The 144,179-nt window shown below is 44.3% G+C and overlaps 1 non-coding gene and 1 pseudogene across 1 annotated transcript; both read right to left on the bottom strand.

Moving 5' to 3' along the window:
- Positions 1-45,563: 45,563 nt before the first annotated feature.
- On the bottom strand, positions 45,564-135,516 carry LOC116534990 (annotated as a pseudogene).
- LOC116535113 lies at positions 73,789-73,890 on the bottom strand. The gene has a single exon (XR_004262048.1). It is a non-coding gene; the product is annotated as a U6 spliceosomal RNA (small nuclear RNA).
- Positions 135,517-144,179: the final 8,663 nt, after the last annotated feature.

The following is a 144,179-nucleotide window of genomic DNA, read 5'->3' as shown; positions in this document are numbered from 1 at the left end:
TCTATTCCAAATGGGAGAAATTGGCCCAAACAAAGAATCTACAGGCTCCAAGGAAATCCAAAATCTAATAGGGTCCAACAGAGCAGTAATTAAACCTTAAACTTCCAAAATGGTTTCCTTTGACTCTACATCTCACATCCAGGTTATACTAATATAAGAGGTGGGCTTCCATGGCCTTGGGCAGCTCTGCCCTACATGGCTTTGCAGAATACAGCCCTATTCCTGCTGCTTTTGCAGGTTGGCATTGAGTGTCTGTGGCTTTTCCAGGTGCATGGTGCAAGCTGTTGGTGGATCTACCATTCTGCGATCTGGAGGACAGTGGCCCTTTTCTCACAGTTCCACTAGGCAGTGTCACAGTGAGACCTCCCCATTTGTGTCTGTCCTGGCTGACCCCAATTGGCATAGTATCCTGAGGGCGCCACAGCATGCAAACCAAGCAGCGTAGGGCATGGCTGTGACTTAGATAAGGGACCACCTGAGGAGTCACGTGGCTAATGGTTTTTGGCCTTCTGATCACTTCCTGCTTTCCCTTAATTTTGGCAACTCTTTCCAACTGCCCTCTGACTCTCTGATCTTCACTTTCTTGCCCATTTGTGCCCTACCTCAGCCTAGGACTTCCCTGTAGGAGTCTGTTCCGGCAGCCCCCAGTTGCCCTAGCAGCCTGAAGGCACCCCAGCCTGTAAGCTAATCAGGGTCAGTCCTAGATGGCACTTAAACAAGGGAAGAAAGACTGGACCTGGAGGCTTTGGGCTTCCTTTTCTTTTCCCGCATTTTCCCTTGGCACAACTTCTCAACTTCTCCCTGACTCTAAGACTGCCATGGTGTTTGGGGGCTGCCTAGGCTGAGTTCTACAGTGAGGCCCAGAACCACAGTTGGGGCAAAGGCAAGCAGCAAACATGAGGCCAGTAAGTAAGGGGGTGGTTCGGAAGGAATGTGGCAATCAGGATAAAGTGGAAAGGGAGCTGGAAGCCAAAAGCCTCCAGGTAGCTACTCAAATGAACCCTACAGGGAGGTTCAGGCAAGAGTGCAGGTGGATAGGGATGAAAAACAAGGGGCCAGAGAGTAAACGGTTAGTTTGGAAGCACTGTAACAAGCAGGAGAAAGATGAATGGAGCAGGAAGCCAAAAGATTCCAGGCTCTTATCTCCCCAGGTGTTCCACCATCCAAGCCCCAGCCAGCCCTGACCCTGCTTAGTCCTGAGCTGAGGCAAACTCAGGCTGCTGTTGCATCTGGGAGGTGCCGTGACAGACTCCCATGAGGAGGCGCCTGGCTTCAGGGGAAAGCAGGCAAGGTGAAAAGAGAAGGCCAGAGAGTTAGCCAGTGGTTGGAAAGCATTGTGACAAGTAAAACAAAAGGCAGCAAGTGGGAACCCAAAAGCCTCTAGCCCTCAGTCTCACCAAGCAGTTCCCCATTCCAGCCACAGTGAGGCCTGACCCTCCTTAGCTTCTAGGCTGGGGCACCCTCAAGCTGCTACAATGTCCAAGGTTGAGGCAAAGGTGCAGGCATGTGGGAGAGGGAAAGGTAAAGTCAGAGTGTCGGGGGAAGTTGGGAAGTTTTGGACAGGCAAGAGAAATTGGGAAGGGAACCGGAAGCTGAAAGCCTGCAACCCCATTCCCCCAGGTGGTCCCCATTTAAGCCTAAGTCAGGCCCGACCCTTCTTATCTTCCAGATAAGGCACCCTCAGGCTGCAATGGCATTCGGTGACTTCAGAGACAGACCCCTTAAGGGAGGTTCTGCACCATGGCGGGTGGAAAAGGGCTGGACAGAGTCAGGGGTAATTTGGAAAGCATTGCAAAACTCGGTGGAAAGTGGGAAGGGAGAAAGGAGCCAAAAGCCTCCATTCCCCTGTCCCCCCAGGTGCATGCTGGATGGTCCTCTCAGGAGAATATCAAAGGATAATAACCTGTTAATAGTGTTTAATCTGGGCCCCTGAACATAAAACTTTTATCAGTTGTAAAACCATTCTTGTAACCATGACAATTATCCACAAGTATGTTAACTTAGAACCTCTGTTGTAAAATATGTGGGAATCAAGTGTGGATGAACAGGGGGTCTAAGTCGATTGGTCACATTTCACCATCTCAAAGCAGCTAAAAGCCATCCCTAGCCCACTTAAATCACTGTAATGGTGTGAGAGTGCATTCATTCATTTGTCATGAAGTCAGGGTCTGCAAGCTTTCCATCTGCAGGTGGTCATTGTCGTCTAGCTAGGGGCTTCCTGGATGAACACTCATGGAAACATACCGGTGTTTGGCAGGGGCACAAGCAGACTGGAAGGTGAAATGGCAAGCCAGATTGTCAGGAGATGCTTTGGAAGTTTTGCAACAAGTGAGTGGAGCAGAAGGGATCGGGAAGCCAATGCCTCCAGCCCGTCTTCCCAGGTGGTCCCCCATCCAAGCTTTTGCCACGCCAGGCCATGCTTAACTTCTGGGTTTTGGCACCCTAGGGCTGCTATGGCACCTACAGGTTGCCAAGACAAACCCACATGGTGAATTCCCATCCTCAGCAGGGGCGTAGGCAAGAGGGAAATTGTGTACAGAGTCATGGGGCAGTTGGGAAGTGTTGGGACAAGCAGGAGAAAGCTTGAAGAAGGGAGAAAGGCAAAAAGCCTCCAGTCCCCAATCTATCCAGGCAGTCCCCCATCGAAGCCCCTGCCAGACCCTACACTACTTAGCTCGTGCTCTCACCGCAGTCCAGGACCTTTTTGTGGGGGTTTGTCTTAGCAAGTTCCTTGGGCCATAGCAGCCTGAAGGTGCCTAGACCTGGAAGCTAAGCAGGGTCAGGCTTGACTGAGGCTTGAATAAGGGCAGACTGGTGCTGGAGGCTTTTGGCTCCACTTTTTTCCCACTTTCACCTTCTTGTCGCAACACTTCCTAACTGCCCCCAGGCTCTCTACACACCATTTCCTGCCCACCTGTGCCCAAAACACAAACTGGTACCTCCCCTTGGGAATCCGTCCTGGCTGACACTGGTCCATCTAGCAGCCTGAGGGAACCCCAGTGCAGAAGCTGATCAGGGTAGGGCATGGCTGGGCCTTAGATAAGGGACCACCTGGGGAGTCTGGTGTCTGGAGGCTGTTGGCCTCCTGCTCACTTCCCACGTTCTCCCACTTTTAGCAACTCTTCCCAACCTCCCTCTAACTATCTGACCCCCCCTTTCCTGCCCACCTGTGTCCCTGCCTCAGCCTGGAACTTCCCTGTGTGGGTCCATGCAGGCTGCACTCAGTTGCCATAGCAGCCTCAGGGCACCCCAGCCTGGAAGTTTGCAGGGTCAGGCCTGGCTGGTGCATGGATGGGGGACCTTGTGAAAAGACCATGTTTGGATGCTCTTGGCTTCCTGCTTTTTTTCCACTTCCCTCCCTTATCACAACATTTCTCAACCACCCTTTGACTCTCAGACTGCTATGGTGTTGGAGGACTGACCAGACATATTTCCACGGGGAGGTCCAAAACAGTGGCGTGTGTGAAGGCAGGCAGGAAACAGTAGGCCAGGAAGTAAGGGAGCAGTTTGGAAGCATTGCAGCCAGTGGGGAAAGTGAGAAGGGGGCTGGAAGCCAAAAGCCTCCAGTACCCGGTCTCCCCAGGCAGTCCCTCATACAAGCCAAAGCAAGGCCTGGCCCTGATTAGCTTCCAGGCTGTTGAGTTCTCATGTTGCTATGTCCCCTAGCAGCTGCTGAAACGAGCCCCATGGGGAAATCCCATACCACAGTGGGGGTGCATGGGGAAGAAAAAGAAGAGGCCAGAGAGTCAGGGGTCAGTTGGGAAGCATTGTGTCAAGCAGCAGAATGTGGGAAGGGAGTGCAAAGGCTAAGGATTCCAGGCTCTTCTCTCTCCAGGTGTTCCATCATCCAAGCCCCAGCCAGTCTTGACCCAGCTCTGAGCTGGGGTGACCTCAGGCTGCTATTTCACCTGGGAGCTGCCATGACAGACACCCACAGGGAAGTCCTCAGCTGCAGTCGGGGAGCAGGCAGGCTGGAAAGGGAGAACCAGAGAGTTAGCAGTTGGTTGGGAAGCATTGCAACAAGCAAAATAACTGAGAGGGAGAAAGAAGCTAAAAGCCTTTAGCCCCCAGTCTCCCCAAGCAGACCCTCATCCAAGCCTCACTGAGGCCCGACCCTGCTTAGCTTCTAGGCTGGGGCAACCTCAATGGCTACTAGGATGGACCCCTGAGAGACGCCCCAGAATGCAGAAGAAGTGCAGGGGTTTGGGATTAGGAAAGGGAAAGCCAGAGTGTGAGGGGGGTATTGAGAAGCTTTCTGACAAGCAGGGAAATTAGGAAGGGAACCGGAAGCCAAAAGCCAGGTGTACCCCATCCAACCTCAAGCCCCAGCTTAGCTACTGGGCTGAGCTACACTCAGGCTGTGATGGTGTTTGGTGACTTCAGAGACAGACCATTAAGGGAGGTCCTGGGTCACAGCAGGGTTTCAGGCAGAAGGTAAGGCCTGGCTAGAGAGTAAGGGTGCTGTTGGAAAGCATTGTGACAGTCAAGGGAAGTGAGAAAGGAGCAGGAAGCCAAAAGCCTCAAGGCCCCTGTCCCACAGACAGTTGCCAATCCAAGCCCCAGTTAGGCACTGCCCTTCTTAGCTCCTGGGCTGAGGTGCACTCAAGGTTCTTTGGTGCCCAAGGTCTTCCAGGATGAACACCTACATGGAGATCCCAGGCTTTGATGGGCTTGCAGGCTGACAGAAAATAGGGGGCCAGAGTCAGGAAGCAGTTGGGAAGTGTTTTGACAAAGAGGGGAGATCAAAAAAGATTCAGGAAGGAAAATGCCTCCAGTCCCTGGTATCCCCAGGCAACCCCCCATCCAAGCCTTAGCCAGGCTCGACCCTGCTTCGCTTTTGTGCTGGCCCCCACTAAGGTGCTATGGCACTTGAAGGCTGCCAGGCAGACCCTCACAAGAATGTCCCGGGCTGCCATAAGAAGGCGTGTGGGTGGAAAAGTGAAGTGCCTGTAGTTTCGCCTTTCTATCTGTGTCAGGGGGAGGTTGGGAAGCATCGGGACAAGCAGAGCAAAGTGAAAAAAAGGGGGAAGGCAGGAGCTTCCAGCTCTTAGTCTCACCAAATGGTCTCCCATCCAATCCACAGTCAAGCCTGACTGTTGAACTTCTGGACCAGGGCCACCTCAGGCTGCTATAGTGCCAGTGGGGTGCCAGGACGGACACCCAGGGAAAGGTCCCTGTCCTTGGCAGGGGAGCAAGCAGGTGGGAAAGTAAAATAAAAAGCCACAGTGTCAGGGGGCACTTGGGAAGTGTTGCCACAAGTGGGGAAGAAGGGCAAAGAATCGAAAAGCCAAAACCTCTAGCGCCCATCTCCCCAGGTGTTCCCCCTTACAAGCCCCAGCCAGGCCTGACCCTAGTTGGTTCCCAGGCTGTGGTGCACTAGGGCTGCTATGGTGCCTGGGAACTGCCAAGACAAAACAACACAGGGAGGTCCTGGGCCTCAGCGCAGGTGTAGGTAAGTTGGAAAGGGGGACAGAGTCTAGAGGCAGTTGTGAAGCATTGGGACAAGAGAGGAAATCTTGAAGAAGGTGAAAAGGCAAAAGCCTCTAGCCCCCTTTCTTTACGGATGGTCTCCCATCCAAGCCTCAGCCTGGTCTGATCCTGCTTGACTTCTAGGCCCCCATCTACCGGCTTTCCCACCACAACCCAGAACCTCTTTGCAGAGGGTTTTCCTGGCAGGCCCCATGGGCCATAGCAGCCTGAGGGTACCTCAGCATGGAAGCTCAGCAGGGTCAGGCTTGACTGAGGCATTTATCCAGTATCACCTCAGGAGGTCAGGGCTGGAGGCTTTTGGTTTCCCACTCTCTTTTTTGCTCTTTCCCCTGCTTGTTGCAACACATCTTATTTGACTTCAGACTCCCTGGGCACTATTTTCTGCCCACCTGTGCCCCCAACCCAGACTGAGACCCACATGTTGGGGAGTGTCTCAGCTGACTCCAGTTGGCATAGCATCCCGAGGGTGCCCCAGCACAGAAGCTGAGCTGGCTAGGACATGGCTGAGGCTTAGACAAAGGACCACCTAGGGATTCCATTGGCTGTAGTTTTTGGCCTCCCACTAACTTCCAGCTTTCCCCACTTCCCAACCACCCTTGGACTCTCTGACCGCCCCCCCATTTCCTGCTCACCTGCACCTCGGCCTCAGCCTGGAGCTTCCCCATGTGGGTCCGTTCCAGCATGAGGGTCCCCTAACCCAGAAGCTAAACAGGGTCGGTCCTGGCTGGCGATTGGATGTGCAAACATGTGGATAGACCAGGCCTGGAGGCTTTTGTCTTCCTGCACTTCTTCCACTTTCTTGTCTTGTGACAATGGTTCTCTACCAATTCCTGACTCTCAGACTGGTATGGTGTTCGGGGACTGTCTAGATGGAGAGCCACAGGGAGTTCTCAGGTTGCCAGGGGAAAGGAAACGTGCTGGAAAGGGAGGGCCAGAGAGTTAGTGGGTGGCTGGGAAGCACTGTGAGAAGAAACAAAACAAAACAAAAGGGAAGGTGCGGACAGTCTAAAGCTTCTAGCCCCCAGTTTTCCCAAGCAGTCTCACATCCAAACCCCTCCAAGGTCTGACCCTGCTTAGTTTCTAGGCTGGGGGTCCTAAGTATGCTATGGCACCCAAGGGCTGCTAAGACCAGCCCCTTCATGGATGCCCCACAACATGGCATGGGCACAGGTGTGAGGGAGTGGGAAAGGGAAAGCCAGAGTGTCAGGGAACAGTTGGGAAGCTTTGCAATAAGCAGGGGAAATTGGGAAGGGATCCGGAAGCCAAAAGCCTCCAGCTTATGACTCTCCAGACTGTACCCTATCCAAGCCCAAACGAAGTGAAACCCTGCTTAACTTCTGACCCTGCAAACTTAACGACCCTCAGGCTGTGATGGTGTTTGGTGACTTCAGAGACAGTCCCCTTAGGAAGGCCCTGGGCCATGGCAGGGTCACAGAAAGGCTGAAAAGTGCTGGCCAGGGAGTTGGGAGTGGTTGAAAAGCTTCTGGGATGCAATGTCATAGGGCTGCTATGGGGCTTGAGTGCTTCCTGAGAGAAATCCACTCGGGGTTGTATCAGGCCACAGCAGAAGTGTAGGCAAGCAGGAAAGAGGAGACAGAGTGTCAGGGGGCAGTTGAGAAGCATTGGGACAAGCAGGAGAAAGCTTGTAGAACTGGAAAAGACAATAGCTTCCAGCCACCTGTTTTTACAGGCAGTCCTCCATCGAAGTTCCAGGTAGGCCCAACCCTGCTTAGCTTCTGGGTGTGGCACCCTAGGGCTGCTATGGCATCTGGGGGCTGCTGAGACAAATCCACATGGGGAGGTCCTGGGCCTCCGTGGGGGTGTAGGCAAGTGGGAAATGGGGGTCAAAGAGTCAGGAGGCAGTTGGGAAGTGTTGGGACAAGTGGGGAAAACCTTGAAGAAGGCTAAAAAGCCAAAAACCTCTAGCCCCCAATCTTTCCAGTCGGTCCCCCATTCAAGCCCCAGACATGTCTGACCCTGCTTAGCTTCCAGGCCCCCAATCCCCGGCATTCTTGCCACAATATGGGATCTCTTTGTGGCAGTTTGTCCTAGCAGGCCCTGTGGGCCATAGCAGCCTGAGGGTGTCAGCCTGGAAGTTAATGAGGGTCAGGCTTGACTGAGGCTTGGATGGGGAACGGCCTGGGGAGACCAGGACTGGAGTCTTTTGGCTTCCCACTCTTTTCTCACTTTCTCCCGCTTGTTGCAACACATCTTAACTGCCCCCAGACTCTGCACACCATTTCCCACCCACATGCCCTCTAAACACAGACTGGGAGCTTCCCGTAAGGATCCGTCCTGGTTGACCCCAGTCAGCATAGCATCCTGAGGGTGTGCTAACATGAAAGCTGAGCATGCTAGGGCACAGCTGGGGCTTAGACAAGGGACCACTTGGGTATTACATTGGCTGCAGTTTTTGGCCTCCCACTAACTTCCTGCTTTCCCCCACTTATGGCAACTCTTATAAAACACCCTATGACTCTCTGGCCCTCCATTTTCTGCCCATCTCTGACCCTGCCTTGGCCTGGAACTTCTCTGTTGGGCTCCGTTTTAGCAGTCCCCAGTTGCCACAGTAGCATGAGGGCACCCCAGCCTGGAAACTAAGCAGTGTTGGGCATGGCTGGCAATTGGATTGGGGACCAAGTGGAAAGAACGGGTCTGGAAGCTTTTGGCTTCCTGCCCTTTTCCCACTTTAATGCCTTGTTGAAATATTTCTCTACCACCCCCGGACTCTCAGACTGCTATGGTGTTCAAGGGCTGCCTACACAGAGCTCCACGGAAAGGTCCCTGGCCACGGTGGGGTTGGGGGGAGCAGTAGTCTGGAAAGTGAGGGCCAGAAAAGTACCATGTGTTTGGGAAGCTTGACAAGCAAAAAAAAAAAAAAACCAGTAGGGAGTGGGAAGCCAATAGCCCCCAGTCTCCCCAAGCAGTCCCACATCCAAGACTCTCTGTAGCTCAGCCCTGCTTAGCTTCTAGGCTGGTGCGCCATCAGGATGTTATGGCACCCAATGGCTGCTAGGAGGAACCCTTCTAGGATCAACCATGACACGGCAGGAATGCAGGCATGCAGAAGTGGAAAAGGGAAAGCCAGCATGCCAGGCGGCAGTTGGGAAGCTTTGAGACAGGCAGGGGAAATTGGGAAGAAAACCAGAGTTCAAAAGCCTCCAACCCCATTTCCCCGGGTGGTCCCACATCCAAGCCCAAGCCAGACCCATCCCTGCTTAGCTTCTGTGCTGAGGCACCCTCAGGCAGTGACAGCATTTGGTGATTTCAGAGACAGATGCCTTCAGGGATGTCCCAGGCCACAGCAGGGTTGCAGGAAGGTGTAAAATGGCTACCCAAAGAGTTGGGGGCGGCTGGGAAGTGATTCCACAATTGGGGAATACTGGGAAGGGACAAAAAGCCAAAAGCGTCCAGTCCTCTGTCTCCCCAGGCTTTTCCTCATCCACACTCCAGCCAGGCCCAATCCTGCTTAGCTCCTAGGTTTGGGCACCCTCAAGGTGCTATGGCACCTGGGGTCTATCAAGATAAACACTTATAAAGGAGGTCCCAGCCCATGAGGGGCTTGGAGGCAGACAAAAAAGAGGGAGCCAGAGTCATGGGGCAGTTGGGAAATGTGACAAGTGGGGGAAAGAGAAAAGGGAGGGAGAAAAAAAGCCTCCAGCCTCTATTCTCCAGGTGATCCCCATCCAAGCCCCAGCCAGGCTGGACTATGCTTAGCTTCTGCACTGGGGCCCCTTCAGGGTGCTATGGTGCCAGATGGCTGTGGAGCAGACCCCCACAAGAATGTCCTGGACTGCAAGTGGGGGAGCAAGTCGGGGGAAGAGGGGGTTGTGAGTTGTGTGGTTGGCAAACATTGGGACAAGCAGGGCAGAGTGGAAGAAAGTGAGAAACCAAAAGCCTCCAGCACCTGGACTCCCCAAGTGGTTCCTCATCCAAGTCTCAGTAAAGCCTGACCCTGTTTAGCTTCTGGGCTAGGGCACCCGCAGACTGCTATGGTGCCATGGGCTGCCAAAACAAACACCCTTGGAAAGGTCCCTGTCATTGGAAAACGCTTAGGCAGGCGAGAAAGTGAAATAGACACTTGGGAAGTGTTGCGAGAAGCAGGAGAGAGCAGGAAGAAATCGAGAAGCCAAAGCCTGTGGCCCCCATCTTTCCAGGCAGTCACTCAGCCATGCCCCAGCCAGCCAGATAATGCTCAGCTTCTGGGCTTGGGCACCCTAAGACTGCTATGGCACTTGGGGGCTGCTAAGACAAACCCATACAGGGAAGTCCTTGGTTGTGGTGGGGGCACAGACAACCGGGAAAGAAGGAACAGAGAGTCAGGGACAGTTGGAAAGTTTTGGGACAAGTGAGGAAAGCTTGAAGAAGGCAAAAAGGCAAAATCTTCTGGCCCCTCTCTTTACAGGCAGTCCCCCATCCAAGCCTCGACAGGTTCAACCCTACTTAGCTTCTGGGCTGCAGCACCCTAGGGTTGCTATGGTGACTGGAGGCTGCTGAGACAAACCCACATCGGGAGGTCCTGGTTCTTGGCAGGGGTGTAAGCAAGTGGGAAAGTGAAGACAGAGTCAGGAGGCAGTGGGAGGCATTGGGAGAAGCAGGGGAATGCTTGAATTAGGAGAAAAGGCAAAAGCCTCAAGTCCCCCATCCAAGTATTTCAAGGCAGTCCCCCATCCAAGCCCCTGCCTGGCACAACCCTGCTTAGTTTCTGGGACCCTGCACACTGGCATTCTCTCTGCAGCCTGGAAACTCTTTGTGGGGTTTTGTCCTAGCAGAGCCCATGGGCCATAGCAGCCTGAGGGTTCCTGGTCCCAGAAGCTAAACAAGGTAGGGCTTGACTGATACTTGGATGGGGCACCACATGGGAGACTGGGGATGGACGTTTTTGGCTTCCCACTCTTTTCCTGCTTTCCCCTGCTGGTCGCAAAACTTCCTAACCACCCCCAGACACTCTGGACACATTCTTCCACCCACCTGTGCCCCCAACATCATCTGGAATCTCTCCATCAGGGTCCATCATGGCTGACTCCTGTCAGCATAGCAGCCTGAGGGGACACCAGCATGGAAGCTGAGCAGGGTAGGGCATCTCCAGGGCTTAGATAAGGGACCACCTGGGGAGTCCGGTGGCTGGAGGTTTTTGGCCTCTCACTCACTTCCCTCTTATCTCTGCTTCTGGCAACTCTTCCCAGCCTCCCTTTATCTTCTGAACCCCCTTTTCTGCCTGCCTGCACCCCCACCTCAGCTCCCTTACCCATGGGGGTCCATTTTGGCAGCCCCCAGTCACCATAGCAGCCTGAGGGTGCCAAGGGTAAAAGCAAAGCAGGGTCCGGTCTGTCAGGAGCTTGGATGGAAGGCAGTGTGAAAACACCGATACTGGAGGCTTTTGGCTTCCTACTCTTTTCCCACTTTCACCCTTGCCGCAAAAGTTCTCAATCACCTCCTGACTCTCAGACTACTATGGTGTTCAGAGGCTGCCTAGATGGAGCCCCATGGGGAGGTCCAGAACCATGGCAGGGGCGAAGGTGGGAGAGATACAAGAGGCCAGGAAGTAAGGGGGCAGCAGAGATGCATTGTGGCAAGCTGGGGAAAGTGAAAGGGGACCTGGAAGCCAAAAGCCTCCAGCTCCTGGTCTTCCCAGGTAGTCCTTCATACAAGCTGCAGCAAGGCCTGACCCTACTTAGCTTCTGATCTGAGGAGCCCTCAGGCTGCTATGGCAACCTGAAGCTGCTAAAGCTGACCCCACAGGGAGGTTGTGGGCCACAGCAGGGGTGCACAGTAATGAAAAAGAAGGGGCCAGAGGGTCAGGGATCAGTTGGGAAACATTCTGACAAGCAGAATGTGGGAAGGGAGTGGGAAGCTGAAAGCTTCCAGGCCATTGTCTTCTTAAGTGTTCCACAAACCAAGCTCCAGCCAATCCTGACCCTGCTTAGCTCTGAGCTGGGTGACCTCAGGCTGCTATTGTGCCCGGGAGCTGCCTTGGAGGACACTTATGGGAAGGTCCCTGGCCATGGGGGAGTAAGCAAGCTGGAAAGTGATGGCCAGACAGTTAGTGAGTGGTTGGGAAGTGTAGTGACAAGCAAAATCCCCTGAGAGAGCAGGAAGCCAGAAGCCTCTAGTCTCTATTCTCCCCAAGCAGTCCCCCATCCAAGCCCCACTGAGGCCCAACCCTGCTTATCTTCTAGGCTGGGGCACCCTCAGACTGCTATGGTGCCCAAGAGCTGCTAGGACAGAACCCCTTGGGAGTGCCCCAGGATGCACCATAGGCACAGGCATGTGGGAGTCCAAAAGAGAATGCCAGAATGTCAGGGGACGGTTGGGAAGGTTTGCGACAAGCAGGGGAAATTCAGAAGTGTTGGAATTCACTTGAGGTGGTTGGCCAAATATTTAGGGAAAGTTATAGGTTATAGTCTGAAACATATTGGAAGGCCAAAAGGTTTTATTGGGCCAGGCTGAAGGCGGCCGGCCAGTTCGTTAAGTTAGGGAGAAGATAGGGACTTTTCCATTTTAAGTCTGTTTACCTCACATCCCTTTGTCTCTACTCTAATTGTTTACTTATGTGAATTTTGTGCTGGATGGCTCTCTTGGGGAGATCAAAAGTGAATTACCTGTCAATAGTGTTTACTCTGAGCCTGAAACTGAAAGCTTTTATCATTCATAAAAGCACTCTTTTACCCATGATAGTTATCCACAAGCATGTTGACTTAGAAACTCTGTTATGAGCAAATGTGTGGATGGACAGAGGGTCTTGGTTGATTAGTTGCATTTTGCCCTCTGAAAGCAGCCAATGGCTGTCCCTAGCCCACCTGTATCACTGTAATGGTGTGAGAGTACATTTACTCATTCATCATTGAGTCAGGGTCTGCAGGTCAGACTTGCCCAGGTGGTGACTAATGTCTCAGGGAAGGGAACCATAAGCCAAAAGCCTCCAGGCCCTGTCTCCCCAGACAGTCCCTGATCCCACCCCAATCCAGACCCAACCCTGCTTAGCTTCTGGGCTGAGGCACCCTCAGTCTGCAATGGCGTTCAGTGACTTCACAGTCAGATCACTCCAGGGAGGTTCCGGACCATGGCAGAGGCTCAGGCAGGCAGAGAAGGACTGGCCAGAGAGTCAGTGGGTGGTTGGTAAGCATTTCAATGATTGAGGGAAAATGAGAAGGGAGCAAGAATCCAAGAGCCTCCAGCCCCATGTCACACCAGGCAGTCCCTCATCCAAGCCCCAGCCAGACCCAACCCTAACTAGCTCATGGGATGGCATATCCTCAGGGTACTATGACACTCAGCAACTACCAGGATGAACAGTTATGGAGAGGTCCCAGGCGTTGACAGGCTGGCAGGCTGACATAATAGAGGTGGCCAGAGTCCGGGGGCAGTTGGGGAGCATTGTGACAAGTGGAAGAAGGAGAAAAGGGAGTGGGAAGAAGAAATCCTCCAGCCCCAGTCTCACCAGGGCACCCAGAAGCTAAGGACTTGGATACAAGACAGTGTAAGACGACTGGGACTGGAGGCTTTGGGCTTCTTGTCCTTTTCCCATGTTTTCCCCTTGTCGAAATGGTTCTCAACTGCCCCCTGACATTCAGACTGCTATGGTGTTCTGGTGCTGCCTATACAGAGCCCCACGGGGAGGTTCAGCATGGGCAAAGGTAGGATGGAAACAGAAAGCCAGAAAGTAAGGGGGCGATTGGGAAGCATTGTGACAGCAGGGGAAAGTGGAAAGGGAGCTGGAAACCAAAAGCTTCTAACCCCTGCTCTCCCCAGGTGATCTTTCATACAAGTTGCAGCAACACCTGACCCTGCTTAGCTTCTGGGCTGTGTAGCCCTCAGGCTGCTATGGCACCCAGTAGCTGCTAAAACAGATTCCACAGGGAGGTCACAGACCACAGCAGGAGTATATGGGGATGAAAAAGAAGGGGCCAGATATTCAGGGGTCAGTTGGGAAGTGTTGACAAGCAGAAGAAAGTGGGAATGGAGCAGGAAGCCAAAAGCTTCAGGGCCCTTATCTTCCTTAGTGTTCTACCATCAAAGCCCCAGCCAGTCTCGACCTTGCTTATCTCTGACCTGGGGTGACCTCAGGCTGTATTGCACCCAGGTGCCATCATGATGGACACTCAAGGTGAGTTACCTAATTATGGGGTGAAGAAGGTGGACTGGAAAATTGGTTGGTGGTTGGGAACCATTGCAACAAGCAAAAAATAACTGGGTGGGAACAGGAAGCTAAAAGCCTCTGGCCCCCAGTCTCCCAAAGTAGTCCCCATTGAAGCCCCACCAAGGCACAACCCTGCTTAGCTTCTAGGCTGGGACACCCTCAGACTGCAACATTGCCCAAGGGCTGCTAGGACACAACCCCTAAGGGATGCCCATATTTGCAGCAGAGATGCAGGTGTGTGGAAGTGGAAAGGGAAAGACAGAGTGTCGGGGTAGTTGGGAGGCTTTGTGACAAGCAGGGGAAATTGGGAAGAAAACCAGAAGCCAAAAGCCACCAGCTTCCCCAGGAAGTCCCCCATCCAAGCCCAATTCAGGCCTGAATCTGCTTGGCTTCCAGGCTGAGGCATCCTCAGGCTGCGATGGTGTCCAATTACTTCAGAGACAGACCACTTCAGGGAGATCCCTGGCCATTGCGGGGATGCAGGCAGCAGGAAGAAAACTGGCAAGAGAGTCAGGGTACAGTTGGGAAGCATTGTGACAATCAGGGAAAGCAGGAAGGGAGCAAGTAGCCAAACGCCTCCTGGCCCTGTCCCTCCTTGCTGTTCCCCATCTAAGCCTCACTCAGGACCAGCCCTGCTCAGCATTCAGGCTGGGGCACCCTCAGGGTGTTATGGCACCCGGGATCTACCAGGACCAACACTAATGGTGAGGTCCTGGGCTGAGACAGGTTTGTAGACTGACAGAAAAGAGGGTTGGGAAACAGCAATAAGCGAGGGAAAGCAAAAAGTGAGAGAAAAAAAGCCTTCAGCCCCCAGTCTCCTCAGGTGGCCCCTCCATCCAAACTCCAGCCAGGCATGACCCTGCTTGGCTTCTACACTGAGGCCCCTTTAGGGTGCTATAGTGCCTGAGGGCTACTGAGCAGATACCCACAGGAACGTCCCAGGCTGCTGCTGTGGGAACGCAAGTGGGTGGGAAAGAGGGGGCCAGTGAATCAGGGGGCAGTTGGGAAGTGTTGGGACAAATGGAGCAAAGCAGATAAAAGGGGGGAGGCAAAAGCCTTCAGCTCTGGTATCTCCATGTGGTGCCCCATCCAAGCCTTAGTCAAGCCTGACCCTGCTTAGATTCTGGGCTGGGGCACCCTCAGGCTGCTATGGTTCCAGAAGCCTGCCAGGATGGACACCCTCAGAATGGTCCCTGTCTTTGGTGATGTTGCAGGCAAGTGGGAACATGAAATAGAAAGCCAGAGTTTCTGGAGCCCCTTGGGAATTATTGTGAAAAGCAGGGTAGAATGGGAAGGAATCCAGAAGCCAAAGCTTCCCGCCCTGCTCTCCCCAGGCAGTCCCCCATCCAAGGCCCAGCCAGACATGACCCTGCTTAGCTTCTGGGCTTTGGCGCCCAAAGGCTGCTAGAGTGTGAAGGGGCTGCTGAGACAAACCCACATGGGGAAGTCAGGGGTAGCAGTGGGGGCATAGACAAGCTGGAAAAAGGGGACAGAGGCTCGGGGGGCAGTTGGGAATAGTTGGGACAAATGGGGGAAAGCTGGAAAAAGGCAAAAAGGCAAAAGCCTCCAGCCCCCAGTCTTTCCAGATGGCTGTCCATCCAAACCCCTGACAGGTTTGACCCTGCTCAGCTTCTGGGCCTTCGCCCACCAGAGTTTTTGCTGCCACCTGGGACCTGTTTGTGGGGGTTTCCTGGCAGACCCCATGGGCCATGAGAGCCTGAGGGCACCTCGGCCTGGAAGCTAAGTAAGGTCAGGCTTGACTGAGGCTTGGGTGGAAGACCACCCGGTGAAACCGTGGCTGGAGGCTTTTGGCATTCCACCCTTTTCCTGCTTTTCCCTACTTGTCACAACACTTCTTAACTGCCCCCAGACTCCCTGGACACCATTTTCTGCCCACCTGTGCCCTCAACACGGACTGGGATCTCCATGTAGGGGTCTGTCCTGGATGACCCTTGTCAGAATAGTAGCCTGAGGGTGCCCAAGCACAGAAGCTGACCAGGTTAGGGCATGTCTGGGGCTTAGATGGACTGCCTGGGGAGTTCGGTGGTTGGAGGTCTTGGCATTCCACTCACTTCCCACTTTCCTCCACTTTTGGCAACTCTTCCAAACCGCCCTCTCTGACCCCCAATTTCCTGCCCACTTGCACCCCCTTCCTCAGCCTGAAACTTCCCCGTGAGGGTGCGTTCTGGCAGCCCCCAGCTACAATAGTAGACTGAGAGCAGGGTCAGGCCTGGTGGATGCTTGGATGGGGAACCACATGGCTAGACCTGGCCTAGTGGCTGTTGACTTTCTGACTCTCAATGGTTCTCAGCCACCTTGACTCTCAGACTGCTATGCTGTTTGGGGACTGCCTAGAAGGAACCCCACAGGGAATTCAAGAACTGCAGAGGGGTAAAGATGGTTGGGAAACAGGAGGCTAATAAGTAAGGGGGCATTTGGGAAGCATTGTGGTAAGCGTGGGAACATGGAAAGGAGCTGGAAGCCAAAAGCCTCCAGCCCCCGGTCTCCCCAAGAGGTCATTCATAAAGCCGCAGCATGCCATGACCCTGCTTAGCTTCTGGGCTGTGGATCCCTCAGACTGCTGTGGTGCCCAGTACCTGCTCAAATGGACCCCATAAAGAGGTCCCAGGCTGCAGCAGGGGTGCACGGGGACAAAAAAGAAGGTGCCAGAGTCAGGGGTCAGTTTTGGAAGAATTGTGAAAATCAGAAAGTAGTGACCAAAAGTTTCCAGGCTCATATCTCCGCAGGCATTTCACTATCCGATCCCCAGCACTGCTTAGCTCTGAGCTGTGGTGACGTCAGACTGCTATTGCACCCAGGAGCTGCCATAACAGAACCCCTAATGGGAAGTCCCTGTCTATGGGAAGGAGCAGATGATCTGTAAAGAGAATGCCAGAGAGTTAGTGGGGGTTGGGGGAGTGTGGCAAAAAGCAAAAAAGCTGGGAGGTGGCAGAAAGCCAAAAACCAATAGCCCCCAGTCTTCCAAAGCTGTCTTCCATTCAAGCCCCACTGAGGCCTGACCCTACTTAGCTTCTAGGCTGTGGCACCCTCAGGCTGTTATGGTGACCAAGGGCTGCTAGGATGGACACCCTAGAAGACACCCAAGTAAGGAGCAGTAGTGCAGGCATGTGGGAGAGGGAAAGGGAAAGCCGGGGTGGTGGTCAGAGGGCAGTTGGGAAAATTTGTGACAAGTAGGGGAAATTGGGAAGGGACTGGAATCCAAACCCTCCAGCCTCCGTCTCCCCAGGTGGAACCACATTCAAGCCCCACCCAGGCCAAACCCTGCTTAGATTCTGGGCTGTGGTGCTCTAAACATGCCATGGCGCCTGGGGGCTGTGAAGACAAACACACATGAGGAAGTTCCCAGCCCCTTCCAGGGCATAGGTAAGTGTGAAATAGGGGACAGAGTGTCAGGGTGCCATTGGGAAGCATTGGGACAAGCAGCAGAAAGCATGAAGAAAGCGAAAAGGTAAAAGTCTCGAATTCCAAGTCTTTACAGGCAGTCCCTCATCCAAACTGCAGCTAGGAGAGGCCCTGCTTAGCTTCCAGGCTGCAGTGGCTGAGGTCTGCTATAGCGCCTGGGGGCTGCCAAGATAAACTCACTCGGGGAGGTCCCAGGACTTGCCAGTGGCATAGGAAAGTAGGACAGTGGGGACAGAGTCAGGGGGCAGTTGGGAATTGTTGGAACAAGCAGGGGAATGCTTGAAGATGGCAAAAAGGCAAAAGCCTCCAGCCCCTGCTCTTTCCAGGTGGATTGACATACAAAACCCTGCCAGGCGAGACCCTGCTTAGCTTCTGGGCACCTGCCTGCTGGTGTTCTTGCCTCAGCCCAGAAACTCTGTGTAGGGGTTTGTCCTGGCAGACGCAGTGAGCCATAGCATCCTGAGGGGGCTTGGGACCAGAAGATAAGCAGGGTCAGGCTTGACTGAGGCTTGGTTGGGGGATGGTCTAGAGAGACCTGGCTAGAGGCTTTTGGATTCCTGTTCTTCTACCTCCTTTCCACGCTTGTCGAAACACTTCTTAACTGACCCCAGACTCTCTAAATATCATTTTCTGCCCACCTGTGCCTCCAACACGGACTGGGATCTTCCCATGGGGGTCCATCCTGACTGAGCCCAGTTGGCATAGCAGCCTAAGGTCACCCCAACACAGAAGAAGAGCATGCTAGGGCATGGCTAGGGCTTAGATAAGGGACCGCCTGGGGAGGCCGGTGGCTGGAGACTTTGTCCTCCTGCTCACTTCCCACTTTCCCCCACTTTTGGCAACTCTTCCAAACCACTCTCTGATTCTCTGACTCCCCTTACCTGCCCACCTCCTCCCCCGCCTTGACCTGGGTGTTCCCCGTGAGGGTCTGTTCTGGCAGCCTCCAGTTGCCATAGTAGCCTGAGGGTGCCCCAACCCAGAAGCTAAGCAGGGTTGGTCCTGAATGGCGCTTGAATGGGGGACCTCGTGGAAAGACCAGCCTAAAGGCTTTTGGCTTCCAGCACTTTTCCAGTTTTAACCCCTTATTACAATGGTTCTGAGCCGCCTCCTGACTCTCAGACTGCTATGGTGTTGGGGGGCTGCCTAGATGGAGCCCCATGGTGAGATCCAGAACCACAGTGGTAGCGAAGGCAGGAAGGAAACTGGAGGCCATGAAGTACAGGGGCAGTTGGGAAGCATTGTGACAAGCAGGTGAAAGAGGAAAGAAAGCTGGAAGCCAAAAGCCTCCAGTTCCTGGTCTCCCCAGGCTGTCCTTTCTACAAGTCACAGCAAGGTCTTACCCTGCTTAGCTTCTGGACTGGGGAGCCCTCAGGCTGTTATGGCTCTGACTAGCTGCTGAAACTTTCTCCAGGGTGAGGTCCTGGGCCACAGTGAGGGTGCACAGGGATGCAAAAGAAGGGCTGCACCAAGGGCTGCAGTGTGGACCCCCACAAGAATGCCCCAGGCTGCTGTGAAGTGAATGCAGGCAGAAAAGGGGGCAGTGAGTCAGAGGGAGGTTGAGAAGTGTTGGGATATGTTGGGCAAAGTGAAAGATGCGGGGAACGCAAAAGCCTCCAGGCCCTCATCTTCACAGGTGCCCCTCATCCAAAGCCTAGTCAAGCCTGACCCTGCTTAGCTTCTGGGCTGTGGTGCCCTCAGGTTGCTATGATGCCACAGGGCTGCTGAAACAGACACCCACAGAAAAGTCCCTGTCCTTGGTGGCAGGGGGCAAGCAGGCGGGAACATGAAATAGAAAGAGTGTCAGGAGGCACTTGGGAAGCATAGCGACAAGCAGGGGAGAGCAGAATAAATTAAGAAGGCAGAACCTACAGCCCCCATCCTTCCAGGTGGTTTCCCATCCAAGCCCTAGACAGGCCAGTCCCCCCTTAGCTTCTGGGATGCGGTGCACTAGTGCTGCTATGGTACCTGGAGGCTGCCGAGACAAACCCACACAGGGAAGTCCAGAGCCACGGTGAGGGGTAAGCAAGCAGGAAAAAGGAGGCAGAGTATTAGGGGGCAGTTGGGAAGATTTGGGACAAGAGGGAAAAAGCTTGAAGAAGGTAAAAAGGCAAAAGCCTCCACTCCCGTTCTTTACAGGCAGCCTCCCATCCAAGCCCTATCCAGGCCTGACACTGCTTAGCTTCCCTGCTACAGCACCTTAGGGCTGCTATGGTGCCTGGGGGCTGCTGAAACAAACCCACCAAAGAGGATTCTGGGCCTCAGCGGGGGCATAGACAAGCAGGTAATGGGGCAACAGAGAGTCAGGAAGCAATTGGGAAGCATTGGGACAAGCGGGGAAAAGCTTAAGGAAGATGAAAAGTCAAAAGCCTCGAACGCCTGGTCTCTCCAGGTGATCCCACATCGAAGCCCCTGCCAGGCCCGACTTGCTTAGCTTCCAGCCCCCGGCCACCAGCGTTCTCACGGCAGCCTGGGACCTCTTTGTGGGGAGTTGTCCTGGCAGCCCCCATGGATCATAGCAGCCTGAGTGCACCTGGACCCAGAAACTAAGCAAGGTTGGGCTTGACTGAGACTTAGATATTAGACTACTGGGCTGGAGGCTTTGTCTTCCCGCTCTTTTTCTGGTTTCCCATGCTTGTCACAACACTTCTTAACCACCCGCAAACTCTCTGGACACCATTTCTGACTCACCTGTGCCCCCAACATGGACTGGGACCTCCAGGTGGGGGTCTGTTCAGGCTGACCCCTTGTCAGCTTACCAGCCTGTGGGCACTCCAGCACAAAATCTGAGCAGGGAAGTGCATGGCTTAGGCTTACATAAAGGAAAGCTTGGGGAGTCTGGTGGCTGGAGGCTTTTGGCCACCTGCTCACTTCCTACTTCCCCACGCTTTTGGCAACTCTTCCCAACCACTCTTTTACTCTTTTACCCCCAATTTCCTGCCTGCCTGCACCCGCTCCTCCTTGGTCTTGGACTTCCCTGTGGAAGTTCATTCTGGAAGCCCCCGGTCGCCATACTGCCTGAGGGCACCTTAGCCCAGAAGATAAGCTTGGTAGGGCCTGGCTGGTGCTTGGATAGAGACCATGTGAAAAGACCAGGCCTGGAGGCTTTTGGTTGCCTGCTCTTTTTCACTTTACGCCCTGTCGCAACAGTTCTCAACTGCTCCCTGACTCTCAGCTTACTATGGTGTTAAGGGGCTGCCTTGATGGAGCCCAATGGGGAGGTCCAGGACCACAGTGCCGGTAAAGGTGGGCAGAAAACAGGAGGCCAAGAAGTAAGAGGATGGTTGGGAGGCATTGCTGCAAGCAGGTAAATGTGGAAAGGTTTCTGGAAGCCAAAAGACTTCCAGCTCTGGTCTCCCCAGATGGTGCTTTATACAATCCGAAGTAAGGCCTGACCCTGCTTAGTTTCCAGGCTAGGGAGTCATCAGTCTGCTATTGACCCCAGTAGCAGAAACGAACCCCACCGGGAGGTCCTGGGCTGCATAGGGGTTGCACAGGAATAAAAAAGAAGGGGCCAGAGTTGGGGGTTAGTTAGGAAGCTTTGTGACAAGCAGAAGAAAGTGGGAAGCCAAAAGCTTCCAGGCCCTTGTCTCCCCAGGCATTCCACCATGCAAGTCCCAGTCAGTCAACAACCCTGCTTAGCTCTGAGCTGGGGTGACCTCAGGCTGCTATTGAGCATGAGAGCTGCCATGACAGACCCCACGGGGAGGTCCCTAGTTGTGGGGTGAGGGAGATAGGTGGGCTGGAAAGGGATGGTCAGAGAGTTAGCAGGTGGTTGGGAAGCATTTCAACAAGCAAAAAACCTGGGAGGGGGTGGAAAGTCAAGAGCCTCTAGCCCTCAGTCTCCCAAAGCAGTCCCCCATTCAAGTTCAACTGAGGCCTTACTCTGTTTAACTTCTAGGCTGGGGTACCCTCAGCCTTCTATGGAGCCCAAGGGCTTCTAGGACGGACCCTCTCGGTGATGCCCCAGAACACAGCAGGGGCACAGGCATGTGGGAGTAGGAAAGGGAAATAGAGTGTCAATGGACGGTTGGGAAGATTTTTGGCAATTAGGGGTAATTGGGAAAGGAACTGAAAGCCAAACACCTTCAACCCCTGTCGATTGAGGTGGTCCCCCATCCAAGCCCAGTTAATGCCCAAACCTGCTTAGCTTCCAGGCTGAGACACCCTCAGGCTGCTATGTCATTTGATTAATTCAGAGAGACTTCTTCAGAGAGACTTCTTCAGAGAGGTCCCAGGCTACAGCAGGTGCACAGACAGGCAGAAAAAGGTCAGAGATGGGGGTGGTTGGGATGTGTTGCAACAATCAAGGGGAAGGGAGCAAGAAGCCAAAAGACTCCAGCTCCCTGTCCACCCAGGTGGTCCCCCATTCAAACCCCAGCCAGGCCTGACTCTTCTTAACTCCTGGGCTGGGGTGCCTTCAGTGTGCTATGGAGCCCGGGGACTACTGGAAGGAACTCTCACATGGAGGTCCCAGGCTGTGTTGGGCTTGCAGGCTGATGGAAAAAAGAAAGCCAGGGTCAGAGGGTGGTTGGAAAGCACTGCAAAAAGTGAGGGAGAGCAAAAAGGGAGTGGAAAGGAAAAAACCTCCAGCCTCCATCTTGTGTCCCAGGACTTCTCTGTGTGTGTTTCTCTCAACAGACCACAGGTGCCATAGCAACCCTAGGGCACTGCATCCAGGAAGCTAACCAGGGTCTGATCTGGCTGGGGCTTGGATGGGGGACCACCTGGGAAGGCTTTGGCTTCCCAGCTCCTTCTCGCTCTCCCAGCTTGTTGCAATACTTCCCAAGTGCGTCCTGGCTCTCTGGCTGTCTATTTCATGATTCTGCCTGTCTGCCTCCCAACCAAGGAAAGAAACCTTTCCATGAGTGTGTGTTCTGGCAGCCCTCTGGCACCATTGCAGCCTGAGGGCACCACAGCCAAGAAGCTAAGCAGGGTCAGGCTTCATTGGAGCTTGGATGGGGAACCACCTAGGGAGACAAGGAGCTGGAGGCATTTGCCATCCCCCTTTCTTCTACTTTGTTTCGCTCATCCCAATACTTCCCAACCACCTCCTGACTCACTGGCCCCAACTTTTCACCAGCCTGCATCTCTATGGCAGCCCAGGATGTTCTTGTGAAGTTCTGCTTGGCAGCCCTTGGGAACTATAGCACCCTGAAGAGTCCCCAGTGTGGAAGCTAAGCAGGGTCATGCCTGGCTGTGGCTTGGATGGGGTGCCACCTGGGAAGAAGGGGACCTGGAGGATTTTTTCTTCCCACTTTCTTTTCACTTTCCCCCATTTGTGGCAACACTTTTCAACTGTCTCCTGACTCTGGACCCCTCTTTTCAATCAGCCTGCAAGCCTGTCACAGCCTGGGACCTTTCCTTAAGGGTTTGATCCTGTAGACCCCTGGTACCATAGTACCATGAGGGCACCACAACCCGGGAGTTAAGCAGGGTTGGATATGGCTGAAGTTTGGATGGGGTACCGCCTTGGGGGACAGAGAGCTGAAGACTTTTAGCTTCTTGCTGCCTTCCCACTTTTCCCTGAATGTTCCAACACTTTCCAACCACCCTCTAACTCTCTGGCCAGCACTCTTTAGCCTTCCTGAGCCCCTGTTGATGCCTGGGACCTCCAAGAAGGTATCTGTCTCTGAGGTCACCAAATGCCATCACAGCCTCAGGGAGCCTCAGCAGAGAAGCTAAGCAGGGTTGGGTCTGGCATGGGCCTGGATGGGAGACCACCTGGGGAGATGAGAAGCTGTAGGCCTTTGACTTCTGGTTCCCTTCCCAATTTCCTCTGCTTATCACAAAGTTGCCCAACTGCCCCTAACTTTCTGGCTTTCCCTTTGTTATCCCTGCATGCCTGCGCCCTCGCCACATGCTGGGGCTTCTCCAGGTGGGCCCATACTAGCAGCCCTTGGGCGCCATAACAGCCTGGGGGCGCCTCAGCCTAGAAACTAAGCAGGGTCAGGCCTCAGTGGGACTTGGATGGGGGACTGCTTTGGGAGACTTGGGGCTGGAGGCTTTTGGCTTCCCACTCCCTCCTGGGGTTTTTTGTTTGTTTTTTGCTTGTCGTGATGCTTTCCAACCACTCACTAACTCTCTGGCCATCGCTTTCCAGCCCACCTGCTCCACCTCGCAGCCAGGGTCCTCCCCATGAGGGTCCTTCATGGCAACTCCTGGGGGCAATTACAGCCTGAGGTTGCCCCAGCTCTGAGCTAAACAGGGTTGGGACTGGCTGGGGCTTGGATGGTGGAACACCTGGAAAGATAAGGGCCTGGAAGCTTTTGGCTTCCCGCTCCCTTCTCACATTGCTCTGCTTGTCAACCCTTCCCAACTGACCCCTGACTCTCTGGCACCTTCCTTGTTCCTGTGCACCCCAGCTATGGCACAGGGCCTGTCTATTGGGTCCATTTCAGCAGCTACTGGGTACCATAGCAGCCTGAAGGCTCCTCAGCCCTGAAGCTAAGCAGGGTCAGGCCTTGCTGTGGCTTGTATGAAGGACCACCTGGGGTGACCAGCAGCTGGAATCTTTTAGCTTCCAGATTTCTTTCCACATTTTCCACTTTCCACAATGTTTCCAAACTGCCCCCTTACTTCCTGTCCTCTGATTTCCTGACCACCTTCACCTCTGCCTGGTTCTGGGCTTACATGTGAGGGTTTGTGTAGGCAGTCCTCAAACACCATAGCAGTCTGAGAGTCAGGGGGCAGCTGAGAAATATTGCCGCAAGTTGGGAAAACAGGAAAATAGCAGGGAGCCGAAAGCCTGTAGCCCTGTTCTCCCCAGGCTGTCCCCAATCCAAGTCTCAGCCAAGTCCAACCCTGCTTAACTTCTGGGCCGAAGCACGATCAGGTTGTTATGGCCCATGAGGCCTGCCAGGACACTCCCCCACAAATAGGTCCCAGGCTGCGGTGGGAATGCCTGGAAGTTAAGCAGGGCTGGGCGTGGCAGGACATTGTATGAGAGACCGCCTGTGAAGACAGGTGTCTGGAGGCTTTTCTCTTTTCACCTTCTTCAAGCATTCTTCCACTTATCCCAGCATTTTTCAACTGCTCCGTGACTCTCTGTCCCCTTTTCCTACTTGCCTATACCCCCAGCATGGCCCAGGTCTTCCTGGTGTTGGTTTGTCTCAGCAGACCCCAGGTGACAGGGCAGCCCTACAACACCACAGCCTGAAAACACAGCACACTTTGGCCTGTATGAAGCTTGGAATGGGGACTGCCTGGGGAGACAGGCACTGAAGGATTTGGCTTCTGGACTCCTTCCCACTGTCCCCAACTTGTCACAAAGCTTCCTAAGTGCCTTCTGACACTCGCTTTCTATTTCGTATTTCTGCCGGCCTGCACCCCACCATGGATAAGGATGTTTTTGTGAGTGTCTGTCCTGGCAGCCCCCTGGCACCATAGAAGCCTGAGGGGGCCCCAGCACAGAAGCTAAGAAGGGTCAGGATTGACTGGGGTTTGGATTGAGGACCACCTGAGGAGAATAGGAACATGAGGCTTTTGTCTTCCCTGTTTCTTCTGCTTTGCTCCGCTTGTTCCAATGCTTTCCAACCAGCCTGGACTCACCAGCCCCCCACTTTTCCACCTGCCTACACAACCAGGGCAGCCCTGGAATTCTTGTAGGGGTTTGTCTGGCAGGCCTCAGGCATCATAGCATCCTGATGGCATCCCAGCAAGGAAGCTAAGAAAGGTTGAGCCTGGCTGGGGCTTGAATGAGGGGCCACCTGGGGAGACCAGAGATGAGGATTTTTCCTTCCTGCTCCCTTTTCATTTTCCCTTACTTGTCACAACACTTCCCAACAGTCCCCTGACTCTAGTCTTTTCTTTTCCATTAGCCTGCAAGCCCACTGTGACCTGGGACCTCCTTGTAAGGGTTTGTCATGGTTGACCCCAGGTGCCAAAGCATGCTGAGGGTGCTCCATCCTGGGAGCTAAGGAGGTTCAGGCTTGGTTAGGGCTTGGATGGGGGCCCGCCTGGAGGGACAGGGGGCTGGAAGCTTTTGGCTTCTTGCCTCCTTCCTGCTTTCCTCCGATTGTCGCAACTCTTTCTATCTGCTCCCAGCTCTCTGGCCAGCCCTTTATTGCCTGCCTGCACCCCTGCTGTGGCCTGGGACCTCTCCTCTCTGAAGGCACCAAATTCTGTTGAAGCTAAGAGTCTTTGCGCCTGGCTTGGGCTAGAATTGGGGACTTCCCAAGGAGACGGGGGCTGGAGGCTTTTGGCTTCTGATTCTTTTCCCATTTTCCCTGCTTGTTGCAAAGCATCCCAACAACCCTCTGACTCTCTGCCTTTTCCTTATTGACTTCCACACTCCTGTGCCCCCTCTGTGTTATGGGGTGTCCCTGAGGGGGACCATCCTAGCAGCCCTTGGGTTTCATAGCAGCCTGAGGGTGCCTCAACCTAGAAGCTAAGCAGGGTAGAGCCTTGGTGGGGCTTAGATGGGGGACTGCTTGGGGATTCTGGGGTCTAGAGGCTTCTGGCTTCCCACTCCTTCACAGGTTTTTGCTTGTCACAACGCTTCCCAACCACTCACTAACTCTCTGGTTCTCCTTTTCCAGCTAACCTGCTCCCCACCTGTGGCCAGACACCTGCCTATGGGGCTTCATCTACGCAGCCTCTGAAAACCATAGCAGTCTGAAGGTCAGGGTGTGTTTGAGAAATGTTGCTACAAGGGGGAAAAGGTGGAAAAGTGCAGGAAGCCAAAAACCTCTAAGCCTGGTCATTCCATGTGGTACCCCATCCAAGCATCAGTTAGGCCCAACCCTGCTTAGCTTCTGGGCATGGGGCCCTCATTCTACTATGGTGATGAGAAGCTGCTGGAACAAACCCCCATGGAGAAGTTCCAGTTCAAGGTGGGGGCACCAGCAGGAGGAAATGGGAGATTAGGGAGTCAGAGGGCAGTTAGAAATAGTTCCCCAAAGTGGAAGAAAGCAGGAAGTTAGTAGGCGGCCAAAAGCCTCTAGCCACCGGACTCCTAAGGTGATCCCTCATCTAAGGCCCAGCCATGCCCTACCCTGCTCAGCTTGCATGCTGGGGCACCCCCAGGCTGCTATGCCAATGGGAATCACCTGGGACGGACCCTCAAGGGGAGGTCTGAGTATGTGTTGGGTATGATATTGTGTCCAGAGTCCGGGGGTGGTTAAGAAGTGTTTCAACAAGAGAAGGAAAGTGAGAAAAGAGCGGGAAGCCAAAAGCCTCCAGCCCTGATCTCCCCAGGTGGTCCCCTACCCAAGCCTCAGTTACATCAGACCCTGCTTAGCTTCCAGGATGAGCCACTCTCAGGCTGCCGGGGCCCACAGGGCCTGCCAGTACAAACCACTGCAAAGAGGTACCAGGCTGCAGTGAAAACACTGGCAGTGGGGGCCAGGAAGCTAAGCAGGGTCAAGCCTGGCAGGGACTTGGATGGGGGACTGCCTGAAAAGACTGGGGGCTGGAGTCTTTTGCCTTTTCATCTTTGTCAAGCTTTTCCCTCTTGTCCCAATGGTTTCCCTGTTGCCTACACCCACACCAAGACCTGGGACCTCCCCATGTGGGTTTGTTTCGGCAGCCCCTAGGTGCCATAGTAGCCTTAGGGCCCCACAGCCCAGAAGCTAAGCAGGGTCAGGCCTGGCAGGGCTTGGATGAGGGACTGCCTGTAAAGGCCAGGTGCTGGAGGCTTTTTCTTTTAGACATCAACAAGCTTTCCCCCGATCATCTTAAGTCTTCCGAACTGCACCGGAATCTGCATCTTTTATTTCCCACTTGCCTACACCTACGCCTTGTCCCTGGACTTCCCCATGTGTGTTTGTATTGGCAGTCCCAAGGCACTGTAGCAGCCCTAGGGTGCCATATCGCAGAAGCTAAGCAGGGGCTTGCCTGGCTGAGTTGGATGCGGGACCACCTGGGGAGACCAGGAGCTGGAGGCTTTTGCCTTCCCCATTTCTTCCACTTTGCCCCGCTTGTTCCAACTCTTCCCAACCACCCTCTGACTCACAGGCCCCACCTTTTCCCCCAGCTTGCACCCCTCAGCAGCCCAGGACTTTGTTCTGAAAGTTCACCCAGCAGCCCTCAGGTGCCATAGCACCCTGAGGGTGCCCCAGCATGAAAGCTAAGCAGGGTCGATCCTGGCTGTGGCTTGGATGGGGGCCACCTGGGGAGACCAGAGGCTGGAGGCTTTTTTCATCCCACATCCTTTTCTCTTTCCCCCACTGGTCCCAACACTTCTCAACTGCTCCCTGACTCTGGCCCCATATTCCATCAGCTTGCAGGCCTGTTGTGGCCTAGGACCTCCCTGTAAGATTTCCTTCCTCTAAGATCCCTGGTTCCATAGCACTCTGATGGTGCATCAATCTGGGAGCTAAGCAAGGTCAGCCCTGGCTGGGGCTTGAATGAAGGATGCCCAGAGGGTATAGGGGGCTAGAAGCTTTTGGCTTCTGGCTCCTTTCTCTCTTTTCCCCAAATGTGGCCACACTTCCCAAACACCCCCTGACTCTGGCCAGCCCTTTTCAGCCTGCCTGCACCCCAGCCATGACCCAGGACCTCCGTGAATGGGCCTGCCTCTGAAGTAACTGATTGCCACTGCAGCCTGTGGGTGCCTCAGCCCAGAAGCTAAGCAGGATAAGTCCTGGCTTGGGCTTGGAGGAGGGACTGCCTAAGGAGACAGGGGCTAGAGGCTTTTCACTTTCAGTTTCCTTCCCAGTTTCCCCTGCTTGTTGCAAAGATTTCCAACCTCCTCCTGACGCTCAGGCTATCACTTTGCTACTCCCACATGCTTGTGTCCCCTCCATGTCCTGGGGTGTCCCTGAGGGGGTCTATCCTAGCAGCCCTTGGGTGTCATGGTAGCCCCAACCTAGAATCTAAGCAGAATCAGGCCTTGATGGTGCTTGGATGGGGGACTGCTTGGGGAGAGTGGAAGCTAGAGGCTTTTGGCTTCCCTCTCCCTCCCAGGTTTTTTGCTTGTTGCAGTGCTTCCCAACCAACCACTAACTCTCTGGTCCTCATACTTCATCCCACCTTTTCCCCACTGCGGCCAGGGACCTCCCTGTGGGAGTCTGTCATGGCAGCAGCTCAGGTGCAGTAGCAGCCTGAGGTCACCTCAGCTCAGAGCTAAGCAGGTGGGAACTGGCTGGGACTTGGATGGTGGAACACCTGGGGAGATAAGGGCCTGGAAGCTTTTGGCTTCCTGCTCCCTTCCCACTTTCTTCTGCTTGTTGCAACACTTTCCAACTAAACCCTAACTGTCTGTACTTTTCTTTTTTGACCCCCTGCACCCCCACTGTGGCCTTGGACATCTCCATGGGGTCCATTTCAGCAGCTACCAGGTGACATAGCAGCCTGAGTGCTCCCTAGCCTGAAAGCTAAGCAGGGTTAAGCCTTGCTTTGGCTTGTAGGAAGGACCACATGGGAAGACCCGGGGCTGAAAGCTTTTGGCTTCCAGCTCCTTTTCTCATTCCCCCACTTACTGCAATGCCAAAAGTAGGGAAATGAGCAGGGGGCCAAAAGCCTCCAGCCACCTGACTCCCCAGGTAGTCCCTTATCTCAGCCCCAGTAGTGCCCTGCCCTGCTCAGCTTCCATGCTGGGGTGCCCTCAGGCTGCTGTGCCAACAAATGTCAGCTGGGACAGACACCCATGGGGAGGTGTCAGTTTGTGTTGGGGGCACAAGTTGGTGGGAAATGAGGTCCAAAGAGTTTGGGGTCAGTTAAGAAGTGTGAAAAGTGGGAAAAGGAAAAAAAAAGAGGAGGCTGAGGCAGAAGAATTGCCTGAACCCAGGAGGTGGAGGTTGCGGTGAGCCGAGATCGTGCCATTGCACTCCAGCCTGGGTAACAAGAGTAAAACTCCGTCTCAAAAAAAAAGAAAAAGAAAAAGAAAAAAAAAAGACCAAGTAGCCAAAAGCCTCTAGCCCTGGTCTCCCCAAGTGGTCCCCCATTCAAGCCTCATTCAATCATGATCGAGCTTAGCTATGCCCTATGGGGCCTGCAAGGGCTACCCCCCATACAGAGGTCCAGGGCTGCAACAAGAAAGCATGTGGGCAGGCCCCAGAAGTTAAGCAGGGTCGGGCTTGGCAGAATCTTGGAGGGGGATCTGCCAGCAAAGACTGGGGGCTGGAGTCTTTTTTCTTTTCACCTTCTTAAAGTTTTCTCTGCTTTTCCCAATGCTTTCCAACTGTCCCCTGACTCTGTCTCCCATTTCCCCCTTGCCTTAGCCCCTTTCACGGCCCACAAACTCCCCATGTCAGTTTGTCTCAGCAGCCTCCAGACACCATAACAGCCCTAGGGCACCATGGCATGAAAGCTAAGAAGGGTCAGGCCTGGTTGGGGTTTGAATGGGGGACTACCTGTAAAGACCAAGGGCTGGACGCTTTTGCCTTTTGCCTTTTTCAAGCTTTCTCCACTTGTCCCAATGCTTGCCAACAGCCCTGACTCTCTGTACTTTCTTTCCTGCTTGCCAACACCCCTGCTTCAGCCAGGTTCTTTCTTGTATGGGTTTGTCTCAGCAGCCCCCAGGCACCGTAGCAGCCCTAGATCATTGTAGCCCGGAAGCTAAGCAGGGTCTGGCTTGGGTTGGTCTCGGATGGGGGACTGCCTGGGAAGACATGGGCTGGAGGCTTTGGCTTTCTGTTTCCTTCCCACTCTCTCCTGTTTATCACAAACCTTAATTGCCTCTTGAAACTCTGGGTTTCTATAACAGTTTCCCGACTGCCTGCACCCCTGCCAAAGACAGGGACCTTTCTGTGGGTTTTTGTTCTAGCAGCTCCCTGGCACCATTGCAGCCTGAGGGTGCCCCAGCCCAGAAACTAAGCAGTATCAGGCTTGACTGGGGCTTGGACAGGGGACCACCTGGGGAGACCAGGAGGTGGAGGCTTTTTGTTTTCCCCTTTCTTCAGCTTTTCTTCACTTGTCCCAATGCCTCCCAATCTGCCTGACTCACTAGTCCTCTCCTTTTCCTCCTTCCTGTGTTCCCACAGCGGCCTGTGATGTTCTTATGAAGGTCCACCCCACAGCCTTCAGGTGCCACAGGACACTAAGGGGGCCCCAGCACAGAAGCTAAAAAGGGTCAGGCTGGCTGGGGATTGGCTGGAGGGCTGTCTGGGGAGGCCAGGGGATGGGGGCTTTTCTGTTCCCGCTCCCTTTTTACTTTCTTCTTCTTTTCAAAGCACTTCCCAACTTCCCTCTGACCCTGACTTCCTCATTTCCACCAGCCTGCAAGACCTTCTCTGCCTGGGATCTCCCCATGAAAGTTATTCTCAGCAGACCTGTGTGCCACTGCACCCTGAAGGTACCCCAGCCCAGAAGGTATGCCGGATCGGTTCTGGCTTGGGCTTGGATTGGGAACCCTCTGGATGGAAAAGAGGCTGGAGGCTTTTGGCTTCTTGCTTCCTTCCATCTTTATCCCAATTGTCGCAATGCTTACCAACCACTCCCGACCCTGGCCAGCCTTTTTCAACCTGCCTGTACCTCTGCTGTTGCCCAGGACCTCCCTGAAGGAGTCTGTCTCTGAAGTCACTGAATGCCATCACAGACTGGGGTACCTCAGCCCGAATGCTAAGTAGGGTTGGACCTTACTGGTGCTCAAATGGGGGACCGCCTTGGTTGATGGGGGCTGGAGGCCTTTGGCTTCCAATTCCCTTTCCAATTTTTTCTGCTTGTCACAAAGCTTTCTAACTGCCCCCTGACACTCTAGATTTTACTTCCCCACCCCAGCATGCCTGTGCCTCTGCCACATCCTGGAGTGTCACCAAGGGTGTCAGTGCTAGTAGCCCTTGGGCACCATAGAAGACTGAGGATACCCCAGCCTAAAATCTAAGCAGGATCAGGCCTCACTGGGGCTTGAATAGGGAACTGTTTGGGCAGACTGTGGTCTAGAGGCTTCTGGCTTTCTGATTCCTCGCAGTTGCTCTGCATGTCGCAGTGCTTCCCAACCACCTGCTAACTCTCTGGTCCTTCTTTTCTAGACTGCCTGCTCACCCCGCCATGGCCAGGGACCTCCCCTGGGGGTTTGTCATGGCAGTTACCAGGCACAATAGCAGCCTGACATTGCCCCAGCTCACAGCTAAGCAGGGTCTGGTCTACCTGAGACTTGGATGATAGAAGGCCTAGGGAGATAAGTGCCTGAAAGCTTTTGGCTTCCCACTCTATTCCCACTTTTTCAGCTTGTCACAATGCTTCCCAACTGACCCTGACTCTCTGGATCTTTTTTCTTTTGTCCACATGAACCCCCGCTGTGGCCTGGGACTTCCTTATAGGGTCCATTTCTGCAGCTACTGGGTGCCATAGCAGACTGAGATCTCCCCAAACCAGAAGCTACGCAGGGTCAGACCTTGCTGCAGCTTGTATGATAGACCACCTGAGGAGACCAGGGCTGGAGGCTTTTGACTTTCAGCTGCCTTTCCACAGCTCCCCGCTTACTGCAATGCTTCCCAACCACCTTGTTATTTTCTGGCCTGTCTCCCACACACGTTTGTCCCCACTGTGGTCCTGTTCTGTCTAGAGAGCCCCCGAACAGCATAGCAATCTAAGAGCCAGGGGGTGGTTGAGAACTGTTGCAACAAGGAAGGAAAGCAGGGGAAGAGCAGGAAGCCAAAAGGCTCCAAGCCCAGTCTTTCCATGCAGTCCGCTATCTAAGCACCAGCCAGGGCTGACCCCGCTTAGCTTCCAGCTGCAGCACTCACAGGCTGCAATGGCTACTGGAGGCTGCCGGAATGAACCCTGATGGGAAAGTCCCAGTCTGAGGCAGGGCACAGGTAGGCAGAAAAGTGAGGTCAGAGGGTCAGAGGTTGGTTGCAAAGAGTTGCCAAAAGCAGGGGAAAGTGGGAAGTGAGCGGGAGGGCAAAAGCATCCAACCACTGGACTCCCCAGGTGGTCCCTTATCTAAGCCTCAGCCATGCCCTGCCATGCTCAGCTTTCATGCTGCGGCACCCTCAGGCTGCTATGCCAACTGGGGTTAGCCGGGACAGACCCACACAGGGAGGTCCCAGTCTGTGTTGGGGGTGCAGATGGGCAGTTAATGGTGTCCAGAGAATTGGAGGGTGGTTAAGAAGTGTTGTGAAAAGCTGGGGAAAGTGGAAAAAGGGCAGGAAGCCAAAAGCCTCCAGCCCTGGTCTCCTCAGGTGGTCCCCCATCCAAGCCTCATTCAAGCTGGACCCTGCTTAGCTTCTGGGCCCAGGCACCTTCAGGCTGCTACGGTTCATGGAGCCTGCCAGAACAAACACCTACAAAGAGATCCCGGGCTTCAGCGAGAACTCCAGTGGGCAGGGCCCCAGAAGCTAAGCAGGGTTAGGACTGGAAAAGTCTTGAATAGGGGACTGACTGAAAAGACTGGAGACTTGAGGCTTTTGCCTTTTAGCCTTCTTCAAGCTTTGCCCCACTTGTCCCAATGCTTCCCGACTGTTCCCTGACTCTCTGTCCCCGTTTTCCCACTTGCCTTCACCTTTTCCGAGGCCCAGGACCTCCCTGTGTCAGTTTGTCTTGGCAGCCCCAGGATCTATAACAGCCCTATGGTGCCAGAGCCTGGAAGCTAAGCAGGGTCTGGTCTGGCTGGGGCTTGGATGGGGGACAGCTTGTAAAGACGATGGGGTTGAGTCTTTTGCCTTTTTGCCTTCAAGCTTTTCCCCAATTGTCTTAATGCTCGCAACTGCCCCTGATCTCTGTCCCCTCTTTCCCATTTGCCTAAGTCCCTGCTGCGACCTAGGACTTCTCCTGGAGGATTTGTCTCTGTAACCCCCAGGCACCATAGCAGCCCTAGGGAACTTTAGAATGGAAGCAACAATGGGTCTGGTCTATCTGTGGCTTGGATGAGTGAGCACCTTGGTAGACGACGGGGGGTGGAGGTTTTGGTTTTTTGTTTTTCTTCACTAACCCTGCTTGTGGCAATGCTTCCCAAGTGCCTCCTGACACTCTGGCTTTCTATTTCATGTTCCTGCTTGCCTGTGCCCATGCCAAAGACAGGGACATTTCCACAAATGTCCATCCCAGATACCCTAGGCAACACAGCAGCCTGCCGGCACCCCAGCTCAGAAGCTAAGAAGTGTCGGGCTTGACTGGGACTTGGATGGTTTAACACCTGGGGTGACCAGGATCTGGAGTCTTTTGCCTTCCTTCTTTCTTCTGCTTTGTCCCGCTTGTCCCAGGGATTCCCAAGCAACCCCTGACTCACTGCTCTCCCCCTTCACTGCTTCCCTGAGCCCCCATAGCAGCCCAGGATGTACTTGTGGGGGTCCACCTGGTAACCCACAGATGCAATAGCACTCTGAGGGGCCCAAGTGCAGAAGCTAAGCAGGTTTAAGCCTAGCTGTGACTTGGATGGGGGACTACCCTGGGAGACCAGAAGCTGGAGGCTTTTTCCTTCCCGCTCCCTTTTTACTTTCCCTTGCTTGTCACAATGCTTCACAACTGCCCCCTGACTCTTCTTCTCTTTTCCATCAGCCTCCAAGCCAGTCACGGCCTGGGACCTCCCCTTAAGTGTTTGACCCTGTAGATCCTTGGTGCCATAGACCCTGAGGGCTCCCCAGCACTGGAGCTAAGCAGAGTCGGGCCTGGTTGGGGCTTGGATGGGGGACCACCTAGGGAGACAGGGACTGGAGGCTTTTGTCTTTTTGCTTTCTTTCTTCTTTCCCCCAATTGTTGCAACACTCCCCAACCATCCTCTGACTCTCTGGCCAGCCCTATTCTACCTTCCTGTGACCCTGTTGTGGCCTGGGACCTCCATTAAGGAGTCCGTCTCTGAAGACACCTAACACCCTCGCAGCCTGAGGGTGCCTCAGCCCAAAAGCTAAGCAACGTTGAGTCTGGCTTGATCTTGGATAGGGGACTACCTGGGAAAACGGGGACTGGAGGCTTTTGGCTTCCAATTTTCTTCCCAAATTCTCCTGCTTGTTGCAAAGCTTTGCAACTGCCTTCTGACATTCTAGCTTACCCGTTCCTACTCCCACACACCTGTGCCCCTGCTGCATCCTAGAACATCCATGAGGAGGTCTGTCCTAACTGCTCTTGGGCACCATAGAAGCTTAAGGGCGCCCCAGCCTAGAAGCTAAGCACAATTGGGCCTCAGTGGGGTTTGAATGGGGAACTTTTTGGGGAGACTGGGGGATAGAGGCTTTTGTCTTCCTGCTCACCCCTGTTTTTTTTTGCTTGTCACAAGGCTTTTCAACCACCTGCTAACTCTCTGGCCCTCTATTTCCACCCCACCAGCTTCTCCCTGCAGCCAGGGTCCTCTCCATGGGGATCCATCATAGGAGATCCTGGGAGCAATAGTTGCCTGAGGTCACCCTATCTCAGAGCAGAGTATTCTCAGGACTGACTGGGGTTTGGATGGTGGAAATTTTGGGGTGATAAGGGCCTGGAAGCTTTTGGCTTCCTGCTCCCTTCCCACTTTCTTCTGCTTGTCACACTTTCCAACTGAACCCTAATTCTCTAGCCCCTTGTTTTTTGTTCCCATGAACCCCCACTGTGGCCCAGGACCACCCAATGTGGTTCATTTCAGCAGCTACCAGGCACCATAGTGGCCTGAGGGCTCTTCAGCCTGAAAGCTAAGCAGGGTCAGTCCTTACTGTGGCTTGTATGAAGTACCACCTGGGGAGACCAGGGGCTGGAGGCTTTTGGCATCCAGCTCCCTTTCCATTTTCACCCGCTTTCCTCAATGTTTCCCAACTGACAGATTACTTCCTGGCCTTCTGTTTTCTGCCTGCCTTTGCCCCCACCATTGTCCTGGACCTCCTTGTGAGGCTCCTTCTAGTCAGCTCCTGAACACCATAGCAGTCTGAGAGTCAAGGGTCAGTTAAAGAACGTTGTGACAATGGCAGAAAGTGTTTTCCCACTTTTTCCAGGGCAGGAAGCCAAATGCCTAGAGGCCTGCTCTTTCCTGCTGTTTCCCATTCAAGCACCAGCCAGACCTGACTCTGCTTAGCTTCTGGGCTGGAGTGCCCTCAGCCTGCTATAGCAACTGGGGGCTGACAAAACAGACCCCCACCAGGAAGTCCCAGGCTGAGGCAGGGATGCAGGCAGACAAAAAAAGGGGGCTCAGAGTCAGAGGGTGGTTGTGAAGAGTTGCCAAAAGCGGGGGAAAGTGAGAAGTGAGCAGGAGGCCAAAAGCCTCCAGACACCGGACTCCCCAAGCAGTTTCTTATCTAAGCCCCAGCCATGCCCCAGCCTGCTCAAGCTTCCGTGCTGTGGTACCCTCAGACTGCTATGCTGACCATGGTCAGCTGGGACAGACTCTCATGTAAAAATCCCTTCCTGTGTTGGTGGTGCAGGTGGGTGAGAAATAGTGTCTAGAGGGTCTGGGGATGGTTAAGAAGTGTCATGACAAGCAGTGGAAGTGGGAAAAGAGCAAGAAGTTAAAAGCCTCCATCCACAGTCTCCCCAGTCTGTCCGCAATCTAAGCCTCAGTCAAACCTGGCCCTGCTTAGCTTTCAGTCCGAGGCACCCTCATGCTGCTATGGCCCATGGAGCCTACCAGGACAAACCCCTATAAAGAGGTCCTGGGCCGAAGCAAAACCTTTGGTGGGTGTGGACCTGGAAGCTAATCAAGTTCAGGCCTTGCAAAGGCTTGGATCAGGGACCACCTGGAAAGACTTGGGCCTGGAGGCTTTTGCCTTTCTGCCTTCTTCATGTTTTCCCCTGCTTGTCCCAAAGCTTCCCAACTTCCCACTGACTCTCTGTCCCCCCCTTTCCCATGGCCTGCACCACTGCTGAGGCCCTGGACATGCCTGTGAGTGTTTGTCTCAGCAGCACCCAGGTGCCATAGCAGCCCTATTGTGCCACAATCTGGAAACTAAGCAGCGATGGCCTGTCTGGGCTTGGATGGGGGACTGCCTGTAAAGACCAGGCAATGGAGGCTTTTGCCTTTTTTGCATTCTTCAAGCTTTCTCTGGCTTGTCTCAACACTTCCCAATCACCCTCTATCTTCTCTTTCCTGCTTGCCTAGGTCCCCCACCATGGCCTAGGACTTCCCCGTGCGTGCGTTTGGCTTTGCAGCCCCCAGGCGCCATAGCAGCTCTAGGGTGCCACAGCCTAGAAGCTAAGCAGGGTATCATCTGGATGTGGCTTGGATGGAGGACCGCCTGGGGAGCCTGGGACTGGGGGCTTTTTGCTTCTGTTTTCCTTCCCAATTTCCTTGCTTGTTGCAAAGCTTCCCAAACACCCCCCAACATTCTGGCTTTCACTTTCCCACTCCCACATGCCTGCAGCCCTGCTGCATCATGAGGAGTCCCCAATGGGGTTTCTCCTAGCAGCCCTTGAGCACTATAGCACCCTGAGGTCGCCCAAGGCTAGAAGCTAATCAGGGTTGGGCTTCATTAGGGCTTGGATGGGGGACAGCTTGGGAAGACTGTGGATTACAGGCTTTTGGTTTCCTGCCCCCTTTTTTTTTATATTTGCTTGTTGCAACGTTTCTCAACCATCTGCTAACTCTCTGATCCTCCCTTTACAGGCTGCTTGCTCCCTGCACAGCCTGCGACCTCCCTGTGGCACTCCACGTAGGCAGACCCTGAACACCATAGCAATCTGAGAGTCAGGGGCAGTTGAGAAACATTTCACAAGGAAGGAAAGCAGGAAAAGAACAGGAAGTCAAAATCCTCCAGGCCCAGTCTTTATATGCAATCCCCTATCCAAGTGACAGCCAGGCTGGACCCTGCTTAGCATCCTGACTGGGGTGCTCTCAGGCTGCTATGGTGAATAGGGGTTCCTGGAACAGACAACCATGGGAAAGTCCCAGGCTGAGGTGGAGGCGCAGGTGGGCAGGAAAATATGGGTAAGAGTCAGAGGGCGGTTGGGAAGTTGCTAAAAGTGGGGGAAAGCAGAAGTGAATAGGAGGCCAAAAGCCTTCAGCCACCGGATTCCTCAGGCGGTCCCTTATCTAGGCTTTAGCCAAGCCCTACCCTGCTCAGCTTCCATGCTGGGATGCCCTCAGGCTGCTGTGCCAACTGGGGTCAGCCTGGACGGACCTCCACAAGGAGGTCCCAGTCCATGTTGGGGACGGAGGTGGGCAGGAAATCATGTCCAGAGAGTTTGGGGACAGTTAAAAAGTGTTTCGACAAGCACAGGAAAGAGGTAAAAGAGTGGGAAGCCAAAAGCCTCCAGCCCCAGTCTTCCCAGGCAGTCCCCAATCGCAGCCTCAGTCAAGCCCAACCTGGCTTAGCTTCTGGGTTCAGGCACACTCAGGCTGCTAGGCCCACAAAGCCTGACAGGAAAAGACCCACAGAGATGTCCGGGGCTGTGGCAAGAATGCTGGTCGGTGAGGGCCCGGAAGCTAAGCAGGGTGGGGCCTGGCAGTATTTTGGATGGGGGACCACCTGGAAGGGGCTGGGGCTGGTGGCTTTTGCCTTTTCACCTTCTTCAAGCTTTCCTTCGCTTATCCCAAAGCTTCCCAGCTGCCCCCTTCCTCTCTGTTCCTTGTTTCCTGCTTGCCTATGCCCCTGCTGAGGCCCAGGACCTCCCTGTGTGTGTTAGTCTCAGCAGCCTCCAGGCACCATAGCAGCACTAGGGTGCCACAGCCCAGAAGCTAAGCAGGATCAGGACTGATTAGTGCTCGGATCCAGGACCACCTTGGGAGACAGGAGGTGGAGGCTTTGGCTTCCCAATTCCTTGCCACTCTCCACAGATTGTCACAATGCTTTTCAAGCATCTCCTGACACTGGTTTTCTATTTCACATTCCTACCTGCCTGCCTGCACCCCCACAAAGGAAGAGAACGTTTCTGTGGGTGTCTGTCCAGGCAGCCCTGTGGCACCATAGCAGTTTGTAGGTGCTCTACCCCTGAAGCTAAGCAGAGTCAGGCGCTTGACTGGCACTTAGATGGGGAGACCAGGAGCTGGAGGGTTTTTCCTTCCCTCTTTTTCCCACTTTTCAGCCCTTGTCCCAAGGCTTCCCAACCACCCCTTGATTCATGGTCCCCCCACTTTTCTGACCACCATCACCCCCACAGCAGCCTGGGACATTCTTGTAAGGGCCTGCCCATCAGCCCTCAGGCACCATAGCACCCCAAAGGAGCCCCAGCACAGAAGCTAAGCAGGGTCAAGCCTGGCTGGGGCTTGGTTTGGGGGCCACCTTGGGATACAGGAGTCTGAAGGCTTTTTCATTCCTGCTCCTTTTTCGAATTTCCCTGCTTATCACTATGCTTTCCAAGCATCCCATGACCCTGGTACCCTATTTTCTGATAGACTGCAAGCCTGTCACAGCCTGGGACCTCCCAGTAAGGGTTCATCCCAGTAGACCCCAGGTACCATAATACCCTAAGTGTGCCACAGCCTGGGAGCTAAGCAGGTTCTGGTCTGTCTGGGTCTCGGATGGAGGACTGCCTGGAGGGACAGAAGGCTAGAGGCTTTTGGTTTCCTGCTTCATTCCCACTTTACTTCGATTGTCACAATGCTTCTCAACTGTCCCCTGACTCTCTGGCCAGCCCTTTTCTCCCTGCCTGTGCCCCTGCTGTGGCCTGGGACCTCCCTGAAGTGGTCTGTTTCTGAAGTCATCGAATGCCATCACAGCCTGAGGGCGCCTCAACACGGAAACTAAGCATGTGCAGGCCTGGCTTGGGCTTGGATAGGGGGTGGCCTGGGGAGTCGGGGCTGGTGGCTTTTGGCTTCTGTTTTCTTTTCCCAGTATTTACTACTTGTCACAAAGGTTTTCAACTGTCCCCTGACACTCTAGCTTTCCCTTTCCCACTTCCGCATGCCTATGCTGTGACCTGGGGTGTCCATGAGGTGTTCGGTCATAGCAGCCCTTGGGAGCCATAGCTGCCTGAGTGTGTCCCAGCCTAGTAGTTAAGCAGGGTCAAGCCTCAGTGCAGCTGGCATGGGGGATTGCTTGCAGAGGTTGGGGACTAGAGGCTTTTGGCTTCCCACTCCCTCCCAGTTTTTTTTTTTTTTTTTTTTTTTGCTTGTCACAATACTTTCCAACCACCATCCCTTTCCAGTAGGCCTCTTTTCCCCCAAGGCCAGAAAACTCACCTTGAGGGTCTGTCAGAGCAGCACCTGAGCACAATAGCAGCATGTGACCACCCCAGCTCAGAGCTAAGCAAGGTTGGGACTGGCTGGGCCTCACATGAAGGAATGCCTGGAAGATAAAGGCCTGAAAGCTTTTGGCTTCCCACTCCCTTCCCATGTTCTTCTGCTTTTCATGATGCTTCAGAACCGACCCTTGACTTTCTGACCCCTTCTTTTTTATCCTTATGCACTCCTGCTGTGGCCTGGTACCTCCCCGTGGGGTCTGTTTCAGCAGTTATACCAGTCGCCATAGCAGGCTTAGGGCTCCCTAGCCTGGAAGCTACACAGGGACTGATCTTACTGTGGCTTGTAGATAGGACCACCTGGAGATACTGGGGGCTGAAGGCTTATGGCTTTCAGCTCCCTTACCACTTTTCCCCATTTTTTCTTTTTTTTTTTCCCATTTATTTATTTTATTGCATTTTAGGTTTTGGGGTACATGTGAAGAACATGCAAAATTGTTGCATAGGAACACACGTGGCAGTGTGATTTGCTGCCTTCCTCCCCATCACCTACATCTGGCATTTCTCCCCCTGCTATCCCTCCCCAGCTTCCCACCCCCCACCGTCCCTCCCCTATTTCCCCCCAACTGACCCCAGTGTGTAGTGCTCCCCTCCCTGTGTCCATGTGCTCTCATCATTCAACACCCGCCTATGAGTGAGAACATGCGGTGTTTGATCTTCTGCTCCTCTGTCAGTTTGCTGAGAATGATGGTTTCCAGGTTCATCCATGTCCCTACAAAGGACCCAAACTCATCGTTTTTGATGGCTGCATAATATTCCATGGTGTATATGTGCCACATTTTCCCTATCCAGTCTATCGTAGATGGGCTTTTGGGTTGGTTCCAGGTCTTTGCTATTGTAAACAGTGCTGCAATGAACATTCGTGTGCATGTGTCCTTATAGTAGAACGATTTGTAATCCTTTGGATATATACCCAGTAATGGGATTGCTGGGTCAAATGGAATTTCTATTTCTATGTCCTTGAGGAATCGCCACACTGTCTTCCACAATGGTTGAACTAATTTACACTCTCACCAACAGTGTAAAAGTGTTCCTATTTCTCCACATCCTCTCCAGCATCTGTTGTCTCCAGATTTTTTAATGATCGCCATTCTAACCGGCGTGAGATGGTATCTCAATGTAGTTTTGATTTGCATTTCTCTGATGACCAGTGATGATGAGCATTTTTTCATATGTTTGTTGGCCTCACATATGTCTTCTTTTGTAAAGTGTCTGTTCATATCCTTTGCCAACTTTTGAATGGGCTTGTTAGTTTTTTTCTTGTAAATCTGTTTTAGTTCTTTGTAAATTTTAGATATCAGCCCATTGTCAGATGGGTAAACTGCAAAAATTTTTTGCCAATCTGTTGGTTGCCGATTCACTCTAATGATTGTTTCTTTTGCTGTGCAGAAGCTGTGGAGTTTGATTAGGTCCCATTTGCCTATTTTGGCTTTTGTTGTCAATGTTTTTGGTGTTTTGGTCATTAAGTCCTTGCCTACACCTACGTCCTGAATGGTTTTGCCTAGAGTTTCTTCTAGGGTTTTTATGGTGTTAGGTGTTATGTTTAAGTCTTTAATCCATCTGGAGTTAATTTTAGTGTAAGGTGTCAGGAAGGGGTCCAGTCTCTGCTTTCTGCACATGGCTAGCCAGCTTTCCCAACACCATTTATTGAACAGGGAATCCTTTCCCCATTGCTTGTTTTTGTCTGGTTTGTCAAAGATCAGGTGGTTGTAGATATGTTGTGTTGCCTCCGAGACCTCTGTTCTGTTCCATTGGTCTATATCTCTGTTTTGGTACCAGTACCATGCTGTTTTGATTACTGTAGCCTTGTAGTATAGTTTGAAGTCTGGTAGTGTGATGCCCCCCGCTTTGTTCTTTTTGCTTAGAATTGACTTGGCTATGCGGGCTCTCTTTTGGTTCCATATGAAGTTTAAGGTGGTTTTTTCCAGTTCTGCGAAGAAGGTCATTGGTAGCTTGATGGGGATAGCATTGAATCTGTAAATTACTTTGGGCAGTATGGCCATTTTCACGATATTGATTCTTCCTAACCATGAACATGGAATGTTTCTCCATCTGTTTGTGTCCTCTCTTATTTCGTTGAGCAGTGGCTTGTAGTTCTCCTTGAAGAGGTCCTTTACATTCCTTGTTAGTTGTATTCCTAGGTATTTTATTCTCTTTGTGGCAATTGTGAATGGAAGTTTGTTCTTGATTTGGCTCTCTTTAACTCTGTTATTGGTGTATAGGAATGCATGTGATTTTTGCACATTGATTTTGTATCCTGAGACTTTGCTGAACTTGCTTATCAGTTTCAGGAGGTTTGGGGCTGAGATGATAAGGTCTTCTAGATATACAATCATGTCGTCTGCAAATAGAGACAATTTGACTTCCTCCTTTCCTATTTGAATGCCCTTTATTTCTTTTTCTTGCCTGATTGCTCTGGCTAGAACTTCTAATACTATATTGAATAGCAGTAGTGAGAGAGGGCATCCTTGTCTGGTGCCACATTTCAAGGGGAATGCTTCCAGTTTTTGCTCATTGAGTATGATATTGGCTGTTGGTTTGTCATAAATAGCTTTTATTATTTTGAGATACGTTCCATTGATACCTAGCTTATTAAGTGTTTTTAGCATAAAGGGCTGTTGAATTTTGTCAAAGGCCTTCTCTGCATCAATTGAGATAATCATGTGGTTTTTGTCTTTCGTTCTGTTTATGTGGTGAATTACGTTTATAGACTTGCGTATGTTGAACCAGCCTTGCATCCCCGGGATGAAGCCTATTTGATCATGGTGGATAAGCTTTTTGATGTGCTGTTGAAATCGGCTTATCAGTATTTTATTGAAGATTTTTGCATCTATGTTCATCATGGATATTGGCCTGAAGTTTTCTTTTCTTGTTGAGTCTCTGCCGGGTTTTGGAATCAGGATGATGTTGGTCTCATAAAATGATTTGGGAAGAATTCCCTCTTTTTGTATTGTTTGGAATAGTTTCAGAAGAAATGGTACCAGCTCCTCTTTGTATGTCTGGTAGAATTCAGCTGTGAACCCATCTGGACCTGGGCTTTTTTTGGGTGGTAAGCTCTTAATTGCTGCCTCAACTTCAGACCTTGTTACGGGTCTGTTCAGGGTTTCAGCTTCTTCCTGGTTTAGGCTTGGCAGGAGGCAAGTGTCCAGGAATTTATCCATTTCTTCCAGGTTTATTAGTTTGTGTGCATAGAGTTGTTTGTAATAATCTCTGATGATGGTTTGAATTTCTGTGGAATCTGTGGTGATATCCTCTTTATCGTTTTTTATTGCATCAATTTGGTTATTCTCTCTTTTCTTTTTTATTAATCTGGTTAGTGGTCTGTCTGTTTTGTTGATCTTTTCGAAAAGCCAGCTCCTGGATTTATTGATTTTTTGAAGGGTTTTTTGTGTCTCTATCTCCTTCAGTTCTGCTCTGATCTTAGCTATTTCTTGTCTTCTGCTAGACTTTGAGTTTTTTTGATCTTGCTCCTCTAGCTCTTTCAGTTTTGACGATCGGGTGTCAATTTTTGATCTCTCATTGCTTCTCATGTGGGCACTTATTGCCATATATTTTCCTTTAGAGACTGCTTTAAATGTGTCCCAGAGATTCTGGTATGTTGTGTCTTCATTCTCGTTGGTTTTGAAGAACATCTTTATTTCTGCCTTAATTTCATTGTTTATCCAGACAACATTCAAGAGCAAGTTGTTCAGTTTCCATGAAGCTGTGCGGTTCTGTGTTAGTTTTTGAATTCTGAGTTCTAATTTGATTGCAATGTGGCCTGAGAGACTGTTTGTTACGATTTCCGTTCTTTTGCATTTGCTGAGGAGTGATTTACTCCCAATTATGTGGTCAATTTTAGAGTAGGTGTGATGTGGTGCTGAGAAGAATGTATATTCTGTGGATTTGGGGTGGAGAGTTCTGTAAATGTGTATTAGGTTTGCTTGGTCCAGGTCTGAGTTCAAGTCCTGGATATCCTTGTTAATTTTCTGTCTGGTTGATCTGTCTAAGGTTGACAATGGGGTGTTAAAGTCTCCCACTATTATTGTGTGGTAGTCTAAGTCTCTTTGTAAGTCATTAAGAACTTGCCTTATGTATCTGGGTGCTCCTGTATTGGGTGCGTATATATTTAGGATCGTTAGCTCTTCTTGTTGCATTGATCCTTTTACCATTATGTAATGTCCCTCTTTGTCTCTTATGATCTTTGTTGCTTTAAAGTCTAATTTATCAGAGATGAGAATTGCAACTCCTGCTTTTTTTTGCTCTCCATTTGCTTGGTAAATCTTCCTCCATCCCTTTATTTTGAGCCTTTGTGTATCCTTGCATATGAGATGGGTTTCCTGGATACAGCACACCGATGGGTTTTGTCTTTTTATCCAATTTGCCAGTCTGTGTCTTTTGATTGGGGCATTTAGTCCATTTACATTTAGGGTTAATATTGTTATGTGTGAATTTGATACTGCCATTTTGGTGCTAGCTGGGTGTTTTCCCCTTTAGTTGAGCTGGTACTTGTTATTCCTTTATATGTGTAGAGCCTCTTTCAGGAGCTCTTGTAGAGCTGGCCTGATGGTGACGAAATCTCTGAGTACTTGCATGTTCCCAAAGGATTTTATTTTTCCTTCACTTATGAAGCTTAGTTTGGCTGGATAGGAGATTCTGGGTTGAAAGTTCTTTTTTTTAAGGATGTTGAATATTGGCCCCCACTCTCTTCTGGCTTGTAGGGTTTCTGCTGAGAGATCTGCTGTGAGTCTGATGGGCTTCCCCTTATGGGTAACCCGCCCTTTCTCTCTGGCTGCCCTTAGTATTTTCTCCTTCATTTCGACCCTGGTGAATCTGACGATTATGTGCCTTGGGGTTGCTCTTCTTGACGAATATCTTTGTGGTGTTCTCTGTATTTCCTGGAGTTGAATGTTTGCCTGTCTTGCTAGGTTGGGGAAGTTTTCCTGGATAATATCCTGAAGAGTATTTTCCAGCTTGGATTCATTCTCTTCGTTGCATTCGGGTACACCTATCAAACGTAGCTTAGGTATTTTCACATAGTCCCACATTTCTTGGATACTTTGTTCATTCCTTTTTACCCTTTTTTCTCCAGTCTTGCCTTCCCGTTTTATTTCATTGAGTTGATCTTCGACCTCTGATATCCTTTCTTCTGCTTGGTCAATTCGGCTGTTGATACTTGTGCATGCTTCATGAAGTTCTCCTGTTGCGTTTTTCAGCTCCATCAATTCACTTATATTCCTTTCTGTTTTGTCCATTCTCGTCAGCATTTCGTCAAATCTTTTTTCAAGGTTCTTAGTTTCTTTGCATTTGGTTAGAACATGTTCTTTAAGTTCACAGAAGTTTCTTAGTACCCACCTTCTGAAGTCTGATTCTGTCATTTCATCACACTCGTTCTCCATCCAACCTTGCTGGTGAGGAGTTGTGATCCCTTGTAGGAGGAGAGGTGTTCTGCTTTCGGGTGTTTTCATCCTTTTTTTGCTGGTTTCTTCCCATCTTTTAGGGGTTATCCACCTGTTGACTTTGTAGTTGCTGGCTTTCAGATTGGGTCTCAAATCTTTCAGATTGACGTTCTGTTTGTTGATGATGAGGTTATTTCTGTTTTTTCGTTTTCCTTCTGACAGTCTGGCCCCTCTGCTGTAGGTCTGCTGAGTTTCACTCCAGGCCCTGCTTGCCTGGGGTTCACCTGCAGCAGCTGCTGAACAGCAAGGGTTGTTACCAGTTTTCTTCTCCTGCTGTCTTTGTCCCAGAAGGATACCCGCCTAGTGTCAATCTGATCTCTCTTTTATGAGGTGTCTTTTTGGATATATAGGGGTCAGGGAGCTGCTTGAGGAGATGGTCTCTTCTTTGTAGGAGCTCAAATGGTGAGCTGTGAACTCTGTTGTTGTTCATTCAGAGCTGCTGGGCAGGTACTTTTAGGTCTGCTGCAGCAGAACTCATAAACTGCTTTTTGTTCCCAGGTGCTCTGTCCCAGGGATTTAGGGCTTTATTTATGAGTTTCCGTTATGCTGCCACCTTCTTTTTTTTTTTTTTTTCCTTCAGACCTGCCCATCCCATCAAGGAGGCAGCCTAGTCACTGTCGGCCTATAGAGGCTTTGCTGAGCTGCTGTGGGCTCCACCCCGCTGCCGAGTGAACTTCCCTGCAGTCCTGTTTATATGGGTGTAGTTAGAACTGCTTTGGCGATGGTGGCCCGCCTCTGTTGAGGTGGAGTCTCTTTGCTGTGGTGGGTTGCCTTGGCAATGGCGGGCTGCCTCAGCAATGGCGGGTTGCCTTGGCAATGGCGGGCTGCCTCGGTAATGGCTGACGCCCCTCCCCCACAGAGCTGGACCATCCTGGGTTCAGCTGCGCTTGCTGTGAAACTCTCAATCCAGAGTTTCTGGTTGCTGTTCTTTTGTGGGGGTGGGGCTAGCCGAGTCTGATCGCCTGCCTGAGAGCCTTTTTTAAGTTGGTGTTCCAGTCGCCTGCTGAAGAGGTGCTGGGGTCTGTTTGTTTTCCCCTGCGGCCACTCACTGCACTGGCTTAAACAGCGGCACTGAGGTTTGTGGTGCTTTTTTTTTTTTTTTTTTGCCTTGGAATCTACTGTCGTGGTTCTCTGCTCAGTCCCCTTTTTGAACCGGCGAATGGGCGACTTCCCGTGGCTCCAATCGCCAGCCAAAAGGGCACCCGGACCGGTGTATTTTGTACAGAGAACCGTGGCTCCGGGGCGCCGATAATGCAGCCACGCGGGGCAAAGCAGTGGCGCCGGCCGGCACAGCCGCGCTGGCCGAAACAGCCACGCTGGCAACCGTGGAGCTCCTCCGCCCGGAAATTTCCTAGTCTGTGGGCAATATAAACGTGGCGTCCACTCACCCTCTGCGCTTTCACTGGGAGCTGCAATCCTGAGCTGTTCCTAAACGGCCATCTTGGATTGTCCCTCTCTTCTGTTTCTTAAAATGTTTAAAGCCTTTAATAGAATCTGACAGTTTAGGTTTGGATATAATGAAACATTAAGATCTATTTACATCAGAAGTGAATATTTAAAAGAATGGGCATATCTAATTTTATAAATTCTTAATTTTTAATTTATTAGTTGAAATGTTAAAATAAGTAGAGGAATGCTGACTGTTTAAAGAACATCAGGCTGGGCAAGGTGGCTCACGCCTGTAAGCCCAGCACCAGGGAAGCCAAAGTGGGTGGATCACGAGGACAGGAGTTCAAGACCAGCCTGGCCAATATGGTGAAATCCTGTCTCTACTAAAAATACAAAAATTAGGTGGGTGTGGTGGCACACACCTGTAATACCAGCTACTCAGGAGGCTGAGGCAGAAGAATCACCTGAACCAGGGAGGCAGTGGTTGCAGTCAGCTGAGATCACACCATTGCACTCTAGCCTGGGCAACAAGAAATAAAATTGTGTAATTTTTCAAGAAGTAAAAACCAATTAACATTTTAAGGTCACATTACACTTATAATCTTTAAAATATTGTTTTCAGAAAAAATACTTCTACTGAGTCAGCATGTGAAATAGGATTCAAATAGCTATATCCTTGATAGGTTTAAATGACTTTGACTAACAATCTCAATATTTCTTGCTTTATGGAAAAATTTTAGTTTCTCCAGGCTCACATGAGGATTGGACACGATGGTGTTGGAGGGCCTCTAATGATCCCCACCTTGGATATTTGTAGTCCTCTCCCACACTGCAGGATTGGTCTGTGAATATGGCAGAAATGATGGTATGACTTTTCCTAGGTTAGATCACAAAAGGCATTGTGGCTCTTCTCTCTCTCTTTCTTATACACACACACCATTCCATCCATTGGAAACCAGATGTTGTGTTGTGAGAACAGCCAGGCAGCCCCATGGAGAGGCCCATGTGGCAAGGCATTGAAGACTTCTGCCAATAGCTACATGGATGACCATCTTGGAAGTATATGCTCCAGCCCTGGATAAACCTTCACGTGACTGTTCATAGCTTGTCTGTAATCCCATCAGAGACCCTGAGCCTGAGACACTCAGCTAAGTCACTTCTAGATTCCTCACCTACAGAAACTGTGCAAAATAATAAATGTTTATTGTTTGAAGCTGCAAAAATTTCGAGTAATTTGTGATGCAGCAATAGATAACTAGTACAAAGCCCCTTTCAAAAGCAGGATTAATTGATTCTCTGATTCTCATACCACACTGGTATTAGCTGCCATGTGAAATATTCTTAATGGAAGCCTTGAGAAGTTTGAAATCTCCCTAGATTCTTGCACATTGCTTGCATTAATTAATACATATACCTGTGTCTAACTATATATATGAAGTTAATGCATTTTTTCTAAACATTTTTTGAAATTCAATTTCCATTTTAAAGACATAAGCTTATTAAAGAAAATGTGAGGGAGAAGTTAAAAAAATTTGCCCATAGTTCTAACACCCAAAGGCATCTATAGTTAGTGATATGTATATCTATATGTAGTAGTGATCATGTGCTGTATAACCATATTTTCACTAAGTCAAATCCATTTCCTTTAATAACAAAAATAAAAAATAACGTGCTTTGCTCATTGTTGTCATTCTCCCTGCTCCGAGTGACAGGTTCTCAGAGAAATCAGATGCAACTATGTCCTGAGCATGCAGAAGGCTTGTGAGAGTGTTGTGTGGTTGGAGCCAGGCCCTGCAGGGAGTGAACAGTGCCTGGGGGTGCCAGACACACAACAGACAGTTCCCTCTGTGCATATCCTTTTTATTTTCAGTACTAGCATGTGTGTGAAGGGCCAACTTCTGTTCCCTGTTAACTTATATCCAAAATTTCCTAAGGGAATCAACACTCCCTTTATTCTCTGCTTTTTGGATAGGGCTGCAATCATGGCAAAGTGGAGGCATCAGGACCCTCGCCAAGGCCCTGAGAAGGGTTCTACAAAATGTTCAGATGGTTATACATTTTTTCAAAATTTAATAAAATAAAAAATACTTGAACCACAATTGGTTAAGACTGCTACATCTTTCCACTCTGCCCCACCCTCCATCCCAACACACATATACTTTTCTTTATGCAGGGTGGTGGTTAGTGGTCATGTGAGGGCATTTTATTGTTATAATATCTTTTTTAACAGAGCCTGAAAAATTGTGTAAGATCTAGGATCTAAAAACCTCTTCATCTCTGAATTGCAAATACGTATGTAATATATTTTAAATATAAATATATATCTGTGTGTGTGTGTATATATATATATATATATATATACATATTTTATCAGCTTTTTCAATTGTTTTGTACTGTAAACATAATTTATTTATTATTGGCTAGCCTTATTTAAGTCAGAGGAAATTTCAGAGCCATGAGTGTTACAGAGAGGATTTCTGATGAGCTCCATGTGTCCTAAGTGGTTTATTTATTTATTTTTTACTGCATTTTAGGTTTTGGGGTACATGTGAAGAACATGCAAGATTGTTGCATAGGTACACACATGGCAGTGTGATTTGCTGCCTTCCTCCCCATCACCTATATCTGGCATTTCTCCCCATGCTATCTCTCCCCAACTAAGGACTTCATGACGAAAACGCCAAAAGCATTGGCAACAAAAGCCAAAATAGACAAACGGGACTTAATCAAACTCCACAGCTTCTGCATAGCAAAAGAAACAGTCATTAGAATGAATCAGCAACCAACAGAATGGGAAAAACATTTTTGCAATCTACCCATCTGACAAAGGGCTGATATCCAGAATCTACAAAGAACTAAAACAGATTTACAAGAAAAAAAACCGAACAAGCCCATTTAAAAGTGGGCAAAGGATATGAACAGACACTTTACAAAAGAAGACATACATGAGGTCCTAAGTGGTTTTATGTGATTCCCGGAGTTGTTTCATCAGAATCCATAGGTTCTCAAGAGGCCCTCCTCCCTGTGCTCACAGAATCCCACTTATTGACACTAAAGATAGTTTTTGCAGAAAATAACTGCCTCTTTGGTTGGCCACTGTGATCCTTAAACTAGGAAAGAACCAAATAGATTTAGCATACTCAACTTGACACCTTTGAAGAGAAAAGAATGCAGAATATATAGCACCAATGAGGTGAATGTTCAACTCTGTAAAAAACTGTGCTACACTCTGAATATTTATGCATTTTATATATTTTTTAAACAGAGTTTCACTCTTGTTGCCCTGGCTGGAGTCCAATGGCATGATCTTGGCCCACTGCAACCTCCATCTCCTGAGTTCAAGTGATTTGCCTGTCTCAGCTTTCCAAGTAGCTGAGATTACAGGTGTGTGCCACCACACCCAGTTGATTTTGTAATTTTTTAGTACAGCTGGGGTTTCACCATGTTGGTCCAGCTGGTCTGGAACTCCTGACCTCAAGTGATCCACCCACCTTGGCCTCCCAAAGTGCTGGGATTGCAGGTGTGAGCCACGCGAGACCTCATTGTATTTGTTGTTCAGATGAATTTATTCTTCTTTTAAAAAAACATTCGAAATTTTAAAATCAAATCAGTGCCTGCTGTAGCAGCCAGGAAGATATGCTCTTCAGACGGCCCTTTAAGAAGACCAGCTGTGGGCCGGTCTTGGTGGCTCATGCTTGTAATCCCAGCACTTTGGGAGGCTGAGGTGGGTGGATCACCAGGTCAAGAGATCGAGACCATCCTGGCCAACATTGTGAAACCCCGTCTCTACTAAAAAATACAAAAATTACCTGGGTGCGGTGATGCATGTCTGTAGTCCCAGCTACTCCAGAGTCTGAGGCAGGAGAATTGCTTGAACTCAGGAGGCGGAGGTTGCAGTGAGTGCCAAGATCATGCCACTGCACTGCAGCCTGGTGCTTGGCAACAGCAAGACTGTCTCAAAAAAAGAAGAAGAAAAGAAGAAGAAGGAAGAAAAAGAGAAGAAGAAGAAGAAGAGGAAGAGGAAGAAGAAGAAGAAGAAGAAAGAAGAAGAAGAAGAAGAAGAAGAAGGAGGAGGAGGAGGAGGAGAACGAGAAGAAGGAGGAGGAGGAGGAGGAGGAGGAGGAGGGGAAGAACAATTAAAGAAGAAGAAAATCTGCTGTGGGGCACACAGTAGAATGACAGCCTCAACTGTTACATCTTTGGATTTACTGTGACATTCATGCTGAGCCACAGCCCCCTGTTCCCAGCCAGTGATTGAACACTGCAGAGGTGCTAGGATGAGCGCTGGCCCATCCTGCCGGACACAGGACTCTGCTAATGGGCAACTTTTGCTTAGAGACTGTCTATCAGCCCGGCACATCTTTCTCAGAACTGCTCTGATTTCTGAGGCTCTTCCTATCCAGCCTTTCCTTGCACCCTCTCTTCACAGGTGGCTGACCTGATCTCAATCCCAGCTCTCTCCCTGTCTACTCCTGCTCCCTCCTCCCTTTATTCTTCACAGGCTAAGCATTAAACATCAAGTAAGTAAACATCAAGTCCCATCTAAACATCTCTTCTCTGAGCATCTGAACTGACATGCATACTCACTGGTAAAAATGAGCAAATCCAGAAGGGCTTCTATGAAGAAGCAACAGTTCCTCCTCTCATTCTCTCCTTCCGCCGCATTTCCTCACATGAGGAAACACTTTCAACAGTCCCCCTTATATCTCTTTGGCAGCTACTTTGATAATCCTAAAATAATAAGTTGATGCCATGTTTGTTATTTATTTGATTTATATTTTATATATAAATATATGTTATATATATATTAAATAATATGTTTATGCCGTTTATTTATTTGATATATATTTTATATATTTGTTTTATACATAAATATATGTAATATATATATTTAAATAATATGTTTATGCTATGTCTTTTCTTTTTTAACCATTGAAGTGTAATGGACACACAATAAGCTGCTTATATTTAATGTGTGCTATCTGATGAATTTTGACATTTATATATACCACAATCAAGCTTTTAAAAGGGGCAAGAGGAAACTTTCAGGGGTGAGCAAATCCATCACCTCTGAAAGTTTCCTCATGGTCCTTTTAATACCCCCTACCACCTTTCTCCACACTGTCTGATCCATTTTCTGTCACTTTAGCTTAGTTTTCATTTTTCTAGAATCTTAAATAAGTGAAACTTTATAGTATGCGCTATTTTTTTCTGGCTTCAAATTCATTCTTTTTTGTTACTAAGTAATACATCTCATTGTATAGATATAGCATGATTTATTTATTCATTCATCTTTTAGTGGATATTTGGGTGGTTTCCAGCATGGGGCTATCACAAATAAAGTTGCTATGCACATTTTTACATGAGTGTTTGTATAGATTTACATTTTTTTCTTTCCTTTCTCAGCAATCATTGTTCTTTATCATGAGGTGTCCAATGTCTTGAGTGCCATTGTTTTATATATTTTATCTGGTATTTTAGTTGTTTCAGGCATGACAGTAAATCTAACCCTTCTTACTCCATTCGACTGGAAGTGGAATTATCACATACCTATTTAGCTAATTGTAATCTCCCACTGAGTGATCTAATACCACTTCATGTGTAGTGTATGAACCCCCAATATACCTATTTTTTCCTCCCAGCCTTTGTGCTGTTTTGCATATATTTTGTTTTTACTTGTTATAAACTCTTCAATACATTATTATTACTTTCCTCTTTCTTTAGTCAACAAGTTTAGACATTATCTGCTGATTTCTATAATGGTAGCAGTGGATTTAACCCACTTATCTTTATCTTTCAAATCTGGCCTTTCTTTTCTCCACTTCCCATTATTAACAGTTACCTTTGTAATAACAAAAACTATACTCATATCCTTACTTCTAATTCCATCAACCATTTGACAGTACCTCTTAATTCTTTGCTTTGTGAGGTGAAAGAATGAAAGCCCCAACCCCTTTTTTTCATTTCTTGATTTCTACTGATCATAATCAAATGCTTAATTTTAGCTTGTGATGTCAAGAAAAAAGAAAACAAAAAACATGAACCTCATTCTGCAACTATGCCTTGGTCTTCCATTTCAGGCTGTCCCCGTGGGTTGAGTCTTAGTTGAAAATTGATCAGTAGTGATTATAACATTATGACTATGTAAAGATTGTTCACCACTTAGCTGCATATGATACTATGATTTTATATCCTTTTTTTACATAGTTTTGCAATTTGCTTGAATTTCTAATTATTTCTTCCTCTCCATCCCCATCTTTTGCATTATGTAATTATTTTACCACTTGATACTCTAGCTTGATCGCTTAAAGATAGCATCAAATCTGTGGATCACTTCAGTTCATATACATTTTTTTCCAGACACCTGCCTTTTAAAGCCCTTGTCCCACCAGCTCCAAACTGGACTTTTTTTCTCCAGATTTATGGAAAACTAAAATGGAAGAGACAAATAAGACATGTCTTCTTTCTATTTTTCTCTTGTTTGTTCTTCAACCCCATATTTTTCTCTTTTTTGATTTACTCTCTTGTTTTGTGGGAACATATCCATGAGTCACTTCTACAAGAAGATAAACTTACTGAGATAAACTTACTGAGTCCTTCCATGACTCAGAATAACTTTATTCTACTCTCCAATTATATGGATAATTTGATTGAATGTTGACTTTTTCATTTAAAATGATTTTTCCTCAGAACTTTAAAGGCAATATTTCATTGTCTTCTATCATCCAGTATTGCTGAGAAATTAGATGACAATCTGATTTTTTGGAATTAGAGGCAATTTTTTTTTTTGCTTCAAATATACTTTGGATTAAAAAATCTTTGATATTCTTAAATTTCACCATTCTGTGACTGAATATGGGTCATTTTTCATTCATTTTGTCTAGTATTCTACTATTTTTTTCTCCTCTCTTTCTTCAGTCTAGAGACTCTTGTCTTTCAGCTCTGATAAATTCTCTTTTAAAAATTTGTTTTTATTCTCATTCTGATTGTACTTTTTGGAGCTTCTATTCACTGAACATTAGCCTTCTGGATTTGGACATTACAATTTAGCCTTTCTTTCACATTTTTAATCTACCTGTATTTTCTACTTTCTTGGAGATTTCCTTGATTTTATCTTTCAATCCATTTGTTAAAACTTTGCTTAAATTACCATACTTTTAATTTCTAAAATGTCTTTCTTATTTTGGGTGATTCCTTTTTTATAGTATCCAATTCTTGAATTATAACCTTAATATTGTTAAATTCTGTCAGAGGAGAATTCTTATAGTTAAAATATCATTTTCCAGTAAGTATTTCTTTTTGTTGTTGTTGTTGTTGTTGGTTTTTTTTTGAGATAGAGTCTCACTTTGTTGCCTAGGTTGGAGTGCAGTGGCATGATCTCAGCTTACTGTAACCTTTGCCTCCTGGGTTCAAGCAATTCTCCTGCCTCAGCCTCCTGAGTATCTGGGATTACAGGTGCATGGCACCACACCTGGCTAATTTTTGTATTTTTAGTAAAGACAGCATTTTCCCATATACCAGGATGGTCTCCATCTCTTGACCTTGTGATCCACCCATCTCAGCCTCCTAAAGTGCTGGGATTGTAGGCTTGAGCCACCCCGCCTGTCCCACCTTTTCTCACTTTAACACTGAAAGAACAATAGCAGGAAATGGCATTATCAGAGCCCAGGGCCATTCAGTGCAGGCTAGAACCATAGTAGAGACTTCTCCGTTGGAGCTGAGACCACAGAGGCAACATTATTCGTGCTTGAAATGCCACAGGGAACACAGAAACATACCCTAGAGTCTTTCTTCCCTTTACCCCTCATTCTAGTGTTCATGACTTCCATTGGTTGTAGCTAGCTGGACCAGAGCTCTGAGCAGCCTGGGAAATGTAGTTTCTTTCAGCCAAAGCAGAGTACTAAATTCCTATGAGAACAAACTGCAGGTGGACTGCATAGTACAACAAGTTTAAGTTCTGTGTAATGAACAATGTTGCCAAACTGACTTGGAATTTTTAGATCCTTATGTGATCAACCATGTAATAATGTCATAAGGTGACTAGAAAATACTACTGTATTATTAGTGAAATCCTTGAATTTGACCTTCATTATTTTTTATATAAAAATTTTAGTGAATAGGTAATGAAGGCACATAAAACAAAATTCAAAATTATGAAAGTGTAATGCCCTCAGCTTTGCAGCTTTGTTCGTTCGTTGGCTTTTCTTGTGTTTTTTTTTGTTTGTTTGTTTTTGCTTAGGATTGGTTTGGCTATTTGGGCTCTTTTTCAGCTCTTTATGAATTTTAGAATACTTTTTTCTAATTCTATGAAGAATGGTATTAGTAGTTTGATAGGAATAGCATTAAATCTGTAAATTGTTTTGGACAGTATGGCCATTTTTACAATATTCATTCTTCTAATCCATTAGTATGGAATGTTTTCCATTTATTTGTGCCATCTCTGATTTCTTTCAGCAATGTGCTGTAGCTCTCCTTGTAGGAATCTTTCACTTCCTTGGTTAGCTGTATTCCTAGGTATTTTATTTTCTTTGTGGCTATTGTGAGTGGGATTGTGCTCCTGATTTCACTTTCAGCCTAGATATTGTTGATGTATACAAATTCCACTGATTTGTAGAACTACCTATCAGGTACTATGCTTACTACCAGGGTTTCAGAATTTGTACTCCAAACCTCAGTATTGATTTTGTATCCTGGAACTTTACTAAAATAATTCATCAATTCTACAAGCCTTTCATGGAGTCTTAGGATTTTCTAGGAATAGAATCCTATCGTCAGTGAAGAGAGGTAGTTTGACTTCTTCCTGTTCTATTTGGATGCCTTTTATTTCTCTCTCTTGCCTGACTTCTTTTTCTAAGAAATTCGGTACTTTGTTGAAAAGGATTGGTAAGAATGGGCATCCTTGTCTTGTTCTAGTTCTCAAAGGGGATGGTTCCAGCTTGTGCCCATTCAGCATAATGATGGCTGTGAGTTCTTCATAGATGGCTCTTATAAAGGCACAGTAACCAAACAGTTTAGTACTGGTACAAAAACTGACACATATACCAGTTGAACAGAATAGGAAACTCAGAAATAAAGCCACAAACCTACAACCATCTGATCTTCAACAAGGCCAACAAAGACAAACAACGGGGAAAGGACTCCCTTTTCAATAATTGGTGCTGGGATAACTGGCTAGCTATATGCAGAAAATTGGGGCTGGACCCCGAACTTTCACCATATCCAAAAATAACTCAAAATGAATTAAAGCTTTAAATGTAAGGCCTCAAACTATAAAAATCCTGGAAAAGGACCCAGGAAATTCCCTTCTCAATATCAGCCTTGGCAAGAAATTTTTGGATAAATTTCTAAAAGTAGTTTCAACAAAAACAGAAATAGAAAAGTCAGACTTAATCAAACCAAAGAGCTTCTGCTCAGCAAAAGAAACTATCAACAGAGCAAACAGACAACCTGTATAATGGGAAAAGACATTTGCAAAACATACATCTGAAAAAGACCTAATATCCAGAATCTATGAAGAATTTAAAACAACAGGCAATAAACAAATAACTTCATTAGAAAATGGGCAAAGGACCTGCACAGACACTTCTCAAAAGAAGACATACACATCACTAACAAACATAAAGAAATGCTCAGCCTCACTAATCATGAGAGAAATGCAAATCAAAATCACAGTGAAATACCATCTCATCAGAATGGCTGTTATTAAAAAGTCAAAAAACAACAGATGTGGGAGAGGTTGTGCAGAAAAGGGAATGCTTATACACTGCTGGTGACAATATAAATTAGTGCAGCCACTGTGAAAAGCAGTCTGGAGATTTCTCTAAGGTCTTAAAACAGAGCAACCTTTCAACCCAGCAATCCCATTACTGGGTATACACCAAGAAGAAAGTAAATCATTCTACCAAAATTACACATGCACTCATATGTTCATCGTTATGCTGTTTACAACAGTAAAGACATCAAATAAACCCAGGTGCCCATCAATTGTAGATTAGATAAAGAAAATGTGGTACATATATACCATGGAATACTATGCAGCCATAAGAAAGAATAAAGTCATGTTCTTTGCAGCATCATGGATGGAGGTGGGGGCTATAATTATAAGCAAATAAATGCAAGAACAGAAAACTAAATACTGCATGTTCTTACTTATAAGTAAGAGACTGTAGACTACTAGAGGGGCATTGTGAGGTTAAAAAACTACCTATCAGATATTATGCTCACTACTAGGGTGACAGGATTCTCCAAACCTCAGTATCATGTAATATATCTTCACATATATCCCCATATCTAAAATAAAAGTTGAAATTAAACATTAAATTTTTAAAAATTATGAAAGGTTAATGAAAAGTCTCAGCCAGTCCTTACCCTCCCATATAGCTATATCATATCTACATATCCATATTTTAATCTATATCTTTCTTTTTTTCTATGTACAGAAGACCTACAGTTTCTCTTTCACAAGTAATAGCATACCATATGTGCTGCTCTACTGATTCATTTGGGACCTAACAATTTAACTCCAAAGATATTTCTTCTCTATAGAAATACAATGGGTGTGCCCATTGGGTCAGACGCGTGCCTGTCTCTAAATCATAAGACTTGCAGTCATTCAGTGTTCAACCAGCCAGGCAAAGAATTCTCCAAGGCATTAATTCAACAGAAGCTTTATGGATTTGTCAGAATGATTCATGGGTTTGGAATGACTCACTGGGGCTTGGGTTAAGTAATCTCAGCTTAATCATATCACTTGGAGAAAAGGTAAGCCGAAGATTTAAATCCTGGTGGCTCAGTATCTCATCTGAATACTGGTAGAGTAGTTCTCAGCCCAGCAACAGTGTCAGGGTTGGAAAAGCAGCCCCAAATACCTTGTATTACTGTACAGCAAGACAATGTCTGCATGGGTTAAAAAGAGTATGTATATATGTGTTTATGTTTTATATGTGTATGTATGCACACATACAAATACATACATATATATATTTGTACATACTGCACATGTATGAACATATGGGAAGAAAACAGATTTGAAAATTTCTCATGTCTCTGGAGCAGAGAGAGACACCTTTATAAGCTTAGAAATGATAAAAATAATTACAAAAATAAGAAAAAGCTGAGTTGATTATAAGAACATCAATATGCTCTGCATATCAAAAGAACAATAAAAATACAAAAACACTGGGAAAACACTTTTGATAAATATGACAGATAAAGAGATGATATCTTTTTATTTAATACATTCATATATGGCTGTATACTGAGGTACTGTATACTGAGGTGACAGTAAGAGCCTCAGTTTTGATAGTAGACTTCCTATGATATGAACTTATCTGGTTCCCCAGTTTCTCCATCTGCAAAACGGTTATAATAGTAATACTTTTTGGAGTTTTGTGAAGTTTAAATGTGATATATATGTAAAATACTTAGAACAGTCCCTGTCACTTGATAAACATTCAATAAGAGTTATCTATATAAAAGCAAAATTAATAAACAAATAAAAAATGACATGAACAGTCAACTTCAGTTAATAAATTGTAATACAAGGGAAATATTTGTTGTAATCGAGTGAGTTAGAAGGAAATCACCACTCTCTGATTTCCAAATTAAAAGTTCTTTATTTGCCTGTGACCAAGAGATGGTTAATGCTCAAAATTCTCTCAGCCCTGAGGAAGGGGCTTGATTTCCCTTTATACCTTGATTTAGCTAGGGGAAGGGGAGCCTAGTTGAAGCAGAATTTTACAGAAGCAGAACAGGCAAGTTAGATAAAGAAGCTGGTAACCAGGGAGCAGGAGCTTCCCAGGATTGTTGGTTGCTAAGGGTATTTCCATACAATCATCAAGGTGGGTAACAGGGGGAGCTTTCCATACAATCAATCACTGAGGAGGGTATTCACAGTAGCAGATAGACTTGCTAAGCAGGATGCAGTTACAGTGGTTGCAGGTACTGTGAACAGTGTGACCCACCCTTCATGGATGTGGTTTCAGTGGTTACAGGTGCTGTGAACAGTGCAAACCACTCTTAACAGTTCAAAGCTTTGACTGCAGTGTGACCCAGTAATGCACCTGAGGGGGCTGAGGCAGGGAGGGACAGGTTAGAGAGCGATTGTTAGGTTTGCAGCTAAGATGGAGTCAGCTAGGTTAGTACAAGTTATGTTATGCTATGTTCAAATTTATAATTTATTCAAGAAATATATTGTTCTATTTTGGCCAGAGTAGTTAGAAAATTAATACTCAATGCTAGTTAAGATGAAGTAAATCTAATGCACTTTTTGTGGCAATAAGGTTAAAACTGTGCTTTTGAAAGGAAATTGGCAATGTATATTAAGAGTCATGCAATGTTTAAATTCTTGTTTAATTTGATAACTATGCTACTTATAATTTTCCTTAAAGATATAATCCAAAGACAGAACACATTATAAACTAACTTTTTTTCTGCATTGTTTATGAGAAGAACATAAAGTCCAAAGCAGGTAACATATGTACCTATAAAATGGTTGATTACATTCTGGTACAATAATTGCATGTATATGCATCAATACCAGATGATAGGCATTTACAACAAAATGACAATTCATATACTGCAGTTATGCAGTTTATATTAAAATGATAAAATTCAAAGTTACAATGACCATACAGCAACATTCTTATTATGTAATTTTGAAATTTTATATATTTTACCCATCCTTAAACCCATATTAAAAGTTTGGGAGGCAATATATATTAATGAAAATTGTTGTTTGGGTGATGCAGTTATGAGTAATCTTTTTTCTTTTTTGTGTCTATAAATTCTTTAAAATTACTTTTAAATTACAAATGTAATGCATGCTTATTGCTAAAAAATTGCAGAGGCATATAGAGCAGAAAGAAGTTTTGGTCAGCTAAGAAGCCCAATGAGAATACACCTCAGTAGGAAAAGAACTCTAATTGGAAATTCAAAAGCAGTCTAACAATTTCCTTATCATTGATAGATTTTGGAAAATCATAAAATGAACTCATGCACATACTGCCAAATAATAAAATAGAATAGGGCTAGGATACATCTAGTTTATAATTATTATAACTGGTGAGTATTGTTCCACTGCTAAATATCTTTATTTTTTGGCAAGCCCTAATTGAGATATATACAAGCAGATATAATTATTGCTATTCCATAGATGCTAAACAAGATATTTCATGTTATCTGTAATGAGGCATGAGTAAATAACAATTTTAATGATGAGCACTTGATAAGTTATAGATCATCTTCCAATGTAAAGAGACATCCTCACTCCCCTTTATAATGTTTAAGCTAGAATACAAACAGTGTGCCTGTTAAAGCAGTCAGCAGTGAACAATTTAGACAGAAAATACTGGGCATAGAGTTAATGGACTAATATGCATGGACTGGGCAAAGTTCCCATAAAATTATTTACATGCCTTTTGGTTTAGCTTTTTAATCCAGGTTGGAACCAATAAATGAGAAAAGTAAACGATGCTGATGGAAGGCTCTTACCCACAAAATAGAGATATACCTGGAGCAGAGGCGGCCTCTTGCCCATTGACGTCTCTAACAGGCCTGGCAAGCTGGATCTGCTGTAATGACTCTGCTACTCCTGCCCCTAACCTTGCTCCTTCTCCCTCTTCAACCAACCTTGCTGCTTCTCTCATTCATTAGTGCCTTGGTTGTGATGGGGCCAGTAGACAGTGAGGCGTATGAGAAAACGGGAGTGACGCTTTGCAACCTGGTGCATAGCCTAGTGTTAGCGCTCAAAGAACAGAATGAAAGAGGCTTCATTATTTTCAGAGTTAACCATAGAACTTGAGTATCTATCTGAAGGAGTTTTGTGCGATCCGAGAGGCTGAGGAAGCCTTGGGTAGAGTGAGGGGTGTAGTTGATGCTGAGGTCCCTCATTGCTCCTATGGGGATTGAAACTGTAAGGGGTTGAGGGATGGAAACAAGGATTTGCCTATAACCAGGGACAGCAGAAGAGGTGATTTGGGCCAGGATTAGTGGGGCTTTGTATTACCACTTGAATCTACTCCATTCAATTCCTATCATGTACCAGGCTATGCACTAGCATGAGAGATACAAGTGTTGTGACTCTCAACTGGCTTACAGGGCAAGGCAAAGTAAGGCTTACGTAGGTCGCAAATCCCATAATATTGGAAGGAGTTAGCTGTAGGTTGTGGGAGAAGTGTCTACAGAAAGTCTGAGGATACAGAGGGGACGTACAAGAGGAAAATATTTCCCGGGGTAGGTGGCATTCAAGAGGGTCAAGGACTTTAAGATGTAGGAAAGGGTATGGGGATATCAGTGTATGTATTAACTTAAACAGAAGCATGGAGCTGGGAGATGTTACTTGCTCCTGTCTGGTTGGAGGGCAGGATAAAGATAGGAGCCTGGTGACACCATCTGTACCTGTTCAGAAAAGTGCCAGCTACAGAACTAACAGGGTTTGTTTTTTTTAGCTATAGAAAGGTATATATGTCCATGGGTATTTTTTTAAGTTTTTATTTTAAAAGTGCACAATCAAAGCAATAATCACTGTTATCTAGTTCCAGGACTTCTTTTTATCACCCACCAAAGAAACTCCATACTCATTAACAGCCTCCTCTCTCCTAGACCCTGGCAACCACTAATCTACTTTCTGACTCCACAGACTTGCCAATTCTGGACATTTTATATAAATGGAATCATGCAATATGTGGTCTTTTGTGTCTGGCTTCTTTCACTTAGCATAATGTTTTCAAGGTTCATCCATATTGTAGCACATATCAGAACTTCATTCCTTTTAATGGTCAAATTATGTTTCATTGTATGGATATACCACATTTTGTTGATCTGTGCGTCAGTTGATGGACATTTGAGTTGTTTCCACCCTCTGGCTATTATGAATAAAGCTGCTGAAAACATTTATTTACTCACAGGCATCTTAATTAAATACAGAAGACTACCCACTTGAATGAATGAAATTTCAAATATTTTATTCTCTACCAATGAATGTGGAACTCCTTCTAGGGCTTCTCTCTGTCTCAGCTCTTTTTTTTTTTTTTTTTGATAGAATCTCACTCTGTCACCCAGGCTGGAGTGCATTGGCATGATCTCAGCTCACTGCAACCTCTGCCCCCCCAGGTTTAAGCAATTATCTTGCCTCAACCTCCTGAGTAGCTGGGATTACAGGTATCTGCCACCATGCCCAGCTAATTTTTGTATTTTTTGTAGAGATGGGGTTTCAACATCTTGTCCAGGCTGGTCTTGAACTCCTGATATCACAATCCACCTGCCTCAGCTTCCCAAAGTGCTGAGATTACAAGCATGAGCCACCGCACCCACCTAGCTCTTGAAAACTTTTATACACTCTTGGAGGACCTGCTTGCTCTTGGCCAGCTTGCTCTTTCTTCAGGCTCTAAAGTGGATCAATTTTGGGTTCCTGTTTGGTAGTTTCTTAATCTAATAGAAGGCATTGCCCCTTCATTCTCTGTACAAACAAGGTTCAGCGTCAGACTGGGAATTATTTTACAGGGGGTATTCCAGGTCTCACATGTGCACTGCTATCTATGCTCAGGGCTGTCTTGAAATAGGCAGGATTTTCACCCTGCCACAATCAGAAGAGAAAAAACCTCTAAACTCTGGGCAATCTTAAACCATCAGTGCATCAGAATGTTACCTAAGTATTTATTTTAAAGAATAAAACATTCAGAGTTATTGTTTAAAAATACTCACTGTATAATATTCAAAACTGTACATTTGTTCTTTTGGGTACATTTTTGAAATATATCTATTTAATATGTGACCTGGAGTCCAAGGCAAGTAAATTGTGGCCCGAATCCATAGGTTATTTCTTCAAACCCATTTTCTTTGTTCTAACTTTTCTTTTGATCCCCTTATTCCAAACTACAGCCTCCTTTCTCCTATTTCCCACTCAATAACTCTAGATCCTCCTCTGAAAAAGTCCCTAAATCATAATCTCCTTTCTTTAATCTCCCTTTCCAGACCTCACTACCCGGTCTTTCTAGTTACCTTATTCTCTAAGTCACAATTCTCCCTTTCAAAACTTTTAAAACTCATTTCCCAAATCAGCTTCATTTCCCAAATCCACTTCCCTAAAAACCATAGTTTACTTATTGGAACTGAAAAACACACATGTACTACAATCAGTAATGGGGCTGAGACTACCTCATGGAGAGAAGAGACCAGGATGCTATGAACGTTGGAGACTGTGGAAGAACGTGGAGAGGTTGCTGTAGACAGAAATTCAGAAATTCTAGAACCATGATTTCGGGGCCCTCTGGATGAGCCTGGGGCTGTGGGCAGCTGCCCTCATTTGGCTGGACTTTGATTTTCTCATCTGGCATGTACTAAGCCTCTGGTTCACAGGAGGTGCTCAACAATATTTGTAGGCTTGATTAAGTGGTCAAATGAAGGACAAAGACAAGGTGACCTTTAAGCTGCTTTCAGCTCCATGTAAAACTCTAATATTCATGAAGTCAAGATGAAGAGCATTGGCAGAACTTTTGAAGTTTAAATTATTTAACCAATTACTTTCTTTTTTTTTTTGAGACGGAGTTTCGCTCTTGTTACCCAGGCTGGAGTGCAATGGCGCGATCTCGGCTCACCGCAACCTCTGCCTCCCGGGTTCAGGCAATTCTCCTGCCCCAGCCTCCTGAGTCCCTGGGATTACAGGCACGCGCCACCATGCCCAGCTAATTTTTTGTATTTTTAGTAGAGACAGGGTTTCACCATGTTGACCAGGATGGTCTCGATCTCTTGACCTCGTGATCCACCCCGTGATCCACCCGCCTCGGCCTCCCACAGTGCTGGGATTGCAGGCTTGAGCCACCGTGCCCGGCCAACCAATTACTTTCATTTTGTTCTTCACTTTGCTTGTGTACATAGTCTTTTTTTTTCTTTTGTCAAGAAGGAAAATGAATTGAATTTTCTTGGGAATAGATACAAGATAGGTTACTCCCCTCTTTGGACTCCAAACTCCTTGACTATATATCTGTAAGTAGGTAGCTAATAAAAATAATGTTGTTCCATGGAAATAACTGTGAGGACTATGAAATCCAGGGATGTGAGCTGGGAGCACAGGACGTCCGACCAGGATTGTTCCAAAGTGCTCAGAATGTAGTAATGAAAGTGAAATGACATGGTTAATGAATATTTGTTGATTGATTAAAGAACATCAAATGCTGAATATACCTCTGATAAAAATATCTTGTAGCTCTAAGTTTATACACCAAGGACCAAATGTAAATGGGCATGCTGGTTTCAATTAAAGAGCAACCCCTTTCACAAAGTTTCAAAAACTTTTAAACTCAAAATTGGTCACATATCAAAATGTAGAAAGTAAAACTATACAACTTTTAGAAGAAAAACAAGAGAAAATATTCATGAACTTGGTCTAGGCAAAGAGTTCTTAGATAAAACACCAAAAGCATGATTCATAAAAGAAAAAATGGATATACTAGTCTTCATGAAAATTTAAAACTTTGCTCTGTAAAGACATTCTAAAGAGAATGAAAAGACAAGCTATAGACTAAGACAACATTTTCAGGAATCACATATTCATAAAGAGCTTGGATCCAGAATATATAGAGAAACCTTAAAATTTAACACAAAGAAAACAAATGGCCAAGCACAGTGGCTCCTACCTGTAATCCCAGCACTTTGGGAGGCTGAGATGGGCAAATCACTTGAGGCCAGAAGTTTGAGACTAGCCTGGACAACATGGTGAAACTCTGTCTCTACTAAAAATACAAAAAGTAGTGGGCATTGTGGCCTATAATCTTAGCTAATTTGTAGGCTGAATCATGAGAATGAACCCAGGAGTCAGAGGTTGCAGTGAGCCAAGATAGCACCACTGCACTCTAGCCTGGGTGACGAGACCCTGCCTCAAAAAAAAAAAAAAAAAAAAAAAAAAAAAGAAAGAAAGAAAGAAAAAAAAAAAAGAAAAAGAAGAAAAAATTAAACAAGCCAGTACAACTGAGCAAAACGTTTAAACAGATACTTTACAAAAAATGATATATGGATAGCAAATTAGTACATGAAAAAGTACTCGAATATATTAGTCATTAGGGAAATGTAAATTAAAACCACAGTGAGATACTACCACTCACTTATTAAAATGGCTAAAAATAAAAACAAAACTGACATTTTCAAGTGCTGGCAAGGATATGGAGCCTCTGAGTTTTCATACATTGGGAATGTATGGAATGCTGGTAGGAATGCAAAATGGTACTGGCACTCTGGAAAACAGTTTGGCAATTTCCTATGAAATTAAACATACGCAAATCAGATGACTGAGCAGCCAATATCCTAGGTGCTTACTCTAGAGAAATGAAAATTTAAGTTTACACAGACATCCATATCCAAATACTTCTAGCAGCATTAGTCATAATTGCCAACAACTGGAAACTATTAAGATGTCCTTCAGTGGGTGGATGGATAAGCAAGCCATGATCCATTTATATAATGGAATGCTACTCAATAAGAAAGGACTGTTGATGTGTACAACAATATTGATGATTTTCAGATGTATTATGCTAAAGAAAGAAGCCAGACTCAAAAGGTTACATAATATAGAATTAAATGTATATGACATTCTGGAGGAGATAAAACTATAGTATGGAGTGCCGGGCGCAGTGGCTCACGCCTGTAATCCCAGCACTTTGGATGGCTGAGGCGGGTGGATCACGAGGTCAAGAGATCGAGACCATCCTGGTCAACATGGTGAAACCCCATCTCTACTAAAAATACAAAAAAATCAGCTGGGCATGGTGGCGCATGCCTGTAATCCCAGCTACTCAGGAGGCTGAGGCAGGAGAATTGCCTAAACCCAGGAGGCGGTGGTTGCGGTGAGCTGAGATCACGCCATTGCACTCCAGCCTGGGTAACAAGTGCGAAACTCCGTCTCAAAAAAAAAAAACCAAAAAACTATAGTATGGAGTTGCCAGGGGGTGGGTGAAGAGTTTGACTCCAAAGGGGAAGCATCAGGAGCACGGGGTGAGAAAATTGTTCTGTGTCCTGATTGTGGTGATGTTTACATGACTCTGGATTTGTTAAAATGTTCACAATTATACACCCCCTCAAAGTTAGTTTATTGTATGTAAACAAGCAAAAAATGTTCTCTAAGTGATGTAAGGGAAAAAAATTAACTCATCAGAGATCTACCATATATTAACCATGAGGCTTTAATTTTTACTCAGAATAACCTTGTTTTTCATGCTTAACTGATTGTACAATGGGTACAAATGGATATTTTCCTGATGTTACATTTACATAGCAGCTAGGATGACCCTTAAAGACATTTCTAAACACAGGGCAGCTGTAACCCCTAGCTTTACCAACCAATTTATCTGACAGTCAAACTCCTGTAACCTCAGAAGAATCATGACTGCCTAGACAAACAAAGCGTTGATAACACTGCACCCTGCACTTTTCATCTGAGCAAATGTCATCAAAATCTCATGCACGTCACCTGCCTTGGTGAGTGTGCCGGCCTGAATGCAATCCACTAGAGGCTTCCATGTCCTCCTCACCAAATCCTTCTGACCTTCCCCCACTGATTAGATCCCACTTTGATGACAGCTGAGATGCAACCTGGGTGCTGCCCCTGGGTGGGGCTCAGCTTTGACAAGCCTGATTTAGCACTCCATTTCTTTCCCTCATAAATCCTATCTTTAACCTCAGACCATTCATTGTTTAGGAATTCAGGTGTCCTTGGGAGTCTCATGTCCTTGCCAAGCCCCCACCAGGCTCTCACCACTGTCATTCCCCTGTGAGCCTGAGGCTCCTTTCTGAGGCAGTAGGAGCATGAGAGAGAACTTCAGTGCTCACATCCCATATTGACTCTCTTTATGTTATTGAATTACCACCTACCTGAAAAAGCCGCAACATCTCAGGAGAACATCCTGGAATCCCTGCTGCCAAAAGGTTTTTTGAGTTTTAGTTGTCTTCCAAAGTTTATCATATAAAGTCTTATTGCCTCACTGGAGTTTGTCATATGTCTGAATAATAAATCAGTTTCAAGAAAAAAAAATGTAACTAACAAGTTCCAGTTGAATTTCCAAGGCTAGTAGGATTGTGTTCTTATTCTCCCTTTTCCTCCCTCCCTGTCTCTACCAACTGCCACAGCACATATTAAAAGCTGACGTGCCAAACTTTGCTTTCCAGCAGAAATTACCTCAGAAATGAAGCTAAGATTCCAGGGGTCCTGGCCTTGAAGAGACTCTAATCCAAGAGGACAAGTGGAACTGAGAGGTCTGGAAAGACTTAAAGTTGGAAGGAAAGAATTCACAGGTAATTTGGAGGATACACAGAAAAGTAGTTCAGCATAATGTGAACATTTTTCTGTGTGCTGCAGCAAAGGAAGCGGATTTGGGATATTTAAGAATGAAAATTGACCTTTTCACCTTAGTCTCCTTTTCTCAGAGTTAGCATTCAACCATCAAAACAGCCCCAAACCAGAGGGTTGTTCCCACATTCATGATTTATATAGCTTTTCTCCATTGATAGAAGATAAGTACCTAGCGACACTAAGGCTTCCTACCAATTTGTTTTACAATTTCATTTTATTGCTCATGATTCCCTTTTGGTACTTTTATCAGATTTGTGTCCTGGAATTTCACTTAGCCTGTCAGGCCTTCCCTCTGCCACAGCTAAAAAAGAACTCAAATAGATTTTGTATTGCGAGTGGGACATGACCCAGCTATCTGGGGTAGCAAATATCCCTTCTCACACTAATATTTCTATGATTTTTTAAATCCTTCCTTTCAAAAGAAATGTAATTCTTATGTTTCTACCTCATTTACACTCAGTTTAGGAAAGCCCTCTTTTGTAAGAGCTGTGTGATGTCCAAATAGCCTCCTTGACACACATGCTCCTTTTCAAGAGCCTGTAGAAGCCTTCCAAAGTCAGAACAGATGCTTTCTGACTCTAAATTGAAAATCCAATTAAATACATAATTTAAGTGGATGCCAAAAAGTTTAGCTTTGGATTTTCAGCTAACACCTACTAGCACAAAAGTATCTGAGAGCATCAAAATTCTAGAATCTAGAAAAAGAGTCTGTAGTGTGTGTTAACAATTCACTTCTCTAGCATTAATCATCTCTGATCCTGCAGCAAGCCCAAGCACCAGGAAGCGACACGTTCAAATTCCATAGGTCACTTTAGCATCCAATAGCAAGAGCCAAAATATGGGCTCCAGAGCATACTTTCTGCATTTGAATCCTGCCTTTACATTATAAGTTATTTATAAATATTAAATGAGTTAAAGCAGGCAAAGCACTATTGCAGTGCCTGACACAGTCACCACTCAGTCCCATTACCTGTGATCACTAGGCTTCTGCACGCTGCTCTTGGTGCTTATTGGGAAGAATATAAGAAATTATTGTATCTACAGAAAGACATTTCTGCAATTTTTGTAAAACTGCTTTTAAAGATACTGCTCATTTTGTCTTTCAATGTCTCGTATAGTAAATAAGTCTTTGTTAAATTAATGTGAGATTACAAAGCTAGAAAAACAGAATGTGCTCTCCTGATTAACTAACAGGATTCCTTTAACTTTAACATCATAAACACAGATAAGTGACTACTTTTTAATTCTTATTTTATTCTTTGCTTGGGCTGTCAAAAGTTTAGGGTTTATGTTTGGTTATAGTAGCAATCCTGAGTTTAGCAATAATAATTGCTAAATAATGGCTCTTATTTATTTATGAAAAAAGCACTAATGTTTAATAGCATTTTAAATATTATTGCCTGATTTTTGTGCTCCAAAATAAAAATTAAAAGAGGGCAATTCCTGCAATAAATATACTCAAAATTAATACACAGGAACTTTTTGAGTCACTTGCTTTATTCCTGTCCTGGCTCTGACCTATGTTATATTCTGACATAAACAGGAGAAAAGTATAATGTCACAGATATGTTACAGATTTCAACAGCAGTTAAAATCACACAGTAATTGTTCCTTCACATTGTGTAGAGTTACATCATGGTGAATTTGCTGCTCATACACAAAGAAGGAAATCAAAATCTAGGCATTGATGAGTACTCATTAAATTAGACACACACATACACAAAATACTTTGATCTTCTTTTGTCTTTTACTCCAGTGCCATGTAAATTATACAACCAAGGCTTTCTGGAATTCTCTGATTCTCCACTGCCTCACGGACAAGCACATGAATATAAAGCATATGAATGACCAGATCTGTGGCTGCATCCAGCAACTGCTTACTATCTCAGACACCCCAGTCCAGAGGACCACAAGTAGGGCACAAATTCAAATTACAGTTCTTAAAGGTTCCAGAATGGACTTTTCATTTATTATCTAAACTGGGATAGCTTTGAGAGGAAAAGAAGGTGCAATTAATAATTTTGCCAGGACTACAGGTGTAAACATATACTAAACAAATTAGGATGCATAATCACCATATGCAACAGACTCAGATTATTTCAAATCTACCAATGCAATTGCTGGTGGACTGAAAAGGATGTTGAGCCAAAATATTTCTGCACGTCCCTTTCCTTACTGATGACTTAAATTTCACCATTATGAAGTCATTCCTTTTGATTAGAAGTTGTTAACCAGGGATAATTTTGACACCAGAGAAAATTTGCCTAATAATATTTTTTATTGTCACAACTAGGATGGGGGATGTTACTGGCATCTAATGGATAGAGAACATGGATGATGTCAAACATACTATAGTGCCCAGAACAGTCCCCACAACAAGGAAATTATTGAGTCCAATGAGCCTATAGTATGGACTGAGGTTTAGAAACCCTGCTTTGGATTAAGCAGTCTCTTCCGTGGCTCCCATTTGAAGATACAAGAAGATGAAGAGAATGATAAGACAAGCCATAGTCTGGGAGAAAACATTTGCAAAATACATATCTGAGAAAATACTATAACAGTTATCCAAAATACACAAAGAACTCTTAAAACTCAACAATAAGAAAACATGAATTAAAAAATGGGTAAAAGACGTGAACAGACACCTCACCAGTGAAGATCTACAGATAGAAAATAAGCATATGAGAAGATGCTCAGCATCATATGTCACTAGGGAATTGCCAATAAAAACAACAATGATGCTATTATACATCTATTACAACAGCCCAAATCCAGAACTCTGACAACACCAAATGCTGGCAAGGACATGGAACAACAGGAACCCTCATGTATTGCTGCTGGGAATGCAAAAAGATACAGCTGCCTTGGAAGGCAGTCTGACAGCTTCTTACAAAACCAAACACTATTACCATAGATCTAGGAATTGTACTTTTTGGAATTTGCCCAAAGAAGTTAAAATTTTCTACAAGTTTTATTTATAATTGCCCAAACTTAGAAGCAAGCAAGATGTCCTTCAGTAGGTAAATAGAAAAATAAACTGTGGTATATCCAGGCAATGAAATATTCAGCACTAAAAGGAAATGAGCTATCAAGCCACGAAAAGATGTGAAGGAACATTAAGTGTATATTATTAAGTGAAGTAAGCCAATCTGAAAAGGCTACATATTGTATGATTCAATTTATGTCACTTGCTTGAAAAGGCAAAATGTTAGAGACAGTAAAATGATCAGTGGTTGCAGGGGGTGAGGAGGAGGAAGTGATGAATAGGCAGAGCACAGAGGGTTTTTATGGCAGTGAGATTATCCCATATGATACTATAACAGTATGTACATACCATTATACAGTTATTAAAACCCATAGACAATACAGCACCAAGAGTGAACCCTAGTGTATATAGTAGACTTTGGGTAGTAATAATGTGCCGATGGAGCTTCATTGATCCTAACAAATGCACCACTGTGGTGCAGGATTTTTTTTTTCTACATCACTGGAACATTTTATTCCTCAGGACACAGGTGAAGGATTTTGATAGTGGGGGAGACTGTATGTGTTTGTGGGGCATATGAGAATGCTCTGTATCTTTTGCTCAGTATTGATATGAACTTAAAACTGCTTCAACAAAGGATGCATGAAGGAAACACATAAGTCCCTCATACTTCATATCAAATGCTTTTATTAAATGGTGAAAGAAAGTGATAAATGCAGGGATGCCAAGTCAAAATATTACTGTCCTTAGATTATTGCCTATGCTGACTCTACTATAATGGACTGGGGGTGATCAGGCAATGAGGGAGGTGACTGCAATTACCTAATGCTTTGAGAGAAGTTATAAAAATCATTCATTCATTTATTCATTTTACCAACCAAATTTTATTAAGCCCTGCTGTTGGCCAGAGCCTTAGGGATTTCCCATAAGCCTCCCATTTCCATAGTAGAAAACAACCTAAAGCTTGAACTATTGAAGCCTACATCCTGGCCGTTCCACTGCCCCCAGGGGCCACCATTTACCACGCAGTCACTAGACCTGTGTTGGCATCATCAAAACTGTGAGTATGAACCTTCAACTCAGGCTACAGTTTCCCTGTATATGACATGACTGGTTTTACTCAATGATTATGCATTCCAGTTATTCATCTTGTGGGTAGATTCAAACTGCAGTGGTACGCTGAGTTTCTGAGAGTTTGTAGAATGGGCCAAGTATGTAGGCCAGAGGTGCCCTACATCCTGGGATCTTGAAATGAGTGGGAGAGAAGGAAGACATTTATCTAAAGAAACATTTCCTTAGTGTCCCATGCATGCCAATGATTGGTTTCTAGACTCTTCTGGTGTCCTAACCTAAACTATAGAGTTTGTCCTGTCCCACTAACTTCGGACCTTAGAGACATACAGGGCATATCCAAGCAACCCTAGTTACACTGATGACACCAAGACTCTGTGCAGATGACTCAGAGTCAATGTTGCTACAGAAAGACAGACTAACTAAATTGATTGTGTCGAACTGTGGTGAAAGCAATTTATTTTTTTGTCTCATTTCAGGCAGCTGTGATGAGATTTTTTTCCCCATCCCACTCCCCAAAACAGAGAATCCTGGGTTTTCCCAAGAGTAGCAAAATTTTTCTGATGTAAACAGTAGATACCACCACAATTTTTTGAAAGATTGCTTCAGAAGGAATGATTTTTTTTCTGTGAAATTTCAATTAAGGAAAGAAGTAACTCAGTAAGCATGCAAATATATAGGAGGTATAACTCTCTGAAGCTTCCATTGCAAGTATTATTCTATGCAAAATATTATTTTTTCTTTATAGGAATTATTTGAGACACCATTAAACCACTCCTCCTGTCTTTACATTTCTTCCAGTTATCCCTTCATCTTCTTTTCTTCCGTTTGTTTCTTTTTGAGACAGAGTTTTACTCTAATCTCCTAGGCTAGAGTGCAATGGTGCAATCTTGGCTCACTGCAACTTCCACCTCCCAGGTTCAAGCGATTCTCCTGCCTCAGCCTCCACAGTAGCTGGGATTACAGGTGCCTGCCACCACACCTGGCTAATTTTTGTATTTTTAGTAGAGATGGGGTTTTGCCATGTTGGCCAGGCTGGTCTCAAACTCCTGACATCAAGTTATCCACCCACCTTGGCCTCCCAAAATGTTGGGATTACAGATGTGAGCCACCTCACCTGGCCTATCCTTTCATCTTCTCAGTCTCTATATTTTGAAGTTCTCAGTTACCTTTTGTTTCTGACTTCTGTTTCTAGTGTTTCATAATTCTTTCACTTCTTTTCTTTTGGTTTAATCTGATGCCTTTCTTAATTCATTCTCTTTACTACAACATTTTCTATGTGCACTTTTGCACTTATTTACACTGCCTTTTTGCTCCCAGTTTTAGTATCTAATCTTCTTTAGCACGTGTGTTTTTCTTTTTGTCACTAATGGTAAGTCTTTTTGCCTCTGAGGATTGCTTTCTTTCAAAAAAAATGTTAGACTGTGAGCATTTTATCTGCTCTCATTTGTGATGTCTTTGTTTATTTTTTGAGTCTTTCAGTTTAGAACTCTCTCTCTCTCTCTCTCTCACTCTTCCACAAATTCTGCCCTTCAGAAACTTTTTTACAACGTGCCAAAATGTGTGGCCCAATCTAATTAAGAGGATAGAAAAAAAAAAACCCAGATGATAAAATAATTGGGCTAGGATTATCACCACTAACACTTCAGTTTGTTAGAGAACTGTTTCTTTTTGTTTGGGGGATGGAGAAGCTGTCTACTGCAAATATACCTCTCTATGCCTTGATGACATGTGCATTGGAGGAATTTCTGGAATATATATTTAATAGTCTTCAATGATCTCTGAAGGAAATTAGTCAGTGTTGCCAAATATATCAGAGAACTAAGCAGAGGAGTAGGAATATTATGGAGAGTGGGCTAAGGGATTAAGAAATGAAGAAAGAACTAGAATGTTCAACTGGTTAAGGAAAATCTGAGTATGGATAAGAAACACAAAGCCTATGTCTGTGAATGTCCTGGAAGCTGTGTTATATCAATTCATATGTCACTTTGATGGATTACTATTTACTGTAGAGAAGCCACGTTACACCATCCGTATGGGTCAATTTTCCTTTTTAAAAATCTGACCTCAGATTTTTTTTTTAATTCTTCCAGATTATTTTGTTCTTCCTAGTCTTCTAAGGAAGAATAGCAGAAACTTTAATTTGTACTGAGGAATTAACAATTTGAATTTTTCTACTTGGGACTCTGCAGATACACCTTTTAAAAAAAACACAGAAAAAGAGGGGAAAAAAAGAAAAAAAAAATACAAAAAGAGGTTTAAAAAGAAATTAGTTCAACCATTGTGGAAGACAGTGTGGCGATTCCTCAAGGACCTAGAAATAGAAATTCCATTTGACCCAGCAATCCCATTACTGGGTATATATCCAAAGGATTATAAATCGTTCTACTATAAGGACATGTGCACACAAATGTTCATTGCAGCACTGTTTACAATAGCATAGACCTGGAACCAACCCAAATGCCCATTGATGATAGACTGGACAGGGGAAATGTGGCACATATACATCATGGAATATTATGCAGCAATCAAAAATGATGAGTTCGTGTCCTTTGTAGGGAAATGGATGCACCTGGAAGCTGTCATTCTCAGCAAACTGACACAGGAGCAGAAAATCAAACACCGCATGTTATCACTCATAGGCGGGCGTTGAACAATGAGAACACATGGACACAGGGAGGGGAACACTACACACTGGGGTCTTTTGGGGGAAAATAGGGGAGAGACAGCAGGAGGTAGGAGTTGGGGAGGATGGCATGTGGAGAAATACCAGATATAGGTGAGGGGGAGGAAGGCAGCAAGTCACACTGCCACGTGTATACCTATGCAACAATCTTGCATGTTCTTCACATGTACCCCAAAAGCTAAAATGCATTAAAAATAAATAAATAAATAAAATAAGTAACATAAAAATTAAAAAATATAATAGAAAGCTTAAACAAAAAAAACACAAAAAAAGAAAGAAAAGAAAGAAAAGAAAAGAAGAAAAGAAAAAGGAAGGAAGAAAGGAAAAGAAAAGATAAGAAAAGAAAAGAAAGAAAGGAAGGCAGGCAGGCAGGAAGGCAAGCTAATAAGCTAACATAAGAAAATATATATTAAAATGTGACAAAAATAAAGTATGAGGTCCTTTATTAATTAAAAATAATCAAACAAAAAATAATTTGTTAAGTCATTATATCCTGTGCCGGCAAAAGTGCAGTGAAATGGGCATTTTATTTAACTATTAGTGATGTTTAAATTGCATATAAGCCTTCCACAGGGTATAGCTTGGAAATTTTTGAAAAAATAATACAGTGACTCACTATACTGCCTCCTCCAACTCCTGGCCTCAAGCAGTCCTCCCACTTCAGCCTCCCAAAGTGCTGGAATTATAGGCCGACAGCCACCATGCCTGAAAGCTCAGCAATTTACATCAAGTGTAATAAGAATGCTAATGCCCTGTGACTCACAGTAATCTCATTTCCAGAAATATCATCTTTGGATATAATTCAATCTAAAGAAAGGGTCATATGCACAAACACAATGAAAATCTAGGATTAATATTTTTCTGTTTTAGAAACATATGGAATGCTTCACAAATTTGCATGTCATTCTTGAACAGAGGTCATGCAAATCTCTCTGTTGTTACAACTTTAGTATATGCGCTACTGAAGCAAGCATGAGTAATTTAAGATAGAATAGTTAAGTGAAATAAGGAAGAGTTATGGAGAATTTAAAAATCTATGGCATTTATAGGCACCTAGTAGCAGCTCAGTAAATATTAGCTGCTACTTTTATTATTTTTATGGGAATTCCATTCAGCTAAAAATTGTCATTAAAAATTTACAACTGCCACGGAACATCATGTATTTAATAGTATAATTGTAAAAACAGATAGAGGCTGGGTGCGGTGTCTCACACTTGTAATCCCAGCAGTTTGGAAGGCTGAGTCAAGTGGATCGCCTGAGGTTGGGAGTTTGAGACTAGCCTGAGCAACATGGAGAAACCATATCTCTACTAAAAACTACAAAATTAGCCAGGTGTGGTGGTGCCTGTAGCCCTAACTACTCAGGAGGCTGATGCAGGAGATCACTTGAACCCAGGAGTTGAAGGTTGTGGTGAGCTAAGAGTTCACCATTGCTCTCCAGCCTGGGCAAAAAAAGAGCAAAAATCCATCTGAAAAAAAAAAAAAAAAAAAAAAAGTCCCAGCACAGTGACTCAAACCTGTAATCTCAACACTTTGCGTGGCCAAGGCAGGCAGATCATCTGAAGTCAGGAGTTCAAGACCAGTCTGGGCAACATGGTGGAACCCTGTCTCTATAAAAATACAAAAATTAGGTGGGCATGATGGTGGGTGCCTGTAATCTTAGTCACTCAGGAGGCTGAGGCAGAAGAATTGCTTAAACACCGGGAGGTTGAAGTTGCAGTGAGCCGAGACTGTGCCATTGCACTCCAGCCTGGGCAACAGAGCAAGGCTGTCTCAAAAACAAAAGAAAACAGACACAATTTGTCCCTTGGTATATGGGGGGATTGGTTCTAGCTCCCCCATATCTGTGTATACCAAAATCCATGTAAGCACTTGTAGTTCCAGCTACTTGTGAGGCTGAGGAAGGAGGATTGCTTGAGTCCAGGAAGTTGAGGCTGCAGTGAGCCATAACTGCACCACTGCACTCCAGTCTGGGCAACAGAGTGAGAAACAAGGTTGACTTTTTAATATAATTTTTCTGTTCACTTGAGAATATGGTCAGAACTGTGGCATATGAAAATTCTTCATAATTATCTAATCAAATTAATTGGGAACAGAAAATGTTTTGTTGGGAATTTTGTTTGTTAGAATTGGGAACAGACAATGTTTTGTTGACTATTCCTTCACTTGCTGTTATATAAACTATTGCCAGTGGGCACTTACCAACCAGAAGTGTTATCTCAGAGCTACTCAAAATGAAAGGTGATGTCTGGGGCCCGTGCGTATTGAGGTCCCCATGTCTGGGCAATGGGTGTCGAGTGGAACTTATTTGTCCATCCATTTTCTATATTCCAGCACTGGAAAACTTGGTGTTATCCATCTTGATAAGATGTCATTTAAATTTCACTTGGCAAGAACCACAAATGGAAGAAAGGTCATGAAACCACAGGATACTACTTGTTCTCAAGGGAATCTTCAGCTTAGGTGCTTCTGTAAAAAAGTAATCACATTGCTGAAAACTCATCACAGGTCACCCACCTATAATCCCAGCCCACTGGTAAACTAATGCAGGAGGATCCCGTGAGGCCAGGAGTTCAAGAGCAGCCTTGGCAATGGTGAAATCTCATCTCTACAAAAATTTAAAAAATGAGCTGGTTATGGCAGCACATTCCTATAGTCCCAGCTACCCTGGAGGCTTAAGTTGGAGGATCACTTGACCCCAGGAACTGGAAGCTGCTGTGAGCTCTGATCTCATCACTGCACTCCAGCCTGGAGTGAGAGTGAGACCATGTCTACATGCACATGTCAGTTTGTCCAGCCTTCACTAATAAAAAGGGTCTTCTGGTTACAGCAGAGGTGTGCTCTTTTATAGGACAGGAAGGGACTAGCAAGCTTGTTCACAGTCTTTCCTGATCCTCTGCTTAGTTTTCCAAGAATCTTCAAGGGAGTCCCTAGGGAAGGGACCTAAATCTTCATGTTACCAGAGGAGAAATATGCCTCCTTTGTCAATTTCATGGAATACCTGCCATGAAAACCAGGAAGTTCTGCTAAGATGAATCACTCCCTATGACACTGGCCTATGCAGGGAACATGAGAAACTGGAGTTTGGGGACCTATAATATTAAAGGCCACATTCCAGATTGTGGAGATCTAACCAAAGTACAGCCTTTTCACAAGCCACTGCCAAATACCAGCTGGGTGTCTCCATGGGGCACCTCCGTATCTCTGCCTCTCATTTCCCCAGGAGATGCTCTATTCTAGCTTACTCTTGCATTTTGTATTCTGTAGTTCCTGGCGTAAAACCTCACAACATAGCAGACTGCTGAGTCAATGCTGATCTACAGATCCGAATTCAGATTCCAGCAGGACTCTTTCTCTTTGAGAAATTAAAGAGGAAAGAATGGACCCAGCCCCGCACTGGCCAGCTAAGCAGTCCGAAGATAGAAGCTGATCAAACTGACTACAGTGCCTCTGACTTTCTCAGTCTGCCCTTGCTCCTTGGGCTCTTTGGATGAGACTAATTTTTCCTTGTTGAAGAAATGGTTTGCTAGAATATAAAAAATTTAAAGAAAAAATATTAAAATATAATTTTCTCCTAAAGAGGACTCAAAAGCACACTCCCACCAATGCTGGATCTATTTATCTCTATCTTGCTTTTCTTTTTTTTTTTTTTCTGAGATTGGGTCTCACTCTGTCACCCAAACTGGAGTGCAGTGGTGAGATCACAGCTTACTGCAGCTTTCAGCTCCTGGGCTCAAGCGATCCTCCCACTTCAGCATCCCAAGTAGCTGGGATTACAGGTGCATCCCATCATGCCTGGTTAATTTTTAAATTTTTTTGTAGAGAAGGGGTCTCATGATGTGGCCCAGGCTGGTCTTGAACTACTAGATGAAACTAATTATCCTGCCTTGGCCTCCCAAAGTGCTAGCCACCACACCCAGTCTATCTTTCTCTCTCTCTCTCTCTCTCTCTCTCTCTCTCTCTCTCTCTCTCTCCATATATATATATATATATATATATATATATATATATATATATATAATCTTTTCATATATTAAATGTTTCTCCTTAAATCACCTACTATCCACCCATCTGCAGGGAGAGCAAACACAGGTCTCAGCAGGTCAGGCACCCTACATGAAGAAAGGAGGCTGAAGGAATATCAGAGACCAGGAGGAACTATAGCAAACTGCAAGGTATTCACTTCAAAGGTTTTTCAACACTGTGATGGTCAAATCAAACACAAAATCAGGAAGCCCAGTTCAGTTACCAGCAGCCAACATGGGATGTTTGATCTACATGCTACAGGGCAAGCTGCTTAGGATGAATGGCCTGGTCTCTACCAACCTGTTCTTCAAGTCCCTCCTGCACAGTAGTCCCTACACTCTACTGACATGACCCACATTCACAGGACTCTCCTGACACTTTTCAACTTTGCTTGTTTAGTCTTTTTTTCCCCAACGACTATTTTCTTTTCTTTCTTTTGTCTTTTTTTTTTTTTGACTATTTTTGATACTGAGTTCACCTCTGTCACACAGGCTTAAGTACAGTGAGGTGATTATGACTCACTGCAGATTCCATCTCCTGGGCTCAAGTGATTTTCGTGTCACCTTAGCCTCCCAAGTAGTTGGGATTACAAGCATGTACCACCATACCAAGTTTTTTGATTATTATTACTATTATTATCATTATTATTTTGAGATGGAGTCTCACTCTATCACCCAGGCTGGAGTGCAGTGGCATGATGTAGGCTGACTGCAACCTCTGCCTTCCATGTTCAAGTGATTCTCCTGCCTCAGCCTCCTGAGTAGCTGGGATTACAGGTGTGCACCATCAAGTCCAGCTAATTTTTGTATTTTTAGTAGAGACAGTTTCACCATGTTGGTCAGGATGGTCTCGATCTCTTGACCTTGTGATCTGCCCGCCTTGGCCTCCCAAAGTGCTGGGATTACAGGCATGAGCCACTGTGTCCAGTCATAAATACTATTTGAAAGCAGCCTTTTGCTACTATCTGTAATAATCTTCCTCCATTGGCTGCTGCACACTGGTGCATTTCATTTGCACTGCCAGCAAAAGATCAATGTTCTTTACCTCTTCAACCATGAGAGCATGCTATTTAATTAGAAACAACTTTCCACAAAGAATTCATGGAATGGGAATTAAAAATAGTAAGCAGAGGCTGATTTAGATTAAAAGAGGCATAACAACCAAAGTTAGCACATGAAGATTGTTTGGACCCAGGTTTAAAGCAAAATTTTTTCAGATAATGAAGAAATGAGATACTGTTCAGAAAAGAATGAGGAAACTTGATTAAGGGCTATATATGAGCTGACACCAAAAATATCATTGTTAATTTTGTCAGATGTGATGAGATAGTGGCAGCTTAAGAAAATGTTAATACAGTTTGGGGATGCACACTGGACAGATAAAATGATGTGATGACTGTGATTTGCTTTACAATATTCCTGCAAAGGGAGGTAAAGAATAGAAGAACAAAATGTGGACAATCTTAATGATCACAGAAATCGAGGAATGGGTATTTTAGTGTTCATAGTACTATTTTCTCTACTTTTGAATAGGTATAAAAACTGTAATTTAAAAATGTTAAAAAAAAAAAAACAAAAAACATGGCCACTGCTTACTTCTATAAATCCAACATTTGGGAGGCCGAGGCATGTGGATCACTTAGGTCAGGAGTTAGAGACCAGCCTGGTCAACATGGTGAAACCCTGTCTCTACCAAAAATACAAAAAAAAAAAAATTAGCTGAATGTGGTGGCAGGCACCTGTAGTCCCAGCTACTCAGAAGGTTGAGGCAAGAGAATTGCTTGCACCCAGGAGGCAGAGGCTGCAGTGAGCCAAGATCATGCCACTGGACTCCAGCATGGGCAACAGAGTGAGAATCTGCCTAAGAAGAAATAAAAAAATAAAAAAAGTCAAAATTAATTTACTATTCCATGCTCTGAAGCCACATCCAAACAGAATTCTAAAAAGAAAGATTCTAGCAATTTACATGGCGCTATTTATATAGAGATCTCCCTTGCACCTCTGTATGTACATTTAAATATTTTACAACCTGATGGCTGGGAGTGGCTCAAAGCTGGGCATGGTAACACATGCCTGTAGCCTCAGCCACTTAGGAGACTGAGGCAGGAGGATAATGTGAGCCCAAAAGTTCTAGTCATGTCCAGACAACATAAGGAAACCCTGTTTCTTTAAAAAGAAATGGGGAGCTAGCTGTCAGGGAGCTAACTGATGAATTATTTTGGTGATATCAACAACTGCTATCAAAACACTACTGTAAAAACCCAAAATTACAACTACTGCCACATTTTTCTCCTTACTTCTGGACTCATTGATCCAACTGCCTCCTCTACCTCCACATCTCAACTGGAAAGAAATTAATTTCTTTGTTCTTAGATTGGCTTTCCTCTAATATCTAAAGATTTGTCTTAAATTCTTACTTCATGTTATTAGCACCAAATCTGAACGGGTCCAGTATAGGAACTCTTTGAGATAAGAAACACACAAAAGGAAATAATTATCATAGGTGTAAAAAGAAATATGCCCATAAACAAACAACAGTAAAAAATTAGAGGCTTTCAGTCACACTAAAGAATGATGTTAAATAAAATTATTCTGTTAATTCAACAAGAAAATATATAAACCTAATTCTAACAAACTTTCTACAACATAAAAAAGAACCAATTGTTGGAGCTGAGTGTAAAAACTGGAAGTTTTACAAAGAGGTGAAGCAAACTGCAGAACGTACCCATCAAATATCATCAAGGCTGTCCCAATCACACCCATCCCCCTTATTCCACTTAGTATCACCTGAGATCAGGAGTTCAATACCAGCCTGGCCAACCTGGAAAAATCCCTTCTCTACCAATAACACAAAAATTAGCCTGGCATAGTGGCAGGTGACTGTGAGGCAGGAGAACTGCTTGAACCCAGGAGGTGGAGGTTGCAGTATGCTGAGGTCACACCACTGCACTCCAGGTTGGGTAACAGAGCAAAACTCCATCTCAAAAAAAAGAAAAAAAAAACAGAAAACATTTGCTATAGGGAGACTAGAAATATGATCTTGCTGGGAATCCTTTCATTTTAGTAAATATAAACAGTGATTCCATTCTGTTTTGTCCCTCTCCACTTCAGAGACAAAACTAGTAAACAAATCGATTCTATTTCTATTTCTTTCAAAACACATCTAACAATTAAGAGATGATATGCATGGCTCCATACTCTAAAAGGAAACCTTCTTATGTCCTGGGAATCATGGGCAGTTGATCAATGCTTGTTCAGTTGACTGGTGTAAACTTCAATAATAAACTGTTCAGTGTACTATGCCAGATAAATCTTGCATCTCAGAAGTAGGACAAATACTGTTATTTTAGTTCTGTCTACACATAAATGCAATATTTACATGTATTTATAATGGGCTAATACAAACAAAGTGAGTTAATTTTTCTAGAAAGCATTAGAATTTGGACAACATGAATTCTCCTGTCCTGGCACATAATTAACAGAGGCATATTATTTCATATGAAAGGTACCATTAAAAAATCAACATTAAGCATTAAATGATTATTGCACATGATCTTCTCATCTGAGTTAATATTGAAGACCTACCTCCTGAAGCTGGTTTATCAAGTGGTAAATCTTCACCTGTAGAATTAATAAGTTCATGTCTGAAAGGTGTGAATAAACATTTAATAATCACTACACAATATTTAGCAAAGTAATATCTGCTAGTACATATTTAACATTTAATCACCAAGGATGGTTTTGAAAAGAAAAGACAAGCTGGAGACAGTGGCTCAGACGTGTAATCTCAACACTTTGAAAGGCCTAGGCAGGCAGATCATGGGTCAAAAGTTTGAGACCAGCCTGGTCAATATGGTGAAATCCTGTCTCTACTAAAAATACAAAATTTAGCCTGGCATGGTGGCAGGTGCCTGTAATTGCAGCTACTCAGGAGACTGAGGCAGGAGAATTGCATGAACCCAGGAAGCAGAGGTTGCAGTGAGCCAAGATCATGCCAATGCACTCCAGCCAGGGTGACAGAGAAAGACTCTGTCTCAGAAAAAAAAAAAATTAAGAAAAGATAATCTGAATGCTTGAGCACAACTAAATCTATAGAGTAACAATACAAAATAACAGTTGCAAATTGTCTCATCAGGTGCTTCATGGAGCATGTGTCCTCACAAGTAAAGTGGTAACTTGGCAACACACAGCTCTTTTGAAGCATACTACAAATATCTTTAATGGGATCCTTTAATATCACATTGCATTCAAGGCTGTCTCTCTCTAAACATCTATAAATACAATCATATATTCCCTCATATGCTTTAAAAGTGTCAGGCCTAAAAATAAGACATGGATACTATTTTCTTCCATCTACCAAGGAAGGAAGGGAAGAGAGAGAAGAAAGAGAGGACCAGATATGGTGGTTCACACCTGTAATCCTAGCAGTTTGGGAGGCCAAGGCAGGTGGATCACTTGGGTCCAGGAGTTTGAAACCAGACTGGGCAACATAGTGAAACACTGTCTCTACTAAAAATACAAAAATTAGCTGAGTGTGATGGCGTGTGAAGGTAGTCCCAACTTTACAAGAGGCTGAGGTAAAAGGATCATGAGTGGAAGTTCGAGGCTGCAGTGAGCCATGATCACACCACTGCATTCCTGCCTGGGCGACACAGTGAAATTCTGTCTCAAAAAAAAGAAATTTTGGTGAAAATATGGAGAAATTGGAACCCACACACATTACTGGTGGGAATGTAAAATGGTTTAACCACTTTGTTTGGGTGTTTCTTTTCTTGTCATTTTCCTTTTATTTTTTAAAATCAAGACAGGGTCTTGCTATCTTGCCCACACTGGTCTCTTTTAACTCATAGGTTCATGTGATCCTCACCCCTCAGTCTCTCATGTAGCTGGGATTACAGATGTGAGTCACCGCACCTGACTGGTATAACCACTTTGGAAAACAGTTTCTCAAAAGGCTAAATGTACAGTATCATAGAATGCAACAATTTCTCTCCTAGGTATATATCCCAGAAATATAAAAATATATGTCCACAAAAAAAGTGTACATGAATCTTCATAGCAGCATTATTCATAATGGCCAATACATGAAAACAATCCAAATGTTCATCAAGTGATGAACAGATAAATAAAATGTACTGTGACTCTACTATGGAGTATATTATTCAGCCATAGAAGGAACAAAATACTGACACATGCTATGACATGAAGGAACTTTGTAAACATTGTGCTAGGAGTGAAAAAACAGCCAGCCACCAAAGATCCCCACATATTGCACAATCCTATTTACATAAAAGGTCCAGATTATGCAACTCTATAGTAGCAGAAAATAGATCAGAGGTTGCCTATGGGAGCATAGGGATATAGGGGGAATAGGAGCTAGTGGCAAAGAAATGCAGATTTCTCTATAGGGTAATGAACGCTTCTAAAACTGATTGTGGTGACAGATGCACAGCTCCATGAATATTCTAAAAACCACTGAATTGCATACTTTGATGAATCAATTGTATGGTATGTAAACTATATTTCAATAAAGCTGTTATTTAAAATAAATAGGGGGCTGGGCTGAGGTGGCTCATGCCTGCCTATAATCCCACCAGAATTTTGGGAGAGAGAACAAAAGAGCACTGACTGGTGAGGGTGGCTGGCTGGTTAGGTTCAGTTGCTAGCTAACTAGCTTCTGAAAAATTTTTTAGTAAAATCCCAGCTCTGGGGATCAGTCATGCAGTCAAATGATGAATGCTAAAACCACTATAAATGCTCATTATTTTTCTTTACATGCCTTCTAGTGAAAAGTTTCTAAGGGCCTAAATAGCAAGTGGTCTGAAATGATAGCAGCTGTTTACTAAACAACATCTCAATCTTGAAAAACCATGAGTCAGATATTGCTTTCCTCCTTCCATTTTACAAGTGTGCAACCTAAAGGACAGAGAATTGAAGCATCTTTCCTAAGTGGCAGAGCACAGATTTAAATCCTCTCACTTTGGTCTCAGAGTTTGTGCTTAATTTTATTTTATTATTTTAAAATTCATCTTTTTTTTAAAACCAAGAGACTTATGCAAAATTCTGCTAGGATTCAAAAAAAGCCTCTTGCTTTTCCTGACCATGGGTGCAGGCAGGGCTTACGCTGCATTTTCTTTATTTATGTATTTTCTTTACTTATGTATGTCCTCCTCGGATGGATACATGAAGGAGCTCCCTTGGTCACCGTGCACCAGAAAGGCAAGTGAAGAGAAGCACAGGGAAGCCAGTCTTACCTTCTTTGAGCTACTGAACCAATATCAGCCTCAGCCTACCTGCACAATTATTATTACCATTATTATTATTTTAATTATTGTATTTGGGCTCTGGCATACATGTGTATGTCCTGAGTCCTGCAGGATTGTTGCATAAGCACAAACATGTCATGGTGGTTTACTGTCTCCATCCCACCCATCCCCCCATTGCCTATGTCAAGCATTTCTCCCATTGTTATCCCTCCCCACTCCCTGTTGTCCCGCCCCTCCCCTCCCTTTCACCCCACCACCCAGCCCTATGATTGTCATTCCTTTCCCTGTGCTCAAGTGTTCTCATTGCTCATCGCCCACCTATGAGTAAAAACACAGTGTTTAGTTTTCTGTTCTTGTGTCAGTTTGCTGAGAATGATGGTTTCTATGTTCATTCATGTCTCTACAAAGGACATGAACTCATCATTTTTTATGGCTGCATAGTATTCCATGATGATAGCTGGAAAAAAAGATGTGACACATACACACACATTATTTTTATGCAAGAAAAACAGGCTCTTGTTTTTTAAAAAAAGGTGAATTTTAAATAATACAATAAGAGCTGGGAGCAGTGGCTCACACCTCTAATCCCAGCACTTTGGGAGGCCAAGGTGGGTGGATCACGAGGTCAGAAGTTCAAAACCAGCCTGGTCAGCATGGTGAAACCTCATCTCTACTAATAATACAAAAATTGGCCAGGCATGGTTGCACATGCCTGTAGTCCCAGCTACTCAGGAGGCTGAGGCAGGAGAATCACTTGAACCCAAAAGGCAGAGATTGTTGTGAGCAGAGATTGCACCACTGCACTCCAGCCTGGATGACACAGCAAGACTCCATCTCAAAATACATTAATAATAAAAATAAAGTAAAATAAAATAAAACACAAACTTTGAGGCCAAAGTGATAGGGTTGATATCTGTGCTCTGCCACTTAAGAATATTACTTTAATTCTCTGTTCTATAGGTTGCACACCTGTAAAATGGGAGGGGGAAAATAATATTTGACTCAGGGCTTTTAAAAATTGAGATGTTATTTCTTTCATAAACACCTGCTATCATTTCAGACCACTTGCTACTTAGGTACTTGGGAATTTTTCACTAGAAGGCATGTAAAGACAGACAATGGACATTTGTTATGGATTTAGCATTCATCATTCTCCCTATTTGGGAAATCACAGCTGGCTGCAGTAGCAAACAATCCTAATTCCTCGTAACATTGTTCCTGGTAATGGTATTCCTATAGCACCAATCCCTTTAACTCATTACAGTAGCTCTTCATTTCTCTATTTTTCCTAACATCTAATTGATAACCAAGAGCTTATGTTATTAAATAAGTTTTGGATTAACAGGATCAATGAATGAAGACTTTAAAGACATGAAAAAAAGCTCGTAGAAGTACACACTGAATGTGCCAACTGACTCCTATGAACTAATTTGCTTTTGAGAGAGAAACATGCTATTTCTTATATGCTACTGACAGTGCCTGTAAAAATGGTGCACATCAACTGGCTGTTTTACTTTCTCCCCAGTCTTAATATCTAGTATCCACAGACTGTGATCAGGGCACCAGCATATACAATGTAACTTTATACTAGAGTTAGGAGGAAAGGCAAAGAGTAGTAATCAGAGTTACTTTGCTAGCAGCTGTCCTCTGTCCAGAATATTTTAAAGACTACTCCCCCAGGGCTCACTTGCAGAGAGTGCTGGGTCAGTGAGCCCTGGGGGAAAAGTCTCCTTTAAAATACTGTCTTGTGCAGCCCTCAGTGCTTCTGCAGAATGCGACACCATGCTATGAAACACCTTATCTTCTCTTACCCTAAGCATGTGTTACTGGGCTTTGGGACTGCTGGTCTTCTCACTGTCCCGCCTTTCCTTCTGAAGGTATTGGTCTTCATAGTGACCTCTCATCTCACCATTCTGGTGAAGTTTGGGTGCCATTACTTTTTCAGTTGCTTCCCTCACCAATGAATCAATTGAACCCAGCATGGAAGGAACAACTGCTTTAAGGTACAACTACTATGACCCTAGAACCAGCTGGTCCCAGGACTAGTTCTGACTCTAAAGTTCTTGAGATACCAGATATAGTTGGAACAAGATATAGGACCATGTTCCCTAAACATAAGATTGTCATCATTGCCTGGACTTTATTTAAAATAATCTATGATTTTACTCATGCTATTCCATCAGGAATAGCTTTGTCTCTGCCTGGTGACATTCGCCTCTTTCAGCAAGGCCTAATTTAAAAATAACCTTCTCCATAAAGTTCCTGTTACCTTGAAATTAACCCTCCTTTTACATAGTGTCATTGTTCACCTTGTTCAAATCTTTATCGGTTCAGGCTCAGGTGTGTGGGGTCACACAGTGTGTCTTTTTACCAAAAGGGACACCTCATGCACTTTACAAGGAAGTCCTTCAGGAAAGGATGGCACCTCATGTATAGAAGAGATCTCTGATCCTCTGATCTTTTCCAAAAGGAGAAAAGTACAGGTTTGAATATATTTTTAATTCTTAGCATATTTTGAACAGAAGTAATCTGGTATTAAGTTGCTCAAAGATGCCTACAAGCTTTCATAAGAGAAACATCTAATTTGTAACCAAGAGTTTATGTTATTAAAGTAAGCTTTCCTTTAACAGGATCAATAAATGAAGAGTTTAAATACTCCCTCTAGTCCCAATTTAGTTATCTGGTATACCTCTGTGAGGTATACTCTTAGTCATATGTTATAGTCTCATGAGTATACCAGATGACTAAATGAGGACTACTGTATCACTAAACACCAGTACTGAAAACTCCTATTTAAAAACTTGACACCTAGGACATAAAGAATGATCCCAGACCAGGCTCTATAACTCACTCCTGTAATCCTAGTACTTTGGGAGGCTAAGGCAGGCAGATTGCCTGAGCTCAGGAGTTTGAGACAAGCTTGGGCAACATGCTAAATAAATACAACAGCTAAATACAGAAAATTAGCTGGGTATGGCAGCAGGTGCCTGTAGTCCAAGCTATTCAGGAGGCAAAGGCAGGAGAACTGCTTGAACCCAGGAGGTGGAGGTTGCAGTGAGCCAAGATTGTACCACTGCACTCCAGCCTGGGAGACAGAGTGAGATTCAGTCTCAAAAAAAAAAAATCCTAATGCAGTTAATTCCTTTTGTATTTATGAGGAGATGTAAGAAATACCCATATTTGATAGTTGGTTTGGAACTGTCTTTGGTATTATATGAAGTATATTAATACTGTAAACATAAAAAGATGAGAACCCTGCAGTCCCCGTGGGCATGGAGAGAAGGAAGTACATTACAGGGTGTTGTAGGAAATACTTTCATTCCAGGCCCTGCTGTTTAAACTACCTCTAAACTTTATTTCCTTAAAAGAATACAAAAAACAAAGAAGACAGAAGATGAAGAAACATTCCACATGACTCTCTGCACCCTTATTTGTTGTAATAAAAAAAAAAAGGATTTTAGGGATGTTTTCTGAGAGCAGTTCATGATGTGATCCACGTTACTTATTTTCTGTTAATGATTTTCAATATTTCAGTTAAAAACATTCAGAAATTTAGCTTTATCACAGGCAGCTGTTCACACAGAAAACTAGTTTGGTTAACTTCATCTGTATAAACATATAGCTAGCGAACTGACATAACTATTAAACTGGTGAATCAAAAGAAACATGCCAAGAGCCAGTCCTTACCTTCCACAGTGACCTCAATTTCAGGAATCTTTTCATTACTCTTAGGGCTTCGTGGTCTTTTAGGGGACTGCAAAGCTGTAAAATAAGCACAGAATTACCTTAGTATATTGTAGGAAAAAATATAGAAGGAGATGCTCTCAAAGAGCAGAGCATTAAAATTTATACAGTTTGGCTCTTTTCAAAGAAACTGAAGAATTAAACTTACAGTGTAATCCTCCACAGGGCCTCAACAAAGCCAATAAAACACAAATGAAGTGGGATTACAAATGTGACACTTCCAATGAAAGGTTTTTTATTTTAAAAAAAGAAAGACTGAAAGAAAAAGAGGTCCATTAATTAAAATACCTTAAAAAGCCACGAAACTAACTGCAGGTCACACATAGATATTGGCCAATGATTCTGTATAATTTAAGGAATGCTGATAAAGAATGTCTTAATGCAGTGAAATATAATACAAAGTACATGTAATCTCTTATCTTTAGTGTTTATTTTACCAGCCATTTCAGGAAAGAAGTAGGAAATAACTAGTTGAGATCTAGAAAGAAAATCAAGAAACGTGACAGTAGCCAGTAGAATGGTGGTCTCACAGCTAGTAAAACAGTCATAATATGATCAGATTTTTTTCCTAAAGGTGTTCACAGAGTCATCCTGTAATGTAACAATAATTCCTATCACTGTGAACAAAAACCCTGACGTTTCCTTCCCATGACTGGCAAGTAACTGTATGAAGAGTAAATTATTTATTTTATGAAAAAGAAAACTAACACTAGTGTACTTCCTTCAGCCACTAAAATTCTGCAGAAGCACAGATATAATAAGAAAATCATCAAGTTGGGTGTGGTGGCTCATGCCTGTAATCCAAGCACTTTGGGAGGCCTGGGGGGTGGGTCACCTGAGGTCAGGAGTTCCAGACCAGCCTGACCAACTTGGTGAAACCCCATATCTACTAAAAACACATTAATTAGCTGGGCATGGTGGTGCATTCCTGTAATCCCAGCTACTCAGGAGACTGAGGTAGGAGCATCACTTGAACCTAAAAGGCAGAGGTTGCAGTGATTCAAGATTGTGCCATTGCACTCCAGCCTGGGCAACAAGAGCAAAATTCTGTCTCAAAAAAAGAAAAAAGAAAGGACACTCAATCATCAATATTTAGTTGCTCAAAAGATTGACTCAGGAATAACAGAGTGGATTAAACCCAGCAAATTAAACTTCATTCAAGTACTTAGGCATATTGTGAGCCACTACAGTGCCTCTGACACTGTGGATGCATGGTCACTACTCTTGCATGGATGAGGATGACTGAGTACAGGATGGGGAACTGCAGGAACAAGGGACAATGTCAGGTCTGCAGCTCTGCTGGAAACAGGCGCTCAGTGCCACTAAGAAAAACTAGCACTAGACAAAGGATCTCTCAGCAAAGCAATTTTTACTTTTTTAACTTCCTGCACTGCAGGAAGGGTGCCCTCACTAGCCATCTTGCCATGAGAGTATAAAGAACAAAGGAAAAGCAGACATATTTATCCCTTATGTATTTGGGGTTGTCTTACTGCTGTGTCTGATTTCCATTGGCTGGAGTCAGACTTCTGTGTTCTAAGCAGAAATGACCAAAGACCATTCCACACAGCAGCAGTCCCTGCCAGCCTTTGCATTCTATCAAGAGGCAGGGTAGATGTTCAATGACAGGTGATGTCTATGATGCAACTAAGCAGCACTCAGTAAGTCTGAGTCATCACAGAGTAGTCAGGATTCCTGATAAGGGACAGGAAACATCAACACAAGGTACTGAGATAATGGGCAGGAATGCCCTGGGAATACTGCAAATGCCCCGCACTCCTCACTTCCTTCTCCATGACAGATATACCCAATCAACTGAAACACACTAGCTGAGCCTCCTCAGAATCATTCAAAACAGCATTCCAAAAAACTGCTGTCAACAAATCTAAGTATTTGCCACACATATTAGATTAGAAGTACAGACAGTGGAACGACAGCCCAACACCTCCTTTCCTCTCCCACTCTGACACATGAGAAAGCTGAATCCAAGAGAAATGAAGTTGTTAAACCAAATCCCAGTTTCTGGGACCTCCCTTTTTTAGGTCCTGAACTTCTATAATTCATTCAGACATGACCCTTCATTGATTTGTTATTAAAGATATACTGTAGGGGAAGGGACTGTGAGTCCCTTCATGTTCATTAGAAAATGAGAGACTCTGTCTCCAAAAAATAAAAAATACAAAAATGTTTCAATTAATAAAAAAAGTTTGACAGTGTTTGGCAATGTTTGAATAGAAAATAAGAGTACTGGCTGGGCACGGTGGCTCACACTTGGAATCCCAGCACTTTGGGAGGCCTAGTTGGGCAGATCACCTGAAATCGAGAGTTCGAGATCAGCCTGACTGACATGGAGAAAAGCCATCTCTAGTAAAAATACAAAATTAGCCAGGCATTGTGGTGCATGCCTATAATCCCAGCTGCTCAGGAAGCTGAGGCAGGATAATTGCTTGAACCAGGAAGGTGGAGGTTGTGGTGAGCCAAGGTTGTGCCATTGCACTCCAGCCTGGACAACAAGAGTAAAACTATGTCTCAAAAAAAAAAAAAAAAAAGAAAAGTAAAGTAAAGAAAAGTATCACTTTCAAATAAGCTGACACATTCTGAACATGTAATAACCAGGGTCATAGAATCACAGAGACCAGTAAGAAGATTAAAAACTACCCCTGTGAGCCTCAGTGACACATACACCACAAGGAAAACTTCCTGTTCCTGTCCCCCAACTAATCCACAGCAACATAATGTCAGCAAGTTGCACAATCTGCCTCCCCTACCTCCAGGCAGCCACAGGGAAAATGAAGAGCAAAGGGACCATTCCCTGTGTCACTGATAAGTGAGGTTCAATAGGAAACATGAGGCATGAGGGGCACTCAAAGGTGAGGGACAAGTTCAGTGTCTCCCTTTTGTCTCCCTGCTTCAGGTATTATCTGCATCTTCTGCTCTTTTCATGATAAGGAAGAAAGCAGCAATAGTGTGTCTACTGTGTAAATGTGGAACTACTCAACAGGCATCATGGAACTCAATGTAGAAGTTTATACAACCCTGGGAAGCTTCAAAACCTGGTCTCCTAACACACACATCTAAGATTTCTAAGGCTCTTGCCAAGAAGTAGACTGTGAACCCTCAGGAGTTCACACGGGTTTTCTAGGGTCTTCACACTGCTAACCACAGTCATAGAAACTCCTTCATTTCCTTTTTAAACAATTATTTTCTCAATTATCCCTTTAAAATTGGGAAGTTTAGGCTGGGTGCAGTGGCTCACACCTGTCATCCCAGCACTTTGGAAAGCCAAGGTGGGCAGATCAGTTGAGGTCAGAAGTTTGAGATCAGCCTGGCCAACATGGTAAAACCCCGAATCTACTAAAAAATATAAAAATTAGCTGGGTGTGGTGATGGATACCTGTCATCCCAGCTGCTCGGGAGGCTGAGGCATGAGAATCCCTGCAACCCAGGAGGCGGAGGTTGCAGTGGGCCAAAATTGCACCACTGTACCCCAGCCTGGGCGACAGAGCAAGACTGTCAAAAATAAAATAAAACAAAATAAAATGAATTGGGCAATTTAGAGCCTCTGATACAGCTAGTGTTTGTGCACAATGATTACTGGCAATGAGCCATGGTGGTTTTTAAAAACTGTAATTATTAAAAATATATACAACATAAAATTTACCATTTTAGCCATGTTAAGTGTACAGTTCAACGGTATTGCTTACCTACACACTGTTGTGCAACCGTCACTCACATCCATCTCCAGAACTTTTTAATCTTCCCCAAATAAACCTCCATACCCATTAAGTAGTAACTTACTAGTCTCCCCTCCTGCAGTCACTAGCAACCACCACTTACGCCAAGATGTTTAAGCATTCTACAGTTTTTCACTGCTTTTATTCTTTGTCTTGTATCATACAATGTTCAATTGTAGTGGACTACGGATTAAAAACAAAAAGTCTAAGAACACTGATAAACCCAATTGTCAATTAGAAGCATAAAAACAGTATCAAGTCATTCAGTTTGCATATAGCTAATTTTCGCCACATCACTGTACTATGTTTATCTGATTAAATCTTTAGTATTTCAAAATCCAATGTTACAGACTTAAGATATAAGAGTAACTATATCCAAATTGGCTTTGTAACTGCTAGAGGAAAGGCATTTCGAATCTATGATGTGTTACTCCCTTGTAGATGTGCAGCTGAAACTGTCTGTGGTAACAACTACCATGTAAAAACAAAACTTAGAAATTACATGTAAGAAGAAATCATTTTAGAGTGTGAAATGCAAAAATTCCAAACCTTAGGTCAAGAAAGCATGTTTCTTTTATTTTTAAAAAATGTGGCCAGGTGCAGTGGTTTCCATCTGTAATCCCAGCACTTTGGGAGGCCAAAGCCACTGGATCGCTAGAGGCCAGGATTTGAGACCAGCCTGGAAAACATGGCGAAACCTAATCTCTACTAAAAATACAAGAATTACTCGGGCATAATGGTGCGCACCTGTAATCCCAAATACTCCAGAGGTTGAGGCAGGAGAATCACTTGAACCCAGGAGGTGGAGGTTGCAGTGAACTGAGATTGCACAACTGCACTCCAGCCTGGGGGACAGAGCAAGACTCCATCTCAACAAAAAAAAGGCGTTAGGAAATAATTAAATTTTAAACTATATTTTAATGTATATTTGGTCTCAAAGTAAGCATAATATTTTATTAAAATTTTTAAAACAAATCATACTCTTTCTTATATAATAAATTTAAATACATTAAGTAGTGCACATCACCTATTAAATGAGAAAACATCTTTATACAAAATGGAGGCTAATAAATGTTAAAGTCTATATTAGAGCAAGTTGTATAATAGTTTAATCTTGATATAAAAATATTTTATATAAATTTACTTTATAATAATTTATAAAAGTAACATTATTTTTTAAACTCCTGAGGGCGTTCACAAACTTGTATTAGTCTGAAGTGAGCTCATTTATTATTATTATTATTCAGACAGTCTCACTCTGTTACCCAGGCTGTAATACAATGGCAAGACCTTGGCTCACTGCAGTCTTTGCCTCCTGGGTTCAAGTGATTCTGTTGCCTCGGCCTTCTGAGTATCTGGGATTACAAGTGTGTACCACCATGCTCAGCTAAATTCTGTATTTTTAGTAGAGATGGGGTTTCACCATGTAGGCCAGGCTGGTCTCAAACTCCTGGCCTCAAGTGATCCACCCACTCAGCCTCCCATGGTGCTGAAATTACAGGCATGAGCCAATGTGCCCAGCCTGAGTTCATACATTTTTAAATGTTGAGAAACCCCAGTCTAATATAAAAGTTTTTTAAATCAGACTTCGGTAATTTAAACCAGCTTCTTGTCCCTGCCTTTCAAAGGAATCCAGTCTACCAGAGAAGACAGACTATGAAAAGTAATTGCAATGTAATAACCCCATTATCGGGGAAAAAAAGGATTCTGCAGGAATATGCAGGAATTGGTCTAGGACTCAGCAAGGGGCTCCCAGAGGAGCTAGACTGAAAAGATTGAAATTAGCTATAAGAAGAGGACAGAAAAGTGCTCCAGCCCAGAGGGAACAACACATTCAAACGCCCGAGCAAGAGAAAAAAAGCCACATGCAAGGAACTGAAATAGTCAAAGAAATCCAGGGTACACAGAGCATAGAACTGAAATGAGAAGATTAAAAAAAGAAAAGAGAAAAGATGAGACTATTGAAAGAGACAGGAGTCAAGCTCTGGTGAGTACTGCAAATAGTATGGAATAATATGCAAATAGTATGGATGAGTAGTAAAGAAGTATGGAATTGTTCCTAAGAGCAACGGGAAGCCATTAATGTGAACACAGAGTGAGAAGTAGATAAACAAACAATGTTTTTAACAGCATAAGTGTTCCCCTCCAACAGAGAGCCAAGGTAGAAGGAAAACATGAGATTTCTCATTTTCAGAGGGCTCACGCATTCTAAGAATGTTCTAATAATGACTCCCTCAAGCTGAATCTTCCAAATATAGCAAAATGCAAATACTGCCTCTGGCAAAATGCTAACAGCCTAGTGATCCAAAGGTGAACAAGAAAATGAGCACATGACCTGACCTTGCAAGTAGATCAGTCTCATCGTTTAGATTTTAGAGGCTGCAGCAGGATCACTGCGAGAGTCAGAAGATTTGGGTCTCTGAGTTTCACTTTCCTGCTCCAAGAAACTATGGTAAGAATTTATTCCTTGCCTACCCACCTCACGCCATTTCAACCACGTCTCAATAATATAAGTGGAAAAGATTTTACCAGCTGCACTGACTCGATCCACCAGAAAAAGACAACAAGCAGCAAGAAAATGCTTCATAAGGTACAGAATGTCTAAAGTGATAAGGCTACCTGATCATTTCACACTTCTGAAATAACCTTCCTACTGTTCAATCCATAGATGTGAGCATATTTGACACCTCCCTGCCTTTACTCATATTTGAAACATGTTCCCTCTCTCCTTTCCCTTTTTATAAGTGAAGCAGATTATGTTGTGGGGCTTTTGTTGTGATGGTGATTGATTAGATTATTGTGGTTAAAGACAATAAAGTTCAGCACTCCAGGCTGGGCGATGGAGTGAGACTGTCTCAAGAACAAAAACTTAAATGGTTTTCTTTGATGGAACTTGTAATACTTTGCTTTTACTTTCTCATTGATCTTTAATGAGAAAGTAACTGGATGTGCCATCCTTGCCTTCTTCCCCAAAAATGCTCAGTAACTTTTCATTGCATTTTTCTTAGTATTAAGCCTCCCAAGGACAGGGTTCTTGTCAGACCCAACTTTGCACATCTGATGCTTATACTAAATAAATGTTTGCTCAATAAGTGAATCTAAATATTAATTGTAAATATAAAGAAGTAATGATAAGAGGGGAACAAAAGGCCCATCTTCATCAAATTAATCTCTTCTTAATTTGATTCTGCAGATTATCATCTTACCTTTTAATAAAAACTTAATTCAGTTGCCCACTTGACTGATGTTTTCCAGCCTTGGGATTCCGTATCATGAGGGGCTTCTGAAAGGAATGTTTTATGGTAGTCCTTCCACATACAAATCATTTGCACATGCTTCAAAGTTTGTGTCTTAAAAAACATCTTCAAAGATCTTAAAAGATAAAACTTTGTTTTTCAATATCCTTAGGAAGAGAGAGAGAAAATTATTATAGACAATAAAGAACACAAACTAAATATTATTTTGTTTTGAGACGGAGTCTTGCTCTGTCACCCAGGCTGGAGTGCAGTGGCATGATCTCAACTCACTGCAACCTCTGCCTCCCAGGTTCAAGCAATTCTCCTGACTCAGCCTCCCAAATAGCTAAGATTATAGGACTTGCCACCATGCCTGGCTAATATTTGTATTTTTTGGTAGAGACCATGTTTCACCATTTTGGGCAGGATGGTCTCAAAATCCTGATCTCAAGTGGTCCACCCATCTCGGTCTCCCAAAGTGCTGGGATTACAGGCATGAGCCATCGCACCCGGCCTGTAAATACTATTAGGAAGCAGCCATTTGCTACTATCTGCTGGTGACCTTTAATAACCCTCTTCCATTGGCTGCTGCACACTGGCGCATTTTAGGCTACACTTTCATCTGCACTGCAACCACGAGATCAATGTTCTTTATGCTTCAACCTTGTGAGCATGCCATTTTAAAAGAAATAACTTTCCACAAAGAATTCATGGAATGTGAAATAAAAATAGTAAGCAGAGGCTGGTTTAGATTAAAAGAGGCATAATAACCAAAGTTAGCACCAGAATATTGTATGGATCCAGATATAAAGTAACCAATGAACTTACACTAAAAAATCATTGTTAATTTTTATCAGATGTGATGAGATAGTAGCTGTTCGGGGATGCACACTGAACAGGTAAAATGACGTGAAGACTGTGATTTGCTTCACAACATTCCTGCAAAGGGAGGTAAACAAATAGAACAACATGTGGACAATCTTAATTATCACAGACATTGAGGAATGAGTATTTTAGTGGTCACCATACTATTTTCTCTACTTTTGAATAGGTATAAAAACTGTAATTAAAAAATGTGGGAAAAAAAAGGTCATGCATGGTGGCTCATGCCTATAATCCCAACACTTTGAAAGACCAAGACAGGTGGATCACTTGGGTCAGGAGTTTGAGACCAGCCTGGCCAACATGGTGAAACCCTGTCTATACCAAAAAAAAAAAAGAAAAAAAAAAAAAGAAAAAAGAAAGCTGGGTGTAGTGGCAGGCACCTGTAATCCCAGCTACTCAGAAGTCTGAGGCTAGAGAATCAATTGAACCCAGGAGGCAGAGGCTGTAGTGAGCCACTGAACTCTAGCCTGAATGACAGAGTAAGAATCTGCCTTAAGAAAAAAAAGTAAAAATGGATTTACTAATCCCTGCTCTGAAGCCACATCCAAACAGAGCTCTAAAGAGAAATATTCAAGCAATTTACATGATGCTATTTATATACAGATCTCCCTTGCACATCTGAATGTAAAATTTAAATGTTTTACAAACTGATGGTTGGGAGTGGCTCAAACCTGGGCATGGTGGCACATGGCTGTAGCGCTTGCTACTCAGAAGACTGAGACAGGAGGATAACTTGAGCCCAGGAGTTCTAGTCCAGCCCAGAAAACATAACACAACGCTGTTTCTTTAAAAAGTAAAGTGAGGGAGCTGTCAGGGAGCTCACTGATAAATTATTTTGGTGATATCAACAACTGCTATCAAAACACTACTACAAAATCCAAAGTTATATCTATTACCAGACCTTTCTCCTTACTTCCGAACTCATTTATCAAACTGCCTCCTCCACAACTCAACTTAATGTCAACTTGAAATTAATTAATTTCTTTGTTCTTAGATTGACTTTCCTCTAACATCTAAAAACTTGTCTTAAATTCTTACTTCATGTTATTAGCATCAAATCTGAAGAGCTCTAGTATAGGAGCTCTTTGACATAGGAAATACATGTGGTTTTGAGAAACCACACAAAGTGAAATAATTATCATAGCTGTAAAAAGAAATATGCCCATAAATAAATAACAGTAAAGGACTAGAGCCTTTCAGCCATACAAGAGAGTGATGTTAAATAAAACTATTCTGTTAATTCAACAAGAAAATGCATAAACCTACTTCTAACAAACTTTCTATAAAATAAAAAAGAACCATTTGTTAGAGTTGAGAGTGAAAACTGGAAGTTTTAGAAAGAGGTGAGACCAACTGCAGAATGTGCTCATCATGCATCAACAAGGCTGTCCCAATGACACCGTCTGCCTCATTATCCCTCTTATTCCACTTAATTCTTTCCAAGACCATAATCTTCTTACACAGTGAATATCTCCTACTTACTACATGTTTCCACACCAGATTAAATGCTCCAGAATGCATGGGGCAGGGCACTGTCTTCCACACTGCCCAGTTCCCAACACCCGACTCACAGGTGCCAAATGACTGCAGGATTATGAGGTCGGAAGTAGTGAATATTTCCTCAATACTTGCAGTGGTTCATAGCATGAAAAACCTAAGATTTCCTCTCTCCCTTTCAGGGACCATAAAGAAAGCAGCAATACTGTCAGAGGCATTTGAACTAGGGCAACACCATCTTAAATGGTAAAATGAGGCTGGGTAAAATGAGGCTGAGACCTACTGAGCTGCATTCCCAGATGGTTAAGGTATTCTAAGTCACAGGGTGAGGAAGAAGGTCAGCACAAGATATAGGTCATAACAACCTTGCTGATAAAATGGGTTTCAGTAAAGAAGCCAGCCAAAATCCACCAAAACCAAAATGGCAATGAGAGTGGCCTCTAGTCGTCCTCACTGCTACTACACTCCCACAAATACCATGACAGTTTACAAATGCCATGGCAACATCTAAAAAGAGGAAGCATAAAAATAATCTATTCCTGGCCAGGCAAGGTGGCTCATGCCTGTAATCCCAGCACTCTGGGAGGCCAAGGTGGGTACATCACCTTAGGTCAGGAGTTTGAGACCAACCTGACCAAAATGATGGAATCCCCATCTCTACTAAAAAAACAAAAACAAAAATTAGGTGGGTGTGGTGGTACATGCCTGTGATCCCAGCTACTTGGGAGGCTGAGGCAGGATAATTGCTTGAACCCAGGAGGCAGAGGCTGTGGTGAGTCAAGATTGTGCCACAGCACTCCAGCCTCGGTGATGGAGTAAGACTCCATCTCAAAAAAATAAATAAATAAAAATAAAGCCAAAATATTTTCCAATGACTATTTCATATGAGCAAAATAACTCAACAGCCTCCTCCTTCTATCAGAAAGAAGTAAACTTGCTTGATGGCAAGCACCAATGATGCTATTAGGTTTAACTAATTCTTTTTTTTTTCTGTTAGAGAAAGGGTCTTGCTCTATTGCCCAGGCTGGAGTGCAGTAGCCCAAACATCCTAGGCACAGGCAATCCCCCTACCTCAGCCTCCTGAGTAGCTGGGACTACAGGCACATGCCACCACACCGGGGTAATTGTTAAATTTTTTTGCAGAGATAATATTTCACTCTGTTGCCCAGGCTGCTTTCAAACTCCTGACCTAAAGCCACCCTCCTGCTTCAGCCTCTCAAAGCACTAAAATTCCAGGTGTGAGCCACTGTGCCTGGTCAAGTTTAGCAGATTCTCACCATGCTCAATTTCCAAAAACACAGGAGGGCAGAGGTGAGGCCTCTCATGCAGATCCTCCTTCTCAAGCATCATCTCATGAATCCTAGTGACATCACAGTGACATCACTAATGATAAGCAATGTTCACCACCTGACCTACTTTATTACATCACTTGGAAACATAATGAATTAGAAAGTGGGAAAGATTATTCACTGGCTGATTTATGATCAGATATAAGGGGAGATAAAATATCACAAAAATGCTGATGAGGAGAAGAAACTTAATATTTTGACCTTGTTCAATACATTAAGTTCTTAGAGATGTAAAATAGTGTAAGTAGTTAAAAAATCAAGTACACAAATTCTGCAAATAACATACAATTAGTGGCCTATGTTTGTAGTTGCCAACTGATTTGCACCTAGAAGATAGTCTCTGAAGACTCAGTGAGTATCATGCATCCTGCTTCAAATCCACAGGGAGGGCAGGGCTCCTCACCCAGGAGACTTGGCTTCTGTGCACTAAAACTCAAAGGGTCTGTTTCAAGTGGAGATGACAGCTCCAGGGTTGTGGGAACACAGATTCCCACTGCAGTCTTCCTTGCTTGTGACAGTTTGTGGCACTTCTGGGTGTCATGCCTGCAGTACCTCCTGTGCCTGTAAGTGTCACAATGCATGCTACATGACCAAAAGCCACAGACATTTCTGCTGGCTTACAGGACACTTTAATGACATGGATTAACTCTACGTATATTTGTTGAGTGCCTGCTTGAGAAGTAAACAAGAGAGGCATGATCTGGGCTGTCAGAGCCACTGTGCCGCAGCAGGAGGAAAAAGTCAGCAGCGCTCTGTGAAAATGAAAAGAGGATGAGTTGGTGAGCCTCGAAGCTGAGGTGAGACAGTGCTCAGTGAAGCCCTCTCCAACATGGTGACATTTCAACTGTAATGCTGACAGATAGGAGAAGCCCAGAAAGTCCTCAAGTAAGAGCATTCCACAAACACCAGCCCTCAGTGCAACAGTACCAGGAGGCTGTGACCTGAGAGGAACAAAGGCACACAAATGATGACAGTGGCTGGCACAGAGCAAGGGATCCACAGAGGGCATGTGGGAAAAGCAGAGGAATGGCAGCGGGCAGCTCACCCATGCCCCTGCAGACCCGATCATGGGCTGTGAGGTTTACTCCAAGTACAGTGGAAGCCACTACAGATGACAGTCCAGAGAATGACAGGCTCCACCTCCTACTTTCAATGAGCCTGACCTGGCTTCTCTGTGGCATGGCTCTAACCGAGCACTGGGGGGCAGTGAAGGAGGATGGGGTAGGATCTGGCCTTTGCATTCAGAGCAGAGTCAGCAGGCCTTGCTAGGCTGGATATGGGAAGGGAGAAAATCATACCTCAGGGTAAGTCCTGGGCATCTGGATTGGGCAGCTGGTAGATAATGAGAGCAGCTCACAGAGAGGGGAACGGGGACTCTGCCTGGGACACATGAAGCCCAAGGTGGGGTCAAGCAGAAAGGCAAATATAGAGGTCTGGTATGAGGAGCATCTTCAGGGCCAGGAATGAGAGCCTCAAAGGCATAGACAATATAATATTTTTAAGAGGTGGGCAGGGTGGGATTATCTGTAAGGAAGACACAATAAGAAAAGAGAAAGAGGCTGGGCACAGTGGCTCATGCCTGTAATCTCAGCACTTTGGGAGGCTGAGGCAAGCAGATCACGAGCTCAGGAGTTTGAGACCAGCCTGGCCAACATGGCAAAACCCCATCTCCATTAAGAAAATACAAAAATTAGCTGGGCATAGTGGCAGACATCTGTAATCCCAGCTACTCAGGAGGCTGAGGCAGGAGAATCACTTGTATCAGGGAGGCAGAGGTTGCAGTGAGCCAAGGTTGTGCCATTGCACTCCAGCCTGGGTGACAAGAGGAAGACTCTGTCTCAAAGAAAAAAAAAAAGAAAAAAGAAAGATGGCTCAATATGAAGCTGCCAGCTGGCCCTCTCCAATGCAGAGAGGATGAGGGCAGGGGCCTCAAGAGACTGAAAATGAGACAGAGAGGAGCCAAGGAAGAGTCCACAAGATGTGAACATTTTTATAAAAATAGCTTTAAAAAGAGTATTGTGGAGCAGAGGACAATAACTTAGAATTCTGCTGCAAAGCAAAATAAAACTGGGGCAGAGAGTGACTTTGGGTGGCAAAAGAATGTTGTATGAAAAATTAAAACTAAGTATTTTGAAGTGTTGATGAAGTATTTAAGGAGCAAGATAGAAAAGACAGATTGGCTGAGGCTGCACCTTCAAATGCCCAGTGGTGGCTACTGCCAAAGCTCTCTCCGTTACAGATTGGCACCCAGGCACAGGTAAAGCCCAAAGAAAAGAGGATTCCCAGTGGTGTCAATCCTCCTGCATAAAACCTTTCACTGTGCATAAAAATTTATTCAGTGAAAAGCATATGGGGTTCCATTACCAGATTCTCTCCTCTTATGCAGGATTAAAATTTTCACAATCCATGCATATTAAAAACTGTAGGATGGCTAGGCATGGTGGCTCATGTCTGTAATCCCAGCAATTTGGGAGGCTGAGGCAGCTGAACCACCTGAAGTCAGGAGATTGAGACCAGCCTGACCAACATGGCAAAGCCCTGTCTCTACTGAAAATATAAAATTAGCCAGGTGTGGTGGTCATGCCTATAATCCCAGCTACTTGGGAGGCTGAGGCGGGAAAATCACTTGAAACTGGGAGGTGGAGTTTGCAGTGAACTGAGATCCTGTCGTTGCACTCCAGACTGGGTGACAGAACGAAACTCTATCTAATTAAAAAAAAAAAAAAAAAAAAAAAAAGTAAGATAGTCCAGGTGTAGCGGCTCATGCCTATAAATCCAGCACATTGGGAGTCCAGGGAGGGTGGATCATCTCAGATCAAGAGTTTGAGGCCAGCCTGGCCAAAATGATGAAACTCCATCTCTACTAAATATACAAAAGTTAGCCAGGCATGATGACAGGTGCCTACAATTCAAGCTACTTGAAAGGCTGAGGCAAGAGAATTGCTTGAACCTGGGAGGCAAAGGTGGCAGTGAGCCAAGACTGTGCCACTCTGCACTCCAGCCTGAGCAATAAGACTGAAACTCCATCACAAAAAACAAACAAACAAACAAACAAACAAACAAAAACCAGTAAGAGAAAACAGGAGCTGAGTCCTACTCATTGTATTTACTTTCTTAAAATAAAACATCATAAAAAATCACCACCATGTGTGGTGTGTCACATCTGTAATGCCAGCACTTTGGGAGGCCAAAACATGTGAATCACAAAATCAAGAGCTCGAGACAAGCCTGGCCAACGTGGTGAAATCATCTCTACTAAAAAAATACAAAAATTAGCTATACGTGGTGTTGTGCACCTGTAATACCAGCTACTCAGGAGAGTGGGGCAAGAATATTAATTGAACACAGGAGGCAGAGGTTGCAGTGAGCCAGATCCTGCCACTGCACTCCAGCCTGGGTAACAGAGCAAGACTCCATATCAAAAAAGCAAAATAAAAAACATTACTCAATAATATACTTTAGTTAAAGGAGGAAAAAAAGACTTACCAAATTTTTTGCAGAAAAGCTGATCCACTATCTTTCTTAATTTGGTGATTCTAGCACACCATTCTTCCTTTATTGTCAAAATACAAAAATAGAAGTTTTCTCAATGTAATGGGTTTAATAACTTGGATTATTAAATATTATTGTTATAAAATAGGCAGTATTATTTTTTCTTTCCTGTGATTAAAATTATTTCCAAGATTCCAGAATATATTTATTACTGAAACAATGCTAGCACTGCACAAAAAAAAGGAAGAACCAGACATTCATTAAAGCTGGAAAAAAGTAAAATTCAGCGTGCTCAAGAACAGCTACCAGGCCAGGTGCGGTGGCTCACGCCTATAATCCCAGCACTTTGGGAGGCTGAAGTGGGTGGATCACCTGAGGTCAGGAGTTCAAGACCAGCCTGGCCAACATGGAGAAACCCTATCTCTACTACAAACACAACAGTTAGGCGGGTGTGATGGTAGGTGCCTGTAATCCCAGCTACTTGAAAGGTGAAGTAGGAAGATTTGCTTGAACCCAGAAGGTGGGAGGATGCAGTGAGCTGAGATCATGCCACTGCACTCCAGCATGGGCAACAGAGCAACACTCCATCTCAATAAATAAATACGAACAGCTAGCAGGTGACATTTGCTATGGGGAGACTAGGGACATGATTTTACTGGCAATCCTCCCATTTTAGCAAATCTCAGCAGTGTGATTCCATTCTGTTTTGTCCCCACTCCACGCCAGAGCCAAAACTAGTGAGACAATCAATTGTATTTCTATTTATTTGAAAACACATCTAACAATTAAAACATGATCTGCATGGCTCCATACTCTAAAAGGAAACCTTCTTATGTCCTGGGTATCATGGGCATTTGATGAATGCTTGTTCAGTTGAGTGGTATAGACTTCAACAATAAACTGTTCAATGTACTATGCCAGATAAATCTTGCATCTCAGAAGTAGGATAAAGATTGTTATTTTACTTCTGTCTATACATTAATCCAACATTTACATGTATTTATAATGGGTTAATACAAAGAAAATGAGTTGACTGTTTTACAGAGCATTACAATTTTGACAACATGAATTCTCTTATATTTGCCAATAATTAATAGTTAGAGACATATTATTTCATGTGGAAGGTACCATTAAAAAAATCAATGTTAATCATTAAATAATTATTGCACATAATCTTCTCATCTGTTTAACACTGAAGACCTACCTCCTGAAGCTTGTTTATCAAGTTGTAAACCTTCACGTGTTGAATTCATAAGTTCATGTCTGAAAGGTGAGAATAAATACTTAATATTCACTAGGCAATATTCAGCAAAGTAATATCCACTAGTACATGTTTAATATTTAATTGCCAAGGGTGATTTTGAAAAGAAAAGACAGGCTGGGCACGGTAACTCTTGCCTGTAATCCCAACACTTTGGAAGGCTGAGGCAGACAGATCACAAGGTCAAGAGTTTGAGACCAACCTGGCCAACATGGTAAAACCCCATTTCCCTAAAAACACAAAACTGAGCTGGGCGTGGTGGCAGGCACCTGGAATTGCAGCTACTCAGGAGGCAGAGCTGGAGAATTGCTTGAACCCAAGAGAGGGAGGTTGCAGTGAGCTGAGATCATGCCACTGCACTTACAGCCTGGGTGATAGAGCAAGACTCCATCTTGGAAAAAATTTAAGAAAAGAAGAGACAATCTGAATGCCTGAACACAACTAAATCTTCAGTTGAGGTTTCTACACAGTAACAACAAATAATAATAATTGCAAATTGTCTCATAATGTGCTTCATGGAGCATGTGTCCTCACAAGTAAAGTAGTAACTTGGCAACACACAGCTCTTTGACACATACTACAAAAATCTTAAATGGGATCCTTTAATATTGCATTGCATTCAAGGCTATCTTCCTCTACATATCTACAAAAACAATCATATATTCCTACATATGCTTTAAAAATCTCAGGCCTAAAAGCAAGACATGGATACTATTCTCTTTAGCAAAACTAGCAGAAAATTGTAAAAGAAAATGTCAGTTGCATGCCAGTCAGGTGTGGGCAGCGTTCATGTTTTAAAAGCTAACACTGGCATGACTGACTCAAAGTTGGACCCAGATACATTTAAAAGGGGAAGACAAAAATACATAAAATAGACCAGGTACAGTGACTCACGCCTGTAATTCCAGCTCTAAGGCCAAGGAAGGCTTACCACAAGGTCAGGATTTTGAGGCCAGCCTGGCCCATAATGGAGACTGAGGCAGGAGAATTGCTTGAACCCAGGAGGCAGAGGTTGAAGTGAGCCGAGATCATGCCACTGCACTTCAGCCTAGGCAACAAGAGTGAAAACTCGATCTTAAAAAGAAAAAAAAAATCCTTTGCGAAGTCCTTCTACATAAAAATCTTCAACATGAGACTGGAAAATACGGGTATAGGATCATCACTGGACCTTTGGTTTTTACAGTTTCAGCTATACAGACAAAAAGAAAAAGGAATATCATTTAAACACAATTTGTAGAAAAGAATAATTATTGAATCCGTATTGCTCTTTAATTTTTTATTTTCAGATGGAGTCTTGCTCTGTGGTCAGGCTGGAGTGCAGTGGCATAATCTCAGTTCACTGGAACCTCCATGTCCCGGGTTCAAGTGATTCTCCTGCCTAAGCCTCCTGAGTAGCTGGGACTACATACATACACCTGCCACCATGCCCAGCTAATTTTTAAACTTTTAGTAGAGACAGAATTTCACCATGTTTGTCAGGATGGTCTCAATCTGTTGACCTCCTGATCCACCCGCCTTGGCCTCTCAAAGTGCTGGGATTATAAGCATGAGCCACTCAGCCGGGCATTGCTCTTTAACGTTTATAATTTAATCTTTACTTCTGTTATTGTAATTCGGTCCAAAGAAAAATTGTATGAGGAAAATAAAAAGAACGCCAAAAATGCTAATATTCTGTTTGTTAAAGTCTGCAGTGAAATACCCCATTACAGCCAGGCAGGGTGACTTACCCCCATAATCCCAGCATTTGAGAGGCCAAGGCAGGTGAATCATCTGAGGTCAGGAATTGGATACCAGGCTGGCCAACATGGCAAAACTGCATGTCTATGGAAAATACGAAAATGAGCCAGTTGTGGTGGCAGGTGCTTGTAATAGCTACTTGGTAAGTTGAGATAGGAGAATCACCTAAACCCAGGAGACAGAGGTTACAATGAACTCAGATCGCCCCATTGCACTCTAGCATGGATGACAAGAGTGAAACTCCAGCCTCCTGAGTAGCTGGGATTACAGGTGTGTGCCACATCTGGCTAATTTTTGTATTTTTAGTAGAGATGGGGTTTCACCATGTTGGTCAGGCTGGTCTTGAACTCCTGACCTCGTGATCTGCCCGCCTCAGCCTCCCAAAGTACTGGGATTAGAGGCATGGGCCACTGTGCCCGGCAGAGCAGATATTTTTTTTTTTGCTGTGGGCCATAGGCAGAAGGAAGTATCTCCTCATGGCAGAAGCCTACACATGACAAACCCAAGAGAAGGCAAGCCTGGGCCAGCCCCTCTGCCAAGGCCATTTTTTTTTTTTTTTTGAGACATAGTTTCATTCTGTCTCTCAGACTGGAGTGCAGTGGCATGATCTTGGCTCACTTCGACATCTTCCTCTGCAGTTCAAACTGTTTTCCTGTCTCAACCTCCCGAGTATCTGGGATTACAGGAGTATAGTATGCCTGGCTAATTTTTGTGTTTTTGGTAGAGACAGGGTTTTGCCACGTTGCTCAGGCTGGACCCAAACTCCTAACCTCAAGTGATCCACCTGTCTCAGCTTCCCAAAGTGCTGGGATTAGAGGTGTGAGCCACCAAGCGGGGCCAAGCACTTTGTTATGAAATAGCCTAACCCAGGTGGGGTGCAGTGGCTGACACTTGTAATCCCAATGACTCTGAAGGCCAAGGTGAGGAGATCACTTGTACCCAGAAGTTTGAGACTGGCCTATGCAACATAGCAAGACCTCCCATCTCTACAAAAAATACAAAATATTAGGCCAGGTGTACACTGTAGCTGGCTATTTTTGTATTTTTTGTAGAAACGGGGTTTTGTCATGTTGCCCAGGCTGGTCTCAAACTCCTGAGTCCAAGCCTTCCTCTCACCTTGGCCTCCCAAAGTGCTGTAATTACAGGGCCCAGGCAGCCTCAATTTTTCTTTCAGCAGTCTCCCAATGTCTCACACTTGGATAGTTTTCTTTTTTATTTTTTTTTAGACAGGGTTTTCCTCAGTCTCACTGGCTGGAGTGCTGTGGTAGGATCCTTGCTCATTGCAGCCTTGAACCTTGGGGATCAAGTTGCTGGGAGGCTGAGATGGGACTACAGAAATGGGTCCACACCACCTTGTCAGGCTGCTCTTGAACTCCTGGCCTAAAGGAAACTTCCCACCTCCGCCGGCCCACGGACACAGTTTTCTATTTTTGACCCACATAAACACCATGCTGGGTCGGAGTAGCAGGGAGGTGGAAATTACCAGGCTCCCCTCTGCGGAGAACACAACCCAGCTCCTAGGCAACATACCACCGCACCACGTGGCCGAAAGCCTGCCTCTGTGACGTCGCCAGAGGCGGGCACCTGTGACGTCACTGGAGGCACGCTCCTGTGACTTCGAAAGAGGCCTGCCCCTCAGGCGGAGCCAATCGGAAATCGAGGCAGGGCTGCTGGGTCTTCCGGGAGCGCCCATGCGCAAGTGGGTGACGGAAGCCACTGCAGAGCGGGCACTTCTGCGTGGGCAGACTCCCGCCTGGCCGCCATCACCTATAAGCTTCGAAGGGCAGTTTTAAGATTTCTCAGTCTGCAGGGCAGGGAGCAGCAGGGACCGGAGGCAGCGAGCAGGCGCTGCACACCAACCTGCTGGTGCCTGGTGGGCAGGAGCGCAAGATCATGCAGAAGAATCTCCTCAATGGCCAGTGTAAGGGCTACCAGCGCCACTGCTACCCTGGCCATGTATTTGCCTCGCCTCAGCCTGGGTACGTGCGCCCCCCCAACACCTTTCCCAGCCAGGGCCCGGGGACCCCAGGAGCGTCCTTAACCGCGCTAATCCCGGGCAGTGTCAGCCCCTCTGAGGCTGCCTCACATTAGGGAGCTGCACCCCCTCAGCTTGACCTTTGATGGCCGTTGCGATAGCCTTAAAGCCTTTGCAACTTTGTAGGTGGGTAACAGGGTACTAGGAAACAGAAAAAAAAATCATCTTTATTAAAATATAAGGGACTGGCCAGGCGCGGTTGCTCATGCCTGTAATCCCAGCACTTTGGGAGGCTAAGGTGGGTGGATCACGAAGTCAGGAGTTTGGGACCAGCCTGCCAGCATGGTGAAACCCCGTCTCTACTAAAAATTTAGCCAGGTGTGGTGGCAGGCGCCTGTAATCTCAGCTACTCTAGAAGCTGAGCCAGGTGAATTGCTTGAACCTGGGAGGAGGAGGTTGCCGTGAAAAACGATAAGGAAATGATGCTGTTCTTTTTTTCTTTGTTTGTTTGTTGAGACAGGGTTTCACTTTCTTGCCCAGGCTGGAGTGAGATGGCACAGTCGTGGCTTACTGCAGCCTCAACTTCCTGGATGGATGCAAGCAATCCTTCCCGTTTGGCCCTCCAAGTAGCTGGGATTACAGGTGCATGCTACTACGCTTGGCTTATTTTTGTATTTTGTATAGAAACAGAGTTTCACCGTGTTGCTAGTCTGGTCTCAAACTTCTGGACTCAGCTGTCATCCACCCTAAGCTTCCCAAAGTGCTGGGATTACAGAATGAGCCACTGTGTCTGGCTATTGCTGTTCTTTTCAAATGCACTTTTACCTTTTTTTTTTTTTTTTTTTCATTTGGAGTAACAGTGTTTCCCACACTGGAATGCAGTGGTGCAATCTTGGCTTACTGCAGGCTGGTCTGGAACTCCTGACCTCAGATGATCCACCAGTCTCGGCATCCCAAAGTGCTGGGATTACAGGTTTGATTCACTGCACCTGGCAATTTTGCTCATTTTAGATACTAGGACTTTTTTATTAAAAAATATATATATATATATTTTTGAGCTGCAGTGCAGTGGCATGCTCTTGGCTCACTGAAACCTCTGACTCCTGGGCTCAAGCCATTCTTCTGCCTCAGCCTCCCAAGTAGCTGTTACTACCAGTATATGCCACCAGGCCCAGCTAATTTTTTGTAGTTTTAGTAGAGATGGGGTTTCACCATGTTGACCAGGATTGTCTCGCTCTCTTGCCCTCATGATCCACCAGCCTTGGCCTCCCAAAGTGCTGGGATTACAGGTGTGAGTCACCACCCCTGGCCAAAAAAATTTTTTTTGAGACAGAGTCTCACTCTGTCACACAGGCTGGAGTAAAGTGGCACAGGGTTTCTACATGTACTCCTGTAGGTGGGTAGAAGAGGCTGGGACCACAACTTGCTGGGAGGTAAAATTGTTTTTGAGACAGGCTCTTACTTTCTCACCAAGGTGGGAGTGCAGTGGCAAGATCATAGCTCACTGCAGCCTCAAACTCCCAGGCTCAAGCAATCAAGGGAGGCTGAGGTGGAAGAATCACTTGAACATGGGAGGCAGAGTTTATGATGAGCTGAGATCACACCATTGCACTCCAGCCTAGGCAACAAGAGTGAAACTCCAACTCAAAAAATGTGTTTTGTGGTGGAGCACAGTGACTCATGCCTGTAATCCCAAAGCTTTGGGATGCCAAAGAGTGTTTTGTGGTGGGGCGCAGTGGCTCATGCTTATAATTCCAGTGCTTTGGGAGGCCAACATGGGAGGATTAGTTGAGGCCAGGAGTTACAAAGCAGCGTGGGCAACATAGCAAGACCCCATCTGTACAAAAATAAAAATACAAAATTAGCTAGGCCTAGTGGCACGCTCTGTAGCCCAAGCTATTCAGGAGGCCGAGGCAGAAGAATTGCTTGAGACCAAGAGTTCAAAACTACAGTGAGCTATGATCGTGCCACTGCACTCCGGGTGACAGAGAATGACCCTGTCTCTTAAAAAATAATAATAAGATTGTGTTTTGCCCTCTGTTCTCTGAAGTCCTTCTGCTTTCCTGAGGATGTCAGCATCCATGTGGATGAGCATGCAATTTGCCTGACTCACTGTCCCATGTCTTCCTCAGCTCTGTTGACCTTTGCTTCCACTCCCCTTAAGCCACAGGAACAGCTCTTGTGATCCTTTTGGATGGTTAGATTTGTGAAATCTAAAACTCCAGCATTCTTTCTACTTGCCGTCTGTGGCAGATTGTATTTTCCAAGGTGACGGCAACAAGTTCTGCCATCTTGTTTGCCCTTCTTTTTTTAAATTTTTAATTTTTTAATTTTTAAAATTATTTATTTATCTTTGTTTTTTGAGACTGGAGTCTCATTCTGTCATCCAGGCTGGAGTGCAGTGGTGTGATCTTGGCTCACTGCAAACTCTGTCTTCTGAGTTCTAGCAATTCTCCTGCCTCAGCCTCCTGAGTAGCTGAGATTACAGGTGTGTTCTACCATGCCTGCCTAAGTTTTGTGTTTTTAGTAGAGATGGGGTTTCTCCACGTTGGCCAGACTTCTCTTGAACTCCTTATGTCAGATAAACTGCCTGCCTTAGCCTCCCAAAGTGCCTTGATTACAGACCTGAGCCAGCACACCTGGCCTAACTTTTAAATTTTTAAAATAGGAAGCAATAGACACTGTGGACTACTAGATGGGAGGGAGGGAAGAAGGAGTACGGGATGAAAAACTACCTATTATGTGCTATGCTCACTACCTGGGTGTAAATACCCTTGTAACAAAACTATACATGTACCCCCTGTATCTAACACAAAAGTTGAGAGCTGGTGCAATGGCTCATGCCTGTAATTCCAGCACGTTGGGAGGCTGAGGTGAGTGGATCACTTGAGCTCAGGAGTTTAAGACCAGCCTGAGCAACATGGGGACACCCTGTCTCTACAAAAAATACAAGAATTAGCCAGGCCTGGTGGCATGCACCTGTAGTTTTGGATGCTCAGGAGGCTGAGATGAAGATTACTTGAGCCCAGGAGGTCAAGCCTGCAGTGAGCCATGATCACACCACTGCCCTCCAGCCTGAGTGACAGAGTGAGTGAGACCTTGTCTCAAAAACAATAACAATAAAATAAAAGTTGAATTTTTTTTGAGACAGGGTCTTGCTCTGTTGCCCAGCCTGGAGTGCAGTGGCACAGTCTCGGCTCACTGCAATTTCTGCTGCCTGGGTTCAAGTGATTCTTCTGTCTCAGCCTCCTGAGTAGCTGGAATTACAGGTGAGCACCACCATGCCCAGCTAATTTTTGTATTTTTAGTAGAAACTGGGTTTTGCCATGTTGCCCAGGCTCATCTCAAAGTCCTGACTTCAAGTGATCTTCCTGCCTGAGCCTCCCAAAGTGCTGGGATTACAAGGATAAGCCACTGCACACGGCCAAAAGTTGAAATTTTTTTTCCTTCTTGATACAGACTCTCACTCTGTCATCTAGACTGGAATTCAATGGCACAATCTTGGCTCACTGCAACCTCCATTTCTCGGTTTCAAGCTATTCTCCTACCTCAGGCTCCCAAGTAGCTGGGATTACAGGCACGCATCACTGCAGGGAGGTAATTTTTGTATTTGTAGTAGAGAGAAGGTTTTGCCATATTGTCAGACTGGTCTCAAACTCCTGACCTCAGTTGTTCTGCCTGCCTTGGCCTCCCAAAGTGCTGGGATTAAAGATGTGAGCCACCATACCCAGCCAAAAGTAAAAGTTGATTTTTTTTTTCTTTTCTGAGAGGGAGTTCACTCTGTCACCCAGACTAGAGTGTAGTAGTACAATCTCGGTTCACTGCAACCTCTACCTCCTGGTTCAAGTGATTCTCCTGCCTTGGAATAGCTGGGATTACAGGTGCCTGCCACTGTGCCTGGCTAATTTTTTGTATTTTTAGTAGAGACAAGGTTTCACCATCTTGGCCAGGCTGGTCTTAAACTCCTGACCTTGTGATCTACTTGCCTCAGGCTCCCAAAGTGCTGGGATTACAGGCATGTGTCAACACACCTGGACAGTTGAATTTTTTAACAAATAAAATTGAAAAAAACATGTTTGATCTATTTAGGGGGTACAGGTGCAGGTTTTCTCTGCATATATTGTGGAGTGCTGAGGTATGGGCTTTGAGCGTAGCCATGCATTTGCTTATGGATCCATCAGTGTTTGCATGCCTGGAGGGAACCAGGAAAGTTGCTACAGAGGACAAGAGAAAATTCTTTTTTCATTGAACACACACATTTACTATATGTATTTTTTTTTTACCATGTTTATGAACAATATGTTTCAACAATTTTAAATGAAAATAACTGAAATGGGCTGGGCGTGGTGGCTCACACCTGTAATCCCAGCACTTTGGTAGGCAGTGGCACGCAGTTTTTATGTAAAACCCTCTCTCTACTAAATAAAATACAAAAATTTAGCCAGGTGTGGTGGCACATGCCTGTAGTCCCGGTTACTTGGGAGGCTGATGCAGGGGAATCTCTTGAACCTGGGAGGCAGAGATTGCAGTGAGCTGAGATCATGCTGAGATCATGCCACTGCACTCCAGCCTGGAAGACAGAGTGAGACTCTGTCTCCAAAAAAAAAAAAAAAAAAAAAAGCCAGATACAGTGGCTCACACCTGCAATCTCAGCATTTTGGGAGGCCAAGGCAGGCAGATCATGAGGTCAGGAGATCGAGACCATCATGGCTAACACAGTGAAACCCCATCTCTACTAAAAATACAAAAAACTAGCCAGATGTTGTGGCATGTGCCTGCAGTCCCAGCTACTTGGGAAGCTGAAGCAGGAGAATTGCTTGAACCTGGGAGGCAGAGGTTGCAGTGAGCCAAGATAGTGCCACTGCACTCCAGCCTGGGTGACAGAGTGAGACTCTGTCTCAAAAAAAAAAAAAAGAAGAAAAGAAATTAATAGTATAAATGTATACTTATAGATACTGAAGAATGCTTATAATACATTATCAAATACTAAAAACATGTTTGAATATGTTGGACATAGAATGATCCCATGAGCCCATTTTTGTGAACAAATACATAAATTTTACAACTGCACATGCATACGAAATCTGGAAGAGCACAAACTTCATGGAACGAGCTAAATACATTAAATATGCCAAAAAGAAAGTAGGATGCTTGATGGCAGAATAGCACTTGCCATCTCTAGAATGATGGATGTTTTCATCAGCTTTTCCAAACTTGTCTTTTTTTATGTAATTTACTGAGAGCGCACTTTACATTTAAAATTGGCGCAGGTGTGTGGGGAGTTATTTTTTATTTTATTTTATTTTTTAATAGAAACAGGGCTTTGCTATGGGAAAACAATCACTTGAGCCTAGGCTGGCCTCAAACTCTAGGGCCCAAGTGATCCTCCTGCCTTGGCCTCTCAAAGTGCTAGGTTTATACACATGAGCCACCATTTCCCAGCAAGTAAAAAGAACTCTTAAGGTTTTTTTAATAGCAAAATTTTGGAAACAACCTAAGTATCTACCAATAGGAGATCAGCTAAATAAATCATGGTACATCCATATAGTATAAGACCATGTTACAGTCTATAACAAAAAAGAACAAGAAAGTTAATTATGTACGGATGTAGAATAATCTCCAAAACACAGTATTAAGCAAAAAGAAAAGAAAATGCGAGGTGCAAAAAATATTATAATGTAAGCCAGCTTAAAACAAAAGGAGTGGCAGTGGCATGGGAGACTACACAGATACCTACTTGCTTACATAATAATCCTTTATAAAGGACCCACAAGATTCTAATACTGGTTGCCTGTGGGGAAAGAAACCAGATGGGTGGGGACAGGTATGAGACAGCTCTTCATTATATAACCTTATAAACTTTGAAATTTGATCCATGTGAATATATTGTTCATTTAAAAACAAATTTTTCATAAAGTATATTAATAAAAATACACATGCAAGAAATTTCCAGCTACAGTTCTGAAAACAGACCAAGGACCCCACACCACCCTGAAACAGCAGCCAAAGTCCCCCACCCCAAACCTGCTCACCTGTTGCCTTCTTTGGCATCCTCCAGAGCCCGCTGCTTGAACTCCTCATGTATCTTTTTGTTGAAGTGATCTCGGAGGAAGAAGGACCAGAAGTGAAAGGGCGTTCATCTCCTGAGACTGGTCAATGCCCAAGCATTTCCACTCTGATGTGAAAGAAAGGAGGAAAGACATGTCTCAGGTTCAGGCTGCTCTTGCTTCAGGGACAAAGGATCCTGGGACTTAAGACTTGGTCATTTCTCCTGTACCTCCAAATTCCCTCGCTCATGATCTGTCATTTTAGTCATTCAGCAGATATTTATTGAGCACTAACCACTGCACCAAGCCCTGATGCTGGGAGCTGGGCCTGTGCCTTCCCAGGAGCAGGTGGCAGCAGCTTCTAAACCAGGCTGGCAGTCTAGCTCTTCATCTCAACTGGCACTGCTTTCAAGTGCCATTGAGAAAAGGCAAGGCATGAACAAATTGTTTGTAAATTCTAACAAACTGTATTCTGCTCATTACCAATATTTATCTGAAGAGTCCTGCCAGATGTGGTGGCTGACGCCTGTAATCCCAGCACTTTGGGAGGCCAAGGCGGGTGGATCACAAGGTCAAGAGATTGAGACCAGCCTGGCCAACATGGTGAAACCCTGTCTCTACTGAAAATACAAAAATTAGCCGGGCATGGTGACGGGCACCTGTAGTCCCAGCTACTCGGAGGCTGAGGCAGGAGAATCGCTTGAACCTGGGAGGCAGAGGTTGCAGTGAGCTGAGATTGCACCACAGCACTCCAGCCTGACAACAGAGCAAGATGCTGTCTCAAAAAAAACAAAGTCCTACAATATTCACAAGTACAAAATAGTAATATAAAAAATACACAACACCAAAAGCAGAATCAACAAAATAGATACAGAGAAAATGAATCATTAAAATGTGAATCTGGTGAAGGCATTCTTACAACTTAATAATTAGGACAAATAATCCAGTTAAAAAAGGATCTTGGTTGGGGCAGGTTGGTCACGCCTGTAATTCCAGCAGTTTTTGAGGCTGAGGAGAGAGGACTGCTTAAGGCCAGGAGTTTGAGACCAGGATGGTCAACACAGTGAAACCTCTGTCTCTACAAAAACACTTTTAATAATTAGGTATGGTGGTGCATGCCTGTAATCCCAGCAGCTCAGGAGGCTAAGGCAGGAGGATTGCTTGAGCTCAGGAATTCAAGGCTGCAGTGGGGTATAATTATGCCACTGCATTGCAGCCTGGGTGACAGAGCAAAACCCCATCTCAAAAAATAAATGTTAGTTAAATAAAAATAAATAAATAAAAATAAACAATAACAAGTGTTGGAAGGACATGAAAAATCAGAAGCCTCACATATTGCTTTTTGAAATGTAGAATGGTACCTCCACTTTTGAAAACAGTCTTTAATTTTGTCAAAGGGTTAAGCATGGTTACCACATGTCCCAACAATGCTACTCTTGCACCCAAAATAAAGGAAAAGCAACATCTACAGGAAACCTATATGTGAATATGCTCAGTAGTATTATTCATAATAGAAAAAAAGTAGAAACAACCCAAATGGCAATCAACTGATGAATGGATACAAAATGCAATACAGCCACACAATGGAATACGATTTTGTAATAAAAATAAAGTACTGATTCATGCTACAACATAAACCTTGTTGTATGTTTGTCAGTGTATAAAATACACTAAGGGAAAGAGGGCAGTAGCAAAGGACTACATACAGTATAATTTCAGTTATGTGAAACATTCAGAATAGGCAAATCCTTAGAGGCAGAAAGTAGGTTAGTAGTTTCATAGGGCTGGGAGGGTTTGGGTGTGGGAAGCACTTTGCATGTATAATGAGTATGACTCATAAGGGGCATAGCATTTCTTTTTAGGTTAATGAAAATGTTATAAAATTGATTCTGGTGATAGGCACACAAGTATATGAATATACTTAGAGCTATTACACTGTATACTTTAAATAGGCATATTGCATCATATGTAAATTATATCCCTATAAAGCTGTTGTTACATACAAGCAGAGTAAGAGAGAAGTGACGTACGAATCAAGAATTTAGCAGCCCTGTTTTGTTGAATGAAGGGGGATGGATGAGTTAATAACTATAGGTGACTAGTTAGATTGGTTTTGTGCATCTTTACAGCCAATGTATCAGAATACTAAAAGAGAGAAGACAGATGAGAGCACCTAGACAGGCTCTTTCTTTTCACTATCTTCTATAGAGGGAATCAGCAAACTACTTCTGTAAAGGCTCAGAGAAGAAATATTTCATATGATCTCTGTCACAAATCTTATTTTCTTACATCTTAAAAATGTGAAAACTGTCCTTTGCTCCAAAGCCATACAAAAAGAGACTACTGGCTGAATTTGACTCACAAACCAGAGTTTGGCAGCCTTTGTTCTGGAGAGCATGTGTCACCTCTTCCATACCCTTTTGTGATAGACAGTGGACGACCTGACAGGGGCTGAGTCAATAATCTTGCCAGAGATACAGAAATATTTAATTGACAGCTTTAATATCAATAGAGGAAGATCAAGGAACAGGAATATTGTGAGTGCCATATTCCCAAAGCTTCCTACATTTTAAAACTACCTGGCCCGAGTCTAACTTCAGTCCTCCTCACTATAATGTCATGTCTTAATTTGCTCTGAAGTCAGAGAGCTGAGTCACCTATTTGCCCCTCATCCCCTGACTCTTACACTCTGAGTCTAAATAAGGGTCCCAGAGGCTCGTCCACTGCACCCACACTTCTTACCATTCAGGTAGCACCTATGATACTTATGGTAGATATGTTGTGTGAAGCCATTTTCCTTGAGCAATTTATGGGAAGAATGCTGGAACTTGGGCAATGACTGAGGGGCACAGCCATAGCTGCCAACTGTAGGTGTCCCTTCTGAGGGGCTAGAGCTACAGAAATCACAAAAGATACTGTCACCAGGTTCCCCACAGCAGCTCCACCACAAGGTTAAGAGGAGTCCCTCTGATCCTTTCTGTCAGCCAAGATCCACTCTCTCACAGGGCATTGAACAAGGAGACCCAGTTACTGAACTGGGACTTTAACTTATATCCATGGATCTGATTAATTCTACATCAACTCTCAGAGGGTTTTACAAAGAGGATGCTGAGGCTTACAGAGACTGGGAAACTCATCCAGGGTCATAGGACTATTTAATGGCAGAAACCTGTCCAATGATAAAACTTGAGTTTTAACTATTTACTAAGTTTAAGTATTTCACCTTCCTTAATGAGCCATCATGGGTCAATCCATCTACAGTGAACCCTTGAACAACATGGGTATGAAATGCATGGATCCATGCATAGGTTCACTTATACGCAGATTTATTTCACCCCTGCCATTCTTGAGACAGTAAGACCAGTCCCTCCTTCTCAGCCTGCTCAACGTGAAGACCACAGGATAAGCACCTTGATGATGATTCCACTTCTACTTATTGAACAGTAAATATTTTCTCTTATGATTTTAACTTTTATTTTAGGTTCAGAGATATTTATGCAAGTCTGGTGGGTAGGTAAATTACACCTCACTCTCCTCCCTTTCCCCACCCTCAAGTAGGCCCTAGTGTCTGTTGTTCCCTTCTTTGTGACTTTCTTAGTAATGTTTTTTCTTTAGCTTACTTTATCATAATAATACAATATGTAAACATATAATATGCAAAATATGTGCTAATTGACTGTATGTTATTGGTAAGTCTTCTGCTTAATGGTAGGCTTTTGGAGAGTCCAAAGTTATACATGGATTTTATACTGTTTGTGGGGTGGGCACCCCAGCCCCTTTGCTGTTCAAAGATCAACTGTATGTTCTTTTCAAAAGCATACCTATTTGCAGCCTGTGCCATCTCTGCAGGGAGTAGAGAGCATAAGTTGGTGGCTCTCAAATCTTGCTTTGGAGAACAGGGAAGACACACTGGGACCATCTTACTGAGGCATAAAAAAAAAAGAGTGTGAACCCTACCCCAAAAAGCAGATTCAGTAGATGCAGGGTAGAGCCAATAAATATGTATATTTTTAATTTTTAAAATTTTTCGGATAGCCTCCCAAGATACAGTAGGCTCAGAGAGACTCCCAGAAATCTGTATATTCAACTACCTGGCTATCCTTCCTCAGGCAGGAGGTAGATACCCAGGCTTGGAAACCAATTCAGAGAGATTTTCTCTCTGCATGTATGAAAATCTGATCTCATGTGACTGCCACAACACTTCTTTAGGAAAAAAGCTTTCCCCTTCCTAGGTTCTGTGCTGAGCTTTCCATATCACTGGTTTTTTGAAACCCTCTTAGATGAGGGTCCCTTTAATTTTCAGACCTATCTTCTTGTTCCAGTCAACTTTGTGCCTCGCCCACCCAGCCCAGTGCTGATCACTCTTTGCCCACTGGTCCAGGTACCTGACAGAAGCAGTATGGGGCCTGTGCTCACAGGAATCTATCACCCAGCCCACATGGCTCTCCAAGGGTTGGTTTGAATATGTCTTCTCTTTCTTTTTTGAGGCATCTGCAGAGGTTAGCCCAGGGTTTGTTACTGTTTGTACTCCTACAACTCTGAGGAGCATCAAGTGCTTTTAGAACTAAGATGCTCTCACAGGTGTGATCTCTCACATTTTACAACAGCATTTTCATATCCATTCTCTTACGATATTCACAATGGTAAGCTAGAAACTAGTATGCTTATTTCACAGGTGAAGAAATCAAGGTTTGGTGATGAAGTGACTTGCCCAAGGACTCATACCTGGGTCAGTCCTCCTTAAGCCTTTCTACATGGAGGCACTACTCCCACACCCACTATATTTTGCAGATGTGGCCACCTAATCCTACGTGAGCCCACCAGCCTTCACAGAGCAGGTGAAGAATTTGGCACTTGCTTGGCTCAGACAAGGCAAGGGAGATCAGCAAAGCTGAAGAAGAGAGGATGAAGAAGAAAGTATAGGACAGAAAGATCTTGGAAATGGTGGACCACTGGGTTCCCCTGAGTCCAGTGCTAGCAGTAACAAAGAAAATTGGCACAATCTTCCACAACTGGTAGGTATGTGAGATGTTCAAACTTGTAGGAGGTACCAGCATAAAAAATACACCTACCCTTTTACTCTTTAAGCCTGCAATCCTACATCCAGTATTTTGCCCTAGAGAACACTTGCACAAACAGGCAGCAGTATGTATAATATTTGGACAAAAAATTATTTACAGGGCCGGGGGGATGGCTCATGCCTGTAATCCTGGCATTTCGGGAGGCTGAGGCATATGGACTGCCTGAACTCAGGAGTTCGAGACCAGCCTGAACAACACAGTGAAACCCCATCTCTACTAAAATACAAAAAATTAGCTGGACATGGTGGCATGAACCTGTAATCCCAGCTACTTGAGAGGCTGAGGCAGGAGAATTGCTAAAACCCAGGAGGCAGAGGTTGCAGTGAGCTGAGATCACACTACTGCACTACAGCTTGAGCAACAGAGCAAGACTCTGTCTCTGTTTAAAAAAAAAAAAAGCCAGTCACAGTAACACTATAGTAGAACCAAAACTAGAAAACACCTAACTTACCATTTCAAAGGTAATTTAAATATTTACAGCATATCCATTTGATGGAACACTACTCAGACATTAAAAAAACAATTTTACAAGTGCTGAGATGGAAAAAATATTAGTCAAAAAAGCAGACTGGGTACAGTGGCTAACACCTGTAATCCCAACACTTTGGGAGGTAAAGGTGGATAAATCAGTTGAGCCTAGGAGTTCAAGACCAGCCTGGGCAAAATAGCGAGACTCTATCACTAAAAATAATTTTAAAAAATCAGTTGGGCATGGTGGCACACACTTGTGGTCCAAGCCACTTGGGAACCCAGTGGTTGAGGCCACAGTGAGCTTTGACCACACCGCTGTACTAACTCCAGCCTGGGCAAAAGAGCAAGACTCAGTCTCAAAAAAACAACCAAAACATCCATCTATAGAAGCAGCAGTTGAAAAAACTATGGGGCATTCCACACAATGGTGAACGATGCAACTGTAAACAGGAATGAGGAATATCTTTCTATTATATACTGCTACTTTGCAGTTAGCTCCCAGATATATTAAGTGAAAACAAAAAAGAATTGAAGAAATAGATGTGTTGTATATTTCCATTTACCTGAGAAACAAGAAAGATACATATAGAGGCATATGTTTTTCTTAAATGGAAAGGTTCTAATAAGTTTGCCTATAAGAGAAGAAAGGGTGTAAGTGACAGAATGTAAATCAGACTTACATGAATATACCATGCTGAGACTCTGGAATCATGTAAATATTTTATGCAACTGTTAAACAACTTAGAAAATTATAAGGAGACAAAGCAATCTCTAAAACTTGGGAGCAAAATAAAACTAATATATATAAAGTTAAATGTGATGTAACTACACAAAGATTCTTTGAAAGGACTTGAAGATACAGTTATTTGACTGTGTACATGGAAAAACTGTTTTCAGTGGTAGTGGGGGTATTGTAAGAATGATGTAGAGCTTGGCACAATGGCTCATGCCTATAATCCCAACACTTTGGAAGCTGAAGTGAGAGGATGGCTTAAGCCCAGGAATTTGAGACCAGCCTGGGCAACACAGCAAGACCCTATATTTACAAAAAATTTAAAATCAGCCACGCATGGTGTTGTGCACCTGTAATCCCAGCTACTAAGGAGGCTGAGGCAAGACGACTGCCTGAGTTCAGGTGGCTCAGGCTGCAGTAAGCCATTATCACACCACTGCACTCCAGCCTGTGAGACAGATCAAGACTCTGTCTCTTGTAAAAAGAAGAAAAAAAAGACTATAGACATACAGTAAAATAAAACAAGTTAGTAATTACATTGATATCATTAAGAATTAAGATTTTGGGCATGAGAGAAAGGAGTAGGTAAAATAAAAGACCCACAAGTTTAAGACAAGACACTGTAATTTTGAATTTTAATAGAAAATACCAGAATAGGCCAAAGTGGCTCATACTTGTAATACCAGCACTTTGGGAGGCTGAGGTAGGGTCACCAGAACTCACCTGAGGTCAGGAGTTCAAGACCAGCCTGGCCAACATGGTAAAACCCCGTCTGTACTAAAAACACAAAATTAGCTGGATGTGGTGGCCTAGGCCTGTAATCCTAGCTACTTGGAAGGCTGAGGCAAAAGAATCACTTGAATCTGGGAGGTGAAGGTTGCAGTGAGCTGAGATTGTACCACTGCACTCCAGCCTGGGCAACAAGAGTGAAACTCCATCTCAAAAAATAAATAAATAAATAAATAAAATAAAAAATAAAATAAAATAAAATAAAATAAAATAAAATGCCAGAATAACCCCATGATGTATTTCATCTCACCAAAAAACAAAACAAAACAAAATCATCTAGAAAAAATGACTGACCAAGTAGCAATAAGCACCCTATAACTCAGACTGGTATCTAAATACCATTTCCCAAAAGAAAGGAACTAGAGTTCCTTTTCACAGTGGCCAATTCCAGATCTGGAGCAGGAAATGTGTAAGAGGAACTAGGGTCCCACTGACCAAAGATGGGACAATTTAATCCAACACATTAACTGCAATGGATGGAAATAAATATGTTTGAACCCATAAGCTTATAACAAATAAAACAAACATGAAATCTCACTGGTCACCTATGAAAGCTATTAGAGATCAACCCATAATTCTGCAAACTGGCTAACAAAGGGAGGAAGATCAAACATTAATCTTCCCTTTCTGCACAAACTATACCTCTTGGCAACTTAATAGTTGATTAGGCAAAGTTACACCTTGAAGAGGTATTCCACCTAGTAAATGAAGACTGATCGATAGAATTAATATATTTTCATTTTGCAATCCTAATGAACACTGCTGGCAGCTTATATCACAAGGGAGACAATCAAATAAAATGTTACGTGCCACCTGAGAGAAAATACATCATTATGGTAAAGTATTCTTCACAAGGAGGGGGGAAAACTCCAAAACCTGAATCTGATCAGGCCTCTAGATCACCAATTTACAAAAAAGTTGAAGTACAGATGAACATGTTAAAATGACACCCCTGTGCCCTATGGAAAATTCTACAGAATATACAACTTAGTCTATTCAAATAATAAACTGCAAGGAAAAAGAAAAATAGAAGCAAAACAAGACTTACTAATGACAATGCACAGGTCTTGTTAGTTTTTTGAAGAGACAGGGTCCTGCTATGTTACCCAGGCTGATCTTGAACTCCTGGGCTCAAGGGACCCTCCCCTTGGCCTCCCAAAGTGCTAGGATTGTAGGTGTGAACCATTGCACCCAGCCTATAGGTCTTACTTGGATTCTGATTCTCACAAACTATTTAAAATAAATAAATAAATAAATGTGTGTGTGTGTGTGTATACACACACACACATATATATATACACACACACACACACACACACACATGAGAGACAAATTGGGGTTAATTTGAACTGACTGAATATTTGATATTAAGGAACTGTTAATATTTTTAAGTATAATAATGATATTGTGGCTATTTTCTTTTAACAACTCTATCTTTTAGAAGTCAATAGTGAAATATTTGTGAACAAAATTCCAGGCTTTCTAGAATTTTCTTCAAAGTAGTATGTGAGAATAAATAGATGAGGGTACAGAGGGAATAAGATTAGCCATAAACTGATACTTGCTGAAGCTGGTGATTGTCAGTGCCTGACATTTTCTACAATGAGAGAGAGAGGAAGGAGAGGAGAGGGGAAGGAGAGGGGAGAGTAAGGAGAGGGGAAGGAAAGGGGAGGGGAAGGAAAGGGGAGGGGAAGGGGAGGGGAGGGGAGGGGAGGAAAAGGGAAGGGGAGGGGAGGGGAAGGAGAGGGGAAGGAGAATAAAAGAGAGGAGAGGAGAGGAGAGGAGGAGGCTAGTCAAATCTTGAGACTTCAGCAGAAGTCATCAGATGATGATTCTTCCAGGGCTTTCTGCCTTGGCCCAAATTCCAGCTCCCTAAGGACCTTTCTTTCCCCTGCATCCCAGCTCCAGGGAGGAAGACATACCACAAAGATGAGTGAAATGTCAGTGTCAACGGCCTGCACTCGGCAGAAGGAAGCAATAAGGGCAATGGATGGGAAGCCATCAGCATTCATTTTCCTTCAGAGAATGAAGTCTTGCTCTAAATCGTCCCCACGCTGAAGTAGTATTCACTAAGTGGTGGGAAGAAGTAGTTATCACTGAGGGATTGCTGCATCAGTTTTATGAGTATGGCTTCCTTGTTACACATCCCGGCAATCTTACACAGCCTCTGACCTAGCCCATCCCTATCCTACATACCCACAGTGCTGAGGACTGAAAAGAATTGATGTGATCACTTCATGGCACCCTACCTACCTTGGGTCAAATCACTCCCTGTGCTCTAAGCCCCCTAGCATGCCTGGCAAACTGCTCATCCTCCTTTAAATTCCAGTCCAAATACTGTTGGTCACTTTCTCTTCTGCTCCTAAAACACTTATAAAGACTCTGTTGCAACCATTTATTTTCTTGTATGACTTCCTTTTTGGACTGAGAGACAATATATCAGAGTGGTTAAGAGCAAAGTTTCTATAATAGGACAGAGAAGGATTTAAATTTGGGCTTTGTTACTTACTAGCTGTGAGATTCTGTGCAAATTACTGGGCCTGTTTTCTTGTCCACAAATTGGGGCTAAAAGACTCAGCTCACAGTAATTCAACAGATAAGAATTGCAGGACTAAGACAATGCCTCTAAAACACTTAACACTGAGCCTGGTCAATAGTGACACTTCAATACATGTTAGTATTCTGTCAATGTTGTCATTACAAATAGAAGCACAGATGTGGGTAGATTCTTAACATTTTCTCTCCTATTGTAGTGGTATAGTTTCTAATTTTCTTAAGGTAAATGTTGTACCACTTCTGTAATAAACAATGAGAATGTGGTATCACTTCTGTAATAAAAAAATTAGAAAAGCTATCTTTTCAACCTGAGACTGAAATTGCTGCTAAGCACCAGGAGGGCCTGTCCAGCCCTGCTCTGCCAAGCTATGACACTTTAGCAACCCCTAACCTCTCGTCCATTCCTCCAGGGTAAGAAAGCTGCTGTGCACTCACATCTGGCACTTGTTGTAGTCTTTGAGCAGTTCCTGATCCACACTATAAAGCTCGGTGCTGCTGACATTGTCAAAGTAGTAGGTGATGTTGTTTATGTACTTGGGGTTACGAGGCCCCTCCACACCATCAAATTTTCAGTAGCCAAACTGGTAGTCAAAATGGGCTATGGGGGAAATGGGTGCCACGAGGAAGGGGAGATTCCTGTCCGCCACCCCCACTGCACTCCCTTGGACATCCTGGAGCCCAAAGGGGCCTCACGTACTTTGAGTGCCACCCTGGCCATGTCCCAGCCATGACCACACCCCCGTCCATGGCCATGGAAGGAAGCCCACACCCTACCAGCCCCATCACTCTTCACACTTGATGTCTCATCCTGGTCATGCCAGGCAGGCTTCTGTTTGATCTCTAGTTGCCAGCCTGGGGTGGGGGGGCCACAGGCACGTAGGTCGCAGGCCCTATGGGGAGAGAGGTACCAGGTCAGGCCTGAGGGTGTCTCCCAAGTCCAGGCCCTCCATAGTGGATACTGCATACCTTTGATCTCTCCTTGTTTGGCAGGTATGTGTCTCGGCTCCAGTGGGCAAGTGGGGCATGAAGCCAGTTTCTCTCTGGGAACTTCAGGCTTCATGTCTATTTGTAATGCAACCCACTTGTGTTTGTTTCCTGGGAAACAGCATGGGCACATGAGAAAGGCTTGAGGGAGAAGCCACTCCTAGACAGCTCTACCCAACTCTTCTTCCTCTGCTCTGGACTTGGGCCCAAATCACAATCTGGTTACCTTGGGCAGATCCCTTTCTCACACACTAGCCCCTCTTTTTCATCTCTAAAATAAGGTGGTCAGTGGCCCTCAGTGTGTTGGAGATTCCTCGTTAACTCTTGAGATCAGTGTCTCCATGGCCACAGAATACCCTTCTGGAGTCAGACACGTGGCTGCCCAGAATGAAGACCATGTTTTACAGACTCCTATAGACAGGTACCAAAATGCTGCCTACAAGAGCTGAGCTGAACTAACCAATTCCAGGTGGAGTCCCTAAAAAGAAAGGGGCCACCCTTCCCTCTTCCTTTCCTGCTAGCTAGAAGGAGAAAGAAATAGGAGGTCATCAGGGATGATGAAAAGCCAGTGTACCACAGCAAGCTGAAGGGATTTAGGAGTTGCCATACAAGGCCTGGCCTATTTGCACCAAGCTGTTACATCAAAGAAAACTTTTATCTTGTTTAAACTATGGTTACTTTGGATCAGTATTAAAGAAGCCACAATTTCAGCAGGTTTTCTGAAAGCTCTTGTCTTTTAGAGGAGGGACTGATGAACGACAGATGATGGAAGACTGCTGTCTTACCAGCCTACATCCATCAGTTTCCCACTGACTTTTCCGAGGGGGCACCTAAAACTCCTCCAGCAGCCCCGTGGAGTCCTGACATTTTAGTTTCACCCTGCCAACTTCTCCCAAGTCCTGCTTCCAGTCACTCACCTTCCTTCTTTGGCCCACCTCGCTGGCAATCCTCATCTCCATTCTTTTCCTTCCTTGATTCATCCGATTTGGTTTTCAGACTCTCCTTACTATGGCTCCTTTCCCCTTTCTCCTGTGCCTTCATGTCCTTCTTGGGTGGCAGTTTATGGGCAGGCTGAGGCTTGTGGGGCTGGCTATAGCAGGAAGTAAAGAAACAGGGAGGTAAGAGTGAGTGCTTCATGGTATGGGAGAGGAGGCACTCCCTGTCACCAGAAAGGGAGGCAGGAGCCACAACATGCAATGGCAGGCTGGACAGGATATATTCTAAGGTCATTTTCACATCTGAGACGGTTTCATTGGGAAGCATGGTCAAATTGGCCAAAAGGTGGGAGAGGCAATTTATCTCTCCAGCTTCCAAGTCTGAGTGACAGAGACAACCCTCAGGACAGTGGTGCTGAGGCTCACAGGGGCAAAATGACTCCCTGCAACAGGGCCATGCTGTTTAGGTAGTCTGTGGGATGGAAGAGATGCCTTCTGGCCTATCAACAACACTCTCTGTGAAGTAAAAGCAGACACAGCTAGTGAGTAAAGACTCTAAGACACTGGCTCAGAACAAAAGTGATGGGAAGAAGACAGCTGACTAGGAGTCCTCTCTTTCCTAGGGCCCAAGAGAATTTTATCAGCTTCTCCAAGACATGTGGTCAGTACTTGGCCTGATGACCACTCTACTTCACTCAGAAAACTGGTGATGGAGAACACAGGCTGGGGAATAACAAAACACCCCTGACTTCCAATCCCCACTGGACACCAACGGCTAGGAATTAACCTCTGTAAGTCTCAGCAGCTTCATCTGTAAAATGGGAATTACAAAAGGACCTATCTCAGAGTCATTGTGAGGGTTAGATGAAATGACAAACACAATTCAGCTGACCCTGGAATAAAATGGCTTTGAACTGTGTGGGTCCACTTATACAAAGGACTTTTAAAAACCAAACGCAGATCAAAAATACAATATTAGCAGGATGTGAAAACCTGCATACATGGAAGGCCAATCTTTTATTTATATCAGTCCTGCAGGGCCAACTGCAGAACTTGAGTGTGTAAAGCTTTTGGTATATTCAGGGGTCCTGGAACCACCCCACCACCAGCCTCGTCATGTAGAACAAAGGATAACTGTATGTGGCAGTCCCTGAAACAAAGCAAAACCTCAAATTATGACAATTCTTAGCAATTTTGATGTTGCTCAGATTATATTAACCACTCTGTTTGGAAAACTGAGAGGCCAGGGGGCCAGGTGCAATGGTTTATGCTTGTAATCCCAGCACTTTGGGAGGCTGAGGTGGGCCGATCATCTGAGATCCACAGTTCAAGACTATCCTGGCCAACATGGTGAAACCCCATCTCTACAAAAATACAAAAAATATTAGCCATGAGTGGTGGCAGGTACCTGTAATCCCAGCTACTCAGGAGAGGCTGAGGTGGGAGAATCACTTGAACCTAGGAGGCAGAGTTTGCACTCCAGCCTGGGTGACAGAGCGGGAATCGCTTGAAACTGGGAGGTGGAGGTTGCAGTGAGCCGAGATCACACCTTTGACTCCAGCCTGGGAAACAGACTGAGACTCCATCTAAAAAAAAGAAAAAAAAAAAAAAAAGAAAAAAAGAAAAAGAAACTGAGAGGCTGGGTGCAGTGGCTCACACCTATAATCCCAGCACTTTGGGAGGCTAAGGCAGGCATATGACTTGAGGTCAGAAGTTAGAGACCAGTCTGGCCAACATGGTGAAACCCCATCTTTACTAAAAATACAAAATTGGCCAGTCATGGTGGAGAGCACCTATAATCCCAGCTACTCTGGTGGCCGAGGCAGGAGACTCACTTGAACCCAGGAGGTGGAGGTTGCAGTGAGCTGAGATTGCACCACTGCACTCCAGCCTGGGCAAAAAGAGTGAAACTCCATCTCATAATAAAAAGAAAGCAAAACAAACAAACAAACAAACAAAAAAACTGAGAAAGGTAAGAGCTGAGGCTCTCTGGAAGCTTGAGAAGCTAAATGTGTGTATGTAAACAGAGTTCAAACCTGCCTATCCTTTCCCACAGACTCACCTGCACACTCTTGTGGGCTATCTCTCCAGGTGTGGGCCAGTTGATTGCATCTCCAAAGTCACCAACCTGCAGGGAACATACACTATGAGGACCGAGGGGTGACCCTGCCTTTGCCATTCAGTCCCCCACCCAAGCTTCACCAAGATGTCAGAGTCCAAATCAGTCTTTTCACCAGGACCATTCACACTGGATGCCCAGAAGGGGCTCCCCTGCAATTCATAGGCAATTCAGAACTAGTTGGCAGTCCAGGAGCACTCATGCACTATAACAAGAGGCCACCACCTCCAGAAAGTCCTCTTGGGTTGCCTGGTCTTATTCCTTACCTTGCTGCCTTTGCACTGTTTAGAAACAGCTGCTCTCACCACCTTGGCTGGAGCAGAGTGTTCTGTGGGAACAAGAAGGGACAGTTAGTAACACAGAGCCCATGTGAGGGGGCTACTGCCAGAGCTCCTCCCCTCATCACCGTCCCAACTCCACCAAGCAACCTGCAAGTTCCCAAAGTAGGAAGACACAGTAGAGAGGGGAAAGGCATGTGCTCAAACACCAGTAACAATTTTACCAGCCCATTCCTGAAGAAGTCATAGAAAGCCAGGCCGCATCTAACTGGGAGAGGGCCACACCTCATGTGAACCCGACCCTTCTCTGCAGGGACTGGGGCCCAGCGCCCTAAGGAAGGAGTACTCCAGGCCCTGCTAGCCAAGTTCAAGGCAGGGGAGGCAGCCTTGGGCGTGCCCAGCTTCTGGGTAGGGAAGGGAAGTCAAGTGGCCACTCAGGTGGAGCCGCTGTTGCCTGAGGGCACCTGGCTCTTGCAGGCTGCAGACCACTGGGAGCTGATGAGGAAGAAGCCACCACCCGCCAGTGCCTGAGGGCAAAAAGGAGCCCGGGGCAAACAACGTGGGAGTGGGAGCCAGACGGCCGCGCTCAGAGACCCTGGCCGTCCTGCGCCAAGCTGCACAAGGAGAGCACCGGGCAGCAGGAGTACGAGACTGCAGCCCCGCATCGCTGAGGACCCGACCCTCAGCTACTGGGAGGAGGGCGGTGGGGAGCCAGGCGGTGGCAGAGGAGCTGGCAGATGGAGCCACCGGCGCTGGCCACATCTCTTCCAAAAATACAAAACTTAGCTGGGTGTAGTGGTGTGCGCCTGTAATCCCAGCTACTGGGGAGCCTGAGGCAGGACAATTGCTTGAACCTGTGAGGTGGAGGTTACAGTGACCTGACATCACACCACTGTACTCCAGCCTGGTGATTGAGACTCTGTCTCAAAAATATATAAAAAATAATGATTTCTACTAATATAAAGAAATGGAGACAATAAATGAAAAGACTGTTTGTGGCCGAAGGCAGTGGTTCATGCCTGTAATCCCAGCACTTTGAGAGGCTGAGGCTGGTGGATCACCTGAGGTCAGGAGTTCAAAACTTGCATGGCCAACATGGCAAAACCCTGTGTCTACTAAAAATACAAAAATTAGCTGGGTGTCGTGGTGGGCACCTGTAATCCCAGCTACTTGGGAGGCTGAGATATGAGACTCACTTGAACCGGGAGGCAGAGGTTGTAGTGAGCCGAGATGGCACCACTGAACTCAAGCTTAGGTGAGAGAATGAGACTCTGTCTCAAAAAAAAAAAAAAAAAAAAAAGATTGTTTTGAGATGGAGACTTGTTCTGTCGCTCATGCTCAGTGCAGTGATGCCACCTTGGCTCGCTGCAACCTCTGCCTCCTGGGTTAGAGCGATTCTCCTGCCTCAGTCTCACAGGTAGCTTGGACTACAAGTGGGCACCACCATGCCCAACTAATTTTTGTATTTTCAGTAGAGATGGGGTTTTACCATGTTGGCCAGGCTGGTCTCAAACTCCTGACCTCAGGTCATCTGCCACCTCAGCCTCCCAAAGTGCTGGGATTACAGGCATGAGCCACTGTGCCCAGCTGAAGTTTTCTTTTTAATCATTTTTGTAAAACAAAAGTGTATATGCACACATATACAGTACAAACTGTAGAAGAACATGTAAGATCAGGAATTAAACATAACATTTACAGGCACTTCAGTTTTTCAACAAAGACAGACATGAGCTTTTATCAAAAACAAATGTCTTTTTCTTTTTTTTTAAGGAGTCGCTCCAGAAGGTCAAGTCCCTTCTATACCCACACTTGTTTTCCCAACACCATTCTGAAGACCAAGAATTTCTGTGCCCCTTCTTCCCCTGAAAACCACAGGAGAAGATACATCCTGCAGCTCTGCTCACCCACTTCTCTCCTATCACCTTGCCTGTACTTTGGTCAGTCATGCCAGGGCAAGAGCTGCCCCCAGTCCCCAGGCAGAGAAATTTGCCCAGCTGGCTTGGAAACGAATGTTCTACTCCTTGATCAGACCCCTCTTCCCTTAATAAGTAGAGAGTGTCCTTGCCTGACTCCTCACTGTGAGGCCACTGCATTCCTGGCTTCCTCCCCCTACAGGAGCCACTACCCCATCAAGATATCCCACATGCCTTTGAGAGCTGGCACTGTGGAGTTCAACCAACAGAGGCTAGAGTCCTTAGGCCCAAGGGGCCACTCTACACCCACTATCCTGGGATTCCTGGGTTAGCCTGGAAGAGCCTAAAACCATCTTGTCCCCTGATAAAATCTTCCTCTGTTTCAAACCAGGTATACTGTTTCACGTATACCTGCACTAAGGCAGATAATCACTTCTCCCATTACCCAACAACACAGCCTGCATGCTACCAGGAGAGCAGGCCCAAGGGCCTGTACCACCAACGCCAACTTCACTAACAGGATGTTAGAAAGGAATCGGGTGCAGAGGGCACGGTATTCCTGAAGACTTTTCCCTAAAAAGGTGAGGGAGGTGAGGTGGGGAGGTGGGGAGGTAGGGGATTGGGCAGGGGCTTCCAGGAAGTCCCAGCGAGTGCCCGAGGCTCCAGCAGCTCCTCCGCCGGCTCCTACCTCCAGGTAGCCCAGGGCCTGGGCCCCCGGCGCTGGGCGGCTGCAGCCTCGCACTCCCGCTGCCTGGTGCCTTCCTTGTGCATCTTGGCACAGGGCCGCCAGGGCCTCTGAGAGCCAACGTCTGGCTCCCACTCCCCACGTTGTTTGCCCTTGGCTCCTCTTTGCCCTCAGGCACTGGCAGGCGGTGGCTTCTTCCTCACCAGCCCGGGTGGTCTGCAGCCTACAAAAGCCGGGCACCCCCAGGAAGCAGCAGCTCCACCTGAGTGGCGATTGCGCCCCAGGCTGCCTCCCCGCCTCCAACTTGGCTAGCAGGGCCTGGAGGACGCCTTCCTCAGGGGCGCTGTGCCCCACTTCCTGCTGAGAAGGGTTGCAGGGACTGGGGCCCAGGGTTCACTTGAGGCATGGCCCTCTCCAAGTGAGATGCAGCCACGTTAAATCCAAGGCCCACTAGAGGGGCAGGGGCGGCGGAGGGGACCAAAGCCCTGCACTCTGCTGTCCAGACCTCCTCGGCCTGCGTCCCCCGCCCCCCATTTCTCCGTGTTAAATATATTTAATTTCTTATCTTTGGGTTGGATAACTGGGAAAGTAATGGATGCACAATAATTTTTAGGTCCCTTTCAGAAAAATGTACTTTATAGGACTCTGAAAAATTGCCTCTCAAAAAAGCAGTTGTATCGGGTTTACAATGAGTATAAGAATGAAGTTGCTCATAAAATATAATAAATGAGGAGCAAGATTTGGTTAATTAGCTTTGTTTGTTTATTATCTATGCATCCATTTATCTCACCTTGAATGTCATTCAACAATCTTGTTTATTAAAATTTAAGTCTTTTTTCGGGATTTCTTTTTTCATTTAGACCTCACAGACTTGCTTAGTTTGTTTCTAGATGAAACGAACTTGTTATCTTGCTCATATTAGGTTTCTTCCCCCTTACATTTGGAATCATTTAAATATTTCTCTATTTCTAGGTCCTTGGGGAATTGCCACACTGTCTTCCACAATGGTTGAACTAGTTTACACTCCCAACAGTGTAAAAGTGTTCCTATTTCTCCACATCCTCTCCAGCATCTGTTGTCTCCAGATTTTTTAATGATCGTCATTCTAACTGGCATGAGATGGTATCTCAATGTAGTTTTGATTTGCATTTCTCTAATGACCAGTGATGATCAGAATTTTTTGATATGTTTGTTGGCCTCATGTATGTCTTCTGTTGTAAAGTGTCTGTTCATATCCTTTGCCCACTTTTGAATGGGCTTGTTTGTTTTTTTCTTGTAAATCTGTTTTAGTTCTTTGTAAATTCTGGATATCAGCCCTTTGTCAGATGGGTAAACTGCAAAAATTTTTTCCCATTCTGTTGGTTGCCAATTCACTCTAATGACTGTTTCTTTTGCCATGCAGAAGCTGTGGAGTTTGATTAGGTCCCATTTGCCTATTTTGGCTTTTGTTGCCAGTGCTTTTGGTGTTTTGGTCATGAAGTCCTTGCCTATGCCTATGTCCTGAATGGTTTTGCCTAGATTTCCTTCTAGGGTTTTTATGGTGTTAGGTCTTATGTTTAGGTCTTTAATCCATCTGGAGTTAATTTTAGTATAAGGTGTCAGGAAGGGGTCCAGTTTCTTCTTTCTGCACATGGCTATCTAGTTTTCCCAACACCATTTATTAAACAGGGAATCCTTTCCCCATTGCTTGTTTTTGTCAGGTTTGTCAAAGATCGGATGCTTGTAGATATGTTGTGTTGCCTCCAAGGCCTCTGTTTTATTCCATTTATCTATATCCCTGTTTTGGTACCAGTACCATGCTGTTTTGATTACTGTAGGCTTGTAGTATACTTTGAAGTCTGGTAGTGTGATGCCTCCTGTTTTTTTTGCTTAGTCAATTCTTTTTGCTTAGAATTGACTTGGCTATGCAGGCTGTCTTTTGGTTCCATATGAAGTTTAAGGTGTTTTTTTTTTTCCAATTCTGTGAAGAGGGTCATCGGTAGCTTGATGGGGATAGTGTGGAATCTGTAAATTACTTTGGGCAGTATGGATATTTTCACGATATTGATTCTTCCTAATCATGAACATGGAATGTTTCTCCATCTGTTTTTGTCCTCTCTTATTTCGTTGAGCAGTGGTTTATAGTTCTCCTTCAAGAGGTCCTTTATGTTCCTTGTTAGCTGTATTCCTGGGTATTTTATTCTCTTTGTAGCAATTGTGAATGGCAGTTTGTTCTTGATTTGGCTATCTTTAAGTCTGTTATTGGTGTATAGGAATGCTTGTGATTTTTGCACATTGATTTTGTATCCTGAGACTTTGCTGAAGTTGCTTATCAGTTTCAGGAGACTGGGCTGAGATAACGGGGTCTTCTAGATATACAATCATGTTGTCTGCAAATAGAGACAATTTGACTTCCTCCTTTCCTAGTAGAATACTCTTTATTTCTTTTTCTTGCCGGATTGCTCTGGCTAAAACTTCTAGTACTATATTGAATAGCAGTGGTGAGAGAGGGCATCCTTATCTAGTGCCAGATTTCAAAGGGAATGCTTCCAGTTTTTGCCCATTCAGTATGATATTGGCTGTTGGTTTGTCATAAGTAGCTTTTATTATTTTGAGATACGTTCCATCAATACCTAATTTATTGAGGGTTTTTAGCATAAAGGGCTGTTAAATTTTGTCAAAGGCCTTCTCTGCATCAATTGAGATAATCATGTGGTTTTTGTCTTTGGTTCCATTTATGTGGTGAATTACGTTTATAGACTTGCATATGTTGAGCCAGACTTGCATCGCTGGGATGAATCCTACTTGATCATGGTGGATAAGCTTTTTGATTTGCTGTTGTAGTCGGCTTGCCAGTATTTTGTTGAAGATTTTTGCATCTATGTTCATCATGGATATTGGCCTGAAGTTTTCTTTTCTTGTTGAGTCTCTGCCAGGTTTTGGTATCAGAAATATGTTGGTGTCATAAAATGATTTTGGAAGGATTCCCTTATTTTGGATTATTTGGAATAGTTTCAGAATGAATGGTATCAGCTCCTCTTTGTATGTCTGGTGGAATTCGGCTGTGAACCCATCTGGACCTGGGCTTTTTTTGGGTGGTAGGATCTTAACTGCTGCCTCAACTTCAGCCCTTGTTATTGGTCTATTCAGAGTTTCGACTTCTTCCTGGTTTATGCTTGGGAGGAGGCAAGTGTCCAGGAATTTTTCCATTTCTTCCAGGTTTACTAGTTTATGTGCATAGAGTTGTTTGTAATAATCTCTGATGATGGTTTGAATTTCTGTGGAATCTGTGGTGATATCCCCTTTATCATTTTTTATTGCATCAAATTTGTTATTCTCTTTTTCCTTTTTTATTAATCCGGCTAGTGGTCTGTGTATTTTTTTGGTCTTTTTGGAAAACCAGCTCCTGGATTTATTGATTTTTTTGAAGAGATTTTAGTGTCTCTATCTCCTTCAGTTCTGCTCTGATCTAGGTTATTTCCTGTCTTCTGCTAGGTTTTGAGTTTGTTTTTTTTTTTAATCTTGCTCCTCTAACTCTTTCAATTTTGATGACAGGGTGTCAATTTTAGATCTCTCCTTTCTTCTCTTGTGGGCACTCATTGCTATATATTTTCCTCTAGAGGCTGCTTTAAACGTGTCCCAGAGATTCTGATACTTTCAATCTTTATTCTCGTTGGTTTCAAAGAATGTCTTTATTTCCACGACGCTGTGCATTTCTGAGTTAGTTTCTGAATTCTGAGTTCTAACATGATTGCACTGTGGTCTGAGAGACTGTTTGTTATGATTTCTGTTCTTTTGCATTTGCTGAGGAGTGATTTGTTTCCAATTATGTGGTCATTTTAGAGTAGGTGTGATGTGGTGCTGAGAAGAATGTATATTCTGTGGATTTGAGGTGGAGAGTTCTGTAAATGTCTATTAGGTTTGCTTGGTCCATGTCTGAGTTCAAGTCCTGGATATCCTTGTTAATTTTCTGTCTGGTTGATCTGTCTAATATTGACAATGGGGTGTTAAAGCCTCCCACTATTATTGTGGAGGAGTCTAAGTCTCTTTGTAAGTCATTAAGAATTTGCCTTATGTATCTGGGTGCTCCTGTATTGGGTGCGTACATATTTAGGGTCGTAAGCTCTTCTTGTTGCATTGATCCTTTTACCATTATGTAGGGTCCTTCTTTGTCTCTATTGATCTTTGTTGCTTTAAAGTCTACTTTATCAGAGATGAGAATAGCAACTCCTGCTTTTTTTTGCTCTCCATTTTTTGGTAAATCTTCCTCCATCCCTTTACTTGGAGCCTCTGTGTATCCTTGCATGTGAGATGGGTTTCCTGGATACAGCACACTGATGGGTTTTGGCTTTTTATCCAATTTGCCAGTCTGTGTCTTTTGTTTGAGGCATTTAGTCCATTTACATTTAGGGTTAATTTTGTTATGTGTGAATTTGATACTGCCATTTTGGTGCCAGCTGGATGTTTTGCCCATTAGTTTATATATATTCTTCATTGTGTTGATGCTCTTTACCATTCGGTTTATTTTTGGAGTGGCTGGTACTTGTTGTTCCTTTATATGTATACAGCCTCTTTCAGGAGCTCTTGTAAAGCAGGCCTGGTGGTGATGAAATCTCTGAGTACTTTCTTGTTTGCAAAGGATTTTATTTTTCCTTCACTTATGAAGCTTAGTTTGGCTGGATATGTAATTCTGGGTTGAAAATTCGTTTCTTTAAGGATGTTGAATATTGATGCCCACTCTCTTCTGGTTTGTAGGGTTTTTTGCTGAGAGATCTGCTGTGAGTCTGATTGGCTTCCCTTTGTGGGTAACCCGACCTTTATCTCTGGCTCCCCTTAGCATTTTCTCCTTCATTTCAACCCTGGTGAATCTCATGTTTATGTGCCTTGGGGTTGCTCTACTTGAGGAATATCTTTGTGGCGTTCTCTGTATTTCCTGGACTTGAATATTAGCCTGCCTTGCTAGGTTGGGGAAGTTTTCCTGGATAATATCCTGAAGAATATTTTCCAGCTTGGATTCATTCTCTTCGTCACATTCAGGTACACGTATCAAACATAGATTAGACCTTTTCACATAGTCCCACATTTCTTGGAGACTTTGTTCTTTCCTTTTTACCCCCTTTTCTCTAATCTTGCCTTCTTGTTTTATTTCATTGTGTTGATCTTTGACCTCTGATATCCTTTCTTCTGCTTGGTCAATTCGGCTGTTGAAACTTGTGCATGCTTCGTGAAGTTCTCATGTTGTGTTTTTCAGCTCCATCAATTCACTTATATTCCTCTCTAATTTGTCCATTTTCGTTAGCATTTCGTCAAATCTTTTTTCAACGTTCTTAGTTTCTTTGCATTGGGTTAGAACATTTTTTTTTATAGCTCATGGAAGATCCTTATTACCCACCTTCTGAAGTCTTATTCTGTTATTTCATCACACTCATTCTCCATCCAGCCTTGTTCCCTTGCTGGTGAAGAGTTGTGAACCCTTGTAGGAGGAGAGGTGTTCTTTTTTCAGGTATTTTCATCCTTTTTGTGCTGGTTTCTTCCCATCTTTGTGGCTTTATCCACCTGTCGTCTTTATAGTTGCTGGCTTTCAGATTGGGTCTCTGAGAGGATGTCAAATTTGTTGATAATGAAGTTATTTCTGTTTCTTAGTTTTCCTTCGAACAGTCTGGCCCCTCTGCTGCAGGGCTGCTGAGGTCCACTCCAGGCCCTGCTTGCCTGGGGATCACCTGCAGCAGCTGCAGAACAGTAACGGTTGCTACCAGTTTCTTTTTCTGCTGTCTTTGTCCCAGAATTATACCCACTAAATGTCAGTTTGATATCTCCTTTATGAGGTGACTCTTTCGATATACGGGTGTCAAGGAGCTGCTTGAGGAGACAGTCTGTCCTTTACATGGGCTGAAGTGGTGAGTTATGAGCTCCGTTTTTCATTCAGGGCTGCTGGGCAGGTACGTTTAGGTCTGTTGCAGGAGAACTCATAAACACCTTTTTTTTTCCCACGTGCTCTGTCCCAGGGAGTTATGGCTTTATTTATGAGTTTCTGTTGTGCTGCTGCATTTTTTTGTAGGGCTGCCCTGCGCAGCAATGAGGTAGCCTAGTAATTGTCTGTCTGCAGAGGCTTTGCTGAGCTGCTGTGGGTCTGCCCAGCTGTTGTGTGAACTTCCCTGCAGTCCTGTTTATATGGGTGTAGTTAGAACTGTCTCAGCATTGGTGGCCCACCTCCATAATGGCGGACTCTCACTGTAATGGCAGGTTGCCTTGGTAATGGTGGGTTGCCTCGGCAATGGCTGGCTGCCTCGGCAATGGCAAACGCCCCTCCCCCACAGAGTTGGACCATCCCGGGTTCAGCTGTGCTTGCTGTGAAACTCTCAATTCAAAGAGTTTCTGATTGCTGTTCTTTTGTGGGGATGGGACCAGCCGAGCCTGATCACCTGGCTCCCTGCCTCAGAGCCTTTTGCTTTTAAGTTTAACGGTCGACTCTCTCCCAGATGTTCCAGTCGCCTGTTGAAAAGGCGCCGGGGTCTATGTGATTTCCCCTGTGATGACTCACTGTGCTGGCTGAAACAGCAGTGCTGAGATTCGTGGGGCTTTTTAAAATTTGTTTGTTTTTGCCTGGGAATCTTCTGGCCTGCCCCCCTGTTTCAGACCTCTTTTTAGTCAGATGTATGGGCAACTGCACCTTCCCAGGGCTCCAATCTCCAGCTAAAAGGGCACCTGGACCAGTGGATTTTGTATGGAGAACTGCCGTGCCGGGGTGCCACAAAGCAGCTGTGCGGGCCAAAACAGCCGTTGCAACCGAAACAGCTGCGCCGGCCAAAGCAGTTGCACTGGTGACCCATGGGGCTCCTCCGCCTGGGAATCTCCTGGTCTGTGGACAATAAAAATCCGTCTGGAAATGTGGCGTCCACTCACCCTCAGAGCTTTCACTGGGAGCTGCAATCCTGAGCTGTTCCTAAACGGCCATCTTGGATCCGGCTGTCCTAAACTTTATTCTTTTACAAAATGAAAAAAAGCATCATGTGCTTTATAGAACTAAATATTAAGGTTATGATTATTAACATCTTAATTGAATACAGAAACAATTTTACCAATTGTTTTGCAATCTCCAAAATCATAACTAAATTTATGTGGGACATAGAGATTAAATCTGTGTCTAAAGGCAATTAATGCCCTATATCTATAGTAATGTCAAATTTTCATGGTTTATTAATCTCACAGTGTGCTAGAATTTTAAAATTTTTCCTTAGATGTGCTCATGCACATTCATGGAACATAAGATATGATTTTGAAGGAGTTCTTAAAGGACAAATGCAGGCAAAATAAATGAAATGGAATAAATATATCCTAGAATATGTAGAAAAATATTCCATTACCACTAATGTCATGCATTTTAAAACTTTATGCTTACTCTGTTCTTTTAGGTATTTATTACTTCTTAACCTTCCCTGAAATGAGACTGAGATCAATGAAGGTATTAAATGGTTTCTAAATAGCCAAAATTGTGAAAGTATTTTTTGTATTCTAAAGTGAATTCTTTAGTGAGCTTTTTGATATTTAATACTTGGCATTGTCTTTCAAGTTCCATTACAAACACAAATGAGAATTAAAATATTAATTTTTTTATGTATCTTAAAAAAACTTGGAACACATATTTCAACTGACATAATCACATATGAGACAAAGAAATGAGAAGTTATAACTAGGCAAGTTCTGGACTTCAATGTCATCTTTCCCATGACACTTTTCCTGTTGCCATCAAATGTTATCTTTTTTTCACCCTTTAGAACATTCCCATTGTAACAATTAGGAGGAGAAGATTTGGGGAAATATAGAAGATGAAGCGCTCGAGCTTCATAAGCTTCATAAGGGAGCTTCTGCCATGAGCACCCTTAAACACCTGCTCACTGTTATAATCGAAGTCATAGTGATGTCTCCAGAGAGGTCTTGGAGCAGAGGAGAGACCCAGTAGCAGAAAAAGACTCTGGGCCTTCATGGTGCATAGCAAGAGTTCACTATGTGTCACAGTAGCAGGGTGCTGGCCCAGACAACCAATGACCACATGGACAAGGGAAGTTGATGCAGGGGAAGGAGTCTGTGAGCTATTGTTGTTAAATACCCACATGCTGCCTCCTTCTAATATGAAAAGATTAGGGAGATGAGGAAAACCCAGCAAAGAGATTGCAAAGCAGTTGCCAATAAGATGGAAGAAAAATCAAGAAAGACATTTTTCAAGCATGAGGGAATCATAATCAACCATCTCAAATGTTGCTGAGAGATAGAGTGAGATAAAGATAGAAATCCTTGATGACTTCAACACAGCTTTATGTTCATGAAGATTGAAGTGCTATTTGAGTTCAGAGACAATAGACTAAACAAATTTGAGTTTGTGCATATAGGAAACTCCGAACTAGTTTTGTTGTAAAGTGGAATGGATAAATGAGGCAGTAGCTTGAGAGAGAATTCAGGTCCAGGAATTTTTCTAATGATAAGAGATTTAGAGCTCCTGTTTGAATGTTCTGCAAGTAATAAAAGGTGAAAGATTTATATGATCTGAGGAGAAACCACAGTATGCTCTTCAAATAATAACGTATAAGGAGAACAAAATGGTGGTATGGAAGACAAAGAAAAATAATTGATGAAAGAGAAATTTCTCAAATAGGTGCAAGGAGAGGGAATCTAGTTAACCTTTAGAGGGAATGGCTTCACCACCAAGAACGCAGACAAAGAAGTAAGAAAATATATGATAACATATCCTTGTAGGTATTAATAGGGGTGGTGGGTTTGAGAAAGTTTTGTTTGTTCTCTTTTCTGTGAAATAGAAAGCAAAGTCATCAGCTGAGAGTGAGGATAAGATAAGGGGTATTGGAGGTTTGAGAAGAGAGAAAAATGAATACCCAGTGGTCTAGGACAAAGTCGGCAAACTGGGCAACATACATATCTTTTCATAGATGTGGTCACACATCATTTTTTAAAGTTCACTTTCAAAATCCTGTTCTTCATGATGTTGTCCCTAAAATTATCTGCCTGAGAATGGAGATGTAATATAGGCTTTTCTTTCCCACCTCTCATTTCATTGTCTCTACTACATATCCCACTCATTTTCTGGGTTCTCCTATGGTGCCTTTTCTCTGGTTGGTAAAATTTCTTGAACTCCAAACAACAATGGAAAACACAATTTGAAGATCTTTTTTTTTTTAATTATGAAAGTGAATGACTAATATATCCGAACAAGTCCTTTTGAAAATCAAATGGCTTACAATTTCTTTGATTTTATGAAAACTGAAGAAGTGCTTAATCAATATAACATGTGTTAGATAACTAGGTATTACATTTGATGATTTATCATTATGTGATTTTTGGCATTCTTAGTACTTCAACAAACTGACAGACACGTCTGTAACAAGTCTCCTTCCATTCTTATCTACTTACTTATTCTTCTGTCTATAAGAAAGATAATGAGGCATAGAAATGGCACTGAACCTAGGTTATCTTAGCAATAATTCAAATGTGAATCAGAAAAATAAAATCAGAAAATTAAAAACTGAAAATGTGTTTGTATCTTATACTGTGATATATTCCAAAAAGTGATACCTTTGTACTTGATAATTATTAATCTAAATTTGGAATATGTTTATTTATTTTGATTAATTGCAAACTGCTAATAATTGTGATAAGTCACAGTATGAAAAATTCATACTTAAAGCTTAATGGTGACAAAAATAATTTGTATATGTGAAACATATCTTCTTCTGGACAACTAGCATATGTTTATCAGAAATTAAATCATTTACAATTATTGGATTTATGGTAAAATTCTTAGATTTCATCTTAACAAATGTTGAAGTTATAGAATTATTTTAGAAGTTTCACTATCAGAACAGCTTGTGCGTAACTGGCAGGGGAGAGTGGCAGAATGTGTGGACTAGGGGCATGAAGTCAACTTTCCCAGCAAAACCAAATACTCACTTGAGATTAAAGGGCATGAATGTAAGGGAAGTCTACTTAGCATGGTTTTATGTTTTTCTTCCATCAAGTTCAGTTGCATAGGTGCACACATAGAGTATAAATAGTGCTGTGTTTTAACAGGATTGTTAGGTTAAAGAAATTGAGGATGTGTGAATAAAGTGTTATGATGATGTACCATGGAATTTATGCTGTGCAAAAAGGAAAGTAAGACAGGCAGTGGGTAAGAACCACTAAAACAACTGATTCCATCATTGAATTGTAGGTCTCTTCAAGGTAGACAAGTTGTTGCAATCTGAATCCTCCGATAATGAGCATGTGAATATTGGAATGCCTGAAATTGCAGTATTTGCATGAGTTGCAGTTATTATGAAAACAAAATCCAAATTTTACTGATTTCATTGTATTTTGTCCTTTTCTCTCGACTAGAATGCAGATTACGTTATGGCAGGAATTTTTGTCTCTCCTCCCCATCTGCTGCATTCTCAGAGCTTGATTGATTCAGATATGGTGCACAATGAATCATTGTAGAAATCTTTGTTGAAAGATGAATGTAGAATGTATGGCCATGGAAAATAATGGCTGAAATTGGGTAGATGAAGAGTTCATAACTCCAGGAGACTTGGTTTAGGAATTGGAGAGGTATGTGAGATAATTTGAGAAAATCAGGAAACAAATAAGATGGGGGTCTTACTTTGTCACTGAGGCTGGAGTTTAGTGGCAAGATCTCGCCTGGCTGCAACCTCGACCTCCCAGGTTCAAGCAAATCTCCTGCCTCAGCCTCCTGAGTAGCTGGGATTACAGGCACATGCTACCAAGCCCAGCTAATTTTTTTTTGTATTTATAGTAGAGACAGGGTTTTGCCATGTTGGCCAGGCTGGTCTTGAACTCCTGAACTCATGATCTGCCCACCTTGGCCTCCCAAACTGCTGAGATTACAGGCGTGAGCCACCACTATGCCCAACCAGGAAACAAAATTTTAAAAAATTGTGAAGGCATGAGGGACATGATGGAAAACTAAAGCAATGAGAAGTGGTTGGTGTGATATGATGATTCAAGCTTCAAAACTGGGGGTGGATTAAAGAGGTGGGAGGGAGAATAATCTGAAAAACAAAAAGGTGTGAAAGATACCTATGCTACCTACACATGTCAGGAACATAGAGGATAAGAGAGAAAACAGCTGCCATTTGAGAGAGCTGTGGAAGATGCGGTGACTTCAAGGGGTAGCCAGATTTCAACTAGAGCTCATGGAGAAGAACATTTACAAAGGAAAAGTTGAGATTTTGCAGATAACTGATCTGAAATTTCAGAGGCGAGAAATAAATGATTTTGGGAATTCATCAGGAAATTGGGGCTTTTTAGGTTATGGATTCTCAATGTCTTGAATTTGGTGAGATTAAACTTTTGAATGAATGATAGATTAAAATTACTATTTTCTAATACAATTTATATTTATTTACAACGACTAAAGATCAATTTGAGGCTGGGCACAGTGGCTCACTCCCATAATCCCAGCACTTTGGGAGGCTGAAGTGGGTCGGTCACAAGGTCAGGAGTTCAAGATCAGCTTGACCAACATGGTGAAACCCCATCTCTACTAAAAATACAAAAATTAGCTGGGCATGGTGGTGGGTGCCTGGAATCTCAGCTACTCGGGAGGCTGAGGCAGGAGAATTGCTTGAACTGGGACCCAGGAGGCAGAGGTTGCCATGAGCCAAGATTGTACTACTGCATTCCAGCCTGGTCTAGAACAACTTGCTCTTGAATGTTGACTGGATAAACAATGAAATGAAGGCAGAAATAAAGATGTTCTTCGAAACCAACGAGAATGAAGACACAACATACCAGAATCTCTGGGACACATTTAAAGCATGACTCCTTCTTAAAAAAAAAAAAAAGAAAGAAAGAAAGGATCAGTTTGATTAGTACATTGCCTTTGGTCTTTATTTGAGATGGAATTAATCACACATTATTTTCTGTGGTGTATTTTTAAAAATAATTTATAGACTATAGATATAAAATGATATAATTCAAGGCTGGGTGTGGTGGCTCTTGCCTATAATCCCAGCACTTTGGGAGACCGAGGCAGGCAGATCACCTGAGGTCATGAGTTCAAGACCAGCCTACCAACATGGAGAAACCCCATCTCTACTAAAAAATACAAAATTGACTGGGCTTCGTGGCTCATGCTGGTAATCCCAGCTACTTGGGAGGCTGAGGCAGGAGAATCACTTGAACACAGGAGGTGGAGGTTGTGGTAAATCAAGATCATGCCATTGCACTCCTGCCTTGGCAACAAGAAAAAAACTCCAATCTCAAAAAAAAAAAAAAAAAGAAAAGAAAAAGAAAAAAAAGATATAGTTCATAGGACAATTATAATAGATTATAGCTATAGAATGATATGAAGATATCATTTAGAAAACATTTTAGGCAGGGTGCAGTGCTCACATCTGTAATCTCAGCACTTTGGGAGGCCAAGGCAGGTGGATCACCTGAGATCAGGAGTTTGAGACTAGCCTGGCCAACATAGTGAGACCCCATCTCTACTAAAAACTACAAAAATTAGCCAGGCATGGGGGCGGGTGCCTCTAATCCCAGATGCTCAGGAGGCTGAGGCAGTAGAATCGCTTGAACCTGGGAGGCAGTGGTTGCAGTGGGCCAGAATCATGCCACTGCACTTCAGCCTGGGCAACAGAGGAGACTCCATCTCAAAAAAAAAAAGGAAAAAATTTTAAACCATTGTAGTAATATATATGGTTACATATAGGTGATACAATTTACAATTTCTATATTACATAATTCATTTCTATGTATACAGTTCATAGTTATTTCCATATCTGAACTAGAAAGAGGCATATACAAGGTATAAAATTTTAAAAATTTCTGTTCTATGCCATGACATTTAAAATTCTTGTTGATTATACTATTTGGTCATACTGTAGTCAGAGTTTCCACTTCATAAATATGGTCTTGCATAGCTTGTGATGGTTCACAGGTTTTACCCGCCCCATATAATGAATCATTAGTATTTTATTAGTACATTGGACTACTTTTGAAGGTTCTGTATGACTTTTATTTTTATGCATTATAAGAAACAGTAGGTTGCTGGTTTAGTGGTGCCCTAGTGATAGTGAAATTATTTTTATTTTCACCTGTATTATCTCCCCAGGGAACTCTTCTTAAATTTAGTTTTGATTCTGTCTTCATTGCCTTCTGTACTATTCATGCCACATGATAATAATAATGATAATACTTACATAGCACTTATTCCAGGCCCATAAATCTAAGCACTATACAGATGTTAACTTGTTCAAGTCACACATCAAGTACGATGTGATAGGTTTATCATTACCGCTTCTTATATAAATAGAGGAGAAAACTGAGGCATAGATGGAGTAACTTGATTAAGGTCGTAAATTTGTGTATGTCAAAACTAGGATTCAAAACCCTAGGGTTACACTCCAGAGACTATACCTTTAACTATACTGTCTTTAAAAGGTACATAGCTGGTAAATACTTTGAAATAATCAGTGGTGAAGGAAAGGACTCTTATTGGATTGATCTTTTGTCTTAATAAACATTGAGAAAGCACCTACAGTGTAAAATGCTCTGTTTTTCAGTTAAAAAAAAAAAAGAGAAATGGCTTCATAAGCCTGGAATTAAGTGAGAGAAACAGAAATCTAATTTGTACATGCAATTACAAAATTGTAAGTACTAAGAACAAAAAGAATGAGGTATGTTTACAGATAGGCCTTTCTTTGGATTTTATGGGTAGGCCTTTTTTGAGGAAGTCGTATTTAAGACTTGAATAATAATGAGAAGGAGCAAGCTGGGTCATGAGAGAAGAGTTTCTAGCAGAAGAAATAGTATATGAGAAGGCCAGGATTTCTGGAGCTGATAGAAAGGGTGCCGTTATTTTGTTCTTCACTTGGATTCAAACAGGAAACAGATTACAAACTAAAACTTAAAATATTTCATGGGGATTCATTTATAAAGAAATCAATTATAAAATTATAGGCTGGTTACAGGCATTACTTAGGGGATGGTGTAGAAACTTGGGGCAAGAGTTAGAAGAACTAGTGTGTATTACCCCAGGGCCTGAAGGAGAAACAGGTTGTTGGAACTGAGAAGGAGAGGGTCATAGAGGGCAGCCTTCATTATGAGAGCCTTATGAGTCCCTTCAATTGAGGGACACAGACAGCTAGAGCAAACTCAAAGAAAGGGAACCAGGAAAATAGATTCCTAACACTGTTTTACCTCCTGCCCTCTCATCTCCCAATGAGGCTGATCATCTATTCCCTAAACACAAAAGGAAAAGGCATGAGACCCCATTGATTAACCCATTCAGTTCAGTCTCTCAGGATGGAGAGTAGAAATGTCAAAGAGGATTTGGGTATCCATTAGAATTTTTGGCAGCTGAACAATCATGCTATGCCTTTAGTTCATATTATAGAATCTTTTATTTAGGAAAAATGGAGAATCTTTGAAGTGGGTGCTTTTGGAACAGGGAGATTATAATATTTTTATGAGACGGATTTTGCTTTGAAAATGGCACATGTTGTAGAAAGACAAGAGTACAATTGGAGTGGGGAGATACAAAGTTATTTAGTCATTTATATGGTGGCTTTGATTACAGATGCTTCTCAACTTATCATGGGATTATATCCCATAAACTCAGTATAAGTTGAAAATATTCTAATTCAAAAATACATTTAATGCACCTAAACTGCCAAACATCATAACTTACCCTAGCCTACCTTAAATGTGTTCATATACTTATATTAGTTTACATTAGCAAAATCATTGAACATGAAGCCTATTTTATAATAAAGTGTTGAGTATCTCATGTAATTTATTGAATACTGAACTGAAATCGAAAAACAGAATGGTTGTGTAAGTACTTGAAGTACGACTTCTGATGAGTGTGTATTGTTTTTGCTTTATCTTATATAGAAAAATATTAAGCTAAACCATTGTATGTTGGGGACCATCTGTGGTGTGGTTGCAAATCTGTTTTAAAGGTATAAATAACAGGACTTTATTATAGATTTTATGAATAGGTTGGATTGAAAGGTCACAGCGATTCTCATGTATCTGACTTATAGATAGATAGGTGTTACTGCCACAAACAGCCATAGAAAAACGTTTATGAACAGAATGGGGTAAGGATGTTGACCAATGATTTAGTTTTAGATATGAAATACTCAAGTGGAAGTGTCAACAAGTTGAATATACAGATTTAAACTGTTGTGATCCAGAGGCATACATTTGGGGGTCCTCTGCAACTAGATTTAAAGCTGTGTGATCATGATGTCATTTAAACTAAGAGTGCATGAGGGACTAGAAGGGAGAAATGTCTAAACCTTGTAAAACTTAGACATTCAGAGAAGACATATTAGGGAAGGAGTCAGCAAAGGAATCCAATTAAGCTAACACTTGTGTTACCCCACTTAGATTATAATAGTTTTGTGAGGTGGGTTTTATACTGTGAATAGGATCTGAGAATCAGGTTAATCATCCTGGCTTTTATTTTTGCCTC

This window comes from Sapajus apella, unplaced genomic scaffold (genome assembly GCF_009761245.1).
Source record: "Sapajus apella isolate SASKATOON/1434 unplaced genomic scaffold, GSC_monkey_1.0 scaffold91, whole genome shotgun sequence".
NCBI classification, from domain to species: domain Eukaryota; kingdom Metazoa; phylum Chordata; class Mammalia; order Primates; family Cebidae; genus Sapajus; species Sapajus apella.
The sequence above is the reverse complement of the archived record's forward strand: the minus strand, read 5'-3'. Positions and strand labels throughout refer to the sequence as shown.